The sequence below is a fragment of the Manis javanica genome, chromosome 3 (genome assembly GCF_040802235.1).
Source record: "Manis javanica isolate MJ-LG chromosome 3, MJ_LKY, whole genome shotgun sequence".
NCBI classification, from domain to species: Eukaryota; Metazoa; Chordata; class Mammalia; order Pholidota; family Manidae; genus Manis; species Manis javanica.
In genome coordinates, this window is record NC_133158.1 from 43199803 (window position 1) to 43343085 (window position 143283).

General features: G+C 46.9%; 3 protein-coding genes and 2 long non-coding RNA genes across 9 annotated transcripts in view; 2 read left to right on the plus strand and 3 right to left on the minus strand.

Moving 5' to 3' along the window:
- MX1 (MX dynamin like GTPase 1) overlaps positions 1–25705 on the minus strand; it is a 26603-nt gene extending 898 nt beyond the window's left edge. The window contains exons 1-14 of the mRNA XM_037014834.2: positions 25575–25705; positions 23182–23254; positions 22127–22248; positions 17671–17863; positions 16442–16579; positions 14062–14216; positions 13253–13391; positions 11546–11744; positions 9291–9369; positions 7532–7654; positions 7007–7148; positions 3862–4020; positions 1841–1917; positions 1333–1584 (exon numbers count right to left, since the gene is read on the minus strand). Of these exons, the coding sequence (XP_036870729.2) occupies positions 1333–1584; positions 1841–1917; positions 3862–4020; positions 7007–7148; positions 7532–7654; positions 9291–9369; positions 11546–11744; positions 13253–13391; positions 14062–14216; positions 16442–16579; positions 17671–17863; positions 22127–22231 (1761 nt within the window). The 5' untranslated portion in view covers positions 22232–22248; positions 23182–23254; positions 25575–25705. The remainder of the gene's footprint in view (positions 1–1332; positions 1585–1840; positions 1918–3861; positions 4021–7006; positions 7149–7531; positions 7655–9290; positions 9370–11545; positions 11745–13252; positions 13392–14061; positions 14217–16441; positions 16580–17670; positions 17864–22126; positions 22249–23181; positions 23255–25574) is intronic.
- Positions 25706–29161: 3456 nt separating this feature from the next.
- On the plus strand, positions 29162–39913 carry LOC118971754 (uncharacterized). Its single transcript, XR_005060403.2, has 4 exons — positions 29162–29275; positions 30370–30426; positions 38891–38978; positions 39776–39913. It is a non-coding gene; the product is annotated as an uncharacterized lncRNA (long non-coding RNA).
- On the minus strand, positions 32505–65003 carry MX2 (MX dynamin like GTPase 2). Of its 5 annotated transcripts, XM_037014832.2 has the most exons (16): positions 64598–65001; positions 63927–64377; positions 57268–57463; positions 56554–56873; positions 55766–55958; positions 54748–54885; positions 50109–50263; positions 46977–47115; positions 42057–42255; positions 40456–40534; positions 37964–38086; positions 37551–37692; positions 36859–37017; positions 36372–36448; positions 34407–34658; positions 32505–33139 (listed from the first exon to the last, which is right to left on the minus strand). In XM_037014832.2, exons 4-16 carry the CDS (start codon positions 56800–56802, stop codon positions 32909–32911), a joined length of 2136 nt encoding a protein of 711 aa, XP_036870727.1. In that variant the 5' UTR covers positions 56803–56873; positions 57268–57463; positions 63927–64377; positions 64598–65001; the 3' UTR covers positions 32505–32908. The 5 variants fall into 5 exon arrangements, with proteins under 5 accessions (XP_036870727.1, XP_073087412.1, XP_036870725.1 ...); XM_073231311.1 differs by lacking the exon at positions 57268–57463 and having other exon boundaries at positions 63927–64016; XM_037014830.2 differs by lacking the exon at positions 57268–57463.
- LOC108406318 (uncharacterized) lies at positions 64143–75762 on the plus strand. The gene is made up of 2 exons (XR_005060402.2): positions 64143–64279; positions 75001–75762. It is a non-coding gene; the product is annotated as an uncharacterized lncRNA (long non-coding RNA).
- Positions 75763–80031: 4269 nt separating this feature from the next.
- FAM3B (FAM3 metabolism regulating signaling molecule B) lies at positions 80032–116855 on the minus strand. The gene is made up of 8 exons (XM_073230401.1): positions 116703–116855; positions 110693–110836; positions 105573–105696; positions 95459–95517; positions 94535–94585; positions 93409–93496; positions 92187–92319; positions 80032–80163 (listed from the first exon to the last, which is right to left on the minus strand). The coding sequence occupies exons 1-8, from the start codon at positions 116719–116721 to the stop codon at positions 80074–80076; spliced, it is 708 nt and encodes a 235-aa protein (XP_073086502.1). The 5' UTR covers positions 116722–116855; the 3' UTR covers positions 80032–80073.
- Between the last annotated feature and the right edge of the window lie 26428 nt (positions 116856–143283).

The window sequence follows — 143283 nt, forward strand, 5'->3', positions numbered from 1 at the left end:
TGGCCCCCGCAGCTGCACCAACTCCTTGAAATAAATGTCTTTATATGCATGCATCCCGTAGGTTCCGTTTCCCTGGTACACCAGGAATCTTACCACTGGCAATGTACCTTCCAGATAGATGATGTGTGAGCAAGGCTATTCTCTACACCGTCCCTGGATGGGCTGAGGATGGGAAGCAAAGTACGGCTGATCACAGGGGCTGGGCTCAGCACACTGAGTGCATGAAACAGGACTCTCAGTGCCAGTGAAGTGCGGTGGCAGCCCTGCTCTGGACTAAAGCAGAACTCAAGTGGGACAGTCCAAGGGCCCCTCAGAGAGGCCAGGTGCAGAAGAGTACTGTACTCATCTGACCTATGTGTGCAATTACATGTGTGTTGGTAAGCTTTCCCTCAGAGTTCAAGCAACTAGAAAAGGACTCATTCTGGGAAGGGAACTGCATTTTGAGAGAGAGTGTGTGTGTGTGTGTGCATGTGTACATGTGCTATGTACTCTAGAAAGCCCCAAGAGGTGGGCGAGTGGTCAGGCAGGCAGTGAGCCCGCTTGCAGAGAAGCCCAGAGCCCTGGGGCTGGCGTGGCTTGCCCTGCAGTGGCTCCCCTCCCATGTGAGCACGCCCCAGGGTCTGCGGGAGATGGGGCCAACCCTTAGTTTACAGCCCTGTGGCTCAAAGGGCGGCCTCCGTCCAGTAGCATGGGCATCCCCTGCGAGCCATGAGAAAGGCAGACCCGTGGCCCACCTCAGACCCGTGGCCCAGACCTGCATCTCACCAGAGAGCTGTGTGTGTGGGGTTTGAGAAGCTCTGCCTTAGCCTCAAACAGTGGAGCGAAGGGGTATCTGATGGGCCAAGAGATTCTTATTTGCCTCCCAAGAGGCTATGTGTTGTGCTCTGAGTTGTGCGTCTGGCCCCAGGGTGACGTGAATTGCCGTTTTCACATTATTTGAGTTGTACAGCAGCCATCAAAGCAAGGGTCCGTGAGCCACGCCGACTGGGCGGGCTGCCATCGCATCCCACACCGAGCCAAGGGATCTACCCACCCCGTCCTACTGAATATTCACAAGAACCCTAGGAGGAGATACCACCTTATGGAGAAGACAGCCAAGGCTCAGAGAGGTTAGGTAACTTGGCCAGGGTCCCACAGCTGGTCAAAATTAGATGTGAGTGGCTCTAAGCCACAACCTCCTCTCGCCTGTCTGAATTTTGTTGCATCAACAGAGGCTTATATGGGCTGAAGTGCGGTGCTGGCTGATGGTGCCCGGTGGACAGTACCAAAGAGGGGCTTTCAGAAGGGACGGGAAGGACGCAGCCCACCTTTCCGGGTTGCCTGCAGGCTCACCTGGTGGTAGGCTACCAGGTGCTGAAAGATCTCCGCCATGGACGAGTCTTCCGGAGGCGCACTGCCGAAGAAGGCCAGGCTGCTCGTTTTCTTGTTCTTCTTTTCGTCCTCTGTGTCCTTCTCTCTGACCTTCTGCAATGAGCTCTGATAGACTTTGTCCTGGCAGTAGACAATCTGCTCCATTTGGAAGTGAAGTCGGATCGACCTCTCGGCTTCTTTCTCCTGTTCTAACCTAATCTCTTCAATTTTGGACTACGGCAAAAGAAAAACAACCAAATTTCCCTCAAGGAAGTACCCTGGGCCACAGGAACACAGGCCCTCCTCACAGAGTCAGAAACAGCAGGTCCAGTGTCATCACCGGTAATGACATTATTAGTAAGCTTCACAAACGCACTAGACTATTTGCATCTCTAAACACACAATAAAGTTGAAATGATCTTAATCCAAGATGTCTCTTTTCTAGTGTCAGGCTTATACTAAGAAAATAGTAACATCTGGTTAGTTTTACCTTGGAAGTTCTGAAGAGGTTGAAAAATTCATCAAAATTCTTTTTTGAAACATCTGTGAAGGCAAGCCGGACCATATCTGATGAAAGAAAGACAGATGTCCAGAATTGGTAGATTCATTCATAAGCTTCATACTTTGCAAAAAAGAAGAGGATGAAGGGCCAAGAAACAAAGTTTCCCCCTCCTTCCCTCCATTCCTTCATCCGCTCCTCTTTCTCCCTGAAGGAAGAGGCATGCTTTTTGCTCAAGAACCCCTGGAAGAATTTTAAAACCTAAATGTCCCCTGGCATATTTGCTTGACATTTAAATTTTTTATCCTAAGTATAAGTAGTTGCAAAGAATGTAATTTCTGATAGGTCATAAACATATAAACATTTTACAGTAAAGCATTCAATCACTCTTTTAAGCACATCAGTAGAATCTAACTGTCCACATTACTGGTTTGAAAACAAATACATGAACAAGCTCTTCCTTAAATCAGAAAATCTGTTATCTCTTTTCATTTTTGAAACTCATATTTCCATTTGACTCCCCCATAGGATTTTATCCTAATATTAGGCACATATTTTTATGCTTGAAAATCTTTTATTCTTTATATTTTTCTGAAGCAGAAATAGACATATATATTTGTTTTCCAAATTTTTTTCCATGACTGTAACAGTCTAAGTCTTACAAATTTTCTTTGGGCGTCAATTAATACACAAATGATCAATGCAAGTACAGACTAGTCTATAATAATTAAGCATACAGGTAATTTTATTAGCTATACATCTCTTCATGAGCTGTTATGAGACTGTGCCCCAACCTCTACTTGTTCACAGATCCATGGGGTATTATTCATTTTTGCTAGAACAAGACAGTTGAAGCCACAGTGGGAATGGCATCAGCCAAGGAGGGGATCAAAAGGAGGAGCTCAACAACATTGTGGAAAACATGGTGCAAAGCACTTCCAGGAGAAGGGGGTGGCCAGCCCTGGAAATGGCTGCATTTCTCCTCAACAGGCTGCTGACCTAGTCACGCCTCTACGGGACAGCAGGTGTCCCACCCTGGATTCATACAGTACTTCTGAATGCCCGAAACACCTCCATAATGTAGACTTATTTAGCCATCAACCTTACTTCTCAGAGCTTGCAAAGAAATGCAGAATTCAGAGGCTGTGCAGCAACCACTGTGGTGGAGCAGAAGGGAAGGGTGCTATTTTAAGAAATAAGCAATTGGTCTTTGCTGCTGGCCGCTGACACAGAGCTCCTGAATCCTTAGCATTTTCTGGGTGGCAGGCGTGTCTCTGGTTCTAATGAACTGACTCTTGCTGGGCCCTTGGTAGCTTCAGAATGGGGACTGGTGGCCAGAAAGACCAAGCCTCGATTAGATACCTGGAGCTGTCAGCCCAACCTTCCCCAGCTCCCTAGCTTCCAGGAGAGGGGTGGGGCTGGGGATTGATCAGACTATGTGATCACTGATCAGACTTCCATAAAACCCCCTACATGACGGGGTTTGGAAAACTTCCACGTTGGCAGACACCTCCACACGCCAGAGGGCAATGCCCCCAGCTCCTCAGGACAGAAGCCTGGGCACTAGGTGCACCCCCGGAGCTTGCCCTGTGTGTCTCTCATTGCTTCCTTTGTAATAAGTGAGCAAGTGCTTTACAAGAAGCAAGTAAAGGGAGCTGTGCTTCTGTGTTCTGTGAGCTGGTCCAGCAAATTCGGAACCTGAGCGGGGTTGTGGGAACCCCGATTTGCAGCCTGACAGGCAGAAGCACAGGACGCAGGAGACTTGCACTGGCGTCTGAAGAGGGGGTGCTCTTGTGGGCCTGAGCCCTGAGGGGCGGGGTCTGTGCTAACTGAGTAGTTAGCCTCCAACCTGAATTGAACTGCACCCCACGTGGCGCCCGGAGAATCAGAGACCGGGCTGGCTGGGTGCTGGAAACACCCGTAAGGCGGGCTCTGAGGTTCAGGGCTGGCTTCGGTTCAGCCCTCTCCCTGCCCTAGAAATAAAATGCCTGAAAATAAAACCAAAAACTCACCAGTCACAGTGTGCAGCATATCGACAGCAGGCTCCTCCAGGGAGTGGATTTGCTGCTTTACAATAGTTTCAAACGTCCTGTAATTCACAAACCCTGGCAGCTCTCTGCCCCGGTACTGATTTTCAAATTTCTGGATTTGCTTATATATAGTTTCATAACCTACAGTAAGAAAGAACAGCTCTGGATTATTTTACAAAAATAACCTTGCAGGTTTTTCTAGACACAATGCCATTCTGGACTTTCTGAAAGCATGGGGTGTTCAAGAAAAAAATCGAATCTGGTTTGAAAATTGAAAAATACTTTGGGATTACAATAAAGAAACAAGATGTCAAGATAATTTTCCTTCGTCATCTCTAGATGGCAAGCACAGGGCCAGGGTACAATGTCAGGGCAAGACATATTCCTGACAAGGTACTGGGGCAGGAAATTTTGCAAATCATATTTGATTTTTACCAAAAAAGTTGTATCAAAGAGTATCATGACCTGCAGGTTCTTTAAAAAGTAGACAGCCATGCACACTGTGCGGAATCAGCTGCCCCTCACGTACTCATGGGCTGTCAGGGGTAGGAAGTGTTTGTAAGTCAAATGGGACCACAGAGTAACCAGGCACATGAGGTCGTATTAATGCGATGTGGGGCCACTGCTGACTGTAGGAAACACCTCGTCTTTTCTTTATACTTTTATACTTTTGGAATTCTTACTCATCAAACTAGCCTGTGGAGAAACACCTCCATTGGGGGTGGAAGTTCAGGAGGGCTCTGGTCCCTCTTTTAGAAGGACTGACCAGGGATGGTGGCCTGGGCATCCTCTCTCGGTCAGGAGGTTATTTCTCATAGGATATTTTTTTAAGTAGATATAATTTACATACTATAAAATTCACCCTGATGTGTTCTGTGCTGATTTTGAGTAAATGCACGAAGTCGTGCAACCATCACCACTAATTCTCAAACATTTCCCTCAATGCAGGGACCCGATACCCTTCAGCAGCCACTCCCTGTTTCCCCCTCTCTCTGACCCCTGGAAAGCGCTGCTCTGCTCTCCATTTCTGGGGATTCGCCTGCTCCTGACACTTCACATATGTGCAATCTTACAGCCCATGGCCTTTTGTGACTCACGTCTGTTCACTGAACACAATGTTTTCAAGGTTTACCCATGTTGTAGCGTGTGTCAGTACTTCCTGCCTTTCTATGGCTGAATAACATTCCCTGGTATGGTGTCATAAGATGAATTGTGCCTCCCCAGAATTCCTATGTTGGAGTCCTGGCCCCTGCTACCTCAGAAGGTGACTGTGTTTGGAGGCAGGCCCTTTCAAGGGGTTATTAAGTTGAAATGAGGTCCCTAGGGTGGGCCCTCCTCCAGTATGACTGGTGTTCTTACAGGAACAGGAGATTGAGAGGCACGCACAGAGGGACGACCACATAAAGACACAGGGAGAAGACAGCAACCTGCGAGCAAGGAAGGAGACCTCAGAAGAAGCCAGCCCTGCGCCACCTTCGTCTCAGACTTCCAGCCTCCCGAATTGTAAGAAAATTAATTTGTTGTTTGAGACACCCAGCCTGTAGTTCTTTGTTATCACAGACCTAGCCAGTTCTTACATGTGGATAGACCACATTTTGTTTATCCCTTTACCTGTTGATGGATATTTGAGTTGTTTCCACTTTCTGGTTATTATGAATAATGCTTCCAAGGGCACTCACACACAAGTTTTCATGTGAACAGATGTTTTCATTCTCTTGGGTATAAAACTGCCAGTGGAATTGCTGGACCACATGGTAAACTGTATGTTAAACTTTTTGAGACGCTTCCAGAGGTTTCCTGAAACAGCTGCATCGTTTACATTTACATCTCCTCCAGCAGTGTATGAGGGTTCCGACTCTTCCACATTCTCGTCAATGCCCCTTGTTATCTGTCTTTTAATTATGGCCATCCTAGTAGATGTGACATGGGATCTCATTGGGGATTTGATCTGCATTTCTCTGATGGCTAATAATATGGGAGCAGCTTTTCATGTGTGTATTAGCCATTGTGTATCTTCTTTTTGGAGAAATGTCTATTCTAATCCTTTGTCCATATTTAAATTGGATTTTTTGTCTTACTGTTGCTGAGTGGCAGGAGCTCTTTACATATTCTGGATACCAGACTCTTAGTAGATAGATGACTGACTTGCAAATATTTTCTCACATTCTGTGGGGTATCTCCCTGCTTTCCTGGTAGTATCTTTTGATGCACAAAATTTTAATTTTGATGAACACCAATTTATCTTTTTCTTTTGTTCCTTGTACTTTAGTTGTCTATAAAAACCACTGCCCAGTCCAGGGTTACAAAGATTTAAACTGTTTTCTAAGAGTTTTATAGTTTCAGCTCTTAACATTTGGTTTCTGACCCATTTTGAGTTTATTTTTGTACAGTGGGTGAGTCAGGGGTCCAATTCATTCTCTTGCATGTGGGTATCCAGTGATTTAGAACTGGTCATCTATTGGGAGGAATTCAGCATTAAAAAAAAATAAGCTATTTCCAAATGGGCTGTATGCCAAAAACACTTATGCCATAATTAGCTGGCTGAGCCACGCACGAGGGACTTGCAGAGGTACAGAACTGCTGTCCTCCGTTAAGGGGGCAAGAGGGTCCTTCCCTGACAGAACACACCACACAGCAGGCGTCCAACCCTCTGCTCTGTGGATTTAGGTCCAGAAAAGCTCATTTCTGGGACTGTGGAGACACAGCAAGTGACCATCCCAGAAACGAGCTTCCTGAACATTTCTCCATCAAGGAGAGATGTTATTTATCCCGTCCTACCCCCCATGCCCTCTGCCAAGGAACAAATGGGCTCAGAGTTGTGGCCTTTGAATCATGGGAACATGATGTGCCACGGAGAGCGAGACACACTGCTACGCGGCCCTGCGCACCCAGAGGAGAGGCGGACTCCTCAAGAAGCCGTGCTTGGCGTGGGCCAGTCAATCCGCATTTCCTTTCTGGGGTCTGTCTGCTGAAGTCAGTGCCCGACGCTCGCTGGCCCGAGCGCAGTGACTGGGAGCAGAGCAAACATGACTTCCCAGTGGCCAACTCCTTCTCTGGCCATCCTCGCCAGGCCCAGCACCTGCCTCCCTGGCCTCCAACTCAACCCAGCTCGGTCCCCTGGACTCACCTTTTTTGAAATTCCTTTCAATCACAATACTCCATTTGTGGAACTCCTTTCGGATTTGGGTAAACAGCCGGGTCTCATCTGGCCCGACGGATTCCTCCCCTTGTATTAAAGAGGTGATGTCTTGATTAAATGTATTGATTTTCTGTCACAGAAGAACACAAGTATAAGTGGAGATGTTCCAAATACAGGGGAGGTGGTTTGGAGGTGCGTGTGCTGAGGGTGGGCAGGTCGTTCTTTGCCACCCAACGCGCTGCAAAAGGATAACGCAAAGAAGAGGCTGTGGCGCTGGGCCACCCCACCCGCCTAGCTGCCTTCGAGGTCAGGATGGAGAGTCAGCGAAGGGAATGTGACCAGCCATCACTCCCTGCCTGCTGTCCTTCAAGCCCGGCACCCCCTTTTTGGTGCTAGGGGGGCAGATGGGTCTGGGTCAACCTCTGGGCAGTGGAGAAAGAAGTGCAGAGGGCACACAGCCCCTTTCTGGACAATGATGTCAGTCTCCAGCTGGACCCAATTGGCAGTACTCACATCTATGAGAAAGAACATTCTTTCATTTTCATCTTCTGGTATGTCCATCCCATACTTCTGTAGCTCTTCTGTTATTTTCTGGTGATTCTCCTTTATTTGGTTCTCTAGCAGGGGCAGAGATTTCTGAGGGAATAGGGAGTAATGGTAAGCCACACACATGGACAGGGAACGAGAAGGGTCCAGGCCCCCCTCTGCAGGGGCAGGGCAGCCATGCAGCACGTGGGAGGAGGAAGACTGTCCAGCAGGAGAGAGGCCTCATTAGCGGGCACCGTCCCCTCTGGCCCTCCCATGTCTCCGTCCTGAGGAAACAGCCTCAGAGCCACAAGGAGTCACCCACTTGGCATGGGTCCTGGGCCCTGTGAGGGCAACCCAAGGAATACCTCCTTCTGTGGCATTGCTACAGAACTCTCTGCTGGGTGATTAGAAAATGCCACTTGTCCAGTGGGTTCTGACAGAGTGGCAGTTGGAACAATTTGAGATTCAATGACTTTTATATTGTTAACAGATTATCAGGCACTTCTGTGTCCTGTCTCTAACAGTGCGGTGGACTGCAAGTGCTGGCTCGCTCCTCCACTGAAAACATTTCAAAATGCTGGCTGAAATGTCCAAAGCATCCTTTGAAATGAGTCAGTGAGCCGGCAGGTGCCTAATAGACCCTCAGAGGCCAAAGCCAGTGACAGTGGGTGTGCAGGGATGTGTGGGGAGAGCAGCAGGAAGCTGGATTCTGCTGGAAAGGCATCTGCAGGGAAGAAAACGTGAACTGATGTTTCAGGGCCTGACTTGGTGCTGGGACAAAGAATCAATCCTGGTAGGCTTGCTCGAGGTGGGAAATCTAATGAGCAAGCCCCTCCCTTCTGCATAAAGCTGGGACCCCAAAGAGCTTCGCTCTCATTATAATGGTAAGCTAGGAGCACCTTCCTTCCACCCCCAGTCCTGGGGACTGGCTGGAAGGCCAGGAATCCGGTGCTGAGTGTGTGGGGGAATAAAATCTCTGCTGAGAATCTGTAGCCACAAGCTGACCCTCCTATAGGTCAGCCGCCCAAACTCACACTCCCGGAGGGCTCCCCAAAACCTCAAGCTGAGAAGGTGAAGTGGCTCAGGCTGGAGCCCCTTCCAGGGGTCTTCCTCTCCCTGGGGACACCTATTTGGAACCCAGGCTTCCATAAATACTCACAGATCAAGTTTCAAGAAAGATAGGTTCATAATCAAAACTCCAGGGCAAGTCATTTAGAATGAAGGTCAGCAGAACCCAAGTCTGACATCAGAATCATCAAGCATAAAATACAACAGAAATACATGCAAAGCAATCTTCTGAAAGGATTGAAAATGTGAAAAAGCAAGAGACTGTCCAGGCAGATTTGAGAAAGAATGAACTCTGACGATGAGATTTGAAAAATAAATGAAATATATGACCAAAGTCAATCACCAGGACATGATGATAGTGGTTGGCGATGAGAAAAGAATAGCACAGGGCTCATAAGATGCAATTTTTAATTAGGCCACTTACAGTGAATCAGCATCCCACCCAAGATTCGGTCCTCTGACAAGCAACAGCCACACCTCCTGGGAGTTTGCTAGAAATGGCACATCCCAGGCGGCACTCCAGACCCGAGGTACCTGAGCCTGCATCTTAACAGGATGCCCAGAGGGTCTGTGTGCACACAGATATTTAGTCAGCCCACAAGCTTTAGCTCTGAGGGCTAAAGCCACAAGCTTGCAGGAGGCTCTTCAGAGAGGGGACAGGCGTGTGTGTGCTTACACAGATGTGCGTGATGAGTTCCACGGTCAGTTTGTCTGCCAGGCAGGGGACCGTGGCCCTTCCTTCCTCCAGAAGATCCCTGCAAGAGAAGACATGCACACATCTGCCTGGGCATGGCTGGGGAAGGCAGGCCGCCTTCTGCTGCGGGTCAGAGTCCAGACAGGTCCAGGTACTGCCCAGAGGACAGGATGGCTTGTGGTTGGGACCCAGCCCTGTTCAGAATTGGGCTGCATAGAATTATGACTGAATCTTAGTAATTCTGGATATTTTGGAGATGCAATAGAATGATCCCTTCCAGCTGGTACATTAAATGTGCGGCACGACATCTGACTATAGAATTGGTCTTAGTAAGTACACAAGGCCACCTACTTATGTTTTCCTGACACACACAAACCTTCCTGTGTATAATATGTGTCTAAGTATACATCACATATCTTGGCACAGGGCTTCGTAAGAATATACTGATGCAGTTCAGAAAGGTGTGTGGATGAACACTGACCTGGGGCATGGCCTTCCTGCCACAAGACGGGAATTTAACCCATGGGCTGCTTGGAGGAAGGAGCCAAGCCCTCTTCTCACTGTATCCAAATTTGTATTTGCAGTGTGTTATTACAGGGTTTTCAGGACAAAAAGCCACAAGGAAGCAAGAGTTTGGGCACCTATTTGCATACTTACATTTCAGTTTCCAGACCTGTCCATTTTTTAAATTTTGGTAAAATATACATCACATCAAAGTCATCTCACCATTTTTTTTTTACAGATTGCACATCTCACCATTTTTAAGTGCACAGGTGAGGGGCATTAGGTACATTCACACTATTGTGTAACCATCCCCACCATCTGACTCCAGTACTTTCCATCTTCTGAAACTGAAACTGTCCCATGACACATTAACTCCCCATCACCCCCGCCCAGCCCAGCGCCCACCATTCTACATGGTCCCATGAGCCTGACTGCTCTAGAGCCCTCCTGTGAATTGAGTCACATCATGGTACTTATCTTTGTGTCTGGCTTATCTCACTCAGCTTACATTTTCAAAGTTCATCCATGTGACAGCAGGTCTCAGAATCTCCTTTTTTTTTAAGGCTTATATTCTACTGTATGGATAGGCCCCATCTGCTTACTCAGATCATCTGCCGACAGACCCCTGGGTGGCCTCACCTTTCAGCATCTGTGAGTAGCATCGCCAGGCACAATGGTGTGTAAGCGTGTGTTCTGCACGCCTGTCTGCTCTGAATAGTACCTCTCCCCAGGCTCCTGGAAGAACTGCCCCTCCACATGCATGCACATGGTGGATCTCACTAACACCTCATAGGCACCTTGTGTTGGCATCTGATTGGCACAGCACTCTAATGGCTGAAACACAGTGAGTACTTACTCTGGTTTCTACAATCTCTGGATTTTCAACGTTTAGAAAGTTCCCAACTCTTCACTATTATTATGAGCAAATTCGTGCTGAATGCCCATGGGCAGACATCACTGCACACACACCTCTGATTACGGTCCTGAGTGGTACTCCCGGAGGTGGAATCTGAACCACAGGGATGCCTGTTCAAGATGCATTTGTATGTTACATGGCCCTGCATGGAGGTTGTGCGGCCCGCATGCCCTGTGGCAGGGCTGAAAGCACACACCCCTCCCTTCCAGCCAGCTCTGCATCTTCTCATGATTGTAAATCTAATGACTCACCAGCCTTTTCCTTTTTTAAAAAAATGTTGCCTTTGACACTGGGGCTGCAAATATCTTTATCCTTGAATTATGAAACATCCACCCTCATCTAGTCTTCTTTTTAAAATTTAATTTTAAAATCCAACTGATACTTCTTTTGGTATGATGTGTTAAGGGCACAATTTAACTTTTTTCCAAATCCTAAACAATTTTGTCAAAGCCATCGATTGATAATCAAACTGATGTAGCCGGGATTTGAAATTCCGCATTTATCATCTATCAGGTATATGTACCTGGATCTGTTTCCGGGTTTTCTACTTTTTTTCTATTCTGATGTATTTATATTTTTATTCTGGTTCCAGTACCATGTTATTTAAATTATCATAGCAAATGCCCCCTTGTTTGATTTTTTAAATTTATTGCTTGCAAACCCTTTTTTATTCTTCCAGGGATATTCCATGGTCATTGTCAAGGTGCACACACAATCACGCATATACTTCAAATGATTTTGGACGACGGGCATTTCCCCAGAAAGGACGGAGGTCCTTAGTGTCCTTTTACCCATGGGAAAGTGCAGCAGGGCATACCTGAAATATGGGTTGTCCTCAAAGAAGGCTCTCTCTTTCTTCAGAGCCTCAGCCAGGCTCAGCTGATCTTGGATGTCCTGCTGGCCCCGGCACTTGACGATCATGTAGCCCTTCTTCAGGTGGCAGACGAGGTTTCGTACCACATCCACTACCTTGTCCTCGGTGCCTCTGTCCACAAGGTCAGGCTTTGTCAAGATTCCTGTGGGCCGGGGCCTTCTGATCAGAGAGCATTCACGGCTCCCTTCCGCCCAGGGGCAAGCAGAGCCCCAGTCTCGGGGGAGAGCTGCAGCTCGGACGGTGGAAGGACGTGCCCCATGAGCGGCTCTGGGCGCTTTGCCCTGTCTCTGCCCTCCCACCTTTCATCTTCCCTGCCCACGAAGGGCTCATTCTTTGAGGTGGTGGCCCTCACACTCACTGTCCCGCAGAGTCCCCCAAGGGGAGTCTTCTGACGCGGCCTCACGCCCTGCCCTGGGGACTCTGATTCAGGATGTGCGGTGAGGTCGAGGGTTTTGCACTTCCACAAAGTCTCTGGGTGTTTCTGCAGGTGGGGCCTGGCCCACACTTGGAGAGACACAGGGTGGGCCAGGACCAGCTGCATCATTTGCAGGGCCCACTGCCCAGTGAACAAGGAGGAGTCTCTTGTGCACACATCGCAACAGGCAGCGGCAGGGTACTACACCACTGGGCCCTTCTGCATGCGGGCCTGTGTGCCTGCCCAGGTCACACCTGAGGTCAACAGTGCCCCCGGTCCCTCTGCCCTGGCCGAGGGATTCTCGTTCTAGGCATGGCAGGTGGCAGGGTGAGCGAAGGGGGAAAGCCCACACTAGGGAGGGTGTAGCAGGAAGGTGCAAGGGCCCGGGGCCGACAGCACACTGGGCACCTGCCCACATTGGCTGCCTCTGCCCAGATTTCTTGGGTTGTGTCAGAGTAAACTGCCCCTCCTTTCAGCTGCTGTACTCAGGTTCTCTGCTACTTACAACCAAACATGGTCTTTTTCTCTTAATAGGAAAGTTACTATGTCAACCATTTTTAAGCGCACAGCTCAGGGGCATTAAGCATATTCACACTGATGTGTGACCATCACCACCATCCATCCAGGACTTTATCATCTTCCCCAACTGAAGCTCTGTCCCCATTAAACACTAACTCCTGTTCCTTCCCCCTGCCCCTGCGCCACCATCTGACTTTCTGTGTCTGTGAATGGGATTGCTCTAGGGTCCTCGTATCAACGGACTAATATGGTATCTGTCCTCTGTGTCTGGCTTATTTCACTCAGCATCATGTCTTCAAGATCCCCCATATTGCAGCAGGTGTCAGAATGTCCTGCCATCTTAAGGCTGAAAAGTATTGCACTGTGTGGAAGCCCAAGCAGTGTTTATCCAGTCATCTGCCTTGGACACTTGGGATGCTTCTACCTCAAAGGCATTGTTAACTGATGTGATTTGCTTTCTGATTTGCCCTGCACCCTGAACCCAGCATGCCTTTTATAAGCAGGGAGACAGAGGTTAGAAGCCCACCTGTAGCCAATAAGAGTCACTGTGGCCCATCACATCTGGCTTTCGTGGGTGCCACACCTGCACCTGAGCAGTTACGTGCCAGGGGCAGGCCCTCCACCCTGAGCGTGTGCCAAGATACACCCATTTGCATTCAAGGGATGCATTTCCACTATCAGACCCCCTACCACTCTTGTATTCTTCCTCTTCTTACCTATGGTCCTGTCTCCATCAGGGTCCACCTCCTGAGCCATGCTCAGTGCTTCAGTGGTGGCGATGTCCACGTTGCTGGGGACCACCACCAGGTTGATTGTCTCCTGCTTATAGATATACTTCCTGATGAGGGCCTTGATCTGTAATAAAATGAGAGGGCGTGAGAGTTGAGACACAGCCTGACTTTGCACTTGCTTCAGGCCCTCGGAGTCCCAGGGCTACTTCCCCTGAAGAAATGAGCCCACAGCACAGGCCTGGGGGCCCTTCCCAAGCCAGAGTCAGAAGAAACTAAGTTCTCTGTGGCAGAACTGAAGCTCTGGGGTCAGGGAAAACCACGAGGTCTTAGCTCATGAGCTATCTCCCCAGACCTCAAGACTGACAGTCACAATAAAAAACATCTGCTGAAGACATGCTTGACTGTTTCTTACATCTTTAATCCATAGGGTGAGGTTCACTGACACAGGAATATCATCATATGCTCTCTCTCCTCACAAATCCTCCTCACAAAAACCCCTTCCCAATACAGGCTAGTTCAGATATGCCACATAATGTAACTGTAATAAAAAATGAGTCACCACATAAAACACAGGATGTGCACAATGCATCTCCAAATGGCCTGCTGGCCTCACTCTCCCCAGAGAAGATTCCATCTGATTTGGGGGATGGGATTGTAACAATCGAGCTCTCCAACTTTCCCACCCACCCCTCTTAATGTCCCCTCTTCAAACTCAGCCCAGAACTCACTGTGGCTAGAATACACGCCCCCATCCCCTGCCACAGCCCGGGTCAGGACAGAGCCTGATGTTTCACCTGACGTCCGATGTCGGCTGGCTGGTTGCCCACAGCCACCCTGGTGATGCCAGGAAGGTCTATCAGGGTCAGATCCGGGACGTGAGGGGAGCTGATCTCCAGACTAATTAGCTCGTGACTGATCCCCGTTCCTTCCCCAGCAATGGAATTCTGGGCTGCAGAAAAGGGGAAAAAAAACCTGAATAAATCTTAGGATGGAAGCATCTCATTACAGCAAATTCTCTGAAAGCACCTTCTACCTGCTGTGATTCAGGGATAAAAGCATGTTTGGAGCAGATTCATGACTAAAATTAGAGCTAAAATGCATCTCAAAGGATAACTTAGTATTTTCCCTGCCAGTGGCCAGAACTGTGTGCAGAGAGGCCTAGTGAAAACATGTCTAAAGACGACACCTAAGTTTGTAGTCCAGACCTAGGCAGAGCCGAAAAATTCTTCCTGTGGTCACACCCAAATCCTTCCAATCGATGTCATTAGGAAATTAACAATGAAGTAAAATTCAAACAAATCAGAATCCACGGGGACTCCTAAGACATGACTTGGGAATTTAGGGGGCACATGCGTGTCTCAGACATGATGAGCACTGGCTGCTGGGACCCATTATGAAAATTTCCAGATACTGCTTTATTTCGTCAGACTGTTCACGAATATCCTTTACTCCTTTCCACCCAGAATGTCTTTTTGGAATGTTTTAGACCAGTCAGGAACTCAGAATTGCAACAATACCAACAATGGCATGTGCAGCACAATATGCTAATTGTTCCCCCAACACCCATTCCTGGGGAGCCATTTGTGAGAATAAGTCTGGCCCGTGCGGAGTGTGTGAAAATGTGCAACTTCCAGAAAGTGTGCTTCAAAGGCAGGGACATGCCCTTGGACCTTGTCCAGCTGGCTGGAATGTGGATTTGCTGACCGAACCACGAGGGGCCCTTGAGAGCAGGGTCCACACACAGTGGAGAAACCCTAGAAGCCAGGGTTCCTGGCACTGGAACCCCCAAACCAACTCCGGTCCACCCATGTGCAGGCTTCATGAGAGGGAAGTAAAACTGGCACATTGTTTAAACTACTGCTTGCATAAATGGCCTCGATACCCCCTCCCATCCCTGCACACATGCTACTTTACAGAGCAACTCTGCTGCTCCTCCCACGGGGAGTCTATTTCCCCACAGGGGGCTTTCCTACATGACTTTCTTTAAGCCATGAGGTCTTGCCCTCTCCTGCTGCTGTGAACCCTTCCATCGCGACGTTAGAAAGCCCAGCCCAGCATCCGGGAGGACGATGGATCACATGGGGAGAAGGCCTGGTCATTTCAGCTGAGGGTTCAGATACGCGACCAAGGCCATCCTAGACTGCTGCTCCAGTCAAGACAGCCCAGAGGAAAGGAAGGGACCAGCTGATCTACTGACTCATGAGAAACAAACAGTTCCAAGCAATGAGGTTTTGAGATAGGTTTGTTACACAGCAATGACTGGCTGACACACACAGTGATTGTGCCTTTCCTGCCCCAACCTCAGCCCAGCAAACACATGATTGTAAAACAGTCAGTAAATGTGAATTAGTGCTTCCACCTTTATAAAAGTCAAGCCCATTCTTTCCTATTGCTGAATATCAGTTCATGCCACTTTTGTACCCTCTCCAAATGACTGAAGTTTAACTATGTGATGCACTAGGAAGAAATTAAAGTCAATAAGAAGAAAGTTATTTATTCATCTCACTCACACTTAGCAGTGGCCAACCGTGTCATTACTTTGTCCTTATCTACTTCAAATGCTATTTCTTCTGTTGGATGTTTCAGACTGATAAAACAGTCTGTGTGGTTTGTACTTACTGAGACCTCCCATAAATTAGCCTATGCTTGGATTATGCAAACACATGCATTTCACTCTTGGAGGAAAAGATCCAGCTCTGGATAGGGATTGGTGATGACCCAAGCAGCATTTTGGAATGGCTTTTTACCAGGTTAACAGGGGAAGGGTTCCCTGGCCCCACACCCCAACTTCTCATCCATCAGATCTGTGGAGTGGGGAAGCCTTTGAATAAGGGACAGATATTCCATACTTGGAGGTAAGCTATAATTTTAAAATTCACATTATTCTCCAGTGCTTATACACTAAGCAAAAGTTACTGAGGTCAGATTATGTCCAAAACACTGTTGTGTTATTACACATTGTTATATACACAGTGTTATAACATTAACACTGTTCTTAATGAGGGTAAATAAAAGAAAAGCAAATACAAGAGAGTTGATGTGAAGAAAAAAGTGGGAAGGGTGGGCTTCCAAGGAAACAGGTCAGGCCCAGAAACAAGAAGGTGGGAAGTCACAGGATTTTTACACCTACCCACTTTACATGGCTGACCAGACATCCAAATAGGTGATACATACCTCTATTGATTTCCCTCTCCACCTCTGAAGGATCTGAAAGCTCGGCCTCAAAGTCCTGGTAACTGACTTTGCCTCTCCACGTCTCCTCATTCGTGAGCTTTTTCAGTTTTAGCACCAGAGGACATCTCGTGACAATACCTAGAAGTTCACATCCACATCAGTTCTATGTTCTGTTCTCAAAAGTTCTGTAGGGTGGCCTTAGACTAGAGTTTCTCACACTTCTATAATCTGGGGAGACTGCTAAAGTAATCCACTTTCTGGCCTCCCCCTCTGATACCCTGATGCATTATGTCTGGGGTAGTCTCAGGAACATGCATTTGAATACATACCCTAGGTGGTTTTTTTACTCACTAATGCTTGAAAGCCAACACCTTAGGCTTCTTGCTTCATCTTGTTCTACCATCAGCTCGGATGGTGAACTGCAGTGGAAAGCCCCTAAACTTATTCAAACATCCTCCACTATCCCCCACTCTACACACACCACTCCCATCTGGAAGGCATTCTGCTCCCTCCAGGCCACCTTACTACAATCCCCCGACTGTAAATTCCTTCCAAATCCCACACAAATCCCATGTCTGACCTGTATTTCAAGACCCATCCTCAGACCTGCCCTTTTCCCTTGGGTTCCCATTGATGTCCTTGGCTTTGAAGCTCAAACAGCATCATGAACCGGTGCACTGATCTTAACCTCCCAGACGGAGAAAAGGCTCTTGAAAAAAGGCTCCCGAAGGACACCCATGTGCACACAGTTCTGGGCTGAGGACCTTTTACTCATACCTTCCACAAGTGCAGGTTACAAATGATCCCCAGAGAATGTGTGATGAGAAGGTGCTATGGGCTGAATTGCATCCCCCTCCACCCAAATTCCTATTTGCAGCCCTGACCCTCAGTGTGACTGTATTTGGAGATAGGTTATTTCTTTAAAGAGGTAACTCAGGTTAAATGAGCCCATGAGAGTGGGGACCTAACCAATGTGACTGGCATCCTTATAAAAACAGGAGACACCAGACATGTGCATATATAGAGGAAAGGCCACAGGAGGGCATAATGAGAAGATGGTCAACTGCACATGGCGAGAGGCCTTGGGCAAAACCAACTCTGCTGACACCTTGATCTTGGACTTCCAGCCTCCAGAGCAATGAAAAATAAATTTCTGTTGTTTAAGCCTCCCATTCTGCAGTATTTTGTTTGGCAACCTGAGCTGACTAATACAGAGGGCAAGTTCTTACCACTGCCTCTAGGCAGGGCGACTCCCGAAAGAGCCTCCAGCACAGAGCTCTTGCCGGAGCTCTGGTCCCCGATGACGGCGATGGCAGGCAGGGCCAGGTCCTGCTCCACGCCCAGGGCCCGCAGGGAGTCGATGAGGTCGATGCAGGGGCGCACCTTCTCCTCGTACTGGCTACACAGGCTCATCTCATCCCTCTGGAGAAAGCAGAATCAGAGAATTCTGTCTTGGCCTGCAGGTCATGTTCCATCAAAGATGGACAACTTCAAATGGCCTAATATTCAGGTTACTGGCATTCCCAAAAAAGAGTGGGAGAGGAACAGGAAAAAAATATTTGAAGAAATAAGAGAACTTCCCCAAACTTGATGAAAACTATTCACCCAAAGATCCAATAAGCAAAATGAACACCAAGCATAAGGAATTTAAAGTAAACTACATCAAGGCACATTATAGTCAAAGTGCTCAAAACCTGTGATAAAGATAAAATGTTTAAGGCAGCCAGAGAATGATAAGTTCATATAGAGGAACAAAGATGAGATTTGCATCAAATTTCTCATCAGAGGCAATGTAAATGAGAAGACAGTGGAGCAACCTTTTAAAAATACTGAAAAAACACATCAATTAAGAATTCTATACCTAGCAAAAATATCCTTTAAAAAAATGAAGGCAAATAAAGACTTTTTTAAACATAAAAATGTGAATGGCTTCATCCCCAGCAGACCTGCACTGCAGAAAATGTTAAAGAAGTCCTGGCAGAAAGAAAATGATATTGAATGGAAGCTATATCAGAAATGGTAACTATTATATACTTACATATTTTTTTATTACCTACATATCTTTAACTGTTAGATATTTAACTATTGAACAAAAATAACCACAATGTATTGTTGGATTTATGAATAGGTAAAATTAAAATTCATGACAAAAATAGCATGAAGGCTGGGAAGGGAGAAATGGAAGCATACTATTTTAAGGTTCTTGTTTAAACATTAAAGAGTATACTATCACTTGAAGGTAGACTTGATAAGTTAACGATATATATTATAAATCCTAAAATAGTTACCTTAATAAGCCAAAAATTGAGATAAAATGAAATTATGGAAAATGCTTTGCTAACTCAAAAGAAGGCAGAAAAAGAGGGAAGGGAGAATGAAAATAGATTGGGCAAACAGAAAACAAATAGCAAAATGATTTTCTCAAACTTAATTGTATTAATTACACAGTAAAATAAATGGTCTAAATATTTCTAGGATAGTCAAAATTACTTTGAAAAAGAAGAACAAAGCTGAAGGACTAACATTACATGAAATCAATAATTATTTTAAAGCTGAAGTGACCAAAACAATGTGACACCAGTGGAAAAAGGAGAAGGGGAAGAATGGCACAGAATACATATTGCAGAAATAAACTGACACATGTATGAATGTGATTTTTGACAAAAGTGCCAAGAGTATCAGTGGAAGAAGTGCAAGCTTTCAACAAATGGTGGTGGGACAACTGAACATGTAATATGCAAAAAAAAAAAAAAAAGAGACCTTGTATCTATATGTCATACCATATGCAAAAACAATTAATTCACAATGGGCCATAGACCTAAATGCACAACCTGGAACTACAGAAGTCCTAGAAGAAAACTGAAGAAAATATTTGTGACTGCGTTAGGTGAGAATTTTTTAGATATGGCCCCAAAAGCACAATCCATAAGAGAACCAGTTAAACAAGACCTCCTCCAAATTGAAAACATCTGCTGTTTAAAAATGACTGTTAAGAGAATGAAAAGACAAGCCCATCATATGGGTGCAAATGTCTGCAAAGCATATATCTGACAAAGGACTTGTATCCATAATATATAAGGAACTCTCAAAATTCAACAACAAGAAAACAAACAACCTGATTAAGATCATCATTTGAGAAAATAATTTTGTTACCCTTTTCTTTTTAATTCCTATTTTTGTGTATATTTTATAAAATACATAAATTTTACTAGAATAATTGCCTTATGTCATGATGAGAAGTTATTTGTATTTTGATCCAGGCAAATCTTTGTTATAGGGGACTGTCCTGGGCATTGTAGGAGGTTTAGCAGAATCCCTGGCCTCTGTTCATCCCTCTATTCATTGGTCACCCTGAGATGACACCATGTAAATATCTCCAGACACTGCCACATGTTCCAAGAGGTAAAAGTGACTCTGGTCAAGAATTACTGCCTTACAGAACACATGGATACAAAATTCCATATATAGGGAACACTGGAAATTTTCTGCAGAGAAAGGGGTGCACACTGACAAAGACTCCCTTGACCAAACTTTAGTGAGGCTCCCTTGAGTCCTTTTCTCCACGAGGCTTTTCCTAAGCCCAGACTTAGAGAATACTGCTAAGCCAGTTCATCCAGAATTCCCTTACCTTTAACAGCTAATTAAGTTCCTTCCCCACTTCTCTTGATCCTAACCAAGTTCCTCTTAGTAATTCTCTTTCCTCTCCCTCACCCTGCCTGCTGACCGCAAATCCCCATTTGTCCTTGTATTCTACCTTGAGCTCAATCTCTCTCCTCTACTGCACCAGTCTTGAGTTATATTCTCCTTGCCATTTTTAACAAGGGCCCAGCGCAATTTTTTTTCTCTATAACAATACTTAAGAAAGGTTTGCAGCACCTCTCCAGAAGGAAAGCCCCATGGTGGCCATACGGAAACCTGGCTGTACCTTTGTACCCTTCAGTAGCCTGAGTCTCAGCCCTCTTACGGGTTCTTTTTGTTTTCATCTTTATATCATCCATTCACAAGAATTTATAAAACATGAATAATAATTAGCAAATATGTACCAATCACCTGGGTTGAGAAAACATATACCATTGGTTACCTTCCTTCTATTACCCTTTGTCCCCCTGAGGGCCCCCTATTCTGATAACCACATTCTTGCTATTCTTTAGTTTTACTACCTCTCCATCTTTCCTGATGCAATACATGGGCTATTGTTGCCTGTTCTGGAACTTTATATAAATGAGATGATACTGTGTATTTCCTCTATGGCCTGACTCTGGTTCACCGTTTTGTTTTGGACTCAGCCATCTTGCCTGGACCTCCAGCTCTTCTTCCTCTCTGTTCTGTAGAATTTTGCCACATAGGCATCCCGCCACCTAGGTGTGCACTCCACCGCTCATGCACTTGGGTGGACCCCAGGTGTTGCTGTTATAAACAATGCTGTATGAACATGGCTCCCAGGGGTATGTGAAAGAGTTTGCATAGTGGTTTCTCAAACTTAGCATGAAGCAGAATCCCCTGGAGGGCATATTTAAGTGGTGGAGGTATGTGTGGGTGATCATTTGTGTTGAAGCACACTAGGTGATCTGACGCTGCTGGTCTCTGGACTGCACTTTGAGCACCAGGGTCTACACCTAGAAGTGGAATTGTTGGACCTCCAAATGCACCCTGTTCAACTTGACTGGAAAAGGCCAAGCTACAGCCAAGCAGGTGGTCTGCGTGGTGTGAGCTCTCACGGTTCCATTTCTTGCAGGTTACACAGCCAGGCAAGAGGAAGGCAGCCATACTGGGGTCTTGGAAAGATGGGTAGGCCTTCTTACTTTTCTATGTCCTTCAATATGGCTCTTAATGTGGTTTAAAATATTGTTATTATAATATCTTGGTATAGTAACAGGGGTAACTACACTTACTGTGGTGAACATTCAGTAGTTTCATATAATTATCAAATCACTATGTTGTACATTTAAAACAAATATAATATTGTATATCAACTATATTCCAATAAAAAAAAACCTATTAAAAATTAAGAAAATATTGTTTGACATCAATTATGAAAATGGAGTCAACTTGAAAAAGGCTGGTGATCCATGGCTTCAAAACAGGTAACAGCAGTACACAGAGCTCCTCTGAGTTCCTGGACTCTGCCTGCATTGACTCCTGTTAACAGCCACACAAAGCAAATCCTATTATTATTCCTGTTTTACAAGTAGAAAACCAGGCATATAAACCAGGGAGGAATAACCGCCCAATATCATATATCTGGAAGTGTCTGTGTTGGAATCAAATTCAGGTCAGACTAATTTTAGAGGCCAGGTTTGGTTCCCACCAAATATGTCTTGATTCTGGGGGAAAAGACACCTCTGAGCTTCCCTGTGTGAATGTCGCAAAGACGCCTCGGAGGCCTGCAGCTGGAGACTGAGCCACGTGGGCCCCTGATAACACAGGGCTCCCTGGGCGCTGGGCCTGGGCCAGTCCTTGCAGGAGGCAATCACCATCTCGCCTGGATTCCCAGGCTCAAACTGCAAGACAACCAGCATCAGCTAAGGCAAAATGTCTATGTTTGACTGCAAGACAGACCCACATGCAACGCATAGAGATGAGGCAGCAGGCATGTTAGGGCGGCAGTGGTGTGGCTGCATAAGAGAGCTGCCTTCAGACATAGCTCATGTCCACACAGAGGGGGATTTTCAGATAGCAACTTACTTTTTCCTGATATTTCTCTGCCATATCCACATCTCCATTTGGTAATACATGATTGCAAGCAGAAGCTGAATCAGGTTTTGTATTGTTCAGTTCAGAGTTAACCATCCTCTTTTTCAGTTCAGCTTAAAATCAAGCAGATCAGGGAGAGCACAATTCAGAAGCTGGGTGCATCAATCCCAGAGCCAAACCCACCTCTACACATCCTGGGACGCACCATGAGCTCATTAGTGGTTAGTGACTGGTAAAGAAATGCCAGGGGCACTCCAAGAAACCAAATGTCCCATAAGGACAAATGGTGGCTCCCGGCTCACAGGACTTCAAGAATACGCGGCCATACCCCACAAGGTTATTTAAAACTAGGTTTTTCCTGCCACAAGTCTGGGTTGAATATCAAAAATGTTTTCACCATAAATTTAAATGGTGGCAAAGGATGAAACTTCTGACACATATCTAAAATTCACATTTAAAAATGAAATTATTGTAGAACTATTTCCAACAGAGCCAAGGGAATATAAGTATTACAATACTTTGATACCCAAATCTATAATTTAAAAAGAATACATGAACTCTTAAGTTCTTTTACTCTGTTCCTTTTCACCCTTGACTTCATATTTTTGTTTCATATATCCTATAATTTTGTTTCATTTTAATTCTAAGGTAAACACACAGTGTATGTTAATGTCATTCACTTTATTTTATTTTTTCCAGTTACTGACCAATAGTTGACTTACATTGCTATATATGTTTCAGGTGTATGCATGATGGTTTGATTTATAAATGGTGAAATGATTACCATAGTTAAGTTCAGCTCACATCTATCTCCTCATATACATATATTATCATTTTATTTTGGAAAGCATTTAATTGACCACTTTATCATACTTGTCTGTACCCAAAAATTGCATATGTGTACATTTGAAATTCATTTTTAAAAATGTCTAGGGCAAGTCTCTAAACATTAAGTTGTATACAGCTAATAATCTTGGACAAAAGTAAATTAAAATTTTCCCTTTAGTTTAAATAAATATTATAAAAAATATAAAGCCCCTACTTACCTCCAATACACCTTTTTACTTGATGATGTGACGTTGACTAGTTGGATGGAAACGCAGAGCTGTTCTCCTACACCTTGAAATCATACAAAACATATAAAAACCAAAACCAAGGAGAATAAATGAGAATACTGTTCCAGGTATGTTTTCATTGCTTAGATTGGTTGTGTGATGAAGCAGATTCATAGTTCTCGGGATCCTTTCCATAAATTTTGAGTATTTTAATTCTAAGGTAAATGGATAAGGCACAGAGCCTTGCTGTTAATTTAATACCAGAACCAACAATTTTTTTCTGATGCTCTCTGTGCTGTTTTTCATGGGACCCTCCCCCCAGGAGCTATGCAGTCTTCTTCAATACTGACCCATTAAAGGGCAAGGTTATAGAAACAAGAGGCAAAGAGGAATGCATTCCTTTCACTGAAAGTGGGAGGTAGGTGATTTTGAAAGGCAATTGATTTTAAAGAATCCTTAGGAATCTGGCAGTCCGAAAATTTATTCCCTCCACCCCCTCACCAGGCTTTTGGAAAGACTGTGTGCCCAGGGGGTCCCAGCCCATGTTGAAGACCACAGCCGCCTCAGTTGGCCTCGCTGCACCCAGGCAGGTGACATCATTGGTCCTCGGGGCTTGCACCCCTGTGACCACTCGTTGCAGCTGGATCAAAAATAGGACTTTGTGAATAGCGTCCCTCCCTCTGTTTTGTAAACTGAAATTCCTCGAAAGCAAAAATCTTGTGGGTTTTGTCTGTACATCTTAAACGTTTGTCCCTTTCTTAGATCATCTTTGAAAATCAGCGTGGGTTTCAGGAGCAGGGCAGTCTCCGTAATTAAATACAGTTTCTTCTTATTCATGACCCTCAGCACCTAGACGCCGTTGTCATGCCGACCTGAGTGCGTTCACCGATGCTGGCTCTGGCAGAGTCAAGCGCCTGGCTGCTCACAAAAGGTCTGATCCGTGTCCGGGGTTTGAGGACAAGACAGCAGGGAGTTCCGGGGCGGGAGGCGGGAGCCCCACCCCCCAGCTCTCCTTTCTCCCGCTCTTACCTTCCTCACTACTGCACACCCCCGTCGGTGGAGGTGGGGTCACTGTCCCAGGCTCTCCTCTCCCTCCTAAGGCTGGGGTAGGGAGGGGAGAAACCCAGGTGCAGTAGGACTTTCCCATTCCTGCGCAGGGCAGGTCTGTGTCCACCCAGGCAGGCTCCACCTGTCCATGGGGGTGGGGCTGGCTGCCCCTCCACTTCAGATTAGTTTCGTTTTTGAAATAATCCTCGCAGGATTTACATTTGCTTTTTCTCTTGAAAGTGTTCTGCCTTCCTCAAACCCTCTGATGTTTAAACTTTTCATGGTGAAAGGGAGAATACCCTGTACTTTAGATCCTACGCTCTCTGCCCGGCCAGCCGAGCTGAGCGCCGGGAATGTGGAGAGCCGAGAGCCTGCCTGGGAGTGGGGGCGTGCCCACGTCGGGAGGGCGGAGAACCCCGGCCCTTGGGTCTGTTGCAAGGTGAAAGGGCAAACTCGCTCAGACGGTTTAGGAGCCAGTCGGGCTGACGGCTGAGGGTTAGCATCACGTGACCCTGCTTCCATCAGTGGATCTGACCAAATAATTCCAAGAACCCCACCTGCAAGGCCAGCAGCCTCCCGCGGTGGGGAGTGCAGGTCCCGGCAGCGCCTGGGTGCCCTCTGCCGGCTCCCAGGCCTGTCTACCTCCCTCCATCCGGCAAGCTCAGTGTCCCCCAACTCGGTGGCGCCCGCTACCCAAGCTCAGCGGAAGGGGGTCCGCGGGCATCTCCCCACACTCACGGCGCACTTGTGCGCATGCCTTGTCTCTCCCAGCCCTGCCTCCCCCACCCCACGGCTCCGGTACCGACAGCGTCCTCGCCTGAACCCTCCTCTCGAACCTTCTATTCATCAGGATTGGCATAGACGCCTTGTCTCTGAGCTTCCAACCCCTCACCCCCTCACCGGACTGCTGACTGTCCGGTTTGCACTCCTTCGCAGGAAATAGAAAACGATGTCAATGATGATGGGCGTTCGGGGTGGGCTCCGAGGCCGCGGCAGCGCAGGTGAGAGTTCCCCAGTGCGCTCCCCCTTAATCGGCTCCCTCGGAGAGCCCCTTCCCTCGCCCCCTCCACCTTCCCACCTCCTCAAGCAGAAAAGCCGCGGGACCCCGCGGACTGTTCGTGGTGGGTCCTCGGGAACCCAGCAGCCTGGTGGCCCGAAGGGGGATCGGCCGCGCTCCGAGCCGGCCGGCTTCGCTCTGCCATCGTCACCCCCGTAACCACTACCGCCTGCGCCCCTGCGCGCACCCGCCGCGGTGGGCCCCGCAGCCAGCCGCCCCAAAGCCTCTCCGAGCCCCTGGCCGGCTGGGGGGTGCGCGGACCCTGCAACGCGACACTCACCTGTCACCGCGCCGCGGCGAGTGCGCGCCGCCCGCGCCCCTCTGCTTTATGCAGCTCCAGCACCGCCCCTCGCTGCCAGCGCCGCCCCTCGCTGCCAGCCCGCCCCCGGCCTCGGAGAAACGAAACTCCTGGTCGCCAAGGATCCAGGCGTGGAAGGGCCCAGGCTGTGGACCTCGGCAGAATCGAAACCGAACCCTAAGGAATGCCCCCTTCCCGCCCCCACATACATACGCAGGCCTGAGCTCAGCCTCCCCGGGTGCCCTTAGCCTGCGCCGGTGCCAGCAGCATCGAGCTCCCTCGGGCCCCACCCCGCACCAGCTGCATCAGAAACTCGGCGGCTGCGTCCAGTGGCCTGGGTTTTCAGGCCCTTCTGGTGATTCTGCAGCAGTTTGAGAACGGCTGCTCTAATGGCCTGTCGTGGAAGCTGAACTACAGCCTTAACTAGCCCGTCAGTTAATCCCTGGTGTTCCAAAGATGCACTGATAACGGGTGTCTTATATCCCCGCGGGAGGTTCTCTGGGCTCGCACCAGCTGGGATTCAAGAGCCTTCTATGTTGATGGCAGCTCCCCCTCCAGCCCGTCCCCATGGTAGGCCCGCTTCATCTTCTTCCTGTTACTCTTAGAAATAAAAGTCAGTTATTTTACCAGCAAAAATGGATCTATTTGGGAATAGCAGAGAATTGCAATTCAGGACAGGAAAGGTATGGCAAAACCATAAACACAGTGAATGAAGGAGAGGAACGTTATCTCACGGAGAAGAAGGAAGAAGTTAGCCGGAGTTGTTTTGAAGGAAAGTGCATCAGAGAAAAGCCAGCGGTTTCAGGGTGAACTCAGCTTCTCACTGGCTGAGTTGCAGGGGTAGCCGACTTCTGTGGGAGATGCCCTGTATATGTCTCCGTCTTGGGGTCTGTAACTGTAACTGACGGCTCCTTCTGGTTGAAGATCCTCCTATTGGGGTCTGTGATTGACAGTGCTTCCTATAACTGATGTGGAGCACTTTGTGGCTCCCTTGCTCCTAGCCTCCTGACTCCACTTCAGTGAGGTTTTCCTTTATTTTCACACTCTCTTCCCAATTCTCCTTGTCCTCTTCAAGCCCACCCTGGAATTTGGCTCTGATTTCTGGAAATGGGTAGAAGTGGGGGACTGAAGTCAAGCAGACCCAGCAGCGGCCCACCCCATGGTGGCTCGGTGGGTGAGGAGTTAACATTTCCCTTGGGAAGGGGCTAGCATGCCCCCTCCATTTTCCTGAGCTCAACTCAGTCCCTGACAACAAGCCTCCTCCCCCCAAGACTCCTGTAATCAGGAAGGACTGTCCCACCCCAGTCCAAGGCCTGGGGTCAGAGAAAGCCTGTATAGAACTATGGCCACCACCAAGATCAGGGGAGGAGACCCCACCATGCAACCATCTGGCCGGAAGTCCCCCTTGCTCTGCAGAGTCCAGTGCTGAGTTCTGGGCAGCCCCAGCCCGGGTGGCCCTAATTAGCAGGAAACTTTGGCCACTCATTCCTCTGGGCCTTAGTTACTTCTGGTTGGTTACTTCAGGGCTGGGACCAGGAGGTGGGTGAGGGGCATGCACTCATGCACCATAGATGCAAACAAGCCCCCTTTTGATTTGGCACCTCAGGCACTAATCATGCCTCCCCCTCTCCTGGTGGCCTGAGATTCAGGTACTTCCTTGCTTCTAGTTTGCACATGATATGGCAGATCCCTGAGAGGCAGGAGCTTATATGAGTTGTAATTAAGTAATAATACAATCATAGTTCCTGTGCTCTGAGTACTAGTAGGTGCCAGGTGCCAGCACAGGAGAATGGCTCCGTTCATGACAGCTCTGTGGGGGGGGTAAGATTATCACCCCCGTTTTGCACATAAGGACACTGAAGCAGAGAAGTCAGGCACTGCTGGGCCTCCTAACCAGGATAAGGGGGAGCTGAGATTGCTTCCAGCTTTTCTCCCCAAGCTTGTGCTTTCTAGCATCCTCTCCCCATGCTAAACTCACAAAAGGTGCTCCTGTCCTGAGGAAGCTCACAGCCTTTCACCAGAACTGCTGACCATTCCTTCTCTAGAAAGAAACATGGGTTACTCTGTATTCTCCCAAATATGTTTGCGGGACCCCTGGAAGGTTAGCTTGACCCCCTGCCCCCATTTTGTGTCCTCCATCTTGAATAACTATGTCCCCTACATGATCCCCTGCCTCCATTTTGTGTCCTCCATCTTGAATAACCATGTCCCCTACATGACCCCCTGCCTCCATTTTTGTTCTGTGTCCTCCATCTTGAGTAAGAAGTTTCCTGCTCAAGCCACGCCCAGTTTCCAAAAGTATAAAAGCAAAAAGGGAGCTTCGTTCAGGGTCCCAGACCGAGTCCTGTGTTTTGACGGGCTTCTGGGACCCTAGTTCGAACTAGCAATGAAGACCTCTTTTGCTCTTACATCTCGTGACTGAGGCTGGTGACTGCGGCTCCACACAAGGGACTCAAGGAAATGGGGCACAACACGTTCAAGCTCAGCCGTTGAGATTGTCCTTAGGCTCAGCACCCCACTCAGCACTCCTGAACACGGCCCACATTGCTGCTGGCCTATCCTCTGAGGCTCCCGGACCCATCCCCCGGCCCTGCCGAGTTCCAGCTGTGATGTCCCCTGTCTATGCCACTGCCCCAGGAGCTCCTGCCAGGCCTGGGTCATGCCTCTTCTTGGCCCCCTAACGGCTTAGCTCAGGCTAAGATGCTGCTGCGTCCCAGATGGGTGTGAGGTTCTGGATAGTGAGGGATGCAGCCACCTCCTCACCGGGGCTGCCGCTTCCATGACGGCAGGGCGGTCTTACAAAGCTTGGATCCCTCCAGCGCCTATGCCCTACCAACAGCAGGTGCTCAGTAGGCACGGCCTGAGTTTAACTGGACTGAGGTGCTCAGCCACCTCAGTCCCTGGGTCCTACCCTCCTACTACTTTTTTTCACCTCCATTTTTTTCCTACCTCAATTAAAAGGTATTTGGCAAAAACACAGCATCATAGGGAAGCATGTTAGTGGCCAGTCATACCGCCCCAAGTCCTGCTGCCGGGGCAGTACATGTGCCTGGGCTCTCCCCGGTACTTTTCCGGCACTCTGACCTCCAGCCTGGCCAGGCCCCGGGCTTGCAGGGAGGAGCTGAGCTGGTGGGAATGAAAGCCGTGCCTGGCAAGCCTCCAGGCTCGGCTCCCTACCTCCCCAGCGGGGCATTTGCTCAAACCCCTGGGGGAAGCGGACAGAGGCCTGTTAACCGCTGCAGGGTGCCCCACTGCTGGGGTGCGTTCCTCACTACGCTCACTTCCTGCCGCTCAGGGGTGCTCCTCCTCCTGTCTCTGCCCGCCGGGCCTCCCCCAGGATGCAGCCTCCCTCTGTCCTTCTCCAGGCCCGGTGGAGCTGCTCTCTGTCAGCCTCACGGCCCCCCTCCCCGCCCCGTGGGCCGTGGCCTCATCACACTGTCTTGGGTCCTCTGAACGCCGATTGTGCCACCAGGCTGCCGACCGGGGTTTGCTGTTGTACTTGGATCAGCAGAGTTCCTGGCACAAAGTGTCCCAACAAATGTTCCTGGAATGAATGAGTGAGTGATGGTGAGGCGGAGGCCTGGCTTCGGTGACCTCGGGAGGGCTGCCCTCAGCCGCTCCGCGGCCTTCATGGTTTCCTCCGTGACTCTCCTTTCCCACCTCGTGTTTCCCCGTCAGCTCAGGTTCAGTTTCTGTTTCTTTTCTCCTCCTCCGCTGACAGAAATGAAAGTCAGGAGGCGCAGCCCAGGGTCCCTGGGGGAAGGGGCGGTGCGGGGCCTGGGGGGCGGGGCCAGGAGGAAGAGGCGGTGTGGACCTGGGGGGCGGGGCCCGGATGAGGAGGCGGTGCCTGAAGGAATGGGCGTTGCGGGCCTGGGGGACGGTGACGGAGGAGGAGGAGGCGGTGTGGGGAGTGGCTGGGGTTGGGGGGCGGTGCCCGGAGGAGGAGGCGGTGCGAGCCTTGGGGGGCGGTGCCCAGAGGAACAGGCGGTGGGACCTGGGGGCGCGGTGCCCGGAGGAGAGGACTGTGCCTGGACTCGAGTCCCAGAAACCACCCGGGTTAGGCATCACTGCCTGAAACTGGAAAGCGATGGGCAGAGTTGCCCCTGCCCAGCGACCCCTCTTTCAACCAGAGTGGGAGTCCAGAGTCTGGTGTCATTTGCCCCATTCTGGCTCCTGTGCTGGTGACGTAGATGCACTCCTCTCCGCTGGGCCGGAGTCCAGCAGCCCTGGCTTCACTTGGGAGTTCGGTAGAAACGCAGTATCTGGGGCTGCCCTAAGACCCCTGAATCAATCTGCGTTTTAAGAGGATTCCTTGGCAGTTAAAACCTGAGAAGGCTGGCTCCTGCAAAGCTCTTATTTATCAGGTCCTCAAGGGCACAGTCCAGCCTTTGCCTTCCTGTCTGCCTGGCCCAGCAGAGAGTCCTGCACCAAGGAGACAGATGCTGAAAAGCTGGTGGTTCTGAGCTGGTGGCCCTGAGCCTGGGCCTGGTGTACACGCGGCCCAATCTACCCTCACAGAGGAAGGTCTGGCCCTTACAGAGCCATTTTTCTGGGTGAGAGCCAGCCGTCTTTGTTGCATTAGCTCTTTGAAAATTTATTTTTCAGATGGGGAGGCCATTATTTGCCAACCACAGAAGGGTATCATCCCACAGCTGAGCCTTGATCCAGCAGCACAGCTGGCCTGCAGCTTCATGAGAGGCCACGGCCTCCACTCCACTCTTGGGACACCTAGTTAGTAGAAATGGTTTAACTGATCTCTCCTAATCTTTAATTTTAGGGGAAAATGGAAGTTCCTATGGCCAGGATCCTCAGCTGTCCCTAACTACCTGATGATGTAAGTGACCTGCTGCTAGGCTACTGCTTCCACACCCCTAAGGCAAGGAGGTATTATTGACTGAGTCACTGTATAATGAGCTCCGCCCAGTGCTCTAGCCAGAGGCAGAGATGGAGGTGGATTGCGGACCTGCAGACTGCGGGGTTTAAAGGTGATCCTAGTGCTTGACTTAGTGCCATGAAAATAAAGCCAGGTATAAACCCTTTCACCCCAAGAATGTTCTGCTGTCATTTCTTGGTCTCACTGAATCCACAATGAACTTGTCCAGGGGCTGAAACCCTCAGACGAGACAGGGAAGTACAGCATAGCTCAAAGAAGAAAATGAAATTAGCCACCATCCTCCAGTCTATGGTGTGTGAAGTTGTGTGGCGCGGGCCATGCTGCTCATGCTGTTTGACAAGGTCCAGGCACGAGAAGGAATCCTGAAAACAGGGAACCTCATAGATGGCCCCTGCTAATTTCCGCACTTATTTTTGCAGTTATGATGTTGGTGAGTGGGCTCATATATGGGAAATCTTATGTTCTTAAGATTTATTCATCTTTAGTAAATAACATAACCCAGAATATTGATCAAAGCAGCAATTCCGGAAACGAAAGTGTCTTATAGGACCAACTGTTCCAGGCATACTGCCATGAAGAAGTGCGGCAGAACAACCCAGGCCTCTCAAAACTAGATGCAGTTTGTTCCTCCTTTTGTAACAATTGAAACATGATTAACCAGGAGTTATGGGAAACTGGACCATAGAAAACCCCCATAGAAAAACCCATTTTCCTAAGAAATTTATATGAAACAGCAAAGTAATAAAGATTAATAGTCCCTACCACCCAGGGTCCCCCTTTAGATATTAGAAGACACCTCTAGTATTCCCCTTGAAAAAAGAAGTTATGAGCAAAATAGGAAGATTTATATTTATAAATATCCCATATGTAAAAGTTTATAATGAATTTATGACAAAATATTATTATATTAATGGTAGGGTAGTAAGAGCAGATTTAGTATCATTATATGAAAGATTAAAGAGGACTGCAAGACCCTGGTGCCTGTAGACACAGGAGGAAAGGTGTAAACATCTGAAATTGTGGAATGAATATTATCAAAGAATAAGGTGTTTTTATTGTATTTATAGGAATGTTGAGGAATGTTAAAACTTATAGGTGATAGGAGTACTATCCCTAGATTTTAGATGTAAGCCTCAACCCACATGTGTAAGATAGAATTTAATTAATAATATAGCATTACACTTAATGATCAAAAGACATATAGCTTGCATTTATATAGCCTGTTTAAACTTCATATAGCCTTTGACACATATCTTAAACTCTATAATTTTACACGCTTAAAGTAAAAATCAGCCCACACACTTAGCCACATGCTGTCTCACGCCATTTTCTGTTTAGCACTTAGCATGTAGCTTACATGAATTACTAATCACAATAGACTAGGGGAAAGTTAAAAATTAAATGTTAAACAGCTACTATTAGAATAAATGATATTTACTTAAGGGTAATAAGCTGAAATTATGTAATCTGACAGATAAAGAACTGTATTATTCATGATTAAAGAAAAATGTTTAACATTATGTAAACCTTAAAAAGATATAAAAATAAAGACCCTTCCGCTTGATGTCAGGAGATGTTACAACCTTAATTGGGTGTTTCGCCTTCTCACTCATCTCTGCACTTGCCGACGCTGTCCTTTCCTTCGTGACCCACACCTGGGCTGGAGCTTGACTCTGGCAGTTCTGTATTTTTTTTTAGGAAATGCTTTTCCTTATTATTTTCTTATGAAATCATATTCTTGAATTTCCTAATTAAATATTGATAATATTTGGGCAGGTGTGGAAACAACTTTTTTTCCTTCTTCAAGACTTAACAGACCAATGGAAGCTCACTGCTCAAGGGAAACAGTACAAATTAAAATCCATATCACTCAAGCTCAGTTCTCCTAGGGGGCTGGGCAACACAAGCACAGCCAACAGTGGGAAGCAGGTGGTATGACTGAATTCTCTGAGTGCCCAGCTAAGGGACACCATCCCAAGCAACCAAATTAAAGCCAAAGCATTGGGTAATCACCAGCATTCGTTTGTTCACTGAGATATCATTTATTAAGTGGCTGCTGTGTGCTAGGTGCATGCACGACTCTGGAAATACAGAAGAAGTATGGGGTGCTGACTTTCCCCCTCTGGGGTCTCATAATGTAATGGCGGTGGGGGAACACAAATCCATAGAGAATGATGGGGGCAATGGAGCCCAAAGACTGGAGAGCCACATCTTCATGGAGGTCAGAGAAGACCACCCAGTGGAGGTGACAGCCTTGTGTGCGTGTGAACTTGAGATCTGAACCCTGGTGCAGAGTGCAGTACAGCGATGATGGACAGACAGCAGCAGAAATGAGAAGCCACTTCCTGCACCATCTTCCTCATACTGCACACACATGAAGAAAAGCCCCAAAGCACTGTAGTTCCGCCACATGTATCCTCCTCTAACTAGAGAATTTACAGAGCGCACGCCGCGCCTGAGACAGCCGGTGGATCTTCTCCTTCAGGAAGTTCCTCTTGGCGGCCGTGCCACTCTGCTCCTGCAGCAGCCAGGAATAGTGTTCTTTTTCCTGTAGTATCTGCATCATGGCTTTCTGCAGGCAGTCACTATTCTCTTGGAGTATAAAATACTGAATTATGAATGGGATCTGGTTGGCAAGACGTTTGCTCGTTTCCTGGAAGAGGGGGTAAGAAGGGTGAGCTGGAGGGGTCTTGGCCCAAGGCCTGTGGTTACAGAGAGAAGCCCTGGGGTTCTTGGATGCATGAATGGTCCCTCTGCTCAGTCTTAGGTGCTGTCCACTCCTGCCTCAGTGGTCAGTATCAAACCACTGGAAGTTTCTATCTGGGTTTCCCAATGATTAGGTATTGCCTCTGGCACTCAGAACCTACCTGATGGCTAGCAGACCCATACGACATTCTGGACACCCCAGCCTTCCCAGGAATCCCTTCCCCCCTCCCTCACTCCCACTCCATCTCCCTAGAAAGACCACCTGGCCCCGAGACCCTGTGGCTCCCTCTGGGAGCAGATCAAGACCTGCTTTAATGCTCACCTCATTCTCTCTTCATCAGCATATCCAGTTCGCCTGAAGCTGGACCCTACATGGGGCAACTCTACTTTATATTCTGATTAAGTACCCTACCCTATCTATCCTATCCTATCCTATCCTACCCTACCCTACCCTACCCTACCCTATCCTATCCTATCTAGACCCTACATGGGGCAACTCTACTTTATATTCTGATTAACTATCCTATCCTATCCTATCCTATCCTATCCTATCCTATCCTATCCTGTCCTGTCCTGTCCTGTCCTGTCCTATCCTATCCTATCCTATCCTATCCTATCCTATCCTATCCTATCCTATCCTATCCTATCCTATCCTATCCTATCCTATCATCGTAGGGCTTCCATGCAGTTTAAAAGCTATCTTCCTTCTGTGTACCCTAATACTTTAGCCCATGGGCAGAGGGTTAGAAACCATGAAATTGACTGGGTTGCAAAATCTAGGAATTTTCATTCCTGTTTTCTGGAGCTGGTGAGTTTGAGGCCCTCCCAGGGCTGACAGCCTTCTGAACATCAAGGAAAGCTAATTATAACCAGGAAAGTTAGTGCTCCTGGTATCTTGCTGTATTTTGATAATAGTAATTTTTCAATTCATGCACAGCATAGAATATAAAGAATTTTGGAGTTGGAATTAATTTTGAGTACATGCTCTGCCACATTAAAAACCTCATTTGGGGCAAATTAATTAAAGGTGTCTTGATTGGGTTTCTGTGAAACTAGAGCTGAGATAATGTATGAGTCACTTATCACAGCAGAAGGGCTCAGTGCAGAGCAGATCCCCCTCCCTTCCTTGCTCAGCGAAGCAGCTCTCCGTCGGGGTACCCACTGTCCATGTGGCAGACCCCGCAGGGCCCTGGCCTGTGCACATACACACTCACCAGGAAATAGGCATCCAGGTGCACCCCGATTTCATTGATGGAGGAAACTGAGGAGGTATTATTTGAAACAGGCGATTTCAAATGATTCTGGGAAGGCTTTCCCACTGGGTTAAACACCTCCTCTCGGACTTTGTTCAGAACCACACTGTAAATCTGGTCCTGACAATAAACCAGCTGCTCCATCCTGAACTGAAGGCGGATCAGATTTTCCGCTGTTTCCGCTTGTTTTGTTTTTATGTCTTCAATCTTGCTCTGGTTGGAAAAAGAAACATGGTACTCCTTTTCTTTTTCTCATCTTGTGGTTTACACAACTTAGGAATGTTGAAACAAAATTAAAAAGAATTTAAGGTCAAAGAATGAGACCGTAAAAGGTGATTTGCAGAAGGAGCCAGTGTCCTCATCAGCCCTGCTCTGTGCTTCCACCCGGGGTGGGCCCTGCCTGCCCCGCTGCCCTTCCCTTCACGCCACCGTCTCCCTGCTTCCTCGGGGTGTGTTTCAGCACCTTGCTATATGCATCTTTCATCCTGCATTCGAGAATGACTCCAGAGCTAATGACAGAGGGGTAACGCTGCACAGCTTCGCTCCCAGAAATCCTGTGACTCCTGCCTCGCCCACATGGTCAGGGCATGCTGGGAACAGAGCGATGACACTGTGGGGAGGAGTCCCCTCCTGGCCTTTGAGTTTCAAACGGACTTCCATGCACTGTAGGCAGACACAATGGCTTGAAGGGGGGAGCCTGTGAGTTTCACAGGGGCTGGATTTTCCTCTTTTTTGGAGGGTATGTGGCAAACCCCTTTGCAGGATGGGGCCTGAGCAGCAACAGCCCATGTGTCACTTCCTAAGAGGAGTAGCACTGGAGTGACAAGACCTTGGCTCTGATGTGGCTCAGGAGGAGTGGGCTACAAATGGCAGAGAGGAGCATGTGGGCTGGTGGCCTGGGGAGCTCTGGGAGCCCCAGCCGGGCAGGCACAGGGTGCTGAGCCAGGAGCCATGCGAGGCTTCTTAGCTACGTCGGATGGCCCAGGAGTTGGCCCATGGTGGATGCTGAGTTTCCCTGGCCCCTGGGCTTGCAGCAGAACATTTCTGCGCCCCGGCAGGGCCGCGTGAGAGCCCAGGGGAAGCCACTCCTGCTGTCAAGAGCACGGAGCTCCAGGCAACTGCCCACTGAGGCCTAGGAAGGATGGTGGACATCTTGGAAACTGCTGGACTGGAGAAATGTCCATCAAGGACCAGGCATCCAGCCCATCCTACAGGCAGGCACCCCAGGACTCAGACACAGCCCCCACGGAAGTTGGAGAGGTCAGGAGGGAGATTTTGTTTTCACCAACTGGCAAGGGTGGCAAGAGGAGAAATTTGCTTGTATTATGGAAAAGCGGCAGCAATTCTTTGCCTTGCTCACCTGTGTGGCATGAGATTTGGACCCACCAGTGCCGGCAGAGGAGGATTTTTATCTAGAGCCCAGGTGGGAGTGGAACATACATTCCTCACTTTCCTCTACTGAGACATGGGTTGAGGGGAGGGTTTCTGGGTTGCTAAGTAGAAGCCTACCCAGCTGTGGCAATATTTTATAAACTTATAATCAAACTTATAAAGATTTTGGGGTATGATGAACAGGCAATACTACCCTTGTGACAGAAACAAGTTCAAAATGCCAACCAGTCACTAGGTACAGTCATATGCTCAGGGCGTCACCACCAAGCCTCTGGCGTGCCATGCTGCAGAAGATCATGCAGAAAAGACACCAAGGTCATGTACTTTGTTTCAATTCTCCCAGGATGTGCAGACCAACTCCCAAGCAGAGGCAACACAGCAGGTGCGCCTGGGGTCACCAACCCAGCAGACCTGTAATTATCACCCTGGCCAATATTTCCAGGCAGCAGTGAATATCCAACTTGTTTCAAAGGTTAGACACCAATAAAACAGGCAGGAGTACTGGGGACTGGCAAGCCAACTATGGGCACTCACCTGGGCTGTGTGATTGAGGTTGGAAAATTCACCAAAATTCTTTTTGGCTGTGTCAGTGAAACTTTGCCAGACAATTTCTAACAAAAGAAAGAACGAAACATCAGTCAAATGCAAGTGGGGATAAAATGGGTTAACGACACAGGGAGGATAAATCAGGATGCATTATCCCATTTGAGGGCTGAGCTCCCAGATCTACAGACCGAGAGAAAAGAAGGGGATGGAACCTGGCCGCAGGAGGACACGAAGTCCACCATCACTACCCGCTCCCAGCAGGTCCTATCAGTTCCTGGCCACCTGACCCTTCTTCACATAGCTTGGTAGAGGCTTACCAATGGTTAGGTAAAGCTAATGTGCACCCTCGCCTCCCACCCAGATGTGCAAAGACCCGCGGGCTGTGTTTGATTGCTCCAGTCTCTCCCTCCAAGGCACTGGGACCTGCGGAAGCTGCTGGGTGGCCATCTGAAGGGCACTCATGAGAGCTGCTCACCAACAGCCTTCTGGAGCACAAGGAGAGCGGGGTCTACCAGCTGTTCGATGTATTGCTGCACGATGGTCTGGAATGTCTTGTAGTTGACAAATCCGAGAAGCTCTTTGCCACGATACTGCTTTTCATATTTTGAAACTTCTTCATGAATAATATTTTTCACTGCAACATAAAACAAACCACCATGGTAAATTTTAATGATGCCACAGATATTTGAAAGATAGGAACTTTTTTTTTAAGTCTTGCTTACCCACTGTACCCTAAGGCAATGTTTCTAAACAGAATGTTTTCCATAATGAAAAGACTAACAATTCATGGTCTGATTTGGAGGAATTCTACCATGGAAGTGAACACACACACACACACACACACACACACACACACACACACACACACCCTACTGGCATCTGGGATGGATGGAGCAGAATGGAAGCTGGAACTCTGCCAGGCGAAGCACAGAGGTTCTTGCCAAATCACTGATTTCTTGCTCTTGGATTAGGGTGAAGAGAAGGGGAAATGGGTAAGTGGAATTATACAGCCCCAAAACAAAGAAGCTAGAAGAAAGTTGGAGGTGGTGGAATTGCCTTAATTGAACTGGTGAGGGCTTGCTCAGCTCTCTGCATGCTTTTATGCACCAGAAGTAGCTTCTGGTCTTGGTGAAAAGAGCACCACTTTTAGGGGGAGCCAGGACTCACCTTTTTGGGTGTTGGCTGTAAGTATGAGTACCCAGTTCTTAAACTCCTCTCTGATTTTGTTATATAAGCGGGTCTCTTTCTCCCTTACAACTTCTTCTCCTTCTGTTAACTTTTCGATGTCCTGATTAAACACCTTAATTTTCTGAAAGGGAGATAAAGCCATCAGTTGGTGCTGTAACCATATTAAAGGGCTGGTACTTGGGACAGCAGTGTGGGGTGGGGAGGGGCTGCATGGAGGGCAGATCACCCATCCAGGTGGGACTGATAAGGGTGCCTGGGCAGCAGGGGGCTCCTGCCACACCATTGGGAGCATGGCACCCCCTCAGGAGGTGCTGGGCCACGAGGAAGGATGCGGCCATCTGGAGAGATCTGGTGCATGTCACGTGGAGTCCCTTGATTGAAGTAATCCTTACCTCGATGAGAAAGAACATTTTCTCGGTGTCGCTGCTGGGGACATTGGCTCCGCACTGGCGCAACTCCTCTGTGGCCTTCTGGTGGCTCTCCTTTATTTGACTGTCTAACAGTGGGAGTGATTTCTGAACAAAGTAATGGCAAACAATGAAATGCTGCAGCTTGATGAAATTAGCTGACATTTCTTGGGTGTATGGACAGAATCCTATTTGAAAGCATTCAGCGGGATCTGGAATTTCTATCATCGTGTGAAGCTGGTTAAGGGAGACACCTGTTAAGGAGTCCATGACCAGCTTTGCAAGGAGTGGGTATGTACTACAGCTTGGACGATCAGGTGTCAAATCTTGCAGTTCCATTACACTCCTGGAGTGGGGAGGAATCGAGGTGGGGGGGCCAGTGTTTGCTTTTCTTTTGGTTTGGCCTTGATGCCTGGTATTTAGAGAACAGGTACGTTTGAATAGAATCTAAGCTTTCTTTAGTGAAATGTTCTGTTGGTGGTGATTTGAATGTCATAAACTGATCAGTGGTGCTTCAGGAGAGGCCTTGTCTTGAGTGTTGGTGTCAGGCTGGGAACAGTCGTAACCCATCAACGATGCTGACGACAATAAAGATGAGGAGAGGGAAGGTATGGGGCAGGGACTGAGCATTGTCTTTGGGCGAGGCACCATGCCAGGATCTCTGTGTCTCAGTTAAGCCCCACAGCTGCAGGACTAAGTACATGGCTTTATTGCTTCTTCTTTTTTTTTTTTTTTCCACAAGAGAGGAACCTAAGGCTCAGAGAGACAAATTGCTTGTTATCACCACTGAGCTTGTAAGTGGTAGAGTTCCAATTCAGACCCCATTCACCACTCCCACAGCCCCTGCAGGTGAACACTACAGGTAAAGGCACCTGAGTGACCAGCCACCCCAATTTCTGCTTTGGCGAACAGGTCACTGTAGCCAAAATGGCAGGATGAGTTCCACTGGGATTTTTGGGCAGTTTGTGGATCAGTATATCAAGGCCACAGGATGATAATGGTAAGTGACACCAAGATCTGGTTCTCACAGGCTCTTTTTTTGAGGAGATAGCTTGTATCTTTGGCAGAAATGTATTAAATTTTTTCCTGATATTTCAAATTATCATTATCATAATTGAGTCTTGATATAAAATTTTTTAAATAATTTAAAATAATTGCAAATTTTTAATTCAAATTTTAATGTAAAATATTTAAATGTCGAGAAACATGTTATCAAAACACAATGTCTTTTTGCAAAAAAAGATGTTTTTCTCAATTAGGGATATAACTTTCAGGGCCCTCTGCTGCAAACTAAGGGGCTTCTGCTAGAAGCAGTGCTCCTCAAAATGGGTTCCCTGGGTCACTCGGGAAGTTACAAGGGCAAATTCATGGGCCCCACCTAGACTTAACTGGCTCGGGAATCCGAGTTTAAACACACTTTCAGGTGACTCTTGTCTGGAACCTAGGCCCTGAGGTCATCTTTGCTCTGAGGGTAAACTTTCAGTCTTCTTGTGCTGTTCAACATCATGTGTCAAGGTTCAGGCAAGCACTACAAATATTCTGTTTCTCAAGAGGCATTGAGCCACAGTTCTCCTATCTTTAATGATATCATGAGAACCCTATCTGTGGTTGTCCATTTCTGAGAAGCAGTGAAAACTGAACATTTATTTCATACAAGTTGGATGTTCTGAAAAATGGTTTTTATACTATGAAGCTGTGAAATTGAATCAAACAAATCTCATTCAAAATGGATTTGGGAGGACAGAAGGGGGTGTACTTATGCCCCATCAACTCCTTGTCAACTGCCACCCCCAACAGGAAGAAGTGGTACCTTGCTGATTTTTCCAACAGGAAGAAACCTACTTTACTACCCCAGTGGTAGGAAGGAAGATTTTCTCCTGGCCCAGGAACAGCCCAGCCAATGAGAAATTGCCACCACTCAGCCAATGAGAAGCCACCAGCCACCCTGAACTCTCACTTTTCTCCAATGGACTTTCACTCAAATCAGCCCCTCTCCGCTTCCTCCTTTTTCTCCATAAGGCTACATTCCTTTCCTTTGTTCTGCAGACTGGCCTATGGTTTTGCTATAGCTTGCATGCTCTGAATTGCAATTCTGTCATTCCCAAATAAACCCATTTTAATGGTAAGAGAACTGGTGTTTTTTTTTCAAGGTAAAAAGGGGTTCACAACCTGTCAAGAAAAGAAGAATTTGCTAATTCAGTGTTTGTTCCTTTTTATCCTGCTAAACTGGTATATAGTGTTCCTCTTTCCAGTTTTCCTCCCCCAAATGGATTGATTCAACTCTTTGTTTCAGCATTACACAGTTGCTGCTTCTCTGTTTCACAAGCAATTCCATGAGCCTCGGACCATGAGCTGCTTGGTTTTCAGAATAAGTTTGTCTGCCTGCTTCAGTGGGTGTCTTAGTGAACTCATGCCTCAGAGAGTGACTTGGGTAGGCTGTAATTTTTATAACTTGCAACCCAACCCAACTGACTCACATTGATGTGTGAGATGAGCTCCGTGGTAAGTTTCTCTGCCAGTCGGGGCACCGTGGCCTTTCCTTCCTCCAGGAGAATTCTGAAACAAGACAGAGCACACATGAAGCAGGAAGGACAAATATGATATTTTTTCCAGTACTGAGCTTTGTAGGTGGGTAGGTGAGCTCAGCTCCCTTGGGTGACACATCCCATCAGAAAAGCCAGGTAGTACATTAAAAAAAACAGTTGCTAATTATAGGGCAAGTTCAAATCAAGGCAAGCATGCTGCTAGGAAGGTTACATTTATTTTTTCTTTTTCCCAATAAACTCATGAGATAAGTCTTTTTGTCCATAGAAGAACCACACTTCCTAAGTGTCTTGTCCAACTAGTATTTTATTTCTTGTAACAAATATTTATCCCCCAGTAGCCAAATCAATCTTGAAAAAGAAGAACAGAACTGGAGGCAGCAGACTTCCTAATTTCAAATATATATTACAAAGCTATGGTAATTAAAAGGGTATGGTGCTAATACAAAGACAGACATGTAGACCTATGAACAGAATAGTAAGCCCAGAAATAAACCCATAAGCCTCTTACACAAGAGGTGAGTCCCAGCATGTGGCCACTCAGGGATTTGAACTTGGATTTCAGCAACAAAGCACTCCAACACACTTTTTCATCTAACACTTAACTTTCCCAGAAAAGACCTTGTGCAGTGGTTTTCAAAGTGTGGTCCCTGGACCAGTAACATAGCCTTAACCGGGAACTTTTTAGAAACATAAATTCTTGGGTCCCACCCAGACCTCAGAAAGTCTGGGACAGATACAGCCAGCTGGATTTTAACATACTCTCCAGGAGATTCTGCAGCTCACTCCAGGTTGAGAACCCTGGGTGTGAATATCATAGAATCTTCTTTCTGCTCAGTGAGCTGAGTTCCCCTCACCTTGTGACTCCCAAGACTACTGGAAATGATCTCTTCCTTCTATTCAGGACAGGAGCAGAGAGGAAGAAGGAACTGGGGTTGTATTTATGGAGTGCTGGCTATTGGTGCCCCAGAACCTTTGCATGTATCATATTATTATTTTTATTTAATCCTAAATACAATCCTATGAAACAGCAGTAAGACTCTCTAAGTAGATGAGAAAGCAAAAGCTCAGAGAGGCTGAGCCATTTCCCAATGGCACACAACAAGCAGCAACCTGGTCTGCCCAAATGCACTGTTTTCCCAGGCATGATCTCTGTATCTTATCACCCTGCTCCCACATTGTTCAGGAATAGCAAGTTCCTAAATAAAATGAAAGGGAAAAGAATCAATTGAAGAAGAAAAATCCCAATGTCTTGCAAATGCACAGTCTCTACAGGATAATTTATATTTAATAAAACCAGTTAGTTTCCAGACTCTAAAGAGGGGGAGAGTTCCATTTTAATATGCACCATTCGTGATGGTTGACAAAGGCTTCTGGAAAAGGAGACTGTTTATTTGACCTTATTATCCTTATCTACAAAAATGGGAAGACTCTCACCTGCCACGTGCATCTCTTAAGATTTTGTGGGACTCAAATGAGAAAGCAAGTGAAAACACTCTGGGAAGCCCAAGAGCTCCATGCCTAGAGAGTCTCACCTGAAATACGGATGTGTCTGGAAGAACGTCATTTCTTTACTGGTTGCCTCGGCCAGGCTCAGCTTGTTGGTGACCTCCTGCTGGCCCCGGCACTTCACTATCATGTAGCCCTTCTTGAGATGGTAGGTGAGGTTCTGCACCACATTCACAATGACTCTCTCAGTGCCCTTGTCCACGAGATCTGGTTTGGTCAGGATTCCTGGGAGGTAAGGAGAAGGGCAATGGAAAGGCTGCTTCTGTCCTCAGGATGTTTGAATGTGGCTAGATGCTGGCATCTTTTTTGTCCAGGACCAGCAAAGTCTTCTGCAGCCTTGACTGCCCGAGCCTGACACCCGTGCATGCATTCCATAGCTGTCCCTCTTACTTGTACTTCATTTGATCACTAACTCACTCAATTCACTAATCACCTTGTAGAATTTGTTAAGCAAATCTTTCTTGGGTGCCTGCTGGGTACCAGACAGTGTGCATCATCAGAGCCGTCAGGCTCCATCCCCATGTTTCTAAGAATCCCTCCATGATAAGGAGGGGGTATCCCTCTCTCTGCTGGGTCCCATCACAGACTCGCTCTGTCCCTTCTTGTGGGGTCTCCTTTGATACCCTCCCGGCCTTTGTCTGTCTCTCCAGGCCCAGGCATGTTCCCATTCACATTTCATTGAAAGCTTTGAATTCCAAGATTCTTTTTTGTTTGTGTTCTTTGAGTGTCGAATTGCCACTCCATTTTTAGTTCGATTATGTTGGAACCCGAATGTCATCTTCTACTATTTTTGTCCTCATCTTCAATTTGTGGTTAATTCTGGCCATCTGTTCACCATTATCAGAAACTCTTGGCACCTAAGCAGTTGAGTTTTTCTCTTTGTGTTTTAACCTTCCTATTCAAAAACTTGTCATTTACGAGCATACCTTTATACTCACTAAAAGGTGAGTGAAAGCACAGACCTTCATGTTACTAACAGAACCAAGACATCCCTGAATCTGCTATTGAACCTTCTGTTGATAAAGGGAGGGGAGACAGCAGCCAAGAAGGCCCTTCCCTGGAGCCAGTGATCATTCACAAAAGCCTAGATCACTGCACCTTATTCTGAGGAACAGAGTAAGATAATGAAAATTGAGGCTTGCAAGTAGAATTCACCTGAGTTGGGGGAAAGAGCACTTTCTCATAATGTGCCTTAGCTTGAAACAGAGGACTAGAGTCAGAAAACACACATGCCTCTGCCATCTTCAGCTCAGAAGCATCATATAAAGTCTCAATTATTGGGCCACAGAGAATTTTAGGGTGTCTTGATTTTTTTCTCTCCTTAAATTACTTCATTCCTTAATACATTATGCCTGTGTATGGAATTAACAAATGCTTAGTAAGTATGCTCCTCTAGGTGCTGAGGAGGTGTCAGTGAATAAGACTGTAAAGTCCCTGGCTTCATGAATATCCCACCTTCTACTTGGAAAAGGCAGGTGAATTAACCCAGTAATACATGCAAGAGTAAAGACAGATCTCCAATACTGACAAGTGTCAATATTTAAAGGAATGAGCTGGATGATGACTTCTGGCAGGGGTGGATGGTACAGTTTTATGTTGGGTGGACAAAGAGGGCCTCTGGGAGGCAACTTTTGAGCTGAGATCTGATTGAGAGGAAGGAGCCAGCCCAGTGAAGGTGGAGAAAGAGCATTCCAGGCTCTTGGGTGAGAGGGAGCTGGGAGGACTGAGCTATACTGGGGAGTGGTGGGCAAGGCAGAGAGAATGGGGACCACGATCAGTGAGGCATGCAAAGGGCATGCTTTGTGTCCAGGTAAAGGAGTCAGGGGTTTATGTGCAATGGGGGAATTACTGAGTAAAAGCAGAGGAGGGGCACGGCCTGATTTACACATTTGAAGGCCAGTGGAGAGTGCAGTGACTTGGGCAGGGTGAATGCCAGGAGATGAGCAGGAGGATGTCTGAGGTGGTCAGGCAGGAGATTATGGAGGCTCGGTCTGGGCAATGCCTGTGGATATGGGGAGGAAGGGATGGATATGGTATTAGCTTTGGAGACTTCAGACGCATTAGACATAGAATTAAGGGGAGGGAGTCACCAGGACTTCAGATGCATTAGACATAGAATTAAGGGGAGGGAGGAATCAAATGTGACTCTTAGATGTTGCTTTAGAACTGGGCAGGTGTGAACACTTGGGGAGGAGAACTGGGGCACAGTGGGGTGTCAAGGTTGTATTTTGGTAACAGTAAGTTGGAGACATTTAACAGACATCCATGTGGTGATGTCAAGTCTAGGGAAGGGAAGGGTCACGGATAGAGATTTGGGAGTTGCTGGCATGCAGATGGGATTCAAAACCATGGACAGATAAGGTCACTTAGAATGTGCTGACAGAGGGGAAAGTTTGGAATCAAGTTCCGGGTTTCCAATACTTAGAGGTCAGAGAACTGAAGAAGCAACCACACAAGGAGACCAAGAGCGTGACCTCCAGCTGGCCGGCACAGGAGAAGGAGATTGAGAGAGGATGGTGACCCAGAAGCCAGCAGGCTGTGGTGTTATAGCAAAGGAAGGAAACATTTCAAGGAGAGGGTTAGGCAGTCATACCAACTTGGGCTGGAGACAGAGAAAGATGAGGACAGAGAAGTGTTTGTCAGCATGGGGGACACCTGCAACCTTGACAAGAGCCCTGTCACCTGTTGGGGACAGGAGCTCCTGCAGCTGGCTGGGGAAAAGGTGTGCACTTAGAGACAATGGATGGGGAATCAGCTGAGGGGAGAGCCTGCAGATATTTCAACTCACTGTTCCTTTTGAAACTTGTTACTATATAAGCCACTACTAAATAGAATATTAGTCATTACATGTGCTCTGTTTTCACCCTTTGGAAGGACTGTACAGATATTCACTGAGTTTCCTCTTTTAAACATTGAGGTGAAATACACATAATTTATATGTACAAGAGAAGAACTTAACTAATGAAAATATGATGCTTGCCCTCCATTCTACCCTGTCACCCTGTTTTTAAAAAGTATTTGTTTATAGAAATTGTGCTGAAATAGACATAACATAAAATTCACCATTTTAGCCATTTTGAAGTGTACAGTTGAGTATTAGGTATATTTTCATTGTAGGGCAACCACCCCCACCATCCTGCTCCTGAATTTCTTTCAACTTGCAAAACTGGAATTCTGTTCCCATTAAACACTGACTCCGTAGTCCCCTTCCGCTAGCCCTTCGCACCATCTACCTTCTGCCTCTATGAATCTGACTGCTCTAGGAACCTCACATAAGGGGAATCATTCACTACTTGTCTTTCTGGGACCTGTTTATTTTACTCAGCATATGTCCTCAAGACATCCATGCTGTAGCATGTATCCAAATGTCCTTCTTGTTAAAGGCTGAACAGTATTTCATTATTCCATTCTGGTATGCACCTGTCACATTTGGCTTACCCATTCATCTCTTGAGGGACCTGTGGTGTGCTATCTTTTGGCTACTGTGAAGGCTGCTGCTATGTACACGAGTGTCATTCCACTTCCTTTTTTGCACCTAGCATGATTCTTTTTGCAAATTTGATCTAGAATGCAAAGAAATTGCATTGATGTTATAACGTTGTTTTGGACTACACTGAGATCTGATTGAATATATTCTATGACTACAGTAGTTGGCTGAAGTCATGTAATAGCAGCTAATATTATGTCAGAACTTTGATTGTCTGCGTTTGTGGCTAATGAGGGGAGCAGAAAATGGACTATTAATAAAAAGTGTTCCTTAATATCTATAGACATATTAATGTCCAAATAGATACATCTACTAGGTGGAAAATACTGCCTACTTTGGCCATCAATAAAATATCCCTAATGACTTAGTATTGTGAGAAGCTAAAGAATTTGGACTTTGAATGACTGCTGACTCAAAGCTGGAGTTTTCTTTCTTATTCCGTATGTTCGAGATGCCTGCAGACATGAACAGGTAAAGACACAAGATAGTCTGGCATATAGTAAAACATCATACTTGAGGTGTATTCTCCTAACATTTATTTCTATCCTTACTGGAGAATCAGGCATTTGTTTGGGAAGAAACAGAAAAGGCAATTACATACCGAGTATCCACTTAGTCAAGAGAAAAGACTTGCACATTTTCAGGAAAGTAAACTCTATGGGTAGGTGGAATGACAGGTGAAGAGGCGATGTTGAATAATAACATTAAAAATGGCATCTATCATTTGTGCACACACCTAAGTATCACCATGTGTATTTCTTCATGTAATCCTGCCAACAGCCCTAGCCTACGGGCATTACTGTTAGTACCATTTTACAGATGAGGAAACGGAGGCCTGGAGTAAGTGAACATACTGCCCAAGATCAGGTAGCTAGTGTGGTAGAAGTGAAAACCAAAATTCTGCGCTTTTAAACCATGTCCCATATTAAGCCTTCCAGGGTGACTTTTTTTTTTTAAGTAAGAGAACTTCAAGAGAATCCTGTTTCCCACAAAGAGTTCTGCTTGAATATGCACTGTGCAGATGCTCCCACCGCAGCCCTGGCCTACTGATACGCTCACTGAAGGTCTTTTCCATGCACTAAGGAGTGGTCAGTACATGAGCTCTGGAATGGTAGAGCTGATGGGCTCACGGACTCTCCTTTCTGGACCAAGATGGGAGAGCAAATCAGGCAGTATCTGACCCCCATCCAGAACGGCTCACAAATGCAAATGAGGGACAAGAGGAAGAGGGTGAAGAACCTCTAAATTCTGGCCACGCATCCAGCCCTGACTGAGTGGAGATGACCCACCTGCAGCGCATGAATGCGCCGAGCCCATAGAGCATCTGCCCGGAACGGCACTCGGCTCCCACACAGGATGTGGGGTGTCTCTGACAGTGATATGCGCCAGGACCTTCTGAGTATGCAAGGGGTCTCCCACTTCCCTCCCATCCTCTGGAAGCTTGGTTCTTTCCTCTCACCTATGGTCCTGTCTCCATCCGGGTCCACCTCCTGAGCCATGCTCAGTGCCTCTGTGGTGGCGATGTCCACGTTGCAGGGGACCACCACCAAGTTGATCGTCTGTTGCCTCTGAATGTACTTCTTGATGAGGGCCTTGATCTGATGCCAAAGAATCACACACAGGAAGAGCACATCTCTGGTCATCTGACAGTACAGCCAGGTAGGTGTGACTGAAAAACCTATGCCGTCCCAGAGCATGACCTGGTTTTCTCACTTCTGGGCTTTGACTTGGCCAATCCCCTCCCACTGAATGCCTGCCCCACCTGCCTTTATTTAGTTCTCTGTTGATTTCCTACTTACCCTTCAAAGGCCATCACTGCACTTCCCTCTTTCCCCAGGACTCTCTGAATCCTCTAGGCAGATGAGACCTCTCCTTCCTCTCCAGACCCCTCCCACGATGCTTCTGAGGCTGTGGTTATGCCTTCCATGGGGTGACGTGTACGTGTGTGCGCACATGTGCCTGCCCCAGAAGCCCAGGGTACCTTGGTGATGACTCACAACTCCCTACCTGCCTCAGTATGCCCTGCACAGCCCAGCACAGCATCCCTGTGGAGGGTGCTCAGGGCCTGTTAAAGGTATCTGACACTGATAATTATCACTCCAAAGGCTTATTTGTAATTTTAATGACTTTCCCTGGAGTTTGTTCTTGGATGGGGTCTAGCTCACTCTATTAGAGAAAGTCAATAAAACTTTTTAGAATTGTAGGCAAAAGAGAGATGTGGTCAACCTAAGCCTTAAAATACCGAATTTTAATAATATTTTCCCATGTGGACAATGCAAACAAACATGGAAGAGGCTGCCACCTTGGGACCTGTGTCCTTATATTTTGGATGTAGTCCTTATATAATTTGCATGTAGTTTTCCTCTTATTGTGTCCCATTAAATTATTTTAATTGGGGACAGAAGACAATACTACATAGCCACAAAATAGAAAGTTTGCACCACATAGACACAAACTAGCATCATAAACAACTAACTGCTGTGGTCAAATATAAACAGACTCAGCTAGGTCTTGGCCATGGGGAAATTTAACTGGGTAAAGTTATAATAAGCCTTTATAAATGAGCTTTAGTGCTACCTTTAGTCCTTAAGTTCAGAGTTATCATCTTGGTGCGTATGCCCTGTCACACCCACGTGACTGTCTGGCTGGGGTCTGCAGGTGAACAGACCAGACAAGCCCGGGCTCTCCTCCTCGGCACTACTGACATCTGGGCTGGATAACTCTGTGCTTGAGGGCTGTCCTGTGCATCATAGCATATTTAGCTGCATCTCTGGTCTACCTACTGAATGTTGGTGGCAATCCCACATTCCCAAGTTGTGACATTGAAAACATCTCAGGCACTGCCAGTGTTTCCTGGGGGTAAAATAGACTTGATCTGGAAATAGCCGTATCCATTTTGACGGGATCTTGGGTTGTGACACCTGCTCCCTAGAAGGCCTGCCTGGAGAGAGAGAGACCTCATAAAGAGCACTACTTGTGCTCTTGAGCACCTAGAATAGGGGTACCAGGCCCATTCTAGGACCTAGAGATCCAGCACCGATCATGCCAGGGACGTACCCTCAGGGTTTACATCCCAGCAGGGAATACAAGCAACAAACATTCAGTAAGGACAGAAAATGGAATCAGAGGCCAGGCATGGGAGGCATCCCTGAGGTGGCATTTGGGCACAGTACCCAAATTATTTCCTGAAGGAAAGAGAATATGCCATGTGGAAATCTTGGCAGGGAAAGCATTTCAGGAAGAGGGAAGAGTAGGTGCAAAGATGGAGGGGCAAGGGTGGGCGGGGGCTTTCAAGGGCCACCAAATATTCAGCTGTGGCTGGGGTGCAGTGAGGTGCGGAGGCACAGTGATAGGAGTGGGGCCCACTAGTGGGGTCACATTTCTTCAGATGTCAGAAGCTCTTATGCCGACTGGTCTGGAGCCACTTGAGAAGTTTGAGGGTCTGAGCTGGGCTCTAAAACATGAGAGTTGTGTTGGGGATGCACCTGTTGGTGGGGTGAGGGGTGCTGCACTGGGATGGGGGGGCACTGCACTGGGAGGGGGTGCTGCACTGAGGGCAGGAGGAGAACCAAGCCGCAGGCCAGTGCAGAGACAGTGACTGGTGGGGATGGCAGTGGTCTGGGCCTGGGTGCTGGTGGTGGGTGGGGTGAAATGTGGTTAGACTCCGGATGTGTTTGAAAGTAGAGCCAGTCAGGTTTGTAGCTGGACTGGATGTGCCATATGAGAGCAAGAGAGGACACAGAGCCTGCCCTGGTCTGGGCCACTGAGGGCTGGAGGTGCCCTTTCCCAGACAGGGAAGACTGGGAGGGCGGCTGGGGGTGGGGACTCAGGCACTGGTTTCAGCGCTATGCCTACGACATCCACAAGGAGATGGCTTGTCAAGCAGCTGGGCATGGAGCCTGGATTTCAAAGGAGAGGCGCGGGTGAAATAGAGCTTTGGGAGTGGTGTTTAAAATCTTGAGACCACATGAGATACCAAGGGAGAGTTTTCAGTAGTAGTAAGAGATCTCTGAGGTCAGGAAAGTAAGACAGAATTACCCAGGTGATCAAGGGAGGGGTTGAACTAAAGCGAATTTGTCTTGAAGTCAGTGAAGATGTTTTTCAAGCAGGAGTGAGTGATATATCACATTTGAAAATAAAAGGATTTGGCGTGAGAACACATCAGATATGCATGCTGCCAGGAAAGTGGAGCAACACAGTAAGACCATGAACAGAAAACCTTTCACAGGAACTCTGGGGTGACAAATTCTGATTGACTTATCATGTAGCCCAAATGTGTTCTTAATTGTTGCTAATACTTTATGTAAAAATCCAAATTTCTGACTTCTTTTCAATGTTAAGGCAGCTGGTGACATGGGGCCCACATTCCCACGTGACACCCTTAGGCAGGGTGGGAGTTGTTCCGCGTACCTCCAGTTCCACCAAGTCAACTTCCCTTGTTCCCAGGACTTGGCAGGCCCTCAGCAGAACCCAAGCATGAGGTCCTGGTCAGTCCTACCCCAGTCTTTGCTCCAGCCACCCCAAGCAAGGGCCGTGAGTCATGCCAGAGCCAGCTTCAGCTTTCACATTCCCAAGTTCCAGGAAGGCCCACCTGCAATCCAATGTCCTGGGGCTGATTTCCCACAGCCACTCTGGCGATGCCAGGAAGGTCAATGAGGGTCAGATCGGGAACATCGGGGGAGGTGATCTCCAGATTAATGAGCTCATGGCTAATGCCAACTCCATCCCCAGCTATGGCATTCTGGGCTGTGGAGGCCAAGAAAAGAGAAACCCAGAGTCCAGATTAACAACCCAGCTGAGAAAAAACAGTTGTCCTTGAAGGTGACAGCTTATTTTCGGAATATAGGAGCCTGAGCATCAGAGAGCTCCTGTGCTTAGAAAACATTTCACAGAAGTCTGCAGAGTGATCTCCTGGGCCACCGTTTAGGCGGCTGTTTGATATTCAGACAGCACGTGCTTATACCCTCAGAAAAATCAGAGGACACCACCACTAAGTTCACAACAGAATCGTGGATGGGTTCTGCTGTCATTCTTTATGCCTTGTAGTATTTCCAGTGAGTGTTGTGGTAGTTTTAAAATATGCCCACAATTCTTCAGCACTCCTTCCTCCAAAGCAGGAGACTGAGGGGGGCTGAAATAGGGGCTCATGTCTAAAAAGAAGGTATGGTAGCAGTAATGGTGCGTGATAGCCATCAAAGGTACTGTGGCTTCCTCTTGCTTTCTGGGATGGCTCCCTCTGGGGCAAGGAAGCTCCATCAAGAGGTCCACCAAGTGTTGGCCTACTGGCTATATAAGAAGCAGTTCACCAGCCCAGGCCAACATCTCAACAGCAGCCTCGGCAGCGACCCTGAGCCAGGCCCACCTGGCCGAGGCACTCCAGTTGTTGACTTTCACACACTGTGAGGAATTAAGTGCTTGCATTTTAAGCCACTAAGTTTTGGGGTAATTTGTTATGTAGCAATAGATGACTAATACAGGGATGGATTACTTTTATGACTGGAAGCTCTCTCCCCTCCTCTGCACACACACAGATACTCTAACACATATACACAAACACACACTCACATAAAAATGCACACACTAACATATTTGCACTAACACACATACTAAATCCCACTGTGGAATGTGTCATGAGCAGTGCAGATACCTCTCCACTCCATGACACCCACAGAAAAGCCCCTCTGCCTGCCTCTGTCTGTCGGGAAAGGGCCGATCTGAAGGCCTGTGGTTCGTCTGGAGCTAAGTGGACCCCAACTAGGGGGAAACCTCTCATGGCAACTGCCAGCCATGCCAGGGGCTGCTTGGAGGGGCCAGAGGAACTCAAGGCAGCAGGATCCCCTGGCTGAACAAAATCACATCAATACTGGGTATTGTCACTGTTTCACACTATTTGTTATTTATTTTTGGCCCTGGAACATTTACAGCAATCCCACCACCCTGCCTCTTGGGGGATAAGCAGTATCGAAGGAAGGAAGGGAGACTAGGAAGCAGAAGGGAAGGGGAATTACTTTTCCCTTATGTTCACTCTGAAAGACCCTATTTATAGTCTTCATAGGAGATTTAATAGCTTCTTAAGAACTGTATCTAATTTATTACATGCCTAATGTATACCCCTAACCACACAGAAGTAATATGTAGTGATTCCATCCTGTGTCTCAAATTCCTCATTCCTATCGGACCAGTAAGAACCTTTAACATGTGTGTAGGAAGGTCTGGTTGAGTCTGGGCTCTTCTACAGGCCAAATATTGTCCTGAAAGTTTTGAAAGTAATTTATGTAGAAAGTATGATAGAAATTATCCATAATAATCTCCAAAGACAAAAAAGTCATTCTTTTTTGGGGCTGGACTTGAACTCTGCTGGCCCAGCAGGTTGGTTTGCCTCCTCCCAGAGTGTGGTCACCCGGCAGGGGCCCCTGGGGTACAAACCCGAAGGCTGGCCCAGCTGCCAAGAAAAACCCAAATGTCAATGAAATGGCTTCTCCGAGACAGCAGTTCCCATCACACCTACAACCCAAGTCTGGGTGGTGGGAAAGGACAGATGCGACTGTGATGAAGGGATGTGGAGATGGAGCTCGGGGGTCTCCAGGTGTTCTGTGCAGAGCCAGTCTCTGCTGGACGGAGAGGATGAGAGAGAGTCCAGAGAGTCTCCCCATCCCCGCACCCACCTGCATTTCTGGGCTCCACCGCTCTGCGGCTCACTCATGTGTCACTTAAGTGATGTCTGTGCCCGCAGGTGGGTGGTGGGACCCACACAGTCAAGGGCGTCTTGTCCCATCCTAGAAGCTAGTCTGTCAGTGGGCGGGAAAAACCCCCAGGTCTTCCCAGAGGCCGTTCACTTTCCAAGCCATAAAATGGACCAATTAAGATACCTCATGCACATGCATGCAGAACTAGGACCCGCCTCACGGGCGCAGGTCCTGGGCAGTCATAGCACCGTGTTCAGGAGACCCGCTCTTGGTTTAAAGACCTGTTTTCATGAACTTGAAATTCTAGTGATTTTGAATGAGGGCCCTGCATTTTTATTTTGCTCCAAGCCCCTTAAATCATGTAGCTGGTCCTGCTCCAAGCAGGATTTCTCAAACTTGAAGTGCACTTGACCCACTGGGGGTCTAGTTAAAATCCAGATTCTGACTCATCACGTCTGGGGTGTGGCTGAGATTCTGCATTTCCCACAGGCCCCCAGATGTCCCTGTGCAGACCAGGAGGCACACTGAGCAGCCAGGAGCTACAGGATCTGTGGAGACCTTGAAAGGAGTTGAGGCCTCGGATGGTCTATGTGAGGGGGAGGTACCGATGGCAAAACCCAGATGCGTGGGATACACAAGGACACAGAGGTCACTGGTCACCAGCTTAAGGGGACACCCAGAGACATAGCATGATGCTCCCTAGGACTTCCCCAGTGGCCTTGCCTTGTGCCCAAGGGTCTCCTGTGTCCTCAACATCTCTCTCCTGCCTCCCTCAGAATTTGCTTTCAGATCCTCTGCAGGACAGAAAGTGAGCCCGGGGGTATGCGGGCTAGAAGTCCTCTCTCCGGCAGCCTTGCCTGGTGGCTGCTGAGCTCACACTCACAATGCAGTGAACTCACTGGATGGTGTGACTTAAGATGGGACTGGTCTGGCCTGACAACAGCTTGGGCCAAGGGAGACGATCCGTTCTGATGGCCTCCCAAGCTTTAGGGAAAGGCCCTGGCAGGTGGTGTCATGACCTCCAGGGGGCGCGGGCTCTACAAGTTACAGAAGTGCCTGTGCTGGGGCACCGGCTGGGTTCCCCGCCAGGGGACTGCTGCACCAGGTCAGATAAGGACAAATGTTCCATTTGTTTGATTCCCTACATTGGTACTTGTAGCTGTGTGTCATTCCCCCCTGTGCACATACAACAATGCTGTGATCCAGTCTGCTTTTGATGGACATCTAGGTAGTTTGCACACAGGGCTGTCACAACAGTGCTGCTAGAACCTGGTTCTGGTGCACACTTTGGCTGGGTGTATACTCAGGAGTGTAGTTAACAGAGCATCATAGAGTGTGCACACCTCCAGCTTTAGCAGATTATCACCAGTTTTCCAGAGGCTGCACCATCTTACACTCCCATCAGCAATGGAGGAGAGCTCTGAGTTGCTGTTCTAAAGATTCCTTGGCTGTGGCCTGCTCATTATTCATCCTTTCCCAAGCACCCACCCATGGTGTGCCAGAGCTCTGCTAGAGGCTGCGAGGTCGTGGTGAGCACACAGCCCTTCTGGTCCTGCTCATAGAGCTCATGGTAGAGAGTCCGGATGGACCTCAATAAACACTACAGGTTGTGCGGGAACCTGGCAGCCCCAGGTCAGCCATACGGGCACAGCCAGGGTAAAGAGCTTTCATGATTTGAAGCTAGAAACTTGCCAATTGAGGATTTTAAGCAGTTTTTGTGTTTGGGGATGAACCCTAGAATCAGAGGCAGGACCTCTCTCTTTTGGAAGGGATCCCTCTGGTGAGCCATCTGAGGCCTGCAGGTTTTTGCGGAACTGAGCTGGGAAGTCACGTAAAGCCTCACCCTCAGATGCTGAGTTTATTCTAAGTAATGTGAAAATCCTGTCTCCCTGGAACTCAGAGATGTCCGAGTTGCAGGTGGCTGCAGAGATTCCTATTGCACTCAGGGTTGTCTTTTGCCTGCCTGGCAGAAAGCAGTATGAGATGGTGAGCAGGCTCAGCAACACAGGGCAGGCCAGCCTGCAGAGGGCATGGCTGCCAGGGACCCCTCTGAGAGGTAGAGAAGTCAATGCCAAGAGTACGCATACCTTGTTAGCATTCTGGGATTACCCAACACTATTCGTAGCCATTGGTAAACTTTGTTCAAAGGCAGGTGCTGGCTGTGCCCCCAAGAATGGAGGTGGGTGGGCTCTGTGTCAGGGGCAGCTGCATGGAGACATGGCCATGCGGCGGCCAGCCCCTGCCGGGTCACAGCAGGGCCTGAGGACAGCGGTGGCCAGGACAGCCAGAGCTGGGGGCCTGCAGGGGACACTTCTCAGAGTAGGGGCAGGTAAGCTGTGACCCAAAGGAAGAGAAGGAATTAGGCAGGTGAGGAGGAGGGGACAGCATGAGAGGCTCCAGCACGGCACGTGGAGAAGCCTGGAAGGAAGACCACATGCTTCCTCGTGGGGCTGAAAAGCCCTGATGCCCCTGAGGAGAGGAAGGAGCTGGACCTCAAGGCAGCGGCCAGAGGGGCATCTGCAGACGCTGCCGAGCGGGCCTTACCTTTCTGAATTTCCTTCTCCACCTGCGAGGGGTTGTGGAGCTGGAGCTCCGTGGTCTGGTAGCTGAGCCTCCCCGTCCACGCTGGCTCATGAAGCTGCTTTTTCAGCTTCAACACCAGGGGACACCTGGTGACGATTCCTGAGAGACAGTTTCCCAAACATCTTGTTTCCTTTACAAGGAAGTGCGGCAGGTACCCTCTGCCTCACCCCGGAGGAGCCGCCAGAGTGTCCCCAGAGGCTGTCTGAGGTTTTGACCCTCTAGGGCCCTGACTGGCGGGTGCACAGGGGCACAGGCTTGGGCACTCGCATGCGTAGCTGCACCTGTGCACTGCTCTCTGGTGGTCGTGGGGCACTCCAGGCTGACCACGGCCACAGTCCCCAGCACACTGCTCTGTGAGTGACCCCACGGAAGGCAGGACTTCTGCCTGGAGTCCCCACCGTGGGTGTGGGCCAGCAGACCTGCCCTGTGCAGGTGGAAGCCCAAGCTGGGACACCTGGGAATGTGAAGCAGTGAGACCTGCCTGAGGGCTGCCCAAGCCTCCCAAGGGCCCCACGCTGAGTTGGGGACGCCGGAGGCTGGACATCCCAAAGCTGGGGGTGCAGAGGGTTCTGCTGGTGTGGTTTCTGCAGCCAGAGCTCAGACAGGCTGGAACTTCTTGGGGCTGGGGGCCCCTGGTGGAGGCCTGGGGAGCCTCACACAGCAGGGCTGTGCACAGGTGCTGTGTATCCTCCTGTCGCTTGCTCTACAAGGGAGGTATTACCTCCTCATCCAGCCTGGAGACTTGCCCAGCACCACACGCCTGAACTGGGACCCAGACTCTGTCCTGCTGTGCCTCTCCTCAAAATGCTGAACCCAGGGCAGGGAGGAGTGACAGGACTTGGGATCCAGGGCTGGCAGAAGTACCCTCCCAGGGGCCTTCCCAGTGCCTGTCTCCGAAACCACTGTGCCCAGGGGTGCTCTGGGGCTCCCAGGTGGCTGGCTGCTGGCTGAGGAGGGAAGCTGGCCCTGCTGTGCTTACCGCTGCCTCTGGGCAGGGCGACTCCCGAAAGAGCCTCCAGCACAGAGCTCTTGCCGGAGCTCTGGTCCCCGATGACGGCGATGGCAGGCAGGGCCAGGTCCTGCTCCACGCCCAGGGCCCGCAGGGAGTCGATGAGGTCGATGCAGGGGCGCACCTTCTCCTCGTACTGGCTGTACAGGTTGTTCTCGGGCCCCTGGAAGGGGCAGGGTAGGCTCTCAGCCCTCTGGCAGGGCTCCCACCATCCTGGGGCATTTGTGGCAGAATCTGTTCATCTACTGATGGTGGGTGGCAGAGAGGAGGGGGGCAAGGAGGCTCTGGGTGTGCCTCGGGGAGGTCTCTGCACCCTGCTCCTGTGGCAGCTTTGCTTCTGCTGATGTGGGGCAATGGGGGTGGGGCCAGGCCTGACTGAGCAGGGCAATGGCACCAAGAGGTGGGAGCTCCTGGCCAGCCAGAGACGGGAACGGAGGTGGGCCCTGGGTAGGGAGGGGGTGGTGGCAATGACAATAGTAGCTGGAGGAAAAGCTCCCAGGAAGGAGGCGCCAGCACAGAGAGCGGAAGCGCCCAGACTCACATCAAGGAAGGTCATCATTGCCCTGGAGATTGGGTATGTCCCCAGTGCCTGTTGAAGGGCCCGAGAGAGCTGGGGGACACCAGTCGTGCGGCCACATTCAGTCCGGACTTGCAGGTTTACTGCCATGCTTGCGGAGGTGCTCACCCATGGCACCCACAGCCCTTTTCTGCTGGAGGCTGGAACATGCCCATCCTGAGCTCCCCTCCACCCACCTTACCTTTGCCCTCTGTTGGCCCCAGTTTCCTTCTGGCTGCTGTTGGTTCAATGTCAGCAACTTCAAGTTCTTGGAGAGGAAAACTGCGTCCTTCCCTCCGGCCTGCCAGTTTGGAGGGAATATCATTTGCCCTGTGGCTTTGCCAGATGGTGGTGGCTGCTGCTGGAAAAAATTCATTTCTTTTTTTGGATGGTGTAGGGAAGAAGATGGATTGTGCCTCTGGTACGACCAAGAACTGTGGGATTTAGGCATGAGCTGTCAGCCTATCAGGGCAGGAAGGTGTGTTCCCAGCTGCTCGGTGCCTCCAATCTTCTTAACAAGCTCTGCAAAGACATAAGATGGGACAGTGGCCCAAACATCACCATCACCATGCACTCCTCCCCTAAGCTGCTCCTTGGCCATCCCTGCCTCACCCAGCCCCACACAACCCACCACCCTGTGTGGACACAGAGCCCAGCAACCCAGCACGCCCTGTGCAGGGTCACCCGTGCAGACCCTGCTGCTGCTCCCTGGAGTGCCTTCCCACAAATCTGCATGCAAGCTCCTGTCTTGGGCTCTACTGTTTTGGGGGGTGGGGGATGGTGGGAATGGGGAGTGACTAAGCTAAGGTAAAGGGAATCTGAAATAAGCAAGTGGCAGCACTATGTCTTTAAGATAAACTCCAGGATCCAGTTTAATCAGTTAGAAGCCAGGGTTAGTTTCACACGGAGGGGCTACCTGGGGCTCTGAGGCCAGACCAGCTGTGTGTGTGACCTGGGCCACTCTCCGAGGCTCTCCACCGTGTCCTGCCGGGGTTGTGCCCTGGCCTTTCCTGGCCTTGCTGGGGCCAAATCTGACTTGGGTTTCAGTTGGAAGGAGATAGAGAAGGCCTTCCTGGGCTCTTCCAAGTGGTGAAGCCCACTGACTTGCAGACCTGTGAGGAGGGTCCCCCAGTTGTGGCCCAGCTCCCTTGGGAGCCCTGAGAAGGGCTGTCAGGTGAGAGCAGCTCCCTTACTTCTGCCCGTACACCTGCAAAGTCACCCTCTCTCTATTTACTTGATTGTCACCTGTTACCCTATGCAAGCAGGTACTCTGTGTCTCCTGACGGCACTGGGCAGTGGCAGGCACCCCCCAGATCCTGGTTTCATGAGCAAATGGAGGAAGGCATGGCTTCCTTTCCTGCAGCATCTGGGAAGCCATCACTACCACGATGCTCCCCACCTGGCCTGTCTTCTCATGTCAGTAACAGCAGCTCTGACCTTCTGACAGCGCTGGACAAACGCCCCCCAGCCTCCCTTGCCTTTCAGCCCCACAGCCCGCCCTCAGCAAACTGGACTCTACCTCCAAAACATTCAGAATACAACCATCTGTCACCACCCCACTGCTGCCACCTTAGCCCAAACCACTGTGGTCTCATCTGAATGCTGCCCTGGCCACCCGGCCTGGTGAATCTTGCCAGAAGCAACTGCTGAGGCCCTGATCCTGGAAAGCGCAGGGCCCCCTTCCTTAGCCGCTCTGGCCATCCTTCACTCTGCCAGGCCTTCCCTCCACGTGTTCCCGGGAGTGAAACCCAGCAGTCGCAGTTGTGCCCATGGACAAAGACAGAGGCAGCTAAATCGGTCAGTTACCCACCTAGCCGCTTGTTTTCCCATGGACTGGATGGTTCCACAGGCTATTCCATCCTCGGTACTTCGAGGCCACACTTTGTCTATCATCTACCACCAGCCTACCCTTTTCTCTGTTCACTTTATATTCCACTTTGTTCAAACCCTAAGCCAGTAACTACAGTTGGTTGTACGGGTGAAAGGCAATGACAGACTATTGGGCAGAAACTCAAGCGTTCACTCTGCGAGTCAGCCAGCCCGCTAGGCAATCCTGATGCCTGGCGTGCCGTGTGGTGATTCTTCCCCTGACCACGATGTGGGCCCTTCCCATCCAGGGAACACGGTGCAGCACCACCCATCAGAAGTGCCCCTGTGGCTTGTACTGGGAAACTCTCAGAAAGGCCCTCCCTCTGACTGAGGACCAGAACAAAATCTGGGTTATTTGTGGCTGTTTCGCATCTTCTGGTTTTTCTTCATCTCTCTGGAGTCTCTGAGTTTCAGCCTTTGATACATTCGGCATCTGATATTCTTTCTCCCATGCAATTGTTTCTCTTATAAAACAGCCATTCTTGTCACGCCTGTCCTTCACCAAGTGTCAAGAGAAATTATGATCCCATGTAAAAGGTCTCTGCTTTGCTTTTATTTTTAAAGTATAATTGCCCTCAAGAACATGTCCCCCCTCCTTAGTATAAGGAAATTGTATTAAGATTATGTTAACCTCTTGAATGTAAGCACACAACAGATTACTTTGCAGAGGGCCAGGCTGAAGGAGCCTGTGCCCCCTTCTGTTAATGAGGGAGGAAGCCATCTGTCCTGGGCACCCTTGGCCTTGGCACAAGGCTCAGACCCAAGTCATTGGTGGTCCTGGCTCCCCAGCCCAGTGGGCACTGCTGTGTCCCTTGGCTCCTGTCCACAGAGATTCAGCAGGCTTTATGGTTTACTGTGGTACTTTATAAAACAACTGAGAGCAGGACATGCAAGAAATGGTCTTTGGGAATCCGAACATTCTTGGCCTTTTCTGGTGGGATGGGAGCTCCAGCGTCAGGAGGCAGGGGTTGGGGGTCATAGCTGAAGAAACTGCTGTTCACAGAGGCCCAGGAAGTGCAGGTGAGAAACATCAGCATCAGGCACCTGGTGTGGCAGGACAGGGCAGCAGGATCTTATCAATTCAAGGACACAGAATTGTCTTTGATAAAATGGAGAAAGATAAGAGGCAGAGAGCTTAACCACGCAGCATGCCTGGGAGAGTCCATATGGGCAGGAGAGACAGCTGCTCAGGTACGAACATCACTGTGCCACCCCCAGCGGGGTCTCCTTCCTTCCTTCCCTCTCGTCAGGAGGGGTCCAAAGCAGCAGAGAGGGGCACTGCCCACCCCCACTCCCAACCCAGATCATGCAGGGCGACGGGCTGGAACACATACACAGGGCCAGAGTCGGCCACCCAGGGGAAGAAGCAGTCCCAGGTGGCAGGAGGTGGAGAGGCAGAAAGGGCCATGGCACAGGACTGGAGCAGGGAGACCAGAGAGGAGCGCCCACTGACAGCCCGGCATGGTATCTGGACCAAGGAGAGTGTTGCTTTACATACTCGTGGGGCCCTGCCTGCATCCCTGATCACCTACAAGGAAACGTGTTTGGATGGATGGTGCGCTGGTCTCTGACCCAACGACAGAGCTGGGGGATGGCTGTACCTGAGGACAAGTCATGAAACCTGAAGCTCTCAGCTTGCCTGAGCCAGACAAGCATGGGAGTGTAGCCTGAGCTCCATCCCCCTGCCACCCCCAAACTTGGCTTTATCCTGTGTTTCTGTCTACCTTCCACCCAATTCTGAATAGCTGGGCAGGTGGGACCCAAGGGAGTGACCACATCCCAGCAGGGACAGCCTTGCTTCTGGGCCCATGGGGTAATGCCCACTCTGTGGAAGGCACCCCAAAATTGTATTGAGGTTACCTACGTCACAGAGAACCCACTTGAGTGATATGCAACCTAAGACAAGATGCTGGAAATCCTAGCCATGGCAATCAGACAAGATAAAGAGATAGAAGGCATCCAAATTGGTAAGGAATAGGTTAAACTGTCACTGTTTGCAGATGACATGATACTATATATGGAAAATCCTAAAACCCCACCAAAACACTATTAGAACTAATACATGGATTCAGTAAAGTTGCAGGATACAAAATTAATACACAGAAATCTGTTGCATTCCTATATACTAACAATGAACTAGCAGAAAGAGAAATCAGGAAAACAATTCCATTTATAATTGAATCAAAAAGAATAAATACCTAGGAGTAAACCTAACCAAGGTGGTGAAAGACCTGTACTCTGAAAACTACAAGACATTCATGAGAGAAATTAAAGATGACACAAATAAATTGGAATCTATCTCATGCTCATGAATAGAAAGAATTAATATTGTGATAATGGCCATCCTGCCCAAAGCAATTTACAAATTCAGTGCACTTACTTGTGGAATCTAAAAACAAAACAAAACAAAATGAACAAAACAGCACAGACTCAGAGAAACTGAGAAGTGACTGGTGGTTACTGTGGGGGAGGGATTAGGGTTGGGGGAAGCTAACAGGGCACAAAAATTCTCAATCATAATATAAGTTGGTATGGGGATGAAGTACAGCACAGTGAATATAGCTAATGGCTCTGTAACATCTTTCTACATTGACAGATAGTAAGTAGATAATTGGTGTGAGGATTTAATAATGTGAGTAAACTGTTGAAACACTGGGTTGTATACTTTAAACCAATATAATACTGTGTATCAACAATACTTCAATAAAAAAAAGACAAGATGTTAACCAAGACTGTAAGACTGTGATTCCCAAACTGTGCACCAGGACGCCCTAGGGGACTGGTGAGAACTCGCAGGGGCACTGTGGGGTATTTAAAATTTCCCAGGGATGCACAGCTGTTGGATACCACACAACCTACTGTTACTGAGTTGTTCGGACCTAACAGCAATAATTAATCAATAGAACCATTTGGTATTTCTTTTGGTCAGGGAGAACAGTACATGACTTATGAAGACACTGGGGGCATCTAAGGCAGAATGTGTGGGAATTTCCACTGAGAGCAGGTGATATGGAGGCAGATGAGTGTCTGTGAGCTGAGAGGGGAGAAGGGAGGTGGGCTGATGTATGGACAGATGTGCAGATGGACAGGCAAGGGCTGGGCGGGAAGAGGCCAGGAGGTGGGTCTTGGATTTCCCAGGAGCTCAGCTGGCTTGTCTCTTTTATGCCCCTCATATGCCTGTATTCTCATATGGCTAATTTATATTGTGCCTATTTTTACAGGGGATGGGAAGTGAAATTCAGAGAAGCAGCTGGGGTCTTGTCCCATGGCTCCGAAGTAACAGACTCAGGACTCCAGTGGAGCAACAGGTTACTTTGATGATGAGGAAACAGCAAAGCTGTTCAGATTTGGAAAATGCATTGCAGATCTCCACCATCTATGATGGGTAGATTTCAGAAATGCAGTCTTAAAGACCAGTCCCTTCCCCTGGGCCTCTTCCTTTTGACTGTTTTTTATTTTTGTTTCACACATTCCCCAGGCCTCATTAGGCCCCAGAAGAGTCTCGGTGGGCCCCAGGGGCGTGAATCTCAGTGCCCGGCATCCATCCCTGGGCCCCTGGGCCTGGCCTCCTGGACCCGAGCCAGGCCTGGGCTCTGCTTAGAGTTCCATGGCCATACAGGCTCAAGCCCGCAGAGTGGAGAACACTGCAATTACTTTAACAACTTTGCATCCTCTACCTGGTATCTTGCTGTGTCTTCAGGGTTATTACCTACAAGTACAAATACTGTATGGATCTATGTGATCACTCAGATGGTAGGGATATTTAGTCTCCTTTGATACTAATTAGAAAATTAGTTTCTCCTCAAAGCAAAATACAACCACAACTATCTGGCTCACTGAGACTTCATAGTTTCCAGGAAAGAAGGATGAAGATGTTACTCTCACAGCTCCAGGTCTGAACCTGGACACCGTCCATGACCAGCAGGGGAAAAGCTAAATGCCTCACTGGCCTGGAAAACCTGCCAAAGCTGTTCAAGGCCAGGGGACGACTGGGTGTCAGGGATTCTTCTTCCTCCTGGTGACATGAACTGGAGAGGTCACCACAGCATCCTAAGATGTATATATTTCCCCAAACAATGCCAAGGACAGCTGGCAATGACCAGAAGCTGAAGAGGCCAGGAAGGATCTCTCTGAGGGAACCAGCCAGGCAGACCCATCGATCTCAGATGGCCAGCCTCCAGAGCTGGGAGAGGATAGATTTCTGTTGTGTAAACCACCTAGTCTGTGGTGCTTTGTTACGGCAGCCCCAGGACACAAATAATCCATGTCTAAGGACGGATCTGTTTCCCCCAAATGCCACTCTTTGCTGGGAAGTCTCGGCATCAATGTCTCTAAGTAGAAATTTGAAAGCCCAGCACTGCACATGTAACAGTGGGGAGTCACTAAGGCTAGGAGTCGGGTGACCTCTCCCCTCAGGAGCAATTTCCCAGCACACCAGAGGGTGGCCCTGTGCCATCGATGCCACAGCACGGGGGCAGCAGGAGCCTTGAGACCAGGCTTTGCAGCTCCGATTCTGACACTCTCTACCCTATCCAGAGAGGGTCAGACCCCATAGGTTAAGGACTCAGTCCTACAAATCATACGACCCTCCCCAACCTCACTCCCAGCATGGCAAGTCCAGGCTGTGACCTGTGCTTCTGCCTGGCTACAGAACGGATGTGCCCACAACCCCCTCCTTGGGTTTGAATAATGCTAGAGCAGCTCACAGAACCCAGAGAAACATTTTACTTTCCAGATGACAGGTTTATTAGAAAAGGATGTAACTCAGGAACAACCAGATGGAAGAGAGGCATAGGGCAAGGTGTGGAGGTGCAGGGAACTCCCCTGCCCCTCCCAGCGCACGGCTCTCCCCACGGCTCTCCCCACATCTCCACGTGTCCACCAACCCAAGGAGAAGGGTCTCCAAACCCCTCCAATGGGTATTTATCATTACGGTGGCACAACTGATTAACTCATTGGCCATTGGACACTGATTCAACCTCCAGCCCCCTCTCCAGAGGTCAGGGGTGGGGCTGACAGCTCCCACCTTCTAATCACACAATTGGGTGTCCTGGCAACCAGCACCCCCCACCCCAGGTGCATTCCAAAAGCCACCTCATTGACATAACGAGTGACAAGGTTTTCTTCACAGGAAAAGCCTAGTGTTTTAGGAGCTCTGCATTAGGAATGGGGACCAAATAATATACTTTAAAAAATATTTGTGTGTATTGCAAAATGACCCACTATAAGTCCAGTTAACCTCCATCCCCATACACAGTTACATGTTTTTCCTATGATGAGAATTTTTAAGACTTTTAGCAACTTTCAGATATGCATGCAGTACAGTATCATTAACTGTGGGAGTGTAATATCACTGCATGGTGACTTTAGTTAATGCATTTCTTATTATAATTCACAATTTCACAGGGACACAAAGCTCTCCACCCCCAACCCAGAGGTGTGCACTCCACAGGTGCTTAACAAAGTGTCCAAAAAGCCACCCCTCTGTGGCCACCAGGGAAGCCGCTGTGTGTGAGACTTCCTTGCTAGAGCGTGCCCTCTGCAGACGGGGTGGGGGGCTTTCTGAGGCTCATAGGGGCAGAAACTTGTCTTTATGGCGCCTGCCTTCTGGCACAAGCCAAGTTCAGCAGGAAATCCTTTCAAAAGGCTTATCTGCTGCATTAAGACATTGCTCAGCAGCCCTCCCCGCCCCAGCCGGTCTCCTACCTGAGCAGCTCCAGAAGACTCCACGCAAAACATCACTCCTCCTCTGCTTCCCTTTTATGTGCTGGGAACCACACCTCCAGATGCTGTTTCCTATTACCAGCAAGCAGAGAAATGAAACTGAGAGAAACGAGAGGCCTAGCCTCAGAAATGAAACTGCAGAATCTGAGTGCCCAGAGTGGACCGACCCAGCATCTGCACTGCAGCCGCCCCGGACCTCCCGGAGGGCCGTGAACGCGCAGGGGCCGGGCCGCCCCGAGGGTCCGGGTGGGCCGGGGAATCTGCGCTGCCTGCAGGCTTGCAGGGGCGGCTGGTGCTGACGAGGAGGCGGATCTGGCCGGCGTTCGGTCGGTGAGGTAGGTGCTTGCTGACATTCTCCGAATTCCGAGTAGAGCTGTTCTCGGCGGAGGAGCAGTGAGACGGTGGGGAACAGGCCCGCCACACCGGCTGGTTCCTGCTTGGAGTGACACAAACGTCACCCCGAACCCAGTAACGCAGTAAAAATCACACCTCCCGACACCAGGACAGCTCCAAGAGCCGAACGTAGCCAAACTCCCCCTGTTCCCTTTGAAACCTAAGCCCACCTAGTGAATATTCAACTCTCTTTTTAAAAAAGACTCCCTGTTGCTCCCTCCGGGTCTGCCCGTGACGCGCTCTGAGGCGTGTGTTACTACCTTTCTCTATATCCTTGTTTTCCGAATTAACTCTTAATGCGCAACTGATGTTTTGCGTCCGCTCTCGAGTCCTTCCTCACAAGTGGGCCAAGGGCCCGTCTCTGGGAACATCCCTTAGGCGACCGCGAAGGGACCCGGCGCACGGAGCGCCCCGGCCTGGGGGAGGCTTGCCCGTCCGCTCGCCCCTCTCCTGGAAGCGGGGTGGCCCAGGGCCAACCCTGCGGATCCGAGGCCTGCGATCGCTGTGAAAGGCAGCTTTAGGGGTGACTGGGATTTAATTCTCTCGCCGTGCGGTGCCCAGAGGGTGGTTCTTCCCCTACTCGGTTACACCCGCACCGCCCCCAACCCCAGTGCTCCAGAGGCACGCCAGGGGATCCGAGGCCGCGCCGCCGTGCCGTGCCGAGTGGGCGGGGCCAGGGGACGACGGGGCGGGGCCACCGGAGCCGGGAGGCGGTGCCTGCGTCGGGCGTGCGCGCGGCCGGGCCGCCGTCCCCCTGAGCTGCCCCCGCCCCCTCCGTCGCTGTCGTGCCAGCGGCAGTTTCCGGCGCCCGCCGGTCCTTGCCTGGCCGCCGCGCCTGCGAGACCTGGGCCGCCGGCCCTTTGCTTCTCATTTCTATTTTTTCCGCCCTTCTTCCCGCATGTGACGTAAAGATGTATGTGAGATGTTTTGTCGCTTAGCCAAAAGGTCTATGGCCCGAGATTTCCCTTGACCATGTGCTGGGTGTCAGAAAATGATACAGGCCCTTTACTCTGGGGCTGGAGATACAGGTTTTTCCCTCAGGGTCCGCCATCAGAACGGGAAAGTGCCCCCTCTAGCGGCCGCTGTCAGCTTTCAGACACAAACGACGCCCTTAGGGAAGGAGGGGGCCTCCCTAGGTCTGGAACTCCAAGGGCGCCCAGCCAAGGGGAAGCCATCCAAGAACGTCGGGCCTAATCACTGGCCGAGGTGCCCGCGGAGGTCTTCAGTCCTATTTCCACCCCCGGGGCACCAGCGTGGACCCGGCTGTGGGGCGCTGGCTGCAGCGAAGTCACATGGCAAGCTAGCAACGGCCACTGCGAGGAGGAGGCAATGGGCGCTAGGGGACGCCGAGGTCCCCTGTCTCCGTTCTTCCTGGAGAGACTTGAGGTCAAAACCCCTCAGGAAGGGAGCCTGACGTGGTTGCTCCCCTGTTTTTACTGAGGTCGACCTCCTGACGATGATGGGGACTCCACCTGAGGATTCCCCTCTGCTTCATTCTCAAACATTGGGACAAACTCCCAGTGGACATCCTAAGAGGAAACGTTAATTTTCTGTGATAACAATTAATGGTCCAATGTAAACTGGAGGATGGGGAAGGCTGGCCTGAGAATGGCAGCCTCAGTTACCTCTGTTGTAGGCGACAGGAAGAAGGCTCGGGAATCCCGTATGTCCCGGCCCTTCCTGGGCCGTAGGAGGTGATCCAGACGAGTACAAAAACTAGAGAGGCACCCCTTGGCTTTCAGGCTGAGGGGAAGGCACAGCAACCCAGGGCCCAACTACTCTGTGCCTTTGCCTGCACCCCTCCGTCGGAAGTCAAGCAAGGCCTAAAACCGGGACCCTGAGCCCAGGTGGGGCCCTAAGGCCACACCTCCTGAGAAATGTAGGCTTATGGCCTTGTGGTTTCCTTATTACAGAAGAACCAAAGACAGATTTGCGTCTGTTAATAAACATGTTTTGTGCTTCCTAAAAGATTGTACTACCAAAAAACATGTTTCTAGAAATTATGAAGTATACTCTATATGCAAAAAAAAGGATGTATGCTTTAGGTGGAAAAAAAAAATAGATGTGAGGAATGGAAATGTAGTTTGGTGAAAGGTGATTTGTCCTAAAGAGAGGCTGGTTATGTAAAGGGGAAACAGGACAAAATCTAAAAGTAAAATGAAAAATTGTAGACTTCTGTGAAAGGAAACTGTTAGGCTGGAGAAAGGAAAAACAAGGACATGCAAACAGAACTGAGAGATGCCATAGGGGGAGAACAGACCAGACCCCAAAGTCCATGCCGTATATGGAAAGGGGACAGTTCTCCCTGAATTCCATCCTGATGTGCCAACAGGGACCCGATGTCAGCCTCCTCCCTCTTGGAAGGAAAAAAGTTTCTAGTTGTCTATTATGTCACCTTTAGCCAATCATACCTCTCCACACCCCCTAAGATAGCTTGCCCACTCCTCCCCCTCCTAATCCCTTATAAGCGCCCCACCTCCCTTACCGGGCGTGACTTCTCTGGCCTCCAGCAAGAAGGCCATAGAACCTCACCCGGGGGTATTTAAATAAATTACCTGGCCCTTTGTTGCCTCTCTTTGCCTGCTTATTCGGGCTAGAATTTATCTTACAGAAACTCTGTAAAGGAATTTAATGTGTGTGGTCATGCTAAGATTAAACAAGTTTTAATATCAATACACAGCAACGTTAGATTTTCTGTTTTTTAAAAAGACAAAGTTTCCTTAAATTATTGGTATATGCTTAAAATATAAAGAGATTGTAGGATTTTTCTGTTTCATCAAAATAATTTCTTGTGCTTGATATCTGAACCAGGTGTTTGAGAACTTAAGAAAATAAAATCTTAGTATTAAAAGAGCTAAGTTCATCCCGGATTAAAGATGGCATAGTGAGAGGAGAGACAGAGCCTTCCTCCTAAAACTGGATACAATTAGAAAATTTAATTGGCGCAACTAATCCTGAGAGAGCAACAGGAAAGAGGACAGCATCAGACTGCACACACCTGGAGAAAAGAGCAGACCCCACGGAAAGGGGTAACATACCAGAGCTGTGGCTCCATGGGACCCGAGCCCCTCCCGGACCCCAGCCCACCAGCAGGAGGAAGAGAAACGGAGCAGGAAGGAAGTGTAAGGCTTGGGACTGCTGAATACCTAGCTCTGGAGCAGGCAGTGGAGACAGGCACAGCAGCCAGGAGGCTGGGAACAGCTCTTTCCTCCCCCCAGCCACCAGTACTGCTCCTCTGCTACCCCTGCATCACCGGCTGAGCAGCTCCAGAATAGAGCTTCTGGACACTAGAGGGCGCCATATACAAACATGACATGCCAAAGGAACCTTGTCCAGAGTAAAATTATTAATACAACCCTCGAGAAAGATTTACATGATATGGACCTTGTGACTCTTCCTGAAAGGGAGTTCAAAATAAAAATCATCAACATTCTAATGGAGGTATGGAAAGATATCCAAGGACTCAGGAATGAATTCAGGTCAGAGATCCAATCATTGAAGAGTACGATGGTGGGTTTAAAAGCAGGTTGGATACGGTGGAGGAGACAATAAATGAAATAGAAACTAGAGAAGAGGAATACAAAGAAGCTGAGGCACAGAGAGAAAAAAGGATTTCTAAGAATGAAAGAATATTGAGAGAACTGTGTGACCAATCCAAGCGGAACAATATTCGCATTATAGGGATACCAGAAGAAGAAGAGAGAGAGAAAGGGATAGAAAGTGTCTTTGAGGAGGTAGTTACCGAAAACTTCCCCAATCTGGGAAAGGAGATAGTCTCTCAGGCCATGGAGATCCACAGATCTCCCAACACAAGGGACCCAAGGAAGATAACATCAAGATACATAGTAATTAAAATGGGAAAGATCAAGGATAAGGACAGACTGTTGAAAGCAGCCAGAGACAGAAATAAGATCACACACAAAGGAAAGCCCATCAGGCTAACATCAGATTTCTCAGCAGAAACCTTAAAGGCCAGAAGGGAGTGGCATGATGTATTTAATGCCATGAGGCAGAAGGGCCTGAACCAAGATTACTTTATCCGGTGAGATTATCATTTAAATTTGAAGGAGGGATTAAACAATTTCCAGATAAGCAAAAGCTGAGAGAATTTACCTCCCATAAACCATCTCTACAGTCTATTTTGGAGGGACTGCTAAAGATGGAAGTGTTCCTAAGGTTGAATAGCTGTCACCAGAGGTAATAAAACCACAGTAAAGAAAGTAGAACAGCTAATTATGAAGCAAATGCAAAATTAAATTGACTATCCCCAAAGTCAATCAAGGGATAGACAAAAAGTACAGAGTTTGATACCTAATATATAAAGAATGAAGGAGGAATAAAAAGGAGGACAAATAGAAAAGAACCTTTAGATTGTGTTTATAACAGCATACTAAGTGAGTTAAGTTAGACTCTTAGATAGCAAGGAAAGTAACCTGGAACCTTTGGTAACCAGGAATCTAAAGCCTGAAATGGCAATAAGTACATACCTATCGATAATCACCCTAAATGTAAATGGACTGAATGCACCAATCAAAAGACACAGAGTCACTGAATGGATAAAAAAACAAGACCCATCTATATGCTGCTTACAAGAGACTCACCTCAAACCCAAAGACATGCACAGACTAAAAGTCAAGGGATGGAAAAAGATATTTCATGCAAACAATAGGGAGAAAAAAGCAGGTGTTGCAGTACTAGTATCAGAGAAAATAGACTTCAAAACAAAGAAAGTAACAAGAGATAAAGAAGGATATTACATAATGATAAAGGGCTCAGTCCAACAAGAGGATATGACCATTCTAAATATATATGCACCCAACACAGGAGCACCAGCATATGTGAAACAAGTACTAACAGAACTAAAGGAGGAAATAGAATGCAATGCATTCATTTTAAGAGACTTCAACATGCCACTCACCCCAAAGGATAGATCCACTGGGCAGAAAATAAGTAAGGACACAGAGGCACTGAACAACACACTAGAACAGATGGACCTAATAGACATCTATAGAACTCTATACCCAAAAGCAACAGGATACACATTCTTCTCAAGTGCACATGGAACATTCTCCAGAATAGACCACATACTAGGCCACAAAAAGAGCCTCAGTAAATTCAAAAAGACTGAGATTCTACCAACCAACTTTTCAGACCACAAAGGTATAGAACTAGAAATAAATCGTACAAAGAAAGCAAAAAGGCTCACAAACACATGGAGGCTTAACAACATGCTTCCAAATAGTCAATGGATCAATGACCAAATTAAAATGGAGATCCAGCAATATATGGAAATAAATGACAACAACAACACAAAGCCCCAACTTCTGTGGGACGCAGCGAAAGCAGTCTTAAGAGGAAAGTATATAGCAATCCAGGCATATTTAAAGAAGGAAGAATAAACCCAAATGAATAGTCTAATGTCACAATTATCAAAATTGGAAAAAGAAGAACAATGAGGCCTAAAGTCGGCAGAAGGAGGGACATAATAAAGATCAGAGAAGAAATAAATAAAATTGAGAAGAATAAAACAATAGGAAAAATCAATGAAACCAAGAGCTAGTTCTTTGAGAAAATAAACAAAATAGATAAGCCTCTAGCCAGACTTATTAAGAGAAAAAGAGAATCAATGCACATCAACAGAACCAGAAACGAGAAAGGAAACATCATGACAGTCCCAACAGAAATACCAAGAATTATTAGAGACTACTATGAAAACCTATATGCTAAGAAGCTGGAAAACCTAGAAGAAATAGACAACTTCCTAGAAAAATACAACCTTCCAAGACTGGCCAAGGTAGAAACACAAAATCTAAACAGACCAATTACCAGCAAAGAAATTGAAGCGGTAATCAAAAAACTACCCAAGAAAAGAAACCCCGGGCCAGATGGATTTATCTCGGAATTTTATCAGACATACAGAGAAGATATAATACCCATTCTCCTTAAAGTTTTCCAAAAAATAGAAGAGGAGGGAATACTCCCAAACTCATTCTATGAAGCCAACATCACCCTAATACCCAAACCAGGCAACGACCTCACCAAAAAAGAAAATTACAGACCAATATCCCTGATGAATGTAGATGCAAAAATACTCAACAAAATATTAGCAAACTGAATTCAAAAATACATCAAAAGGATCATACCCCATGACCAAGTGGGATTCATTCCAGGAATGCAAGGATGGTACATCTGAAAATCCATCAACATCAAAGTGGGGGGGATCTTGCTCCCCAACTTCAAGCTCTACTACAAAGCCATAGTAATCAAGACAATTTCATACTGGCACAGGAACAGAGCCACAGACCAGTGGAACAGATTAGAGACGCCAGACATTAACCCAAACATATATGGTCAATTAATATATGATAAAGGAGCCATGGACATACAATGGGAAAATGACAGCCTCTTCAACAGATGGTGCTGGCAGAACTGGACAGCTACATGTAAGAGAATGAAACTGGATCACGGTCTGCAAAAAAGATGGATGGAAAAGACTTGACACCCCCCACACAAAAGTAAATTCAAAATGGATCAAAGACCTGAATGTAAGTCATGAAACCATAAAACTCTTAGAAAAAAACATAGGCAAAAATCTCTTAGACATAAACATGAGTGACCTCTTCTTGAACATATCTCCCCGGGAAAGGGAAACAAATGCAAAAATGAACAAATGGGACTATATCAAGCTGAAAAGCTTCTGTACAGCAAAGGACACCATCAATAGAACAAAAAGGTATCCTACAGTATGGGAGAATATATTCATAAATGACAGATCTGATAAAGGGTTAACATCCAAAATATAGAAAGAGCTCACACACATCAACAAACAAAAAGCAAATAATCTAATTAAAAAATGGGCAGAGGAGCTGAACCAACAGTTCTCCAAGGAAGAAATTCAGATGGCCAACAGACACATGAAAAGATGCTCCACATCTCTTGTCATCAGAGAAATGCAAATTAAAACCGCAATGATATATCACCTCACACCAGTAAGGATTGCCATCATCCAAAAGACAAACAACAACAAATGTTGGCGAGGTTGTGGAGAAAGGGGAACCCTCCTACACTGCTGGTGGGAGTGCAAATTAGTTCAATCATTGTGGAAAGCAGTATGGAGGTTCCTCAGAATGCTCAAAATAGAAATACAATTTGACCCAGGAATTCCACTTCTAGGAATTTACCCTAAGAATGCAGCAGCCCAGTTTGAAAAAGACAGATGCACCCCAATGTTTATCGCAGCACTATTTACAATAGCCAAGATATGGAAGCAACCTAAATGTCGATCAGTAGATGAATGGATAAAGAAGAGGTGGTACATATACACAATGGAATATTACTCAGCCATAAGAAGAAAACAAATCCTACCATTTGCAACAACATGTATGGAGCTAGAGGGTATTTTGCTCAGTGAAATAAGCCAGGCAGAGAAAGACAAGTACCAAATGATTTCACTCATATGTGGAGTATGAGAACAAAGAAAAACTGAAGGAACAAAACAGCAGCAGAATCACAGAACCCAAGAATGGACTAACGGTTACCAAAGGGAAAGGGACTGGGCAGGAGGGGTGGGAAGGGAGGGATAAGGGCAGGGAAAAAGGAAGGGGGCCTTATGATTAGCATGTATAATGTGGGGGGGGGTGCAAAGGGAGGGATGTGCAACACAGAGAAGACAAGTAGTGAGTCCACAGCATCTTACTACGCTAATGGACAGTGACTGTAATTGGGTTTGTCGGGGGGGGGGACTTGGTGAAGGGGGAGTCTAGTAACCATAATGTCCTTCATGTAATTGTAAATTAATGATAATAAAATGAATTTTAAAAAGTGCTAAGTTTTGCTAACAACTGTGTAACCCTCTATATTTGTCTTTAAAATCTTTTGCTGTCACTTGGGTTCAATGGATAACTAAGCACTGTTTCATAATGACCTATAATCCTACTTAGGCAACTGCCTTAAGACTGATTTTGTTTTTTATCAACTTCCCCAAATCAAATTCTAAATAAAATCCCTTTACATCTAGTTAACTCTGAGATTTTCCAGAGGACCCCAGGAACATGTCAGAGGATTTTCTCCTCATAAAGGTGAGATATTAGCTAATTAGGCTTATTTATTTGATATATTAGATTATCTAGGATCCTTTTCAAATAAATGATGCCAAACCTTCTGAGATCATATTTGTGTAAGAATATGGTATTACAATAAGTGTTTTAGACACCATATAAAACTACTGGAAATCTGATATGTCCTGGTATGATATCACTTGTAAGGGTAGTTATTAAAATGTTGTATGTTACAGCAATAACTAAGTTTACTTGTCAATTGCATTATGATGAACTCTCATCTATCTTTAACCATAGCCATTTTTAAGTCTTCTGTCATTTAAGATAGTTATTGTCAGATTCTAGAAAAGTGTCTGTCTTACCTGAGGATTTCAGCCCTGGGCAAGTTCACTCTAGATTTGGAGAGACCAAATAAACATAATGGAACGTTATAGATAAAAAAGGGTTCATTCTAAGCTTTATTCTCATAGTGGTCGGTTGAGTCCGGGCATCCCATCTGTCTCTGCCTCTGGCTCAGCCTCTGCCCCAGGCTCTGCCCTCGCCCCCAGCCTCTACTCTCCTGTCTCCTGTTCTCTTGCTCTCTTTTCTAGGCTTTGCACATTGTGGTAGAGGGAGGAGGGGGGCTCTTTTTATAGCAACACAGACAATAATGGCTTATTTCCAGCACATATACATGCATGTGCCTGCACAGTAGGCTAAGTATTACATCACTGCACATATAAAATGGGTAGATGAGATTGGGATCAGGTGAGGATCGGATCCTGGCCATGGAACTCGCATTTTCCCTACAGTGTCCCTACAAAAAAGCCTCATCTGCAAAAAAGATGGATGGAAAAGACTTGACAATTGTAGGTGTCTCTGATGACTTTCAGAATATAAGACTGGGCTGTGTAAGAATATCTGAAACTAATGGAGAATGGGATTCAAGCAGGAAAAAAACTAGTTACATGAAACTGAGTAAACTGAGATGGATGGTGTTAATTTTTATGACTTTTTGCTTAAAATATTGCCAGTCTTTTAAAAAAATTATATGTTTTTCCACATTTAGGGAAATTTTTTCACTAAGATATGACTTAAAACAATTTGGAAAATTATACCTTTGTAAGCAAAATAAAACCATTTATCTTTCTCTATCTGATCCCTCCAAAATTTGGAAATTCTCAAAATTTTTTTATGGCAATATATTTATTTGCCATATTATGGCAATATATTAACTTCAGTAAGAATCTGCTCTCTTTATAACAGGGTGCAGTTGAAAACATTGGTTATATTACCAAGGCTTTGACCTGAGTGTCATACTTGTGAGACATGCCCAGATGGCTTTAAGGAACTAAGGTTGACTTTATGGAGCCAATACCCTTGGGAATATTCAACCTGGTACAGAGTTCCCAGCAGCCTCACCATGTGAGTATGGAAGATTACTTCCTGGTAGGCATAGTGAACTCAGAATATCTTGGGACCTTGAGGAGAGGAATTCACCCACATCTATAGGTATTGCAGGCAAATGCTAACAGCAAAGTTCATGGCTTGGCTTTTCAGCCTTGAGAGGCCCTTCTGAAAGGTCAATCAAATTCCTTGTGAAAAAGTTCCAGCAGAGCAAATCATAAAGGCATCTACACGGTCAATCACTATTCTTACTACACTTATGTAAATAATTTGGCCAAGTTTGTTGGACCTAATTTGCAAACAAATATTTATCTCTGATAAAAATGAAGATGATTTAGAAAAAGACTTGTTTCACCCCCCCAGTAGTGCAACTTTATGCACTAATCCCATTCATTGTAAACTAGACTCAATCCTGAATTCTTCCGGTTTCCTCAAATATCTGGCTATGAGTCTCCAAACATTTTTCTCCCATCCTTTTAGCTTAAAATTATTAAGAACTGAAGTTACATTTTCCCCCTGAGGCTCTGCATGCTAAAGCTAGGTGGTTTAATACAGACTTCAGAAGAATCACCGTGACAGCCCACATTTAGACAATCTTTTTGCCTGTTGCTGTACAAGCTACTCAGATGACCAAAGACTTCAGAAGAATCACCGTGACAGCCCACATTTAGACAATCTTTTTACCTGTTGCTGTACAAGCTACTCAGATGACCAAAGACATTCAAACTGCAAGGGGGAAAATCTGTCAAATTGTTGCTGCCTGCACTTGCTCTGTTTGAAGATGCTTGGAGCCTGATGTCTAAAAATCTCACTGGCATCACCCAGGACTCAGATTCTGGGTTTATGATTTAATCTGAGTATTAACCTTCGTTGCTCTTTCGTTCCTATAGAAATGCCTCTTATGAACTACTGATCACTTACCCAATATAGGCCTAACTTTGGGAGCCCACCTGCAGTACTGCCTCCTGAAATGAGACACAACCAGTGCACTGAGCTGACCTATTCTCAAGGCTGACATTGGTTCAATGAAATAGAAAGCTGTCAGCTTAACATCCAAATGGTGAAACTTCTTTACATGTCCAAGGAGAGACTGTTTCTGTGCCGCCCTAGTGCAGAATCTTAAGGTTGCCCATCTTTATGAAAACAAAATTTAGGAACCCACTACGAAGGTTCCAGCTCCAAGGCAAATGCTCAGACATGGTTTCAATCCATCCCTTCAGGTGATAAAGACGCTCATCAGCAGCCCCGTGACCAAGCCGCATCCTCCTCTTATGCACCCTCATCCACCGTGGCCGCTGCCGAGACAGCCCCAGGACCTCCCCTCTGCCTGACAGACAGCGAGGAACTGCTGGGCCCAGAGGTCCCACATTGGAGCAGGGCTGCTCCTCAGCAGGAAACAGCTGCCAAAGAAGGGTTGATGCCCATTTTCTGTTGAAAGATTTCAAGGGTCCACATTTCTTGAGGAGGGAATGTGAGAGCAGGCACATAGCCAGACCTGAGCCAGGATGGGGTGGGTATTTGGCCGGTGTTCACATTCAGCTAGATGCTTGCTTACATTCTATGCATTCTGTGTAAGCAGTTCTCACAGGATATGGGGAGTGAGAATATAGATAACAGACCGGCCAAAACCGGCTGGTTCCAACATGCTGGAGAAATTGACCCAAACTCCACCCCCAAATCTATTTGCATGGTAAAAATCAATCACACCTCCCTGAACCATTATGGTTCCAAGAAAAACCAAACAGAGTCCAAACTCCCCCAACCCCATGTGAGGGTGGAGCAAGCATGAACCCTGAAAAAACTCCACCTGTTCCCTTTGAAATGTAACCCCATTTAGTAAATAGTCATCTCCCTTTGCAGAAAAGGCTCCCTGTTGTTCCCTTCCTTAGCTCCCTCTGGGTCTGCCTGTGCGCCACTCTGAGGCCTGTACTTTGCCTTTCTCAAGATTCTTGTTTTCCAAATAAACTCTTAATGTTCAATCACTTTTTTGGGTCCCTTCTTGAATTCTTCTTTGCAGGGAGGCCAAGGATGGATGATAGGTGTGCCATGCTCCACCGTCCAATACAGGAGCCAGTGTGGCCCCTGAGCATCTGAAACTTGGCTACTGTGACTGAGGACCTGAAGGTGTCACTCTGTTATTCTGATTAACTTAAGCATACTGGACTATGCATGGCATGGGGTGGTTCACTCAGATATGTGATCTGAAAGTTCTGAGAGGTCACATAGGCATCACACGTGAGCCATTCCACATGTGTCATCCTCTCCTGATATTAAGTGCTGAATACTCAAAAAAGGGAAGTCATGGTTTCCAGCACTGGCCCGTTGGTACAATGCTTAGCCTTGCTCTTGGCCTGGTTCCTATGCCCTGGAGAGTTCTCGGTGGGTAGAAGTCGGGAAGAGGGTAGGGCCCAGGCTATAAGGGCTCCATGCCCGGGAACTCAGCCCTGAGCCAGCGTGATCCGGCCCTTCTGGTCCTCAGAGACTTCACCTGCACATCTGCAGGCCTGAGCCCAAGGGGGCCCAAAGGTCCCCTGCTCTGGGACCGGGGATGAGCCAGGCGCTCCCATCACTGCAGTGTGGCCACCAGGGAGCTCTGAGGAGGCCTCAGGATGCCGGGGTGTTGGTACAGGAGGGAGGACGTGGGCCTTAGCTTCAGGTCTACTGCCCGATCCCCTCCAAAGCAAAGCTAACAGAAATTAGGGAAAAAATTTCCAACATAAATCTGCTAATTCATTTGACTTACTGCCCTTGTGGGCATGTTTTACTTTAAGGAAGGGACTTAGCAGCTTAACAAACGTGAACACCTTGCATCAGGTCACAGAGCTGGTTTTCCGGATGTGCACCTTGGGGCGGGGCCAGTGCAGGGCCTGGGCAGCCAGATCTGCCCGTGATAGTTTTTATTTCACCACTGATGTCTTTGTAACAGGTTCAGGCACATCCTCTGCTCCCAGAAAGGCATGAGGGAAGGCACTGGGGAGGCCGGGCCAAGGGTCAGAGCTTAAGTGGAGGGAGCAGGAGCAGCTGGGGACCCTCCACACCTGTCAAAACAGCATCTCCTCCTACTTGCCCCAGTGGCCTCTCCAGGAGGGACGAGGGTGGCCTGCACACTCACACTGCAGACAGGGTCCTCACCACCGGTGGCTGGTGACAAGTCCTGGGAGGAAATGAACGCCCTAAGCAGCATCAAAATGCCCAGCTGTTCTCTGCTCAGTTCCTGGGTGGCCTGCAGGCCAGCAGCCTATCAGCTGCTGACCCTCTTGGAGGGGCCCTACCCCTGTGCATGTTCACAAGGCACCCAGCCCTCTGCAGTCAGGGCGCACCCCTCAGGGACACAGCTCTCCCGAGCTGGTGTTCCTAACTGGACAAAGGGGGCCATGCAAATGCTTCCCCAGATCTATGAGATGAGGGCCCACGGGGTCCTGTGGACAGCAGAGTTCTGATGGGGGTGTTGGTTCCACGGGGCACAGCAGCAGAGGTCACTGTGGGGTGGAAGCCCACCGACTCCGCACACTGTGGGCTGCAGATGCTCCAGTGGGGATGGCAACGGGGCTCCACCCCAGAGTGGGGCAAGTGGAGGGGGCTGGGCCTGTGGACCTCGTCAGCCTTCGCCTGGCATGTGGGACAGGGGCCGGCCTGGGGCGGGAGGTGCCAGTGTTTGCACTTGAAGGAGACAGAGCTCTGGAGGGGTTGTGAGTGTCCCAGATGGTGATGCCCCGTTTCTCAGTCAGGAGCCAGGGCTGCTCTTCGTTTGTGGGACAGAAGGCTGAGGTCCCTTGGTAACAGAAACGCTGGGAGAGGTCAGGAGAAGGCCCACCTTCCCGGGGAGGAGGCTGGAGACCCCGCCCTCTCCCTGGGAGGGGCAGCTACTCAGGGGCCCCTGGCTGCCATCCTTAGGACCTGCCACAGGTGGGGCTGCGCTCTGGGGATGGCCCACACCTGCCAGGGGCTTAGGACACTCTGGGGTGATGCCCACAAAGCTTCAGCGGACTTGGTGGCCTTTTTTTTTTTTTTTTTTTTTGGTAATAAACATAATATTTTTTGGAGCAGTTTTAGGAATGCAGCAAAATTGGAAGGAAGATAGAGATTTCCCATATACCCATGCCCCACACATGCCCAGCCTCCCCACTATCCTCCCCCACCGGAAGTACATGTGTCACAACGGGGGAGCCTTCAGGGACAGGGCAGCATCACCCAGAGACCACAGTATGTCAGGGTCACTGGGTCCTGTGCGGTGTATGGGTTTGATCAGACGCACTGCCGCACTCACCCTCCCTCCCCCAGGCCTGCAGGCCAGCTCTGGGCTGCTCCCCTGCTGCCCCCAGTGTGATCCACTCACCTGCGGCCTCACCCTGACTCCTCCTGCAGTCCCCAGAGAGGGAACTGGGTACCCCCGCCCACGCCTGCTCCGTAAGGGGAGGACACCCCCAGCCCCGAGCGAGTCCACTGAGCTCTGAGGGCCCGCGGCGCCCTGCCAGGCAGTGTCCACAGCTGAGATCGTTCTGGGGCTGTGAACTCACCAGAGGAGTTGGGGAGCACGCAGCCCACCTGGCAGCGGCTAGACCACACCTGTGCAGAGAAAGCACTGCCAGGGGGCCTGGACCACACACGACAGCCCAGGCCTGAAATCCCAGACGTGGTTCTGTCCTGGACGCTGCTCCGCTGCTCACCATTTTACCTAATGGGGTAAAATGGAACTTTAGGTGAAAAACACAAACCTAGAGAAAGAAGTATAGCCACGGCCCCCAGCGAGGAAGGGGCTCTAGGGTGCTTTCTGTTCTCTGACAGGCAGGCTGGCAGGTGAGCAGCAGCTGATGCAGGGCAGAGACTCCGGAGCGCTCCTGCCCAGCACGGCGGCCCAGGGAGGAAGGGCAGTGGCCACACTGGGTGCCTGGAAGGCAGGACACAGAATGTGGGCAATTCAGAACCCTGGGCCCCACGTCTGATGCCCCAGGGGCCAGCAGAGGAGAAGGAGCCCCACGGCCATCTCAGGATGGGGGTGTCACGTCCCAAGGAGGGCTCTGGGATTTGCATGGCCAGGAGGCCTCTGAGGCCTACCTCTTACAGTGAATTAAGGTCAATGACGCTAGGATTATGATCATGTCATCACTTCAGCCAGGGTCAAAATATGCTCCCTCCCCCTTTAAAAAAAACCAAAACAGAAACGTCCCATTGTACCAGAGTTTTGAATCATTGGGGGACTGTAATAGTGTCTTGGGGCTGTCATACATGTCCCCACAAACTGTTGGGGGCTGGGGTGCTTAAACAATAGGAGTTTTTTCTCTCACAGCTCTGGAGGCTAGAAGTCCAAGATCAAGGGGTGGCAGGGCCGTCCTCCCTCTACAGGCTTTGGGGGGCGTCTGTCCCAGGCTCTCCCAGCTGCTGGGGGCAATGGCCATCTCTGATATCCCCTGGCTTGTCTGTGCTTCACCCGATCTTGCCCTCACCCTCGCACAGCTTCTCCCTGGGCCTGACTATGCACATTTTCTCTTTATGGAAGGACACGGTCATGTTCGCTTAGGGCCACCCCACTCCATCTAGCTAATTACCAGATAAGGTCACCTTTGGGTTCTGGAGGTGAAGATTCAACTTGAGAATTTCAGGGAGACAGAACTCAGCCCATAACAGGGCCCCCTGCCAGGATCCCACACAGTTGTTTGCAGACTTACCTGCAGAGAGGTCCCAACTCCTGGAGGGCTCCTGCCCTGGCCAGAGGCCTGGAGGCGCCACACTCCCCTCTGGGCCGAGCACTGCTTGGCTCCAGTGGTCACTGTATTTCCCCTCAATAGCCACCCCTCCGCTGTGGGTCATCTGCCTGCTGCCTCGTGGCTGACAGGGCTCGCCTGGAACTGACGTAGGCTGCTTTGCCAAGCCCCTGCTGCTGCTCTTTCCTCTAGGGAATGACTGTCCGAAACACGGGTGTGCTGATGACAGTGCAATGAGGTGTTTTTCTTTTCCTGCAGGACTGTGTGGACCACTCAGGGCTGAGCTTAGGGCTGATCGTAAAGTGGCTCCACATGTGGTCAGCAGCGGCTGCTGCCCCCAGCTGTCTCCTTTTTGGGTTTGCTGCATTCCCTTTGATAATGGCCATTCATTTCAGTTTTCCTGCTCAGTAATCTCTTCACTATATAAACACTGGCATAAAAATACCATGTGCCAAGATTTTATACAAATATTTCTTAGTTGAAGATAAACCCCAAATACTTATCAAATATTGACTGTTGGACAAGATTCTTGAGCCATTCCACACTGCATTTGTCTATTAAAAAAAACTCTTTTATTAAGGCCATGCAATGTTAGCTTGGTTCTTTTGGTATGCAGCCTTCTATCTGTATCTCTGCAGGCCAGCCAGAGTATCTGTTCCTCAGATGATCGGAGTGGTTGATCTGCATAAGGAAAAAATAATTTAGTTTATCCACTCATCAGCAAACATTTTAGGAGTCAGCTATGGGCAAAATCATATAAAGAGAATCATTTCCTGGAGTGCCACTTGCTCCAGCCTACTCTGGGTGCTTGATTTCTTCCCAATGTGTTTCTTAATCATATTTGACCCAGGTGTTAATATAGCTCTAGAACTTTCTGCAATAATGCAAATAAATGTTCTTAGAATCATGTTGTCCAATGGAGTGACCACTGGCCACATTTGACTATTGAGTACTTGAAATATGGCTAGTGTGACTGATGAACTGAATTTTAAATTATTTTCACAAATTTAAATGTAAATGCAAATTTGGCTAGTGAAGGGTCCCCACCAGTAAGATGGCGAACTTCTGGCTTCTCTTCTGGGTCCTCAGTTCCCGCCGGCGCCACCTGAAGCCCAATCACCTCTCTCCCCACTCCCACTCCCAGCACCTAGCTAATAGCCACCAGCCTCATAGAAGTGACACCTCAATCACCCCATGCCCCTTCCTATATAACCCAGCACCTTTCCCTAATAAAGCGGAATTCTCCGGTGAATTGCTGCTGTGTGTTGCTCCTTTCCTTTCATTGGTGCCGAAACCCGGGAGACGGGACACCCCAACTGGGCCCCGTCTTCCCCCTGACACCAGCAGCAGCTTGCCCTCCTCCTCTTTTTCTGGTGCTGGCTCATCACACTCACCACTCCTCTCTGGCCTTTAGGTAAGTTTTCCCCCAGAGCAGGCCATTCTTCCCCGAGCTATCGCAGCACCATTGACCGTGATCGTCCGGCAAGGCCCTGACATTCGGGGACGAGGAGGGAACTCTCCCCGCCTCAGTCCTTCACAGCTGCTGCAGACCCTCAGGCCCCCTCCAATAGCCATAAATTGCCACCTCCGGCCTTCACAGCTGCAGCAGACCCTCAGGCCCCCTCCAACAGCCATAAATTGCCGCCTCAGGCCTTCATGGCTGCTACAGACCCTCAGGCCCCCCTCCAACAGCCATAAATTGCCGCCTCAGGCCTTCACAGCTGCAGTAGACCCTCAGGCCCCCTCCAACAGCCATAAATTGCTGCCTCAGGCCTTCACGGCTGCTACAGACCCTCAGGCCCCCCTCCAACAGCCATAAATTGCTGCCTCAGGCCTTCACAGCTGCGACAGACCCTCAGGCCCCTCCTCTGACAGCCATACACGAAGTGACTCCTTTGTGGATGAGAACGCTCCCTTTTCCCCTTCCTCCTTCTGTTCTGCCTGCTGAAATCCGTTCCGTCCGCCGAAAATTCCTAGTACTAGGTACCTTGTGACTCCGGCACTCTGCCTTCTTAGGGAAGTCTGGGTGATGACCCACACTTCCTAAGAAATTCTGACTCGTATACAAGTTTCTGCAGACCACCAAGGATCATCGGGGATGCCCTTTGTCTCCTTGTGGTCTGCCTCCAGTCCGAGGATTTCCATTTGTCTTCCCCTGTTTGTCTCCTTCTCTGTCCTTTAGCCATGGGAGCCTCCTCATCCCTCCCTGAAGGTTCACCTCTTGAATGCCTGCTTAAGCATCTGGCTACCCTCTCCCTGATGCCTGATATAAAACCAAAACTTCTCTGTAAATACTGCTCCCAAGATTGGCCAACATACCCCCTAGACAATAACAACCAATGGCCTGCAGGGGGAACTCTTGATCCTAACATTACTCGCAATCTCTTTAACTACTGCCAGCACCTGAAAAAATGGAAGGAGATTCCCTATATCGAAGCTTTCCACCTCCTCCTTCCCCCGCCCCCCTCAAGTTCTCCTAGCCTGCAAGCCGTCGCCCCCGCAGAAGCCTCCTGTTCACTCCCTTCCCCTTCTTCTCCTACAACAGCCCTTCTCCCTTCCTCCCCCACCATTTCCTCCCCCATCTCACCTCCTCTGCCTTCGTCCCCCTCAGATTAAGCCTGAGCCTTTCAGCCCCCCTTTAACTAGGTCCCGGGGGCCTCCTTCATCTTTGCCCTCATCACCTGTTTCTCCCCTGTTGGGGACCGCCTTTGTCTTCTCACATGTTTGTAAGCAGAATGGGAAAGCACCTTCCCCCATGTCTGAATGCAGCATAGGAAAGCACAAGCTTGAGAATAACCGGTGCAGTCCTTGGAAGTTATCTGTCCACAAAAACATATCTTGTCCTCGAAGATGAGCCAAGACTCCTCACTCTGAAAATAGGGAGACCTTGAAGATGTGTAGAAACACCGCCCCTGCTTCTAGCTATGCCCTTCCCCCACTTGCCAATGTGGCAGGAATGGAGAACAAAGAACATTCTGTTTAACGCATTCCATAAGCAACTAACTGGAGCCCTGCTGTAGCTCAGTTGGTAGAGCATGAGACTCTTAACCTCACAGTCATGAGTTCAACCCCAACTGGAGTGGCAGAGGCAAGCAGCTGGGCTGCTGGCTGGCAACACATGGGAGCGTCAGCCCTCCCAGTTCTTTCTTTCTTTATTTTTTTCGCCCCCCCTTTCGCACTTCAAGACCTGCTCAACTAGGCGCGGCTGGACAGTGTCACTCCCCACAGACTGAGCCAGAACCCTTCAGTCCCCCACAGACTCGGTTCTGAGGGCCTCCCAAAATTATTGCCCCCCTCTGGGACGTAGCTTAGACAGACTCACTCAAGCCCTATTACAGTATACCAGCCTTGACCCAGAAATGCCTGACAGAAGACATGTCCTTATGACATACTTCCTAGCTCAAAGCTACCCCAACATTAAAGCTAAACGCAAAAAGTTAGAACAGGGCCCCGCTACCCCACAGACTGAGATCCTAACAGTGGCCTTTAAAGTCTTCCATAACCGGGAGGAGGACAAAGAACACCGTAAACAAAAGGCTGATCAAGACAATTTCCAAATGTTGGCCCAGCTGATAAAACCACAACCTGGGCGACCTTCTACAAATAAGTGCCCCCCAAGAGCTTGTTTCAAGTGCGGACAAGAATGACATTGGTCAAGGGCATGCCCCTCCCCCAGATCTCCTACCACCCCATGCCCCAGATGCCACAAAAAGGGGCACTGGGGGTCTGATTGCCCAGCAACCTGAAGGGGAGGCTGGACGAACAACCCCCATCCTAAGTGCGCTGTAGTGGGGCTGACAGAAGAAGATTGACGGGGCCCAGGGGCTTCTTGCCCAACCATTTCCATCACCAAACAGGAGCCCAGGGTTACTTTAATAGTAGACGGTCACCCCATCTCCTTCCTCTAGATACAGGAGCCACCTTCTCAGTCTTGCGGGAATACCGGGGCCCTACCACGCCTGCCCTTACTCCTGTAGTCAGGGTAGGAAGTAAACAGATTTTCCCATTAAACCCCCCCCCTTTTATGCACAATCCAAGACAATCCCATACCTTTCTCCCACTCCTTCCTGGTTATGCCCCAGTGTCCCATCCCTTTACTAGGACGGGACATCCTTTCTCTCCTCCATGTTTCCATAACTATATCCCCTCCCACAGCCCCCAGTACTCCCTTTCTGATGGCCCTCATAGCCGACGACCCCCCTCTACCCAATGAAAGCTCCGGTTCCACCCTCATACACCCTGTAAATCCCAAAGTTTGGGACATCTCAAGCCCCTCCGTGGTTCTATGTCCTCCTGCCTCTATCAAATTACATGACCCCTCTCAGTATATCTGTCAGGCCCAATAACCCCTAACCACTTCAGCCCTCATAAGCCTCCAACCCATCATTCAAGATCTCTTAAACAAAAATTACCTCAGACCCACTCACTCCTCATTTAATACCCCCATATTAGCTGTTAAAAAAAACCCAACAGATCTTTTCCGCCTTGTCCAAAACCTTCGCCTCATCAACATGGCCGTTGTCCCTATCCATCCCATAGTTCCAAATCCATACACCCTTTAATCGCAGATCCCTGCCTCAGCATCCCACTTCTCAGTCCTAGATCTCAAGGACGCATTTTTTTCTATCCCTCTGGACCCCTCCTCCCAAGATTTTTTCGCCTTCACCTGGACAGACCCATACACAAGACATTCCGAACAACTCACTTGGACAGTTTTGCCACAAGGCTTCCGAGATAGTCCCCATATTTTTGGACAGGTCCTAGCTCAGGACCTCAAACAGTTTCATCATGATCACTCCGAGTCCACCTTATTACAATACGTAGATGATCTTCTACTCTGCAGTCCCTCGTGAGAACAGTCTCAACTTGACCTTCTAGCTTCCAGAGGTTACCAGGTATCCCCCGTTAAAGCTCAAATCTCTTCCCCTCCTGTCACTTACCTCAGATTCCTTCTATCTCAACAAAGAAAGTCCATTACCTTAGACAGAAAATGGCTCCTCTCTGACCTGCCCATTCCCAAAACCAAGACAGAAATCCTTTCCTTTCTAGGCCTGGCTGAGTATTTTAGAGCGTGGATCCCTAACTTCTCCCTGTTGGCAAGACCCCTATACGACCTCAGCAAGGGCCCCCGTGAAGAACCATTATTCTCCTCACCCTGACACTCCTTCATTAAGCTCCGTCAAGCCCTTGTGGAAGCCCCAGCTCTCCATCTTCCTGATTTGTTGAAACCCTTCTCATTATACATTCATGAGAGGTCCAGTCAAGCTCTAGGAGTCCTAGGCCAATATTATGGCCCATCCTTTGCCCCAGTAGCTTATCTCTCCAAGCAATTAGACCCCACAGTTCTGGGATGAGCCCCCTGCCTATGGGCATTAGCCACTGGATAGCTCTTGCAGAAAGAAGCTCATAAACTGACATTCAGGGCGCCCCTTACCATTCTGTCCCCACATCACCTAAAAGATCTCTTAACCTACAAAAGTTTACAGACTCTCCCTCCTTCCAGACTCCTGACCTTACTGTCCTCTTTCCTCCAAAATCCCATTCACCCCCTTTGCCATCCATACCGGAATCATGACTTTTTCCTCCTTTATTGCTCTCTCGCTTTTTTTCCTCATTCCTATTGTCTTACCCGCCACCCCAGCCTCCTTTGTATGGCGATTCAAAGTCAGACAAACTTACACACAGCATAAAACAAAAGTTACTGCCCTCATTGCCACATCAGACTGCCCTCTGGAAGGCTGCTCTAAGCCTTTATACCTCCACTTTCCTCCCTCCACTGAAGTGTTCACTAGAAGCTACCCTTATTATTCCTACCTCTGCTTCCTCTATGACCAAAAACAAGCTTATTGCAGGCGATGGCCAGATACCTACGGGAGATGTCCCTACTAGTCTTGCACCATTCACTACATGGGTAACTCCCGGTACCCACAGTATTACTCCTCCAACCATTTCATGAAATATTCCAATGGCTCATTCTCCTTATCAATCCCAGATCCCTGGGTCTCTCGATGAGCTGCCGGAGTCACAGCCTCAGTTTACTACGGGGGGGTCCTCGACCCCCACGGTACCCTTCATATCTCTCGAGAGTATGTTCCCTCTCACTCCCCGATCTCTCAAGTTGCATCAGATATCAGACATTCCGAAAAAGTCATTATCCAAACTCTTGACGGCGCCTCTCCATCTTCTTATTCCTCCTACTCTTGGTTACAGCTCATTTAAGACACCACCATCTTTCTCAACCACACCCTCAACACCGCCAATTGTTTCTTGTGCGCATCACTACAGCACCCACTGCTGGCCGCCGTGCCCCTTAATATTTCCAACTACTCCTTCCACGCAGAAGGACAACCTCTCTGCCCCCTGGAAGACATACCCCTATGGGAACCAGAATACGCAGATAATCCCACCATCCACCACTGTGTAGGCCCAACTCCACCCCCCTCCAGTGCACTTCACTGCCTCTCTATCTACACCCCTACCTCCGGCTCTAAGACTTTTACATAACTGGGACACTTCTTTTGGTGTAATGGCAGTCTTTTCAATTTACTGCCTCCCAACTCCGATACACCCTGCATTCTCATCACCCTAATCCCACAGCTTACACTTTACAGCATGGCAGAATTTCTTGAGCTCCAACCTCCCTTGCCCTCATGCACAAAAAGGGCTGCTTTCCTTCCCATCATGGTCGGTATCTCTTTGACCACCTCAGCCATTGGGGCAGGGTTTTTGGGAGGAGCCTTGGGTCACTCTCTATGGGCAGTTAGAGATCTCAATGCCAAACTTGAGGGGGCCCTGACATCCACTGCCGATTCCCTAGCCTCTCTCCAAAGACAGGTCACTTCGCTAGCTAAGGTCACCCTTCAAAACCGGCGGGCTCTAGATCTGCTTACAGCCGAGAAGGGCGGCACCTGTGTCTTCCTCCGGGAAGAGTGCTGCTATTACATCAACGAATCCAGCATTGTAGAAACTGACATCACCAAACTCACCGACCTTGCCTCCAGCCTCCACTCTGCTTCCAATTCCAACCCATTCTCTTCAATACTAACAAACCCCCTCCTTACCTGGCTGTGGCCCATTGCAAGCCCCATAATAATCATTCTTCTCACCTGTCTCTTCTTACCCTGTATAATAAAGCTCATCAAATCCCAAGTTGGAAAAATCTCTAATCAAACTTTCAACCAGCTTTTACTCAGGAACTATCAGCCTCTGACCACAGAAGATCCCTCACCCTCACGTAACCTCCTCACCACACGCTGAGATGGACCCCTCTCCCCGCTGGAAACTGTTCCTGGAAACAATGGCCGCAGACACCTGGCTTCTGGCACCCGTATCCTCTTGGCACCATTGGAATCAACAAGTCCTCGACCTATGGTTACAGGGAACCTTCATTGATTTCCAACCTGAAGAAGTCCACATCTACTCGTCCTTACTGTGGGGAGTCCTATCAACCCTTTCCACCCAATCCTCAAGCCCTCACTCCCTTCTCCGCCCCTGTTCAGCAGGAAGCAGTCAGAGAGAAAGCAACGTCCACAAACCCATAGAGGAGAAAGGGGGGAATGAAGGGCCCCCACCAGTAAGATGGCGAACTTCCGGCTTCTCTTCCGGGTCCTTGGTTCCCGCCGGCGCCACCTGAAGCCCAATCACCTCTCGCCCCCCTCCCAATCCCAGCACCTAGCCAATAGCCACCAGCCCCGTAGAAGTAACACCACAATCACCCCATGCCCCTTCCTATATAACCCAGCACCTTTCCCTAATAAAGCGGAATTCTCCAGTGAATTGCTGCTGTGTGTCGCTCCTTTCCTTTCAGCTAGTAACTTCCAAATTGGACAGCATAGCTCTAATGCTTAGTTTCTAATTCCCTGAGAGTAGGACTTTATATTTTCTTCCAGGACTTTATTAGAGTTCCTTACACAGCAAATGTCTGTTCATATGGATTCGGGCTTCAGTCCTTTGTATCTTTAATTCTTTCACAGATAAGGGAGCATCTTAACTCTTAAAAATAACAATATGCACTTTAAGCTTTGAAATTCTAGCTTTACATGGCTTTAAATATGTACATTTTTAATATAACAGTTTTTTAAAAACATAACAGCTTTGCGGAGATATAGTTTCCATACTAAAAATCCACCCATTTAAAGTATCCAATTCAATGGATTTTAGGATATTCCCAGAGATAGGCAACTATCACCACAATCAATTTTAGGACATTCCATTACCTGAATAAGAAGCCACATACCTGTTAGTGGTCATCCCCCTTCCCTACAGACCCAGGCACCCACTCATCTGCTTTCTATTTCTATGGATTTTGCCTATTGTGGAAATTTCATATAAATGGGATTATACAATATATGATGTTTTGTGTTTGCATATTTTCAAGGTTCATCTTTGTTGTAGAGTCATCAGTATGTCATTTCTTTATATGGCTGAATAATATTCCAGTGTATGGTATACTATTTTTTATTCATACTTTTTTTATCCATTATTCAGACATTTGGATTGTTTCCCCTACTTGCCTGTTAAGAGTAATGCTGCTGTGTACGTTTAATGCATGCTTTTCTGTGAGCATGTTTTCATTCTCTTGGCTGTTTGTCTGTGAGTGCAACTGCTAGGTTATCTGGGAACTGTACGGCTAACTTTGGAGGAACTGCCAAAATGTTACCCACAGCAGCTCTGTTATTACATTTGCTTCAGTGGTGCAAGGGCTCTGATTTCTCCACAAGCTCATCAATATTTCTGATTATGTCCTGTAATTACAGTCATCCTAGTGAGTGTGAGGTCGTATCTCATTGTGGTTTTTACTTGTATTTTCCTGATGGCATATTTTCAGGTGCTTATTAGCCACCTGTATATCTTCTTAGAAGAAATGTCTGTTTAGATCCTTTGCCCATTTTAAAATGGACTTAGTTGTTTTTTTTTTATGAGTTGTAAGAACTCTTCATATATCTGGCTACAAGTTTTTTAGTTGCAAATATTTTCTCCCATTCTGTGGGTTATCATTTCACTCTCTTTTGCTGTTTATGTTTTTGGTGTCATCTCTAAGAAACCACAGCATAATCTCAGGTCACAAAGACTTATGCCTATGTTTTCCTCTAAATGTTTAATAGTTCTAGCTCTTATGTATAATTATTTGACCCATTTTGACTTACTTTTTATATATGGTGTGAGGTAGGAGTCCACATTCATTCTTTTGTGTGTGTACATCTAGTTGTCTTAGTAACATTTTATTGAACAGACTACTCTTTCCCAGACGTCCAAGCATGGGAAAGCCCTGTGATAGTGGAGGAGAACAAGGACCGTAGTGGCTTTGCAGGCACATTGAGCGTAGCATGGACCTAAGAGTAGGAAGGGATTGGCTGGGCCAGAGAGAAGGGTTTGAACTCTGGCTCTAGATCACCAGGGACCAACGACAGACCAGTCTGAAAGTGATGAGAATGATGACCTCATGTTGAATATAACCAGCAGGGCAGGCTGACCACTCACAGTCAGGGTGAAGGCACGGAAGCATATGAAATAATGGCCCTTGGGTCACACAGCTTGGGATAACTGGAGTCCGAGTCCAAACCCAGTTTACCTTCACTTCACACTTCTCATTTATTTCTCAATTTGTGGGTCTCAGATTCCTCCTTCATTATACAATTGGAATCAGTTTTAAAGTCTCTTACATTTTAAGGTCCACATCAATAGGTAATGGTTTGGCTAGTAAAGGCTTCTGAGCAGGGAATGACCCCCAAGCTGTGCTTGGAAAGCTGACTCTGGCGACAGCAGGGGCAATGGGTGTGAACAGCAGCTGGGGAGAACCCGAGGACTCAGGAGGCCCTCCAATCTCGGTCATACCCCACCCGTAGGGAAATCCACAGCATGCAAGTCTGAACACCCAAACTATTAAGACGGAAGCGATTCCCTCAACAGTACTACCCTCGAGCTCTTAGCAGGACCTGTCTTGAGGCCCTGGCCTCGCCCAGGCCTCGCCAGCATGGGGGCAGGCATCCTGGGTGCTCCAAGCCACAGCTCGGGTGACTCCTGCCACTGCTGCTGGGCTCAGCTCTTGTCTTTGTATTCTTGTCCTAACAGGGACAGTAACTTTCAACCGAGACGTGTAGGCAAGACAGGCATTTTGCTGAAATTCCTTTAGAGCCACTGATTCAAAACACCCTGGTTCTCTGAACTCAGGGCGGGCTTTGGACACCCTGTGTTTCCTTGATTTCTCCCATTTCAGAAACTCTCTTATAAATAGGAAAGCAAGGGTCTCTGCTACTTTGCAATTCAAATGAGGCTTTACTTTGTATGTCTTAGCCAAATATTAATAGAGAACCTGTTTGTTGAGATTTGAGTTAAAAGGGACTCAAGCCTCACTCTTAGCTTTTCTGATAAATCTGGACCCACCTGCCCATTGGAGGGGAACAGCATCGCCGGCCCCAATAATGATGACAGGTGCTGGTGAGCATGAGCCTTCCCTGGCCTGCCAGCCTTCCAGCCAGCCATGGACCCATGGCTCACCACCTACCTTGCTGGTTCAGTGACCTGGGGCAGTGGTGGGGTGGGCCGGCCCAGTGCCTGGCCAGGGAGAGGGGGTCCGTGGAGGAGGGCAGGAAGGCAGGGCCAGACGGCTGGGGAAAGGGCAGAGACGGTGCAACATGATGCCGGGGAGGTCTGAGTGTGCGTGGGCAGTGGGCCCGCCCCTCCCTGTGCCTGGGAGCTCCCTGGCCAGGCCCCATTTGAGCTCCCCGTTCCGCTGGCTGGCTTAGGACCTGAGCATCAGTGCTGTTTAAGGAGAACCAGGCTGGGCAAGGAGGTTGGGGTGAACTGGTCCCCAGGGACAGGGGAAGCACTGGGAAGGTCCAGCTGCTCTGGATTCCAGGACTCCACGCCCAGTTCTCTGCTGAGGCCCACCTGCTGCTCTAATGCAATCCTCAAGGACCCTTATGTGATAGTTATTGTCTTTACCCTCTTCTCGCAGAGGATGATTCTGAAGCACAGATCGGTTAAGTAACTTTCCCAAGACCACTCAGCTAGGTAGATAAAGCCTGGAGATCTGTAAGATGCCAGCCTGGCACTGATCATCCAGGGGAGGAGAAGGTGACCCTGTATTACTGCAGAGTTGGCCCGAGGAAAGCCACAGGTCAAAGGGCTGCATCCCCACATCACAGCTGCTGGGCCCTGAAGAATTACCCAGTGGTCATTTCATTGCTCAGAGTAGAAAACAAGCCCAGAGAGGCCAAGTGGCTTGTGCACACATGGTCCCTAGCAAACCTGACCCTGGACACTGAGCTCCTGTCCCTCAGTGATTCCCTGCTCATCTCCCCACTGTGTGGGTCCAGGCAGGGGTGGCCCACAGAGCCCCACCAGGCAGAGTCCAGGGAATGCCTCCCTTGTTAGGACAACTCCGTGAGGTCTCAGCTGTACACTGGTGTGCAGACCCAGCCATCAGTAGACCCATGCTAGGGCCCTGGGGACATCCTGACTTGCTCTGCAGGACTGGCTTCCTAGCTGTGAGGGCAGTTATAGGGAGAAAGTGTGCTGTTTCAGACGCGTGGCAAAATAACGATGATTTCTGTGCCTCCGGCGTGCTACCATAGCGGGTATCAAGAGAAGCTCTAGGGCTTCCCTGTGGAGCTGGTCCCAAATCATCTGGATGTGCGGCTACACTGAGGCTGCACCTTGTCCCACCCCCTTCTCCTACACGTGGTATCCTGCTGGCAAGGAGAGGCCCAGCTGCCCACCTGATCCTGTCCGTCTTCCTTCCAGACCATCACTGCACCACCCGGGGCAGGGAGGAGACTGGGACCAGAGATGTCGGGGCCTAAAGGCAGAAGCAACCCCTTGCACACCTTAGATGCCTTCAAATCTCTGCCTTCTTTGAATTTCTTGCTTGAGAAAGGAGGCCTTTCTCCTCAGGACTAGCAGGAGGTCTCGCTCCTTGGCCGTGCGGCCGAGTCCTCCACATGGGAAGCTGTGTGTGTCAACCCCGGTTTCTGGGAAGCAGTGTGCTCACAAGTCTGGGGGATCACCCCGGAAGCAGTAGCTTCTAAATCCTGTAGCACTTTGCCAACCCTCAGTTGGAATTTCACCGGTGACAAAGTTAATACATTTGAGCTTTATTCTTTTACTGTTTACTTTTCTCTGATAAATACAGGACATAATGGGAGGGACTGATAACCATGTGACATGTTCAGGCTGCAGTGACAGTGAAAGCTGCGTTTACCTGGCGTGCTTGGTGCCTCCTGTGCAGAGCTGGGCGATCGTCCAGCCCCTGGGAAGTGAGTGCTGCTGCCCCAGATCAGAGCACAGGGACAGAGGCTTGGGACAGGCTGTGCTGGCTGCAGTGTGACGGGAAACCTATAGCCCATTCAGAATGTTCTACTTTTAAAGAGAATGCAGAAGCTTACATTTTCAGACACATGCCTTTCTAATGAGGACATAATGGGAGGGGTTTGCCAACATCTTATGATGGATGGTTTCAGGAGGGGCTACTGCGTGGAAGGTGCAATTTTTCCCACATTTAGGGAGGCGAAATCTCAGGCCCAGAACTGTGACTAGAGGGGCGAATGTTCAGACCCAAGCAGCTGTCCTGCCTCACCCCGGGAGGCACGCATGTGGTGGAAATGCGTGTGGGGACAGGGCGCTGCCACTGACCCACAGCCTTTCGGATCGCAGCATGGAGTGTGCTAGCTGGCTGTGGGAAGAGATGTTTAAAAGCCACTCACCTTTTCTCTCTGAATTCCAGCAGGAAGTTCAAAGCCTTTTGCTGCAAGAAATACCCAGCTCGACCTGAACTTCATGCTTCTGATTTCTTTACTTCCAAGTGCTTGTATGGCCTGCTTAGCATCCTCCTTTAGTCTGGGGGCAAGAGAGAAAGTGTCTCAATGCCTTGCATGGCCGCTGTGGTGCGTCACACTGCCTGTCCTAGGACAGAGCTTTCTAGCGACTCAAACCCTCCTAGGGGGTATGATGGAGGAAAACGGCCCACATGCTGGTTAAGAGTATCAAATTCCTACTGAAACATGTGACAATACCCAGGACTGTTTAAGACTCAGTTTTGAGCTGTAATTCTCAATCCTGAAAAGCCTGGGTTTTATGGCATCCCCCCATTTAGCCAACTTGATTTTTACTGACCACAAAATAAGGTCAGTAAAGGTGAAAGCAAAGGTCAAAGCTGCCCCTTTCATATTCAGAAAAGTCAATATAAGAAAAGAAGAAACAGCCCAAAATAATACTGCCATTCATAAAAGGGTGCGACTTGTAAGTAAGCAAGGGAAGGGTCCAAGTAAGCAAAGGAAGGAAGGCAGAAAAGAAAAATATATATGTAATGTTCAAATTTTCCTAAATGAGTTAAATCTGAGTTTTCCAGGGTACCTATCAAAGAACTTCAGTCTGGTAAGATGCTCTATGGAAGATGGATCTGAGGTCAAACAAATCTGGGAAACACTGTGCTCAGGAGCCCATCTTGGAAATTCACAAAGCAAATGAGCATGTGGAGGCTCTTGCACTTTGCAGTGAAGATGCACCTATTTCCACAGAAGAGCACACACGTGGATAAACACTGACTCCTCCCCAGAGAAAGTATGCACGTGTGTGTCTCTTTTCCCTTCCTCTTCTCCACGTATAGAGAAAGATTCTCAGTGTCTTTTCATATTTCTGTTAACTCCCACCCTGGGCTTACCTTTTCTATCCTAATTATGGCCAGCAGGGGCTCTGTCTGGCTACCTGGAAATATCCCTTAGCTTCCAGACCTTAAGGACCCCACTGGCTGGTGATTTTCTCAGAAACACACTGTTGTCAGGGCACCCGTTCCTTTCCCTTAAAGCAGCACCTGCTCCTTGGATTCGTGTGCTTTCCTACAGGCTTCTGCTGACCGGCCCGGCACTCTCCACCCAGCTGGCCTCCCCTCCCTGTCCCCACCGCTGTGACAACTCCGCCCACACTCACCTGCTGCTGCCATCGTCATGGGTCACCATGAAGAGCAGGGACTTGGGAGGCACACTCTGAATAAACTTTGTCATCGCCCCAGAGTTGTCTGTTGGGTCAATGCAAATCTGTGTGAGGATCTTCTCTGTTACTGAGGCTCTTGCCCCAGATGCTGCAGTTGCTCTGTCCTCAGCGTCTGTGTCCACTCAGAAGCCTGACCCCACAGCTCACGCCGAGATGTACACATGGAGCCCTAGCTCTTTGCCAGTACATGGCTGCTGGTTCCTCGGAGGTGAACCCTCGGAGGTGAGCAGCATGATTAGATCATAAAGACTCTAGTAATTCAGCGTGGGACCAGCAACAACTTTGGCAGGTGGAATGCTGCCTGCAATTACTAACGAAGCCCCAAACTACGTGTGACAATCCTAGGGCAGAGCTGCCCCAGGAAACGGAGGGGCAGAGAGAAGACAGAAATACAGAACTGTGGGCACTGGGCATGGGGTAAGTCTTTGCTGAGAGACCTATCTGTGCCTTCCATGAAGAAAAGAAAGGTTAACCTCAAATTTCATTATTTACACTGGATCTTGGTATTTATAGTTATGCTTAAGTTAACTACAGAGTAAAAATGCATAGCTTCCATCCCATGCACCCAGCCATTCTTATTACTCTCCTCTGTATCTTTATAAAGACTTGTTTTTAATAACTTTCAGAGTTAAATAAAAATAAAAAGGGCTGGTACATCCTGACAAATGCAGTGAAGAGCCAGTGCCCAGAGTGGGGAGACCACTGAAGGTGGATGGGCACCATGGATGCAGTGGCGATGAGGGCGTCCAGGGCTGGATGCTCACCATGTTTTTTTACAGATATTTGATTTAAAAAAATTGTTTTTCTTTTTCCTGTTATTTGATGAAGGAACAGAAGGAAAAGACCCAGGCCAAGTGTGATCAGAGAAAAGACATTTTGTAGATGATGCCTTCCAATTTTATTATATGAACTCCATTCGCCTAAGGGCCATTCTAGAATACTTCCACAAGCAATTTTTCAGTAGACAAAGTAAGAATGTTTGACATTCTTTGTTTGTGGTTCTTTTCATCATACTTTGTGCTTATAAACCATTTAAATTTTCATAGGAAAAGAGTTTTCTTACCACCTTCGTACATGTCAAAATATTGTGTTGCTATCACTTTCCCAGTCACATCTGGAAATAAAAGAAACAGTTTTTTGGAGAAAGTTCCTTGAACTCAGGGCTTCTTTGTGGCACCATGGCTCCCCAAACAGCATATTTCTCCTCTGTCCCCTTGGAGGAAGCATGACCTCTGTGCTGACCCAGGAGAGGCCACCTCCCCAGAGGGGCACTTCCCATGCGGGCCAGAAACAGGCTCCTCAGCTGCCCTGCAAGTTTCTTCCCATCTGCTTCCAGTGAGATTTGATCCTGCAGTCTTCCCGGCTACTCCTGCCTCTTTCACAGAAAGGCCAGAGCCCTACCTCAGCCCTTTCTGCTTCCTACGTTAGCTTTTCTGTCCGACCATCAGACTGGGCAGGTTTTGCGTGGGGTTCCTACAGCCCCGCCCATGGTCCCTGGGCCCAGGCTCACCACAGGAGCACCCCACCCTGCCTCTGCATGATTCTTACTGTTAGGGGCCCCACGGCAATCCTGACAGAAGTTTCTCCCAGAGCTTTGCTTCTGCTGAGGCCCTAGTCATCTTTTATCACAGAGGTGGGAACTGGCTGGCGCCATTACCCTCTGCAGGGCCACCAGGAATCTGACTGCAACCCCAGGACGATCTGGGCCCCCAGGGCCTGTAATCTGGCTTTACCCCTACCTTCTGCTGGTTCTTTCTTGTTTTTCTAAGTCTATTTATATTTGATTTAAGGGTATTTTTTTTGTAGGAACCACAAATAATCTGCAAAGTGAGGCACTGTAAAAGTAATTCAATACATAATTTCGCAACGCATTAAAATATAAACCTAGACCCAATTGTGTGCAAAAATCATAAAAAACCCAAGGTATCTTTGAAAATCCCACCAGGTGCCTTTAGAGAAGTTTCACAGGAACTTTTTAATAACTTACAATTGACAACGGCAATATTTATTCCTCTTCCAACATTTCCTGTCTTTTCTCCTATGATCCTGAAATGTAAATAAGTGTCAGTCAAAGGACTCCTTTCTTACTGAGCAATGCACCTCCCTGCTGGGAAAGATCTTTTGGTAGAATTGCTGTCCCCACCCTCCCCCTCACTGTGACACTTACCAGACCCACACAGGTGTGCCTTGACCCTGCTCCCCTGGAAGTCACCCCACACTCACTCCACACCCCACTCCCACCCCCAAGTTTCTGCAGACTCTATCCCTCAGGGAACCTGGGAACTGCGCTTAATTTTATGAGTTAGACAGATGGCCAGGGAAAGGAATGTCTAATATTTGTTTAGCACAGGCTCTTGAGAACATTTTTTGCTCGTAAAAAATCCTCAACCACCTCATGAGCACTCATTTTTCCATTTTATCAATATGAATGTAGTATAGTAAGAGGCGGGCAACTGGAGATGGATCTAACCAAGTCTGGCACCAATGCCTACATGCACACCCCCCCTAGGCATACTGGCGGAAGCTTCACTGGACCTGTGGCGACCTTTCTATACAATCACAAATATAATCCAGTTTATCTTCTTAAATAAATACCTTGTGTTACTTCTTTTAAACTGGAGAGAGTATGAAACGTCACCTTCAGAGGGATTGTGCCCAAACCAGGAAGAAGATTAACTGGCTTTCCTGGAGATGCGAGTTACTACCAAAGATCTTGGGAATTTGGGTGTGTGTGCGCGCTCATGTCTGCACTCACCCTCTGGCAAAGATTAGAATCAATGATACGTTAGCTTCAAAAAAAGAATTTGGATGCTTTCCTCCCTTTTCCATGCTTTGGAATAGTGAATATGGCATTATAAGGTTCTGCTCTTGACATATTTACCTCATCTCCCTGCGGTCCTTCTACGCTAAGTGCTTTTTTGAAGGAGTAGTTTTCTGACAATTTTAGAAAATATTCTATCAAAACTTGAGAAAGAAACTTCTACTTATGCAAATGGAACATTGGGTAATCTGAACCTACTCTCCCATAAGGTTAAAAAAAGGAGTGTTTTTGTTTTAACAGATTTGTTTGGATATGTTAAAGATTTAATAAGGTAGTGACAATTCCTAGGACATGATGAGGGAGAAGATGAAATGTTAAATGTCAAGGTGGTGAGCCCAGCATTTGAAGCTACTTTACCCTAGGAGCATCTGCTCATTCCAGAAAAGCTAGCAGAGAAAATGAGTAGCCCTTCTGACCACCACATGAGGCCAGGGGGACAGAAGGTGGATGCCAGGGCTCACCAAAGGGAGGGCTATATGCTGTGTGCTGCTTTGATATGATTTCAAATCCACGTTTTATGACTTAAGTAAGGTTGTTTCATCCATTTGCTTATGGCAAAGACAAAAAGAGTTGGTTTAGAAGTAAAGTTGTTTTGATACAGGAATGAAGTGAGTTGTGTTAGGGTGTCATCTATCTGTTCTTGCCAATAAGAACTCTGTAGCTCAGGTGCTTATGGCGACCCCTCCCCCTCCCCTGGGGGTTTGTCAGTGAAAGCATATGAAAAAGCAGCTATGGCGAGGGGGGCATTTAGGCTGTAAATTCTGGGAGCTTGTGAGGACACACAGAGGGTGTTCAGTTTGGCAAGGCAACTCTTTGCTGATCTAAAATAGCTCTCCTAAGACCTTGGGGCAATTAGCTCCTGCCTTGGCAAAGGGACTCTTCAGTGGGGAGAGCTGTGCAGCAGCCCTAGAAAGATTATCTTGCCAGTCAACATCATGCCCATGTTCCCTAGAAACAGGGGCTTTTACTTTCATGCTGGCATCTGGATGTCAGCTTTCAGTTGGTTAAGTCATCACTCCCAAGGACCAGATGTAAAATGTAGACCTCAGCTAAATTTGGATTTTATTCCTTTCATATCCCCTTGTCTGGAACAATAGTGTGATTAATCTGTCATTGGTTTGAAGTATGTTATTTCTTTATTGGCTTATTAAGAGACATTATATTGTATGCTACTGGCTTCTGAGATTCTTGTAGTGAACTTGTGTTAAAAAGATTGCTGGCAAAGAAGACAAACTCAGTCTCTGAACATTAATGTGTCTCCCAAAGCAAAACAGCCATGTTAAATCCCTCAATCTTGTTTGAGTTGGGGTCAAAAGGGTTGAATCCTAAAAGCAAGGCGAACCAGAAATAAATCACTGCAGCTCAGTAAATGTCAACTGGGTGGTCAGGGAAACATATCAATCCTTAACACTTATTCAGATTATTCTGTCCTGCTAATGGTTCCAGATCCCTGGCAGAAGCAAACAAAAGTCCTCAGAAAAAGAAGATATTATCATCTAAAGCCTCAGTTAAAAATATTCTTCTCAAATGCACCGTCTGGCACTCTATCAAATGTAATCTGGCACATAAATAAAGAAGCCAAGAAAAACAAGAACCAGTGGAACCAGCCGAAAACAATATAAAATGATGAAAGACTTGCAAGGGCTCCAAATAGTAGAATTATCCAACAGACTTTAAAATAACTATAGTTAATATGTTCAAGATGATAAGCAAAACTAAAAATTTTAGAACAAGAAACAACAAAAAATATGAAGATTAGAAAGAGAACCAAAATGAAATTCTGAAATTAAAATAATGTAATAACTAAAATCAATAGTTAATGGATGGATTTAAGAGCAGATTAGACAGAGCTAAAGACAGAATTAGTGAACTGAAAAACAGTTCAGAGAACAGCTCTGCCCACACAAAGGACAGAGAGATTTAATGATGGAAAATACAAAATAAACTATAGGCTATAGAGAATATAATAATAAGGTTTAACTTATGTTTCACTAAGAGTCTCAGAAGAACAGGATAAAGTAAATGGGGAAGAAGATGCAACATCAGAGAATTTATTAAATGTGATGAAGAACTTCAATACATACATACTTAAGAAGCTCAATCAGCCCCAAATAAGACAGAGCAACTGCAGCAGACACAGCAGGGCACAAGTGCTAAAAACCAAAGACAAGGAAAGAGTCTTAAAGGCAGTCAGAGATGGGGAAAAGAGGCAGTTACTTTCACAGTAGCAGCAATTACATATCCAGCTGACTTCTCAAGGGAAACAAGAGAAGTCAGGAAACAATGGAATAATATCCATTTTGAATGAATGCAATAGCTAACACAGCCTGGAAAAATGTCCTTCAGCAAAGAAAATGGGCTAAAAATATTTCACAGAAAGAGAAACTGACAGAATTCACAACCAGCAGACCATATAGAAGCTTTTGTTTTGTATATTTTGCTATAATAAACCTCATCTATAAGTATTAGCTGTTGTTGAGTCTTATGAGTCTTTCTAGAGTATCACTAAAGTTGAGATTGGCTGTGGAGCACACCCCACAGAAAAAAAACAATATCCAACTGAAATAATGTGTGCACCAAGAGACATAAACAGGATTATTTACAGCACAATTACACACACAATAGCTCTAAACTAGAAATGACCCAAATGTCATTCAATAGTAGACTGGATAAATAAACTGTAGCATATTCCTGCAATGCAATATTATACAGCAATTCAAATCAATGAATAATAGCTACACCCAACATCAAGGATAATTCTTGCAAATACAATTTTGGGCAAAAGAAGTCAGACACAAAAGAGTATATTGTTTATGATTCCATCTATATAAGGTTCAAAATCGACAAAATTAATGGCTTATGCATGTAATGCATGCTTAAGGCATAAAACTCAAGAAAAGCAAGGAAATGATCACCATAAAAGACAGAATAGAGATTACCATATAAGGAAAGGGGGACTGCATTTGGTAAGGGAAACACAGAGGGTTTGTGGCATGCTAGCAATAGTCTATTTCTTATCCTGGGTAGTGGTTACATAAGTAGTCACTCATTACAAAACAAAATATTCACAAGATTATCCATTGCAATATTATTTGTAGTACTAAAAGATATCAAACATTAAAAACATCAGTGTAGAACTGATTGAATAAACTATGGTAAATCCATGCTATAGAATACTATGCACTCATAAAAAGGAGTAAGGAAAATATCTATGTACTGATATGGGGGATCTCTATTAATCCCCCATATCAGTGCATAAATGAAAAAGGCAAAGTGCAGAACTGTAAATACATACATACACACACATGCACACTATTATAGATACATACACATATAAATACATTTATACATATATACATAGTTATACTCACACACACATATGTATATATATAAAGTGCATACATGAGTATGTATTAATTATATACAAAATTTTCTTATTTTTGACAAAAAAAACAAATACTGAAAGGATAAGTCAGAAACTAAAAAAATTAATAGAAATGGAAATGGGTGAACAAAATGGTAGGTTTAGGGAAGATTTCTTTGCATATAATTTCATTCTGTAATTTTATAATGTGATTTTTGAACCACATAAATGCATTACATATTCAAAAGTTAAATATAATGCGAATTAAAACAAAACAAGCCCTAGAATTGAAAACAAATAAATCCAACTGTATATCAAATATGTAATATAACTATATAACTACAGAAAAATAATTCATATGACTTTGGACACAGTACTCAGATTGTATACTCTTAATGGGATATTTTTAAGACAAAAAGAGCTGCAAAGAAATCTTGAGTTTCACTCAGTAGTTGTATTATTAACGCCTATGTTGGTATTGCAATTTGAAAGCAAACAACAGTATACTAGGAACCAAGATATTTGAGCATAAGAGAGAAGAGCTAAAAATGCAAAATCAAATGGTTAAAACTACAAAATCAAAGAACTTAAGGAGAAAAGGAAAACCCTGCAATATTAAATTTGAAATGGATATGCTAATGTAAATTCGTGATCTCAAACAAGTATACATTTCTTAATTTTTTCTACTATAAATGCTTAGAAGCACAAATACCCCTAAGCCACTAAGTGGCTATGAGCTCACTTAGTATTCAGATCTTAGTCTCTGAATGCTATAACCTACTAAAGGAACAGCCCTTTAAAGGAAATGGCTGATTTCAGGTCTGGACAAAGAAAGACTAAGGTGAGCTTAGTTGTGCTATAAATCAAGAGAGCATTCTACACAATAATAATAATAATAATAATAATAATAATAATAATAATAATTGTATACACACACACATCAATCTTGGCTCCCAGTTTCTGACACAGAACTCCTAAATTCCTTGTAAAACCCTTGTAAATTCACATTATGAAACTGAAAAAGACAAACTATATAATCACCTCAAGAGATGCAGAAAATATATTTGACAAAATCCAATATCCATTGCTGACAAAAACTCTTAACAACCTTGGAATAGAAGAGAATTTCCTTAATCTGATAAAGAGCATCTCTGAAAAATCCTGGTTAACATCATACTTAATGGTGAATGATTGGATGCTTTCTCTCAAAGATGAGGAAAGAGGTAAGGAGGCCTGCTCCCACCATTTCTATTCAGCATTGTGATGGAGGTTCTATCCAATGCAATTAGGCAAGAAAAAGAGATTGAAGGCATGCAGATAAGAAAAGAGCATCTTTACTTAAAACTGCCTTACATAAAACTGCTTTACATAAAACTGCCTTATTTTGTAGATAACATTATAACCTATGTAGAAAACCCAATGTAATCTACAACAAAGCTACTATAAATAATAAGAGAGTGTAGCAAGGTTGTGGGATATAGCATCATTATATAAAAGTGGATTGTATTTCTATATACTAGGAATGAACAACTAGAAATTAAAAAAATTTTTAAATATGCAATAACATGAAAGATGAGACACTTTGAGATAAATATGGTAAAAGATCTGCAAGATGTGTACACTGAAAACTACAAAACATTGCTGAGGCAATTTAAAGATATAATAAATGGGGAGCTGTGTTAAGTAAAAGACTATTTTTCTCAGATGCCAGTTCTCCCCAAATTGATCCAGTTCAATCCCAATCAAAAGCCAGTAGGCTTTTGTGTAGAAATTTATAAGCTAACTCTAAAATTCATATGGAAATGGAAAGGATCCAGAATAGTCAAAATAATTTTGAAAAAGAAGGACAAAATTGAAGAAATTATGTTTTGAACTTCAAGATCTATTGTAAAGCTATAGTTATCAAGGCAGTGGAAAGAAAGGCAAACAAACAAGTGGAAGGAAATGGAGAGCCCAGAATTAGATATACATATTTTTGGTCACTTGATTTTTGCCAATGGTATAAAAGGAATTCAGTAGAGAAAGATAGTATTTTGAATAAATGGTGCTAGAACAATTGGATGTACGTATTTTAAAAATGACATCAATTTACTTTTCACACTGTATACATAAATTAACTCAAAATGGACCTATCATAAAATTTAAAATGAAAAAATACAAACTATCAAACTTATGGAAGAAAACAAGAGAAAAGTTTTGTGACCTTGGGTTAGGCAAAAAGTTCTTAGATATGACATGAAAAATATGATCCCTACAAAAAACCTTGGTAAATTGGACTTCATTAAAATGAAGAATTTCTTTTCTTTGATAAACACTGCTAAGAGAAGGAAAAGACAAGCCACAAATGAAGAGAAAATATTTGTCAACATGTTATGTTGGACAGACTGTGGGGAAACAGTCATTCTCATTGTGTTAATCTAAGTCCTCTGAGAATCAAATACTGGAACAGAATTAAATGCACAAGAATTTTTCTTAGGGGATGTGCCTACAAGAGATGGGTTGGGGGCTGGGTTAAGCAGAGACGGCTGTCAGACCATAATGCAAGCCTGGCCGCAAGTGAAGGAACGAGGGAAAAAGCTTGGGCGGTTGTGTCCTAGACCATCGGGCCATCTCAGTAGGGTTCAGCAAGGCCACTGGGGCATCCTGGAACCAAAGTTGGCCATGTGCAGAGCCTGTGTTTCCCAGAAATGGGCCTGCCCAGTATCCCTCTGTGCTGGCAAAGATTCTCTCCTTTACCAAACTCTGCTCAGTCTCCCCTGACTTTCAATTAGGCCTGACCTTTGGACTTTTGTATAATTGTATAAAAATTCCATTTTTAGCACGAATTCTGCTAAGTCAATTTAACTAGAACCCTGCACCTTTAATCTGATCACCCTCCACACTAAATTGGGCTCCTCCTCTTTCGCTACCTTCCCAGGTGAGGTCTGAGCACCTGCCCTTCCTTCAGCAAAAATCCTGTTAGGTTACTTCAGCTAGAGTCTTACTCACCCCTGCAGTTTCTTCATAGTAATTTTCTATCCACTCTCCACCCTGCTCCTTGCCTAGAGATTCCCACTTGCCCATGTGCTGTATCTGGAGGGGAGTCTACTCTCCCTCACTAAAAGACTATGCTGTAGAGGTCCCTACAGCTATTGCCATGCCCCCCTTGAATAAAGTCTACCTCACCATTTTGAACAAGTGTCATGAATATTTTTTCTTTAACAGTGCTCCATCACCAGCTAGGAGCAGCCTGCAGGAATCATGGCCTCAAGGAAACATGCTATGGATTTCAGAATGCAGCGATTGAAACTCTTGATCCATGAACTCCATCAACAGGAGACTGAGAAGTACATTCTCATGGTCACTGCACTCAAACACTGCTGGTGGGAGAGTAATCTGGCTCCAGGCCATGGCTTCAAAGTTCAAAATGGAAATTATTTCTAATTTAGAAGTCTATATTCAGCCAAACTATCAATTAATTGTGAGGGGGAATGAATGCATTTTAAACCTGAAGAATCTTTAAATTTTACCTCTCTTTCTACCCTTTACTCAGGATGTTATTGGAGGACGTGCTCCAGCAAAACAAGGGGATAAACTAAGAAAGTGGAAGCTACTGTGCTCTGGAAATTGGGGCTCCAGCTCCAGACAGGGAAGCAAAGGTCACCCCCAGGATGATGGTGGAGGGGGGTGCCAGAGGGCAGCTGCAGGGTAGCTCCAAGAGCAACCTGGCTGACTGGGGCTGTTCAGAAGGCTCCAGAAGATGAAGCTGGTAAATATCTGATGTGACATCAGATTTATTTTAACTAGAGAAAAATTTAGGGATTATACTGACATAAGTTAGTTTACAAGAAAAGTAAGCAAGCCAACGAGAAACAAAAAGACAAGGGTACATAACTGCTGTACACAATGTGCTTCTGTCATAAAGAACCTTCAGTCATGTTAACAACTAACTGGAGGCCACAGTTCAACTATATTCCTAGACTGAACACTCACAGTCACATAACCAAAGCTAAAATCCAAAATGCTGACTTGATCCTTGAAACATAAGCTTTCTTCACGTCAGTGTAACTTTGCAGTTATGAACCAGTAAACTTATACAATGCAAATGGATGTAAGTTTCTGGTTAAAAACCATAACAGAAAACAATGCATTTACTCATTCCTCAGAAGCTTTATACGGAGCCACCACTCCTGAGAACCAAGTTTCCTAACTGCCTTGACTGCGGAGTCTCCTGTTTTAGAACTGCTTGTTTTTCACTGAATAAAATATTCATATCAAATAAAGCTCTCTGAATTCTGTTTCGAGTCATAATAATGTAAATGCTGAGTTCTGATCAAACCAAAATGGAAAAGGAAAGAGCACAGGAGTCGTGTAACGCTGGAGGACCGAGCGGTGGGTCACCAGATAACGCTGCCAACAGGAGGCCTGGAGGTTGTGATGTAAGCCTGCTATCTTAGTGACATATGCAGTGACATCTGCAGGCACCGAGTAAACGTGGTTGCATGCATGAAACAAAAATCCAGCCACTTTTCTCCATAAACCTGTATGTTCTCTTTATAAGACGGTGAGCTCTCTACAGCTCAGTACTTTTTGTTCCTTAAGTTGGTTACAAGAAAACACAGCCAGTGGCTCTCTCTGAGGCAAGAGCCATGTGTTCAGTGTCACTGTCCCTCCACTGAGGGCCCTACTCATGGAACTCACCAGTGAGTGATGTTTATCAATAAGCTCCTTGGTGAGTGAGGTGGGCCTTAGACAGGTGATGGGCCTGCACAGGGCAGGGGTGGTTTAATTCCCAAATATGGAGTGGGGCTGTGCCTGGATCGTAAGCAGTGTGCCAGGCTGAGAGTGACACCACTCAGGCCCTTTGGGAGGAGCTGAGTCCAGCAACAAAGAGCTAACAGATCAGGGCAAGGGTTGCAGGAAGTGGCGAGCGCCATGGGTAACAGCCAGCCAACACTGAGGAAGGGGGTCCAGTTTTGGAAAATGGAGAGATAACTGGGAAAGGCCTCCTGGACTGTAAGGAAAAGCCCGCGCTCCCTCTTATTTGTAGGAAGTATTTGCTCACCTCAGCATCCTCATGTGGGTGCTGGGGATTCAAATGCTGAAATCCTCACTCCCAGCACCTCCGAATGTGACTTTCTTTGGAGACAGGGCCTCTAAAGAGGTGCTTCAGTTAAAAGGCCATCACTGGGTGAGCCCTGATCCAAAATGACCAGTGTCCTTTTTAAAAAGGGAAATGTGTTGCCCTCTCAAAAAAAAAAAAAAAGGGAAATGTGGGCACAGACACACACATATGAGGAGTACAGGGAGAAGACGGCGTGTACAAGCCAAGGACAGAGGCCTGAATACGTTCTCCCCGCAGTGTCCGAGGGACCCGACCCCGCTGACGCCTGGGTCTCAGAAGTCCAGCCTCTGGACTGTGGGAAGACAAAAGTCCCTTGTTTAAGCAGCCTGGTCTGGGCACTCTGTGACAGCAGCCCAAGCTGCCTCCTTCACGAAGCCAGGCTGGTTCCAGCTCCAGCGCTCATTTAGGCTGTCGTCCAAAGGCAGTCATGGCGCCTGAAAGATACACTACACGCTTCAATCCATGAGGCTGAGGGTCATAAAGCAAAATGGAAGGATAGTGGTGTCCGCTGAGTTTTTGGCGTCCCTGTGACCTTGAACGGCTATGCTGCCCATTCAGAGAGGACCAGAGAACATACACTAAGGTTTGCTCTACCTGATGGCGTATCAAAATTCAACACAGGGACGCAGAAGGCCGTGGGAGAGGACTGTCCACCTGGGTGCGCACAGCACGCATTCTCAGCCTGCTGGGAGGAGGGCAGCCTGTGCCTGAGGTCAAGGCCAAGCCTCCCTCCTGAGGGCAGACTGGCTGCTGGTGGGGAGGGAGGGAGTCCGGGGCATTACCACGCTTTCTTGCCCCACACTGGTACTCACAGCTCATCCTCAAAGCAGATTTTGGCGAACTTGTCCCGGCCGCCCCCGCTGAGCAACCGATAGGCATAGGTGTTCAAAGGACATGGTGTCCAGTGGTCACATTTTTGCCTTTTCGGGGCTGGAGCTGTAACAAAAAGAACAGAAGAGTCAGCATCGTGCAAGCATGGCTGGACAAGCCCTCTGATGCACCACGGCCTGCAGCCCTTCCATCCCAGGACTTCACACGGCCAAGTCCCAGTGGCCGTGGAACAAAGTGCAGAGTGGAGGGGGACCAATTTTCATTAGGAGCATTTCAAGTTGATATAATGTCTTTAATTTTGTCTTCAACTAACAAATAAGTGGAAGAGAAGGGTGTTGAGTGGGTGCAACCGCTTCGGAAGGGCTGGGTCCTTTCCGTGCTGGTTGGATTGCAATGAAAGAAAGAGCACCTGGGTCTAACAGTGCTGGTGAGCAAAGAAACAGCCTTCTGTGGACCATCTACCCAGCTCTGCACGTACACCCTTTGACACACACATGCACACAGCAGGGCCAGCTCTCTGGCTGGGGCTGACCCCTTTTGCTTGAGCCTGATGCACTGAGCTCTCCTGCCAGGGGTGCTATGCTGGCAGCCCTGGCAGGCCTGCAGTGTCTGCCCAGCACCCCCATTTCATAAGAGACAGTAACTGGGAGGCTGAGGACTGCCTGACCAGCCCAGCTAGCCCTGGGCCCCATGCCTCTCCCACTGCAGGGTGCTGTGCTGCCATGGCTACCAGGTGTGGCTCCCTGCTCACATCACAGGTGTGGCTGTCTGTCACCAGCCACAGAACACCCCACAGTATGCTCGGTTCAGACTTAAAGCCTGAGTCCCTGTAAACATTCAGAAAGTGCTCATACTCCTCCAGGATGATTTGGCCATGGCTCTATTTTAGGGAAAATAGTGCTTCTCTGACTTGGGACCCACAGCTAGAAGTACAGCCAGCCAGGGGCAAAATACATACGAGATGAAATCCCACCGCATGGGCACTGTAGGGCCCTGCTGGAGGGAGTCGGGGTGCAGAGGAGCGCAGCGGCCGGGCTGGATGGGAAGGGTTTCTCGGTGACCACGGGGAGGTAGGTATGTGCTCAGCCCACAGTGCCCAGGCAGGGGGCTCAGGGGGCCCCTGAGCTCTTTAGGGAGCATGTACCCTGGTACTGCACCTACTCACCTTCAAGGCTTTCTGGCCTGGCCCCATCGCTCACTTCCCTGCTCTCCTGCCCCACTGCCCTGGCAGCCCTGCTGCATTTTCTTCCTCTTAGCGGAGGTCACTCTAACGTCCTACAGTTTCTGTTTCCTTTTTAAAATAGATTCCCAGAGGGCAGGGACCTTGTCTCTTTTCCACTGTACCCCCAGCTCCAGGTTGGCGGGTGGCACAGAAATCTGCACCTACTTTGGCAGCTGACTTCAGAGAAGCTGAGCCCTCCTGGACCCCACTCCGCACCCCAAACCCCTGCGCAGAAGCTGCCAGGGTCCCGCCTAGGCTTCCAGAGCGCACACAGCTGCAGCTCTGTCTGCTTTCTCCAACTTTCTTCCCATTGATTCTAACGTTAAATGAGAAAGGACCATGGGATTTTATCTTTCCTTCCTAACTCCTGCAAAAGAAAGCTGGGAGTAATAGAAGAACAAAAAGAAGCGGGGAAAATCTTCTGTATTTTCTCTAAAGAGAAGCTTCCCTCCAAGCCCCGCACTGTGTTGCCTTTTGGCCCACCCCTTCCTGACGTCCCCCTGCATGCAGAGGGCATCTGCAAAGTTGGCAAATCCAGATTCAACATATTTAAACAGCACATTGTGTTACTTAAATTTTCAGATAATACACTCAATATGTTTTTTTTCAATCTCCAGGTACCTAAATCTAAAGCAAGGGGTCCAAACATTAACATGAAAAAGTGCTGTAACTATAGTATCAGTGTTTCTATACTTTTAGACACTGCAGTGCATTTATTTTCATTTTTTATTCAACTTAATAATAACACGCTACTTTAAATGTAGAGATAATTTACATAAAACACATTGAACCTAATATTTGAAAATGTTAACTAATATACAGTTTAAAGGTATCTGTGTCCTGTCTCCTCCTTTGCAGACATCCCACCAAGTGTGTGTGCCCCATCCCGAGGGAACACTCCTGAAGTGGGCACCACGTGCATCCGCCTGGTGCCTGCCTCTCCCTTCAGGTGAACCTTTTCTCTAAGGAGCGTGCAGACCTGCTGCCTTCCGCTGTTCTCGGCATGTCTGTATGGGACTCACTCAAACAACCCTCTGCTCTTGGAGAAGGAAACGGCTCTGTGTCTTTCCGCCATCATCACAGTGCTGCAGGGTCCTCTCAACTAAATGATGGGCAGGCCCAGCAAGAGTGCTGCAGGCCCTGGGCTCGCCAGGTGTGAGCAGCTGATGTGCAGGGCGGATGGCCTAACGCCCCCCAGGGATCTTAGGGGTAAAGCCACCAGGACATCTCTTACCTCCAGACACCTCTTACCCCCCGACACTCACATAATAGGGGAGTTTGGAGATGAAAGGACAGCAGATTAGTATCCCATTACCTTTGGGTCAGTGGGGGAAACCGGGAAAGATATTCTGCTTTGTTTCAAAGCCAGGAGCTGGGCTCTGAGTAGCAGACAGGCCTGGGCATCCTGTTCCTGACGCAGGTCTGGGGGACGCCCAGGGACTAGGTGTGGCAGTGCAGGCCAGGCCCTCACCTGAGATGCTCCTTGTCCCTCTTCCTGCCTGTCAGAGGGAAGGGCCAGATCTGGGGCAGCAGATGTGGGGGCTGGGGCTCAGGGGCAGGACCAGGGCGAGCAGTCCAGCTGAGCAAGCCTGGTCTTGGAGGAGACTCCGCCTGCCCATCCCTCCCTCCCTCTGACCCTGGGATGCTCCCCTGAAGGCCAGTCACTGGAGCCTCCTGGAGCAGCCATCCCAGGGGACTCATGGGGCTGCTCTCCCGCCCCCTCCTTCTCCTGGGGTCAGCAGTGTGGTAAGGTGAGGATCTGGCCGCCCTCATGGCTGCTGGCCCTGCGGCAGGGCCCTGCCAGGAGTGAGGCTCCCTGCCTCCAGGGGGCAGGCCTTCTGAACTCGTGGCCCTGGGAGACTGTGGGTGCTGTTCATGTGGACGTGCATGGGCACATTTTTTAGAAGGGGGACATTTGATTTTCATTGGATTCTCCAAGGAAGGCATGGCTCCAGTGCCTGGGGGTGACATGGGGATGGTATGCACCTTTCCCCACCGTGCCTGGAAACAGTTGGGTAACCTGTACAGCATTTTTAAAAAGGCTTTCTTAACCTCCCATACATTTCCTAGGAGCACAAAATGTTAGTGAAAGAAGAAAGGCAATTGTATTCCTTATTTGGGAGCATGCCTCTTAAGGGAAGAAAGAGCTGGACCGCGTGATAACCCCGGGGCGCAAGCTGTGCGTGCGGGCATATGTGGTTTCCAACCGGCTTCATTCCTTTACTCATTCACAGATTCTCATGATACAAATATAATCCAACCAATATCTGAAATACCAGACACACTGTCCTCAGCTCCCCAGGGACGGAGGAGGGTGGGATAGAGTACATAGAAATGGCAAAGCAGGAAGTCAGCAAGTTTGAATAGTCATTACAGATTACGTGTTGTGGTCAAGGCACAGATGTGTGACTTACAGAGGGCCCCGGGGACAGAGCCTGGTGTCTGTGACGCAGCACATCCCAGCCCAAGAGCTCAGCACCTTCTTATGAGGGAGCTGGGCCAACCCAGGGCCTAAGGCTCAGGCTCCAAGGAGGTCCCCTGAGCTGCTCCTCATAGCTCCTGCCACTGGCCAGGAAGGATTACTACTCTCAGGGCAGCTTGGTGTTCTTCCCAAGCTCATTAGTAACCAGAGGGATGCTGTCACAGCAGCCACTTCATGCCTATCAGATTGGCAAAATCAGAAAGCTGGTCACACCAGCGGGGAAGATGTCAGGAGACAGGAGCCCCATGTGTTGCTTGGGGCGGCCTTTCTGGAAAGGGGTCAGTGCGACTTAGTGGAGTCAAGCTGACCCATGAGCTGTGGCCTCATAGTACTGCTCCTGGGCACTACGAATCCCAAAGAAAACTCCCAGGTTTCCAAGCAGACAATATGGGGATGTCCCCTGGACAGCATCTGTGCAGTGACAAGGTGGGGGCAATCAGGCACTGTCCCAGAGGCACTGGGCGGGCAGGAGGATCCTTGCCCAGGTGTGATGAGGACGGGCACCCGCAGCGAGAGGACCCCAGGGGCGTGACATGTGACACCAGACACAGGACGTGTTCACTAACCAACACCACGACGCATGCCCGCCTAACAGCCCTGCGCACCATGCAGTGAGGGTTCAAACTGAAAGGGTGGTGGGGATATGGGTGCAGGCAGTGGGGCAGGGGGACGCGTGCAGGCGGCAGGGACAGAGGGGCGGGTGCGACCTGCTGGGCCCATCACATGGGGCAGGGATTCCGGAGGACAGCGGGAGGTGCTGGAGGTGTGCACTGGGGTGGGAGCCTGGCTGAGCTCTGCCCTTCCCACAGGGCACAGATGCCTGCACAAGGCAGATGGCAGGGGGTGAGGCCCTTCCCTCCCTCCCTCCCTCTCTGTAATTAAAGCTGAAAAGGAATGGCTTTCACCCAGTTCTTTGTATTTGTGCAAATTAACATTATATAATTAATGTCTGTATTAAAAATATACCAGCATATATCATGATTTTGAAAATCATGAGATTTCAAAAAAAAAGGTAGAGATTATTACTTTAGTGTCTCACATGTTTTCTGATGTAATTTTTAATGGATATTTTGTAACTTCCCTTCACCCCCAATTTGAGTTGTATTCCAGATGTGTGTTTTTATTTAACACATTCTGCACATGACGTTTGTGCCTTTTCCTGACATTAGGATTTGCCTGGGGGTCTCGTGTGGACACGAGCAGGGGAAGCTGCCTGGAAAGGTGCAGGGGCCGCAGGGGGTGGTGTTGTCTCCCCTTCCTTTACCCCCAAGCACGACCTCCTCCTGCTCCTCCTCAGCACACGTGCCCAGGCAGGGCCGAGCTGGGGCCTGGTCCCACTTCTCACCGCTGCAGTGGGGCTGCGGAGTTGTTAGCTGGACCCACCCCAGGGTGCTCACCTTTGAGGACAGGCCTGTCACCGATGCTCTGGAAGCTGTACACAGCGCTGGACAGGGACCCCTCGGGAATGAGCTCTGCCAGCAGATACCCGGAATACCAGGCACACACCGAGGCGAACAAGAGGAGCACGACCTTCAGGATGCCTGGGGACAGACGAGACACCATGGTGACCCCCGACCACAGGTGCCCCAGGATGCCGGACAGTCCTGTGCATCCTCCCTGGACACCCACACTTTGGAGGCAGGTCCCGGCTTCCCTGCTGGCTTTGCCTCCCAGGCACGGCCAGGGCCTCTGCCCAGGATCCCAGGGTGGGCCCACCAGGCCATCCTTGAAGCTCCTGACAAGGACGTCCACCTGCTGGCCTGCTGTTAGCACCCTGGGAGGCCTGCGCCTTACACTGAGCAAGCCCCTGGTGAAACCCTTGCTTCTCCCGGCTCCCTGAATCTGCTCCTGCCCCACGACTTGCCCAGCTCAGTGGATGATCGGGGTCAGGCGCCAGGTATCTGGGACTCTTCCTTCATTCATACTCCCAGCCTGTCAGCCAGCTTTGTGGGCTTATCTCCAGCCTGTATCTCACCTCCACAGCCTTCCTCTCTGTCTCTACTGCCTCCACCTCCCCAGGCTACCACCACCCCAGCAATTGCCTCTCTCCCAGGTAGTGAAAAACCCTTCACCCATGTGCTCCCAATTAGGGTGTTGATTGATCACAGAAGGTAACGTAAAGAATATACATCATCTTTGTCCCAGTTCTTGGCACACGGTTCCTAAAACAAAGCCCTTAGAATCTCCTCAGTGAGGGTCCTTATACACTAAGGGGGGCCCTTAGACTGCTTCCAGGGAGGGGATATGACCAATGACATAACTCTGGGAAGCTCAGGACACTTCCTGGTGGTGGACACATGCACGTGCCCAGGGGTGACATGCCTATGGTGACTCCAGGAGGTGAGGGCACAGAACTCTGAGTCCAGGCCTGCCCCGTCTTGGATGTAGAAGTCTCCTCATTTGGCTGGTCCTCCTGATTTGCAATCTTTATAGTAAGACTCTAATTTTGCATAAAGTAGTGCTTTCATGAGATCTGCAAATCCTTCTAGTAAACTATAAAGCCTAAAGGAGTTGTGGGAACTCCCAAATCTATAGCTGCTTGTGGGGGACTCTGTCCTTGACCTGTGGGGCCTCTCTCTAACCTCAGTGGCCAGTGTCACCACTGAACTGGACTTTAAGACACCCAGCCCTGAGCAGAGCTGAGCGCGCGGTTCTCCAGCCTTCCTTCTCAGGTTTCCAGCCCTGGACACAGAGGCAGGGCCCCGACCCTCCAGCACACAGCCCGAGGCAAGCTGTCCCTCCCAGAGGGGATGGTACACAGACGTGTGTCTGTCAGCCTGGCCATGCTCAGCCCTGATCCAGCTCCCTCTTCATTTCCCGCACGGAGAGGCTTCCCGGGCCTTATCAAGAGCACAGCCCCGCACTGAGTACGGTCCACAGTTGGTAGTGCTGTTGTTGAGGGGCCGCCTGCCTCATTAGTGCAAGTAGTCATGCAGGTGGAACAGATGCTGGGTTCCTCCTTGGCAGGTTCCTTAAGTGCATATTTCAACATCAATTGTTTTTTCCTATTTTCCAAACCATGCAGTCTCTACAGTTGTTACAACGTCATGCACGGACACCTTCCTGTTGTGCGATACCAGGGACAGTGCAGCCAATGCAGTTTTTAGGACTGAGAGGCCATCGCAAAGCTAGAAAACCAGCCACAGGAAATGAAATCCTAGTGATGGAGGTGGCAGACCCCTTCCCTGAAGCTGCTCTGTGCTGTGGCCCCACTGTGACTCCTTTCCTCCCCTGCACAACTTTGTGAGCTTGCCCTCTGCTTCCAGGGCACTTTCCACCATGACCCTTGGTTCTCTCCTCTTCCAAGCTCCCATGCTGCCCCACCTTGGGGCAATCTGCATGCACAGCCATGTCAGCCTTGTACACGCCTTGGCATTGCACACCAAGGGTCTTGCCCCACCAGGACTGTGCCCACACACCTAAGACGGTGCCCACACACCTAGGACTGTGCATACATGGGCCACATGATGTTCCAGGAAATTCTACTGGAGGTACACTGAGTGAACGGTGTGATGTGACTGTTGGAAACATGGCATCAGCTTTGATAGGGCATCGGGTCTAAAGCCAGCAACAGCCCAGTGTCCTCTTGTGTGTCAGATTACAGCTGGATTGCTTTATCCAAGTGTCACACTTGAAGAAGAAAATTGGCAAACCAGAGATTATTCAGAGGATCTTTAAGCCACCATGTCACACATGAGATCTTTGAGCAAATAGTTGCTGTTCAGCTTGAAGAACAAAAGAAACATGGTGCTACCTCTCAAATGCATAGGGAACAGCTACACAGAAAAAGACAGTTTTGTCCCCAGTTGATTAAGGGCAAATGGACAGAAGTGACAGGGAAGAAGATGAAAATTGGGTAAAAAGCCCAAGCGCCCTCCCAAGGGGAGCTATAACCCTGGGCTGCCATGCAAGGCGATGAGCTCCCGCCCCTGGCCGTTTCCCAGGGCTCCTAGGAAGGCCATCAAGTCTTTGTGCTTTGGGTGAGGGGCACAGCCAAAGACCTCCAGGCTGGGGACAGCCTGGTTCTCCGTGGCTGGCTGGGAGAAGCCAAGACCTAGAGCTGGAGCTGCGTCCGGGCGGGTAGGCAGATGAGGCAGCGCCCCTGGGACGGTCCTTCATGAGCGTCCAGGGGCAAAGCAGCAGTGAGTGGACTGGCAGCCAGCACACGGGTCTAACACAAGGTCACAGAAGTCTTCCAGCTGCCAGAGGGCGAGCAGGCCTGGGAGACTGGACAACCACCTGCAGGTGGCACCAGGGGAGCCTCGCTGCTGCCTGCCCAGGGCTGGCCGCCTGCCTTAGGGGCTCTGTCCCTGGGTGGACGTAGAGTGGGATGGAAACGAGGCAGCTTGTCACTGGGCAGCAGACAAGAGCCCCGTACCTGAGCGGGCCACAGGTCAGGATTCACCTTGCAGAAGGTGGAATCCAGAGACTCAGCTGAGGCAGCTCCCGGGCCGGTGGGCCTGCCCTTATGGGGGTGCCCAGCAGCTTCAGGGGCAGGGGCAGGAGGAGGAGAAGTGCGCAGAGTTCAGGGACCTTCTGTGATCCCGTAAGCTGGACCCAGCCCTTTCTCATAAGGTAATAAAGTCATCATTGGCTTAAAGATGCATCTTCCTAGTGATTCTACCCAGCAGGTACACGTGGGTATCAGGGCAAAGGTCAGTTCTGCACAGGCAGGGAGTCAGTGCACTTCCTCCTCAGAGGAGGTGTGAGTGTGCACATGTGTGTGCATGCATGCCTGGGGGAGCCACCCACGTGTGAATGCTCTACCCTCATCCCCACCTTCCCATCTCAGGGTCTCATGCTGGCCTTGAACACTGGACTTATGCTGGAGAAGAAAGCAGTGCTAAAGAGATTTATACTAAGCCAGGCTACAGGTGTGGGGAATCTCAGGCTGCACCCGGGTACCCCAGTCCAGGGCCCCGGAAGAGTGCAGTCATGAACCTATAAGAACACACTTCCTTTGAGGGGATTTCCTTCAACATGAAGTAGGACAAGCAAGCTGTCTGTTCTGGCAGCCTTGCCTGCACAAGCCCACAGTGCCTGGCCCTGGTGGTGGCCACACCTGCGCCCCTTCTCAGGGGCTGGGAGGGCTGAGGGTGGGCCAGACTTGCTGGGTATTCAGCTGCCCCATGGTCCAGGCTCTGCTGACTGCAGTACCAGCTCCTGTTGCCCTGCCTGCTAAGGCTTTTGGCATGAGGGCTGGAAGGGCTACACCTGAAAAACGAGGTGGGTTTGCATAGTAACTGCCTTGAAAGGTTCATACACCAAAGCCCCAACTTTGAGGAGTTAGGATGATTGCCACCGGACAGCTGTCCCATAGGTGAAGGGTGGTGGTGGCTTAATTTATTCATCTGTTCAATCTGAATGTGGTCCCTGTGAGTCATCTCTCTGGGACAGACCCAGTGCTTGACTACAGGAACCCGGGAAATGTGGCTTCAGTGAAGGTTGCTAGCCCTTAGCTCACAAAATCAGGAGTGACATGGCTCTGTGTTTCTGCAGGTGACTTCTTTCACACATCCAGACAAATGCAAGAGTGGTGTTATCTCAAAGCTTTATGTGAAAGGACCTTATAATTCATGCATGAATCATGGGAGATGTGCAAGAAGGTTGTGGGTGGGTGAAACCAACCCGATAATATTCAGCATTTTCTACTAAGTAACCAGCAAAGTGACATTGTAAGTATATAATATAGAAATAATGAAAAAAAATTCCAAAATAGCTCTAATGAAAGTCAGTGCCCTGAGGGAGATGTTTTCTTCCTCAAATCGGAGATATGTACCTCCACTGATTTATTCTACCATCCATACAAGTTACCAAAAACACTGCTGCTTATAAATAAGGTTTTGTAGAAACCATGGATATTTTATATGACAAAGCAAAACTCTTAAATTTGGCTTTTCTACACTGTGGGAATGGAGCAGAAGAGGTGGTGTGTAGTACTTTCTGGAATGTGATCACACAACTGGAAAGCTAGTTTTAGAAGGAAAGGGGGTTATTTAGTCTAAGATCTCTGGGCAGCGACCTGCCATTCAGAGTAGGGAAATGATCACTACAGAAGCCAGGAGAACTTTCCATTTTTGAACTTCCTATTTTGGCACAAGATATGTGCCTTGCTCCAGATGAATCCACATTCCTCAGGTCAAAGGAAGAAAACAGCAAAGTTAGTTAGAAAGGGTGTGTGTGACGGAGGCGGGTGGCTAACATGGAACACCGAGGAGCCCTGCAAAGCAAGGCAGGCAGGCAAGGGACCAAGGACAGAAGCCACTGTCAGAAAACAGGCTTTGAGACAAGTATCAAATAATTTCACTCATCTGTGGAGTATAAGAACAGAGAAAAAACTGAAGGAACAAAACAGCAGCAGACTCACACAACCCAAGAATGGACTAACAGTTGCCAAAGTGAAAGGGACTGGGGAGGGAGGGTGGGAAGGGAGGGAGAAGGGGAAATTGGGGCATTACGATTAGCACACATAATGTAGTGGGGGGTGGGGGGCAGGGGGAAGGCAGTATAGCACAGAGAGGACAAGTAGTGACTCTATAGCATCTTACTACGCTGATGGACAGTGACTGTCATGGGGTATGTGGGGGGGATTTGATAATGGGGGGAGTCTAGTAACCATAATGTTGTTCAAGTAATTGTACATTAATGATACCAAAAGAAAAAAAGAAAAAAAGAAAAAAAAGAAAACAGGCTTTGAGGGATGAAATGACTGGTGAAATGATTGGTTTTTTCCTTCCCTCTTTCCTATTTTTTCCAAATCTTACGCAGTCTCAAGTAGTCTGACGAATGGAAAAAAATAAAAACAGCTTTATAACAAGATGTTGCGGGTAGTGTTGCAGTCAGTGGCAAAGGGACATCCCGTGTTTATTAGCCTCTTCTCACCCACCCACATTCCACACTGACTTAGAAAGGCCCACTGTCTCCCCACTTTTTGTAAATTCCTGGGTTGGTCAGCTTGGCTTGTGGCTAACGACTCCTGAGTCCAGCCACAGGAGCCCGGATGGGGTCCACAGTGCAGCTGGCAGCCCCTTCCTGGCCCGCAGGTGAGGGGACATCCCTGCAGACACATACTCCCCTGTGGAAGGACCCCTCCTCTTGAAGCTTCCTGCGCCCACCCAATACCTGCTTCCAAGCAAAACGTTACACTCACTGCACCCCACCCAACCCCCGCCGCGCACTGCCATGCACCCCAGCTGGGCGGAGGGGACCGGCAGCAGGAGGCGGAAACGGTGTAGGGCTACCTGCTTGGGAAACCCTGCCAGGTTCGCCTCCAGCGCTCCAGATCCCAGGTCTAAGACCAGACCGGCCCCAGCGCCAGCCCCTCTCGGCAGCGCGGCGGGTTCCAGGAGAGGCGAGGGCCCCGCCCGGACTTCTCCCCCTTCCCCCGTGGCGGGGGTTCGCACTCACCGGCAGCCCCGGGGCGCATCTTCCAGGTGCTGCTCCTCGCCCTCCTGGCCCTCGGCGGCAGCTCCAGGGCGATAGGAGGGAGCCTTGCACGGATGGGCGGCGGCCCAGGCACGCCCTCGGAGCCGGCAGGGCAGGCAGCAGGGCAAAGGGCGGGCAAGGGGCCGGGTGGGTGAGGGCCGGCAGGCTCAAGGCGGGGCAGGTGAGCCAGCGGCGTGGCAGGCTCGGCCGCGCAGGTAGGGACCGGCGCGTGTGCGCGGCGCGCTCGGGCTCTGGGTCTGCAGCCCGGGAGGGATGCTCCCGCTGCCCGGCCAGCTGGGAGCCAGAGAGAACGAGCAGGGGTTGTTGCGAAAGGCGAACCCCGTGCCCCTTAACGCACCCCGGGCCCCCATTTAATGTCTCAGAAGGGGGAATGGCTGCAGAAATAAGCATGTCCCGACTTAACGTCAAAGTCTGGTTCCAGCAGGGTTTAAGTTCAGTCAACATACCCGGGCACGGTTGTCAGGCTCAGTGCTGTCTCCAGAACAGCCTCGCTGCCCACTGCTGTTTGCACAGCACGGTGCTGGGCTCTACCCCTTGTCTTCTCCTTTACTTCTGGGCTTGCTTAGGGAAAATGGGGCCAGGATCATGCGCTGGCCCACAGGTCTGCAGGGTCTTCTGTTTACAGGAGGTCAGGTGGTACCAGGATGGGAGTTAGCCAGGAGTTTGAAATCTTCCCTGGAGACATTCTGAGTCCAAACAGGACCACACTCTGCACTTACATTCCAGACACCTGGCATACTGTAGTCACAGTGGCCGCAGGTTACCAAGGAAGGGAAGAGGGTCAGTTTTGTGGAAAAAGAATTCCAGGGAGGCAGGGTCTGCAAAAGGTCCGGTGCCCCCTCAGAGCCCAGCTGGGCCCCACAGTTCTGCTTCTCCTCGCCCAAGAAGCCCAGAGACTTCAGCAGTTCAATGCCAAATTCCTCACCTAGTCCTGGCACATCACCTGTGGGTTGTTAAAGAGGGCTTGGTCAAGACTGCTCTGCACCAAGACTGCTCTGTCTTTGCCTGCTAAGAAGCTCCTGTGTGGCTCCATCCAGGGAGCCTGGGGATGCATTTCCTGTGGACAGTGGGGCTTTATTCCTCCAGGTCACCTCCATGTGCTATCCCCTCACTCAGAAGGGTCAGGGGGCTCACAGGTAAGCGTTCTTTCCCAGGACTCCGAACTGCCTGTGGCGCATCTCAGTTGAGATGCCATTTCATCACTGCTCTACAGCAGTGTTCGGGAGCCATTCTTCAGCCCCTCCTGACAGGTACAGTAAACAAGGATATCAGCTCATTAAGTGAGTCTTGGTTTCATCTACCAAGAATCTCACCTTTGTCTATAGTTCACCTGATTTTGGAGATTGAGCTTTTATGTCGAGTTTTGTTTTCATTTTTTAAAATTGTGGGAAAAATAGCTAACATAAAATTTACCATATTTTACTGAATTTACATTTTAAGTGTATAGTTCAGTGAGTGTTAAGTACATGTCGTTGTTGTGCAACAAATCTGCAGAACTTCTTCATCTTGCAAAACTGGAACTCTACACCCATTCATCAGCCACGCCCCATTCCCACTCCCCCAGCTCCTGAAGCCACCACTATACTTAATGTGTGCATGAATTTGACTATTTTAGATATTGTATATAAGTGGAATTGTATAGTATTTGTTGTTCCATAGACAAATTTGTCTTTCCACTGGCTTATTTCACTTTGCATAGTGTCTTCAAGGCTCATCCATGTTGTAGCCTGTGACAGGATTTTATTCCTTTTTGAGGCTGGATAATATTCCATTGTATGGATATACCATATTTTGTATATCCATCCATCTGTTGATGGACAGTTGGTATGAGTGTGAATAATGCTGCTATGAACATGGGTGTATATCTCTTCAAGACCCTCTTTTGAATCCTTTTAAGTATATACCCAGAGGTAGGACTGATGGATCATATGGTAATTCTGTTTTTAATTTTTTGAGGAACCACTATACAGTTTTCCACAGTGGTTGCATCCTTTTACATTTCTAGTAAAAGTGCACAAGTATTCCAATTTCTCCACAACCTCACCAACACATCTTGTTTTAAATAATAGTAGCCTTCCTAACGGATACAACGTGATATTTCATTGTGGTGTGATTTGCATTTCTCTAACGATCAGTGATGTTGAGTATCTCTTCACATGCATATGTGTGTCTTTGGGGAAAAACCTGCTCAAATCCTTTGCACATTTGTGATCTGGTTTTGTGCTTGATGTGTCACTGAGCTGTCAGAGTTCTTTATGTATTCTGGAATATTAACTCCTTCTCAGATGTAGGGTTTGCAGATATTTCCTCTGACTCTGCAAGTTGCCTTTCCACTGTGAGTGTCTTCAGATGCACAGAAGTTTATGAGTTTGATATCATCCCATTTATCTATTTGTCATTTTGTTGCCTGTGCTTTGGTGTCATATTCCAGACATTGTTACCAAGTCCAATGTCATAAAGTTTTTCTTCTATGTTTTCGTCAAGGAGTTTTACAGTTTTAGGTCTTATGTTTGGGTCTTTGGTCCATTTTGAGTTAGTTTTTGTATATGGGGCTTGGGAAGGGTCCAACTTCATCCTTTTGCATGTGGAGATACAGTTTTCCCATCACTGGCTGCTGAAGAGACTGTCCTTTCCCATTGAATGGTCTTGGCAACCTTGTCAAAGATCATTTGACCATATATGCAAAGGTTTCTTTTTGGGGTTCTCTAGTCTGTTCCATCCATTGATATATATGGAATCTGTCTTTATGTCAGTAACACACTTTTTGATTACTGTAACTTTATAATAAGTTTTGAAATCACAAAGTGTAAACCCTCCAACTCTGCTTACTTTTTCAAGATTGTTTTGGCTATTCAGAGTTTCTTCAGATTCCATTTGAGTATTAGGATAGCTTTATCTATTTCTGCAAAAACAACATCATTAATGTTGTGACAGGGATTGCATTGAATCGACAAACTGTTTTGGGTAGTATTGATAACAATATTAAATTTTCTAATCACTGAACACCAGACATCTTTTCATTTCTTTGGTGACTTTTCCTTTTTTTTAGCAGTATTTGTAGGTTGCGGTGCACAGGTCTTTCACCTCCTTGGTTAAGTTAGGGTTTGTTTACATGTTGCTTTAATCATCTGTGTCCAGACCCCATTCTCCATTCTCGCAAGTTTTGTAACAAACACGTCCACTAAAGTTTTCCTTAGCAACTCCCATTATCCTTAAGAAAAGGTGACATAAGTTCCATGTTTGTGGGTTTATATTAAGGATATGTTTTCTCCTTTTGAAGAGGAAATGCTAGGTATATTCAACAGTGAAAAGCGTAAAGAAACCTATGAGGCCAACAAAAGGTGGAATGACTACTTAATAAATTGCTGTTTAATCACCTGGAACTCTAATTAGAAACAATATGATTGGTAGCAAGATCACATATTATTTGTAATATACATGGAAAATGTACACAAAATACATGTGAAGTACAAAAGCAGGAACAAAAGTGGACATTTATGCATATAAAAAGACTGGGAGGGAACACAGAAATGAAAAATCGCTTGGATTTCCCAAAGTATACTATAAAACACATCATTTTTAAACTTTTAAAAATAAATGTGAACTAAAAAAATTATCTACCTTCTGCTTAGCTCCCCCTCAATCCTTCATGCTCCCCTTCGTCTTCATGGCTCATCTTCAGAACTCTTCTTTCCCTAACAACCCTTCCTCCTCACCAACACTGTTTCGTGGGCTTCCTCTCTTCAGGCCTGCTACCCCACCCCAGGTCCATAGTTCCCTCCCCAGACACAGCCACTGTTACTAGCATAATAATTTGTTGTCCAGATAATACATTAAATAGCCTTTAAAAAGGCTATTAAAAGGTGTATAGTGATAAATCACCTCCTCACCTCTGTATCCTCTTTATCCAATAGAAAACCAGAGTCATTAATTTCTTGGATGTCCTTCCAGAATTTCTTTAAACATATCCAGCCAAACAGGATTATACCCCCAGCACACATACACACTTCAACAAAGGGTAACATACCCTCACACTGACCCACACCTTGTTTATCCAGGTATCTTAGAGGGCCTGTCACCAGATTACACAGAGCATTTTCTCACTCTTTCCACAGCTGCCAAGTATCACACAGCAGGGAGTAACCAAAATTTATCTAGTAAGTTCTCTATTACAGACATTGATTCTTTTCCACTTCTTCCTAGAACTCACACTGTAACGAAACTGTTCATGTAGAACCTTTCCCATATATGAAATAAATAAATAAAGCAAGTCCTACAAGTGGGACTGCGGGGCTTGTGTTATTTAAAATTTTGATAGAGGTTTGCTGAAACAGACCTCGATGGATGTTACACTCAGCCACCAGCAATGTTTGCACTTTTGTTTCATTTGAAGGGCTTTTCAAAGACAGTTTTTACTTGGTTTTCACCTTCTTGCTTACTGTGGGAAAGCTATTTATTGATAATGGGCCTGTCCTTCAATGCACATAGAGGCAGAGCAGCCCAAATAACGAGATGCTCAGGAGGGAGGGGACACTTTTGCATATATAAATATAGTATAAAGCTCCCTATTGTACACTAATCTAATGGACACCTGTTATATGTGATGCTCTATAATTCTAAATTGGGTATTATAGCTTTTAAAATTTTATATTATTAGTCCTTTATCATAGGTAATAATGTTTTTCCTGTTTTGTTTCTGAGTATGGAACTTTCTCCCCAGGGGGTGGTTTTTAAAAAGTGATCAGATTTTTCCTTTTATAGCTTTTGACTTTTGCCTTGCTTAGAGAGGCCTTTTTCCATATGTTCTTACTTTTTAATTAAAATATTTGCTTTTTCTGTACTAAATTTTGATAGAGATACAACCTTACCTTCTTCCAGCGGCCCAGCCAGGTGCTCGCAGTTCCCTGAAGGGCGGCTCTCCTCCACGGACTGAAACGCCCCTTTGCGGCCCTGTGTAGAGATCTGGATGTTATAAGTCTGTTCTCTCCACCTCATTTCCTTCTGCTCAGATATTTCCAACAATTCTTACGTATTTACCTTTCACATGAACTTTGGCTATCGTTGACACTGTTCGTGATGGCTGGTGCCCCAGACACAGAGCCCCCACCGTGGGATGTACCCTGTTTGGGAGGCTGCACTTGGAAAGCTTTCTCAAGCCTCACAACAGCCTAAAGGGAAGCTCCCCTCACCATTTTGTAAATGGCTTGACCCTCAGAATGGTGAAGAGAAAGATCAAATGCCACAAAGTCCATCAGTTAGAGAGAGAGGGTTCTGAATGACTCTAAGAATCCAAATTACTCTCCCCATGAGTTTGTTGAAATCACAGCAATGAAACAGCTCCAGGGCCTCCTAATGACAGAACTTCAAAAGTCGTCACCCCTGAATTCTGTCCATTTGTACTTGCTGACTTGGCTTCCTGGCATTAATTCTCCATCTTGAAAATCCATAGCACATAAAACGCTAAAGCCTTTAAATTTTTTTTTTTAACTATTAGCTTCTTACCAATTAAACTAATTCTGTTTTTCTTACTTATCCTGCAGCTGGAGACTAAATAGACTGAAATGGCTAGACATTCCTGGCAGCCTGAGTTCCCCTCCCCTGCAGGCTTCAGGCCTCCGCGTCGTGCATCCTTCCTCCGGCCCCGCCGTGTTCAGCTCTGTGCCTTCACCCTCCAGGTCACTGACCCTGTGTCCAGCTCTGTCTGTTCTGCTGCTAACCGGTTTTGGTGTTGCTCTTTCTTGTTTAATTCTAGGAATTCTATTTGCTTCTTTTTCAAAATTGCTACCTTACTTTTTGTAATTTTCTGGTCCCTGAATGTATCTTGAAGCCTCTTTTATTTTGTTAACCATAATCAGCCTAGCTAGTTAACAACGATTCTAACTTGTCTTCTGAAATGTTTCTGTTTGTTTCTGCTGGGACCTGCATCTCTACTGCTCCTGACCCAGCCTTAAATATAGATAATATAGAACACATTACATGTTTGAGGCTTGAAAAATCCCTGGGTGAACCAATCAGTTCAAAACAGGCTATAATCGCACATGAGCTGCTCATCTGAGTTAGGGCCTACCGGACTGAGTCAGGCTCCAATTCTGTGCATGTGGATGGTCTATTATTAGGCTCCTGAGATTTAATCTGGGGGGTTAACAAGGGCCTTAGGTAAGCTGTGGTTTCCTGGCATGCTTCCTCCAAAGTAGGGTGGAGGAGTACCTCCCTGGGGCACACAGGGAGATGGTGAGTTCAGTTTAGAGTGGGGAGCAGAGGGAGGCTGGGTGTCAGGCAGTACAATAAATGAAGAGCCATGCTTTCAGTAGGGGTGGTAGCAACTTCAATAGAAACAAGCAGGAGGCACAAGAACAAAGGGGGGAGGGTGGCCTCCCCCCTTTGGCTGCTGAGAGGATAATGCCACAGCCTTCAGACCTTGTTCACCTGCACATCCCGGGGGCTCCTGAGAGGCCCTCCCTGGACTCCTGCGTGAGCAACGCTGGAGTGCCCCCACTCCCACCCATTACTCTTCTCCACTGCACTCATCACCATCCACATTTTTGCCCCTGTTTTGCGAGCTGTTTACTGTCTGTCTCTTCCAGCAGAAGGCAGGCTCCCCCAAGGCAGGGCCCATCGCGTGCACTGCTAGGACCCCCTTCCTGGAGCAGAGCCTCATGCAGAAGGGCTTCTCAATAGATCTCTGGCATGCACATGAATGCATGAACTAATGATTGCATTGAAGCCAGGAGGGGACGCAGACTGCAAGGGTATGTGAGTTATGAGTTCAAATGAGGTCTCTGAGTGAGGGGGCAGAGGCTGCCCAAAAGACAGAGCCCAGTATACAGGAGGACTGACAGGATCCTGAAAAAGGGGAGGAGCCATCAATTAAACACAATAAAGACAAATCCCACCAACCTGGGTTATAAATGGAGGGCATTTGGAGCAGATGATAATAGCAACCATACCTTAATGTCTTATACCAAAACATGCACTAGGTGTCTTTTTTTTTTTTTTTGAGAGGGCATCTCTCATATTTATTGATCAAATGGTTGTTACCAACAATAAAATTCAGTATAGGGGGGTCAATGCTCAATGTACAATCATTAATCCATCTCAAGCCTAACTCTCGTCAGTCTCCAATTTTCTGAAGCATAACGAACAAGTTCTTACATGGTGAATGAATTCTTACATAGTGAATAAATTCTTACATGGTGAACAGTACAAGGGCATTCATCACAGAAACTTTCGGTTTTGATCACGCATTATGAACTATAAACAATCAGGTCAGATATGAATATTCATTTGATTTTTATACTTGATTTATATGTTGATCCCACATTTCTCTCTTTATTATTATTATTATTTTTATTTTTAATAAAATGCTGAAGTGGTAGGTAGATGCAAGATAAAGGTAGAAAACATAGTTTAGTGTTGTAGGAGAGCAATTGTAGATGATCAGGTGTGTGCCTGTAGACTATGTGTTAATCCAAGCTAGACAAGGGCAATAAACCATCCACGGATGCAGAAGATTTCTCTCAAAGCAGGGGGGATGAGATTCTGAGCCTCACCTCTGTTGATCCCCAATTTCTCCCCTGATGGCCCCCCTGCGACTGTGCCTGTCTTAGGTTGTTCCTCCCTTGAGGAATCTTACCCGTCTCTGGCTAACCAGTCATCTTCCAGGGCCATACAGGGAGATGTAAAGTTGGTAAGTGAGAGAGAAGCCATATTGTTTGAAAAGGTTGGCTTTTTACTTCTTTGCAGATTTATGCCCTGTGGCTTCTATGCCCAGCACTTGTCTCGAGGTATCTTTACCACCTGGAGGAATTATGATACTCGGTAACTTCGATATGAGGCACGAATTCTATTTAAGGGTTGTAGTTAGGAAGGAAGAAGAAAAGCTATAGAGGTAGCATATGGAAGAAAACATGGGAGGATTGATTATTTCTTGGACATATCTTCTTGTAGAGTACCTTAAGTATGTATAGGTTTTAAACTGCTAACTAATTTGTACACACATATTAACATAATAGGAATACGGTGACATAAACAAAGCAAATCTATAATTAGCAGCCATCTCCAGTGAAGCCAAGAAAACCATTTAGGCACCCTCGGCATTTGTGAAAATTTGTCTATGATATGATGGATATTGTCCAACTGTACTTGAACAGTCTGAGAGAAATCAGACAAATTAAAGCAGCCCATGTCTGGGATCTGTTCACCTCCCATATGTCCTTTTAACCGTAGATAGTCTATAGTCATAAGATTTTGGAGTGCTACACCTTGCACCCCTCCCAACTCCTGGTTGAGTTCCAACAGTACAGATCCGGTCAAATTCGTTGTCTTACTGTATGCACATGCCAGCCTAGACATCTCCCTCCTCATTCCAATGGCAAGTCCAGGAAACGGTGGGGTGGACACAGCCACGACCGCAGCATCGCCCGGATCCCTGTGGAGGCTTTTTGATGATCATCCCCCGGCACGAGCCCTCCAGAGAGTGCTGATGCCGGAAGCTCCTCCTCATATCCTATCTTAGTTCATTTTCTGGGTATCCAAGCTAGGCCTTGATCTTCTGCATAGAAACAAACAGACCCTTTGCCCACACTTTGACATGCCCTCTATACCACTGTGCAGAACTCATTGGAGGTCAGCACACAGGGACTGCTTTTTTTTTTTTTTTTTTATTAAGAGAAAGGAATATTATCAGAAAAGAGTACCTCCATAGCTGATCATCTGACACCCTTTAAGTGATCAACATTAAGGATATTTAAAGCATGCATTGATCTTTGATTTACCAATAGTTTTATCCTATCAAGGAGTAATCCCCCTTTTCTTTCTTTCTTTCTTTTTTTTTTTAATCTTTAATCTACACTTACATGAAGAGTACTATGTTTACTATGCTCTCCCCTATATCAGGTCCCCCCTAACAACCACATTACGGTTACTGTCCATCAGCTTAGCAAAATGTTGTAGAATCCCTACTTGTCCTCTCTGTGTTGTGCAGCCCACCCTCCACTTTCTCCTCCCCCCCATGCATGCTAATCTTAATACACCCCTTCTTCTTCCCCCCCCTTATCCCTCCCTGCCCACCCATCCTCCCCAGTTCCTTTCCCTTTGGTACCTGTTAGTCCATTTTTGGGTTCTGTAATTCTGCTGCTGTTTTGTTCCTTCAGTTTTTCCTTTGTTCTTATACTCCCCAGATGAGTGAAATCATTTGGTATTTCTCTTTCTCCGCTTGGCTTATTTCACTGAGCATAATACTCTCCAGCTCCATCCACGTTGCTGCAAATGGTTGGATTTTTCCACTTCTTAAGGCTGAGTAGTATTCCATTGTGTATGTGTACCACATCTTCTTTATCCATTTATCTACCGATGGACATTTAGGTTGCTTTCAATTCTTGGCTATTGTAAATACTGCTGCGATAAACATAGGGGTGCATCTGTCTTTCTCAAACTTAATTGCTGCGTTCTTAGGGTAAATTCCTAGGAGTGGAATTCCTGGGTCAAATAGTAGGTCTGTTTTGAGCATTTTGATGAACCTCCAAACTGCTTTCCACAATGGTTGAACTAATTTACATTCCCACCAGCAGTGTAGGAGGGTTCCCCTTTCTCCACAGCCTCGCCAACATTTGTTGTTGTTTGTCTTTTGGATGGCAGCTATCCGTACTGTTGTGAGGTGATACCTCATTGTAGTTTTAATTTGCATTTCTCTGATAATTAGCGATGTGGAGCATCTTTTCATGTGTCTCTTGGCCATCTGTATTTCTTTTTTAGAGAACTGTCTGTTCAGTTCCTCTGCCCATTTTTTAATTGGGTTATTTGTTTTTTGTTTGTTGAGGCATGTGAGCTCTTTATATATTCTGGACGTCAAGCCTTTATCGGATCTGTCATTTTCAAATATATTCTCCCATACTGTAGGGTTCCTTTTTGTTCTATTGATGGTGTCTTTCGCTGTACAGAAGCTTTTCAGCTTAATAGAGTCCCACTTGCTCATTTTTGTAGTTGTTTTCCTTGCCCGGGGAGATATGTTCAAGAAGAGGTCACTCATGTTTATGTCTAAGAGATTTTTGCCTATGTTTTTTTCCAAGAGTTTAATGGTTTCATGACTTACATTCAGGTCTTTGATCCATTTTGAGTTTACCTTTGTATATGGGGTTAGACAATGGTCCAGTTTCATTCTCCTACATGTAGCTGTCCAGTTTTGCCAACACCATTTGTTTAAGAGACTGTCATTTTGCCATTGTATGTCCTTGGCTCCTTTATCAAATATTAATTGACCGTATTTGTTTGGGTTAATGTCTGGAGTCTCTAATCTGTTCTACTGGTCTGTGGCTCTTGATTACTATGGCTTTGTAGTAGAGTTTGAAGTTGGGGAGTGAGATCCCCCCTACTTTATTCTTCTTTTTCAGGATTGCTTTGGCTACTCGGGGTCTTTGGTGTTTCCATATGAATTTTTGAATTATTTGTTCCAATTCATTGAAGAATGTTGCTGGTAATTTGAGAGGGATTGCTTCAAATCTGTATATTGCTTTGGGCAGGATGGCCATTTTGACGATATTAATTCTTCCTAGCCATGAGCATGGGATGAGTTTCCATTTATTAGTGTCCCCTTTAATTTCTCTTAAGAGTGACTTGTAGTTTTCAAAGTATAAGTCTTTCACTTCTTTGGTTAGGTTTATTCCTAGGTATTTTATTCTTTTTGATGCAATGGTGAATGGAATTGTTTTCCCGATTTCTCTTTCTATTGATTCATTGTTAGTGTATAGGAAAGCTACAGATTTCTGTGTGTTAATTTTGTATCCTGCAACTTTGCTGTATTCCAATATCAGTTCTAGTAGTTTTGGAGTGGAGTCTTTAGGGTTTTTTATGTACAGTATCATATCATCTGCAAATAGTGACAGTTTAACTTCTTCTTTACCAATCTGGATTCCTTGTATTTCTTTGTTTTGTCTGATTGCCGTGGCTAGGACTTCCAGTACTATGTTAAATAACAGTGGGGAGAGTGGGCATCCCTGTCTGGTTCCCGACCTCAGAGGAAATGCTTTCAGCTTCTCACTGTTCAGTATAATGCTGGCTGTGGGTTTATCATATATGGCCTTTATTATGTTGAGGTACTTGCCCTCTATTCCCATTTTGCTGAGAGTTTTTATCATGAATGGATGTTGAATTTTGTCAAATGCTTTTTCAGCATCTATGGAGATGATCATGTAGTTTTTGTCTTTCTTTTTGTTGATGTGGTGGATGATGTTGATGGCTTTTCTAATGTTGTACCATCCTTGCATCCCTGGGATGAATCCCACTTGGTCATGGTGTATGATCCTTTTGATATACTGTTGAATTCTGTTTGCTAATATTTTATGGAGTATTTTTGCATCTACATTCATCAGGGATATTGGTCTGTAATTTTCTTTTTTGGTGGGGTCTTTGCTTGGTTTTGGTATTAGGGTGATGTTGGCTTCATAGAATGAGTTTGGGAGTATCCCCTCTTCTTCTATTTTTTGGAACACTTTAAGGAGAATGGGTATCATGTCTTCTCTGTGTGTCTGATAAAATTCCCGAGGTAAATCCGTCCGGCCCCGGGGTTTTGTTCTTGGGTAGTTTTTTGATTACCATTTCAATTTCTTTGCTCGTAATTGGTTTGTTTAACTTTTGTGTTTCTTCCTTGGTCAGTCTTGGGAGGTTGTATTTTTCTAGGAAGTTGTCCATTTCTTCTAGGTTTTCCAGCTTGTTGGCATATAGGTTTTCATAGTAGTCTTTAATAATTCTTTGTATTTCTGTGGAGTCTGTCGTGATTTTTCCATTCTCATTTCTGATTCTGTTGATTTGTGTTGATTCTCTTTTTCTCTTAATAAGTTGGGCTAGAGGCTTATCTATTTTGTTTATTCTCTCAAAGAACCAGCTCTTGGTTTCGTTGATTTTTGCTATTGTTTTATTCTTCTCAATTTTGTTTATTTCTTCTCTGATCTTTATTATGTCCCTCCTTCTGCTGACTTTAGGCCTCATTTGTTCTTCTTTTTCCAGTTTTGATAATTGTGATGTTAGACTATTCATTTGGGATTGTTCTTCCTTCTTCAAGTGTGCCTGGATTGCTATATACTTTCCTCTTAAGACTGCTTTCGCTGCGTCCCACAGAAGTTGGGGCTTAGTGTTGTTGTTGTCATTTGTTTCTATATATTCCTTGATCTCTATTTTGATTTGTTCATTGATCCATTGATTATTTAGTAGCATGTTGTTAAGCCTCCATGTGTTTATGAGCCTTTTTGTTTTCTTTGTAGAATTTATTTCTAGTTTTATACCTTTGTGGTCTGAAAAACTGGTTGGTAGAATTTCAATATTTTGGAGTTTACTGAGGCTCTTTTTGTGAGCTAGTATGTGGTCTATTCTGGAGAATGTTCCATGTGCACTTGAGAAGAATGTATATCCTGTTGCTTTTGGATGTAGAGTTCTATAGATGTCTATTAGGTCCATCTGTTCTAGTGCGTTGTTCAGTGCCTGTGTGTCCTTACTTATTTTCTGCCCGGTGGATCTATCCTTTGGGGTGAGTGGTGTGTTGAAGTCTCCTAAAATGAATGCATTGCAGTCTATTTCCCTCTTTAGTTCTGTTAGTATTTGCTTCACATATGCTGGTGCTCCTGTGTTGGGTGCATATATATTTAGAATGGTTATATCCTCTTGTTGGACTGAGCCCTTTATCATTATGTAGTATCCTTCGTTATCTCTTGTTACTTTCTTTGTTTTGAAGTCTATTTTGTCTGATATTAGTACTGCAACCCCTGCTTTCTTCTCACTGTTGTTTGCCTGAAATATGTTTTTCCATCCCTTGGCTTTTAGTCTATGCTTGTCTTTGGGTTTAAGGTGAGTTTCTTGTAAGCAGCATATAGATGGGTCTTGCTTTTTTATCCATTCTATTACTCTGTGTGTTTTGATTGGTGCATTAAGTCCATTTACATTTAGGGTGACTGTTGAGAGATATGTACTTATTGCCATTGCAGGTTTTAGATTCGTGGTTACCAAAGGTTCAAGGTTAGCTTCTTTAGTATCTTACTGCCCAACTTAGCTCGCTTATTGAGCTGTTATATACACTGTCTGGAGATTCTTTTCTTCTCTCCCTTCTTATTCCTCCTCCTCCCTTCTTCATATGTTGTGTTTTGTTCTGTGCTCTTTTTAGGAGTGCTCCCATCTAGAGCAGTCCCTGTAGCATTCCCTGTAGAGGTGGTTTGTGGGAAGCAAAATCCCTCAGCTTTTGCTTGTCTGGGAATTGTTTAATCCCACCATCATATTTAAATGATAGTCATGCTGGATACAGTATCCTTGGTTCAAGGCCCTTCTGTTTCATTGCATTAAGTATATCATGCCATTCTCTTCTGGCCTGTAGGGTTTCTGTCGAGAAGTCTGGTGTTAGCCTGACGGGTTTTCCTTTATAGGTGACCTTTTTCTCTCTAGCTGCCTTTAAAACTCTTTCCTTGTCCTTGATCCTTGCCATTTTAATTACTATGTGTCTTGGTGTTGTCCTCCTTGGATCCTTTCTGTTGGGGGTTCTGTGTAATTCCATGGTCTGTTCGATTATTTCCTCCCCCAGTTTGGGGAAGTTTTCAGCAATTATTTCTTCAAAGAGACTTTCTATCCCTTTTCCTCTTTCTTCTTCTTCTGCTATCCCTATAATATGAATATTATTCCTTTTGGATTGGTCACATAGTTCTCTTAGTGTTGTTTCATTCCTGGAGATCCTTTTATCTCTCTCTATGTCAGCTTCTATACGTTCCTGCTCTCTGGCTTCTATTCCTTCAATGGCCTCTTGCATCTTATCCATTCTGCTTATAAATCCTTCCAGGGATTGTTTCACTTCTGTGATCTCCTTCCTGACATCTGTGATCTCCCTCCGGACTTCATCCCATTGCTCTTGCATTTTTCTCTGCATCTCTGTCAGCATGTTCATGATTTTTATTTTGAATTCTTTTTCAGGAGGACTGGTTAGGTCTGTGTCCTTCTCAGGTGTTGTCTCTGTGATCTTTGTCTTCCTGTAGTTTTGCCTTTTCATGGTGATAGAGATAGTTTGCAGAGCTGGTACAAGTGACCGCTGGAAGAGCTTCCCTTCTTGTTGGTTTGTGGCTTTCCTCTCCTGGGAGAATAGCGACCTCTAGTGGCTTATGCTTGTCAGCTGTGCGCAGACAGGGCTTCTGCTACCTGCCCGTTTGCTATGGAGTTTATCTCCGCTGTTGCTGTGGGCGTGGCCTGGCTGGGGCTGCTCCTCCAAAGTGGTGGAGCCCCATTGGAGGGGGAGCGGCCGGGAGGCTATTTTTCTCCATAAGGGGCCTCTGTGCTCCCTGTTGCCCAGGGGGTTAGAGTGCCCAGAGATCCACAGATTCCCTGCCTCTGGTCTAAGTGTCCTGTCCTGCCCCTTTAAGACTTCCAAAAAGCACTCTCCAAACCAAAACAACAATAGCAACAATGAGAGAGGGAACAGAAAAAAAAAAAAAAAAAGGAAAAAACACGCGATTTTTTTTTTTTTTTTTTAGTCCTCAGGCACTGGTCCCAGGCACCCGCTCACTGGTCCTGCTGCCCTGCCTCCCTAGCACTGGGGTCCCTGTCCCTTCAAGGCTTCCAAAAAGCACCCGCCTACCGGTCCCGCAGGGAAAAACGCGCGATATTCTTTGTCTTCAGGCACCGGTCTCAGGCACCCGCTCACCGGTCCTGCTGCTCTGCTTCCCTAACACCAGGGTCCCTGTCACTTTAAGGCTTCCAAAAAGCACTTGCCAAAAAGAGAAAAAAAAAGGGGAAAAATGCACGATTTCCTCTGTCCTCAGGCGCCGGTCTCAGGCATCCGCCCTCTGGTCCTGCAGGGAAAAACACGGGATAGTCTTTGTCCTCAGGCACCAGTCTCAGGCACCCGCTCACCAGTCCCGCCGCCCTGCCTCCCTAGCAATGGGGTCCCTGTCCCTTTAAGGCTTCCAAAAAGCACTCGCCAAAAAGAGAAAAAAAAGGGGAAAAGTGTGCGATTTCCTCCGTCCTCAGGCGCAGGTCTCAGGCACCCGCCCACCGGTCCCATAGGGAAAAACACGCGGTAATCTTTGTCCTCAGGCACCGGTCCCAGGCACCCCCTCACCGGTCCCGCCGACCTGCCTCCCTAGCAATGGGGTCCCTGTCCCTTTAAGGCTTCCAAACAGCACTCGCCAAAAAGAGAAAAAAAAAGGGAAAAGTGCGCAATTTCCTCCGTCCTCAGGCGCAGGTCTCAGGCACCCGCCCACCGGTCCCGTAGGGAAAAATGCGTGACCTTTGTCTTCAGGCGCCGGTCCCAGGCACCGCTCACCGGTCCCGCTGCCCTGCCTCCCTAGCAACGGGGTCCCTGTCCCTTTAAGGCTTCCAAAAATGCACTCACCAAAAAAAAAAAAAAAAAAAACTGCTCCGGTTTCTTTCCACCTGCCGGGTGCTGGGGGGAAGGGCGCTCGGGTCCCGCCGGGCCGGGGCTTGTATCTTACCCCCTTCGCAAGGCGCTGGGTTCTTGCATGTGTGGATGTGGTCTGGATGTTGTCCTGTGTCCTCTGGTCTCTATTTTAGGAAGAGTTTTGTTTGTTATATTTTCATAGCTCTATGTGTTTTTGGGAGGAGATTTCCACTGCTCTGCTCACGCCGCCATCTTGGCTCCTAGGTATCTTTTTTAACTAATATTTTTTAGAACAATTTTAGGTTCATAGCAAAACTGAGTGGGAAGTTCAGTGATTTCCCACACATACCCTGCCCCACACATGCACAGCCTCCTCCATTATCAGCATTTCCCAGAGCGTATCAGAGTGGTAATTTGTTATAACTGGTGAACATGCATTGATACAGCATCATCGCCTGAAGTCCATAGTTTATTTTAGGGTTCACTCTTGGTGTCTTGCATTCTATGAGTTTGAACAAATGTGTAACGGTGTGTATTAAGGTATCACACAGAGTAGTTTCACTGCCCTAAAAATCCTCCATGCTCTGCCTGTCATCCCCCTACCCCTCAGCCCCTGACAACCACTGGCAACCACTGATCTTTTTACTGTTTCCATAGTTTGGTCTTGTCTAAAATGTCATATAGATGGAATCATACTTCAGACTGGCTTCTTTCACTTAGCAATATGCATTTGATTTCCCTCCATGGCTTTTTATGACTTGATAGGTCATGTTTTTTAGAGCTGAATATGCTGTTGTCTGGATGTACCACAGTTTATTTATCTACTCATCTACTGAAGGACATCTTGTTTGCTTCCAAGTTTTGACCAATGTGAATAAAGTTGTTATAATGTCCGTATGCAGGTTTTAGTACACCCCTAAGTTTTCACCACCTTTAGGTAAATAACAAGCAGTGTGATTGCTGGATCGTATGGTAAGAATATGTTTAGTTTTGTAAGAAACCATCAAGCTATATTCCAAAGTGGCTCTACCATTTTGCATTACCATCAACAACGAATGAGAATTCTTGCTCCATGTTCTTGACAGCATTTGAGGTCAGTGTTCTGTATTTTGCCCATTCTAATAAGTGTAGTGGTATCTTGCTTTCATTTGCATTTCCCTGCTAATGTGATGGGGAGCATCTTTTCATATACTTACTTGACATCTGCATGTTTTCTTTGGTGAGATGTCTGTTAAGGTCTTTGGTCCATTTTTTAATTGGTTATTTGTTTTCTCATAGTTGAGTTTTAAGAGTCCTTTATTTATATTGAGTAACAGTCCTTTATCAGATGTATCTTTTGCAAACATTTTCTCCCAGTCTGTGGCTTGTCTGCTCATTCTCTTGACATTGTCTCTTGGAGAGCAGAAGGCTTTAATTTTAATGAAGTCTAGCTTATCAATGATTTTGTTCATAGACTGTGCCTTTGGTGTTATATCTAAAAAGTCATTGCCATACCCAAAGTCACTAGGTTTTCTCCTGTGTTTTCTTAGAGGTGTTTTACAGTTTTGCATTTTACATCTAGGTCTGTGATCTATTTTGAGTTAATTTTTCTGAAGGGTGTAAGGTGTCTAGATCCTTTATTTTTTTTGCATGTCATGCCCAGTCATTCCATCATTCCAGAGTCAATTATTGAAGAGATTTTGTTGTATTGTTATTGACTTTGCTCCTTTGTTAAAGATCTGTTGACTCTATTTATGTGAGTCTACTACTGAGCTCTCTATTCTGTTCCACTGATCTACTTGTTTTTTCTTTCTCCAATATTACACTCTCTTGATTATTGTAGCTTTATGGTAAGTCTTGAAGTCTGGTAGTGTCAGTCCTGTAACTTCATTCTTCTTCAAAATTGTGGTGGCTATTTTGGGTCTTTTGCCTCTCCTCACTAACTGGAGAATCAGTTTGTCAATATCCGCATTCACAAAATAATTTGCTGGAATTTTGATTGGGATTACATTGCATCTATAGATCAAGTTGGGAAGAACTGACATCTTGATAATATGAAGTCTTTCTATCCACAAACAGGATATTTCTCTATTTACATTTTCTTTTATTTTAGCTCATCAGAGTTTTGTCGTTTTCATCATATAGATCTTGTACATATTTTGTTAGATTTATACCTAAGTATTCCATTTTTGAGGGTGCTAATTAAATGGTATTGTATCTTTTATTTCAAATTCCACTTGCTCATTGCTGGCATATAGGAAAGCAATTGACTTTTATATATTAACTTTGTATCTGGCTAGCTTGTTGTAATCACTTACTCGTTCCAGGAGTTTTTTGTTTATTCTATCAGATTTTCTACATAAGTGAGCCTATCACTTGCAAGCAAAGAATGTTATTTCTTCTTTCCCAATCTATATACCTTTTCTTTCCTTTTTAGTCTTTTTGCATTAGCCAATACATCCGGTACAATGCTGAAAAGGAGTGGTGAGAGGGAACATCCTTGCCTGGTATCTGATCTTCATGGGAAAGCTCTGACTTTCTCACCACTGAGTATGATGATAGAGAGAGTATTTTTTGTAGATATGCAGCCAAAAAAAAGTTTGTGCTCACTGCACTCCTGAGGTTTCACCATTTTCACTAGGCAGGAGTCAGACACCCATAGAAAAATAACTTTCTCCAGGCAAAGGATGAATATCTAAATCCTTTACTTTTTTTCGAATGAAATAATTTCTTCTGTGAAGGAAGGAAAGTATCTTTATCAAGATTTCTCTATCAGGTTGAGGAAGTTTCTCCTCTATTCCTAGTTTACTGAGAATTTTTATTATGAATGAGTGTTGGATTTTTTTCAGATTTTTTTTTCTGCATCTATTGATATGATCACATGATTTTTCATTTTTAGCCTGATGACAGGATGGATTATAATTACTGACTTTCAAATGTTGAACCAGCCTTGCATACCTGGGATAAATCCCACTTGGTCAGGGTGTGTAATTCTTTTTATGCATTGTTAGATTCAAAATGCTAATATTTTGCTGGGGTTTTGCATCTATGTTCATAAGAGATATTGGCCCATAGTTTTCTTCTCTTGCAATGTCTTTGTCTGGTTTTGGTGTTAGGGTAATGCTGGCCTCACAGAATAAGTTAGTAAGTATTCCCTCCTTTTCTGTCTTCTAAAAGAGATTGTAGAAAATCGGTATAATTTCTTCTGTAAATGGTGGAGTTCACCCATGAACCCCTCTGGGTCTGGTGCTTTCTGTTTTGGAAGGTCAGTTATTGATTCAATTTCTTTAATAGATATAGGCCTATTCAAATAGTCTATTTCTTCTTTTGTGAGTTTTGACAAATTGCACCTTCCGAGGAACTGGTCCAGGTTCTCTAGGTCATGAAATGTGTGGGCACAGAGCTGTGCATAGCAGTCCTTTATTACACCTTTAACGGCCACAGGATCTGTATGATGCTACTCATTTCACTTTTGATATTGGTAATGTGTGTCCTCTCTATTTTTTTCTTAGCTGGCTAGACACATCAATTTCATTGTTTTCTTTATTTCAGAAAAAAATCTTTTTGTTTCCTTATTTTTTCTATTGATTTCCTTTTTTCAACTTTATTGATTTCTGTTCTAATTCTTATTTCTTTTCTTCTGTTTATTTTCAACTTGATGTTCTTTTTCTAGTTTCCTAAAGTGTTAACTTAGATTATATCTTTCTTCTTTTCTAATATTTGCATTAAATGCTGGAAATTTTCCTCTAAGCACTGCTTTAGCTGCATCCCACTAATTTTGATAAGTTGTGTTTTCATTTTCATTTAGTTAAAAATATTTTCTAGTTTCTCCTGAGGACCCATGTTTTATTTAGAAGTCTTTAATATTCATGGATTTTGGTATATTCCAGTTATATTTCTCCTATTGATTTACAGTTTAATTCCACTGTGGTCTAACAACAAACATTGTGTTATTTCTATTCTTTTATATTTATTAAAGTGTATTTTATGGCCCAGAATGTGTTCTAATTTGGTGAATGTTCCATGTAAGCTTGAGAAGAATGCATATTCTGCTGCTGGGTTAAGTAGTCTTTGGATGTCAATTATATCCAGCTGACTGATGGTGTGATTGAGTTCAACTATATTCTTAGTGATTTTCTGTCTCTGGATTTTTCCACTTCTGACAGTGGGGTGTTGAAGACTCCAACTGCAAGAATGCATGTATCTATTTCTTGCTGTAGTTCTTAGTTTTACCTTGCATAATTTGATGCTTTGTTGATAGATTCATACATGTTAAGGATTATTTTGCCTTCTTGGAGAACTGACCCTTTTATCATTACGTAGCTCTCTTTGTCTCTGATAACTTTCCTTGTTTTGAAGTCTGTTCCATCTGAAATTAATATAGCTACTCCTGTTTTCTTTTGATTAGTGTTAACATGGCATAATTTTTCCCCATTCGTTTACTTTTAATCTATATGTGCCCTGATATTTAAAGTGGGTTTCTGGTACCCAACATATAATTAGGTTTTGTTTTTGATGCTCTGACAATTGGTCTTTCAATTGATGTATTTAGACTACTGTCATTCAGAGTGGTTATTGATATAGCTAGATTAATATCTACTATATTTGTTCCTATTTTCTATTTGTTGCCTTTGTTCTTTGTTACTATTTTTGTTTTCCACTCTTTTTTCTGCCTTTTGTGGTTTTAACTGAGCATTTTATAAGATTCCATTTTCTCTCCTTTCTTAGTATGTCAGTTATACTTTCTTCTCACTTTTTAGTGGTTGACCTAGAGTTTGCAGGGTACATTTACAGCTAATCCAAGTCCACTTTTAAATAACTCTATATCATTTCACAGATAATATGGGTACCTTATAGTAGCAAAATAAGACTAATTCCTCCCTATTGTCAATTGTATCATTGCTGTTACTCATTTTATTTATACACAAGCCTAAATATACATACATAAGCATATCTATAATGCTTCTATACATGTAATACATAAGCATAGATATACATTATAAACAAAAGCATAAAATATATGTTTATGATATAATTAAGAACAACATGTAGATATGTATTTGAATATTATTTTCCTTCTCTCTAAAGAACTTCTTTCAAAATTTCTTCCCAGGCAGGTGTACTGGCAACACATTCCATCAATTTTTGTTTGTCTGGTAAAGTCTTTATTTCTCCTACCACTTTTGAAGGGTAATTTCACAGGGTACAGAATTCTAGGTTGTTAGTGTTTTTATTTCCACACCTCAAGTATTTCACTCCACTCTCTCCTTGTTTGCATAGTTTCTGAGGAGAAGTCAGATGTAATTCTTATCTCTGTTCCTCTATAACTAAGATGTTTTCCCTCTGTCTTCTTTCAGGACTTTATCTTTGATTTTCTATAGTTTCAAAATGATATGTCTAAGTGTAATTTTTTTTTTGTATTTATCCTACTTAGTGTTCTTAGAGCTTCCTTGACCTGTGGTTCAGCATTTCACATTAATTGGGGGAAATTCTCAGTCATTGTTTCAAACATTTTTTCTGTTCCATTCTTTTTTTCTCTGTTTAGTATTTCCATTATTCATATGTTCCCCCTTTTGTATTTGTTTCACAGGCCTTGGATATTCTGGGTTTTTTTTTTCTTCAGTCTTTGTTCCCTTTGTTGCTTTTGAAGATTCTATCAATAAACCCTCTAGATCATAGATTCTTTCCTCAGCAGCATCCAGTCTAGCAATAAGCCCATCAGATATATTCTTCATTTCTGCTACAATGTATTTTCTTTAGCATTTCTTTGTGGTTCTTTCTTAGGATTTCCATCTCTCTGCTTACATTTGCCCATCTGTTCTTGCGTGCTTTCTACTTTATGAATTAGAACCCTTAGTACGTTAATCATAGTTGTTCTAAATTTCTGATCTGATAATTCCAACATCCCTGCCATGTGTGATTCTGATGATTACTCTAGGTCGTTAAACATTTTATGCCTTTTGATATGCCTGGTAATTTTTTGTCAATAACCAGACATTTTGTACTGGGTTAAAGGAACTGCTGTAAATAGGTCTTTTACCCATGTGGTGGTGAGGTGTGGGGCTGGGGAAGCATTGGACAGCCCTCTGATTATGTCTCTGTCTGGCAGCGAGCCTGTGTCTCTGGACATGAGCTTCATAAGCACCCTCGTATTTCTTCTCCCCCAGTGAAGTGGGAGAGGGTGGCTGGAGTGAGCTGGAGTTGGGGATTTCCCTTCTGCCACTGGAAGGCTAGAGCTGACTGGAGTTGCAGATTTCCCTTTCTGGATTGGTTAGGCTTTGGTTAACTAGTTTCTCCTGAGGGAAGGCCTGGTTAGGAAGAACAGAGTGTTCTGGTATATTTTAAAATGGTTCCTTTTCCTCTTCTCCTGTTGAAATCAGGAGGAGATTTTTCTGTGATGTTTACTGTGAGAACCTGGAGGTAAATCTCACAATACCGTGAGTCCCTCTATGACTGGGTTCCCCTTGAGATTTTAACTCACGGGGTTATTTGCATTAAATGCTGGAAATTTTCCTCTAAGCACTGCTTTAGCTGCATCCCACTAATTTTGATAAGTTGTGTTTTCATTTTCATTTAGTTAAAAATATTTTCTAGTTTCTCCTGAGGACCCATGTTTTATTTAGAAGTCTTTAATATTCATGGATTTTGGTATCAATAAACCCTCAGAGTCATCCACTCTGAGCCTGTAGCAATTTCTCAGTTTGGTTCAGGCTTTCCTGCGTGGATTCTGGTTCCCAGGGTTGGGTCCACCTGAGTTTGTTCCAATCAGCTGTAGCTTCCTTTATTCACCTGTCTGCCTCTCCAACCTGGGGCAGGGGCTTGCCCTCAGGGCCCCCCTTTCTCACGGATCTGAGAAGAGTCATTGATTTTTCAGTCTGTTCAGTTTTGCTTGTGGTTAGGAGAGGGTGGTGACTTCCAAGCTCCTTACATATGGAACTGGAAAATGGAAGTTCCTAAGTGTCTTTTTAATTCTCTAAAATTTTTACACATTTCATATTTTCTCCTGTAAAATAGAACACTTCTTATTCAACTATTCAGGGGGAGAATCTGTAGATGATTGAAAACAAAACATCTTTAAATCCTTGTGAGGATTCCTTCCCCTAACTTCTTAGATAAAATGTTAAAGGTTATCAAGAATATCTCATAGGATAAACAATAGGGAAATGAACTATGGAAAAAAAAAGAAAAGGAAAAAACTGCAGTGAGATAACACATACTTGAAAGAAGAGCTAAATTAAAAAGTTGGACACAAACTGTTTCCAGAATAGGGAGCCACTGGAATTGCACTATTTTTTAGTGTGAAATGATATAGCCACTTGGAAAACCATTCAGTGGTTTCTAATAAGGTTAGATGCACACTTATCACACATCTCAGCAGTTCTACCCCTGTTGCTATACCCAAGAGAACAAACTGCATGCATGATGTTCATAGTACCCACATTTGATCACAGCCAAAGCCAGATACAGCCCCAAAAACCCTTCAGGGAGAATGGATAAGCAAATCGTGGCGTATTCCTAGGATGGAATGCCACTCAGCAATTCAAGAAAAGAATGCACTGCTGATGAATTCAACAAAGTGGATAACTCTTAAAAACTGTATACATACAAACTGGATGATGGATTACATTTAGATGAAGTTCAGTTTCAAGATGAAAACTAACAAATGGTGACAGAAGATAGACTAGTAGTTTCCTCTGAGTATAGGGGTGGAAAGGTATAAAATGGGAAGGAGCATGGGAAAACTGGTGCGATGGAAAAGCTCTTTACCTGGGTAGTGAGCACACAAGAATCTTATGTAAAAAGTTATAGAGTTATATACATGTGGGGTTTGGTGCTTTACTGCATGCAAATTATACTTCAAGTAGGTATGTTATCAAAAAAAGAAAAAGCAAATGAGTAGAAATAATAGAGTGAGCAGGTGTGTGAATCTTGGCAGGTCACTGGGCTATGGAAGCACACTTACATCCCAGTCTGGCCAACGCAGCACACATAAGCTACCCTGGTCCTGGTCAGGTGCCATTTCAGGCCTGGAGTGACCCCTCAAAAGTCTGACCTGGGCTCTGATTGGCTGTATATGCTACAAGCTGTCTTTGCCATTCTTCTGGGCGATTGGAGGGAACAATTTGCGGTCCCACATCAACCTGGATGAGCTCCCCCACTACAGTCTGTCTTACCCTTCCTTCAAGACCTCCCCCAAACTCTTGTCTCCCTGCCCCTCAATCACCCCCACAGTCCTCTGGCGGCCCCAAACTCTTCAGCAACCCATTGGCTCATGGGAGGCAGGTACAGAGCCGTAGAAGGGATGTGACTGGGATCCTGAGTAGCTGCTCAGGTCAGTCAGATGCAGGCATCTCACACACACACACACACACACACACAGAATGGGTTTCTAGAATGCCTTGTGACTTATGCATTCACATCTTCATTTGCCTTTCTTCAATTTCACATACTGAAGTGAACATACTTATGTTTTATTTCATTTTTTTATTTTTAACTAGTCAAGTACAGTAGTGACTTATGTTTTCTTTTTAAATGTTAAGTTCATTGGGCTTAACTTTTTATTTCTTTTGTATACTCTTACAGGGCTTTTCAGTCAATGATCAGCAGTTCTCAAAGTGTGGTCCAGAGAGGGACCCCTGGGGCAGGGGGTTCCATGAGACCCTTCAGAGAGTTTGCTAAATCAAAACCTAATATTATGATGTTAGTTCTCTTTTCCATTCTCATCCTTTTAGGAGTGTACAGTGGAGTTTTCCACTGTAGGCTGAGAAGGTCTGCATGACTCATCATCAAGCTAGCATTTTCCAAATGATAGATGTATAATGGTACAAAATCATGCAAGGGCAAAAGATCCATTCAAAGTGCCGGGCAGACCAATACATTTTAACATAACAGAGTAAGAAAAACCCATTTTTGATTCTACATTCCAACTGTTATTTAAGGAACTTGAATTTGTCGAGTCTTGGTATAGTATCAAAGAAGAATATCCAAGATTATTGGAAAAGGATATTAACTCTATCTGTTCCAACTCTATACCTACGTGAGGCCAGATTTTTTGCCAATCCTTCAACCAAAACAACATAGTGCAACAGACTGAGTGCAAAAGCAGCCATGAGAACCCAGCTGCCTTATGTTAAAAAATTAGAGATTTGCAAAAATGTTAAATGATGCCATTCTTTTTGCTAGATATTTTGTTTTGGAAAACTATTTTTCATAAAGGTATGTTAGTATACAATGGGCACATTATTATTTTTAAATGAATTAAATATTTTTTAAATGTCTCACTTTTAATTTCAAATGCATAACCTACACAGAGACTCTTCTATAGCCACAATCCCTCTTAAGAGTAGAAAGGGGTCTTGGGATGACAAAGTCTGTGGACTGCCTGACCGAAATATTGAGCAGATCCTCCAGAAATCAAAGGCTCAAATCAGCTGGGTTTGGAGTCAGATAGACCTGAGTTTCATCAGTGTTCTATGCCACAGCGATGTATTTGGAGGACTTAATGAGTATTCTTGAGCTTCACTTTTCAAAATCTGAAACGGGAAGAATAATATCATTTTCAGAACTGTTGAGATTGAATGAGCTAATGAATGGAATGTACTAGCACAGACGGCTTGCAGCCAGTAGGCTGGCAGACATTCATCGCTGAGGCGCTCTGCACTTCATCCTGTAAGGCTCTCAGGCCGCCAGGGACTCAGCTGAGTTGGGGTGAAGTTCAGAACTCTGAACAGCTGACCGACTGAAAGGGACCCATAGATTCTCCCTGTCCTGGGAGGCGGCCTGAGAATGTCAGCAGACGGCAGGAGGGCGGGCCCTTCAAAGCTCTTCCAGCCTTGGGGGAAGATGTGTTCACCTGAGGGGCCAGAAATCCAGACAGAGCGTCTCTGTGGACGGTAGAGGTCTCAGTTTCAGTTCAATTAGCCAAATGTTTATTAAGCACCTGTTAGATGCCAGGCATTGTTTAAGTCCCAGAGAACAAATCAGGGAACAAAACTGACAAAGATCTGGGACTTGGGCAGCTTACCTTTCAGTGCAAAGTTACGGAAGTGAAGCAGCAACACAGGCCCCTGGGAAGGGCCGGCCTGCACACAGCAGCACAACCAATGGGAAACCCTGGCAATGAGGGGCTGACCACAGGCAGTGGGTCCCAAAGGGTCCTGTGGGCGGGGCCATGGGGCACCTGGCAGAGGTGCTGGTGACCCTGGGGAGCCAGGGCCAGGGATGCTAGGGGTAAAGACAAGCAGGATGTGGGGCTGCCCTGGAGCAAGATGAGGGAGGAAAAGGGAAGAAGCCTGAGGCTGCGGAAGGCAGCTTTTGGGTAAAAACTTCGACCCTCTTCCTGCGTCATAACTTTCTCAGCAGCTTCCTTAATGGCAACAGGTTGGGAAGAGGAGAAATCCGGGGGCCTTTGAAGTCTAGCCTGGCAGAAGGCACAGATGTAGTCTAGACGTGTCTGAGTCTGAATGGGGCCAGGGGAAGCTGGGTGCCGGACCTCAGAGTGCAGACAGAATGTCAGCAGACAGCCTTCTTGCAGCTGCCGTTCTGGGCTCTCCTCTTTGGTTTTGGGTTGCAAGCTGGATGGCCAGATGCTGACCCACACATAAAGGTGCCCTGCTGACTGTGCCTCCCACCTGTTTCTAAACAGCCATTGCTCTTAGGAAGGACTGGTAGGTGAGGGTCCAGAGTGATGTGTCTAAGCTTCTGAACCGGTCATGTTTGTTCTGCTCATCAAGCGGTACCTTGCAGACTGTCTGAAGTTCTCCTGAAGGGGCCCCATGTGTTTGTGCAGATAAGCCATGGCGGACACGGGGTTTTCATTGGAAAGCTCTTGCTTGCAGAAACCAAGAGGTGGGTCACACCCTTAGCTGCCGAAATCCACCTTGAAACAGGGACACTTAAGGTGTGGGGAAGAGCCCAGATTTTTGGACTATTTTTGACCCCAATAATTGTGAATGGGGAGGTTTCCAGCTCATAGTTTACATGTTTCTTACATGTATTCTGCAGCGTCATGTTGCCTGTGGCCAGCACTGCTGGGGGTGGGGGTGGGGTTGCTGCGGGAGGAACTGAGGCAGAGGTCATGTTTTTCACAGAGAAGGCCTTGCGCAAGGGGTGAATCATTTGTTATGAGGAAAGGCATCCAATTTTCCGGACCTCTGGTGATGATGAAGTGAGAGAACAGCTCTGACAGAGGCTGGGGCAACA

Coding starts and splice junctions, on each gene's coding strand:
- MX2 (XM_073231311.1), bottom strand. CDS start 56,802: ATGCCTAAATCCCACAGTTCTTGGTCGTACCAGAGGCACAATCCATCT. Junction 55,959..56,553: donor GGGGCCAACAGAGGGCAAAG/GTAAGGTGGGTG, acceptor TGCCCCTTCCAG/GGGCCCGAGAACAACCTGTA. Junction 37,018..37,550: donor TACAGCCAACACCCAAAAAG/GTGAGTCCTGGC, acceptor TTTATGTTGCAG/TGAAAAATATTATTCATGAA.
- FAM3B (XM_073230401.1), bottom strand. Junction 94,586..95,458: donor AAATATTGCCGTTGTCAATT/GTAAGTTATTAA, acceptor TTTTATTTCCAG/ATGTGACTGGGAAAGTGATA. Junction 80,164..92,186: donor CTGGAATTCAGAGAGAAAAG/GTGAGTGGCTTT, acceptor TTCCTTATGCAG/ATCAACCACTCCGATCATCT.